The sequence below is a fragment of the Patella vulgata genome, chromosome 2 (assembly GCF_932274485.2).
Source record: "Patella vulgata chromosome 2, xgPatVulg1.2, whole genome shotgun sequence".
Classification (NCBI taxonomy): domain Eukaryota; kingdom Metazoa; phylum Mollusca; class Gastropoda; family Patellidae; genus Patella; species Patella vulgata.
This window is the reverse complement of record NC_065880.2, coordinates 67,525,858-67,642,376: the sequence shown is the minus strand read 5'-3', so window position 1 is coordinate 67,642,376 and position 116,519 is coordinate 67,525,858. Positions and strand designations below refer to the sequence as shown.

The 116,519-nt window shown below is 35.3% G+C and overlaps 4 protein-coding genes and 2 long non-coding RNA genes across 8 annotated transcripts; 2 read left to right on the top strand and 4 right to left on the bottom strand.

The window, feature by feature from the left end:
• Positions 1-1,326: 1,326 nt before the first annotated feature.
• LOC126811171 (E3 ubiquitin-protein ligase SMURF2) lies at positions 1,327-46,131 on the bottom strand. 2 transcript variants are annotated; one of them, XM_050536702.2, is made up of 17 exons: positions 45,972-46,131; positions 39,595-39,633; positions 38,285-38,393; positions 26,425-26,558; positions 23,084-23,252; positions 15,214-15,297; positions 13,857-14,134; positions 13,333-13,417; positions 8,866-9,036; positions 7,850-7,991; positions 7,251-7,469; positions 6,735-6,913; positions 6,314-6,451; positions 5,225-5,345; positions 4,608-4,809; positions 4,364-4,448; positions 1,327-3,885 (listed from the first exon to the last, which is right to left on the bottom strand). In XM_050536702.2, the coding sequence occupies exons 1-17, from the start codon at positions 46,021-46,023 to the stop codon at positions 3,786-3,788; spliced, it is 2,307 nt and encodes a 768-aa protein (XP_050392659.1). In that variant the 5' UTR covers positions 46,024-46,131; the 3' UTR covers positions 1,327-3,785. The 2 variants fall into 2 exon arrangements, with proteins under 2 accessions (XP_050392659.1, XP_050392660.1); XM_050536703.2 differs by lacking the exons at positions 26,425-26,558; positions 38,285-38,393; positions 39,595-39,633; positions 45,972-46,131 and having other exon boundaries at positions 23,084-23,487.
• LOC126811327 (uncharacterized) lies at positions 46,093-52,870 on the top strand. The gene is made up of 3 exons (XR_007675568.2): positions 46,093-46,334; positions 46,497-46,542; positions 51,168-52,870. It is a non-coding gene; the product is annotated as an uncharacterized LOC126811327 (long non-coding RNA).
• A 3,518-nt stretch (positions 52,871-56,388) lies between these two features.
• Positions 56,389-66,229, bottom strand: LOC126811237 (visual pigment-like receptor peropsin). The gene is made up of 6 exons (XM_050536814.2): positions 66,099-66,229; positions 62,987-63,149; positions 61,753-61,880; positions 60,248-60,344; positions 59,862-60,075; positions 56,389-57,561 (listed from the first exon to the last, which is right to left on the bottom strand). Exons 1-6 carry the CDS (start codon positions 66,160-66,162, stop codon positions 57,325-57,327), a joined length of 903 nt encoding a protein of 300 aa, XP_050392771.1. The 5' UTR covers positions 66,163-66,229; the 3' UTR covers positions 56,389-57,324.
• Positions 66,230-85,166: 18,937 nt separating this feature from the next.
• Positions 85,167-100,067, bottom strand: LOC126811226 (growth hormone-inducible transmembrane protein). The gene is made up of 8 exons (XM_050536799.2): positions 99,890-100,067; positions 93,540-93,764; positions 93,098-93,209; positions 91,238-91,379; positions 89,370-89,568; positions 88,782-88,880; positions 87,947-88,118; positions 85,167-87,714 (listed from the first exon to the last, which is right to left on the bottom strand). The coding sequence occupies exons 2-8, from the start codon at positions 93,742-93,744 to the stop codon at positions 87,627-87,629; spliced, it is 1,017 nt and encodes a 338-aa protein (XP_050392756.1). The 5' UTR covers positions 93,745-93,764; positions 99,890-100,067; the 3' UTR covers positions 85,167-87,626.
• On the top strand, positions 96,279-98,696 carry LOC126826867 (uncharacterized). 2 transcript variants are annotated; one of them, XR_007682438.2, is made up of 3 exons: positions 96,279-96,490; positions 96,793-96,902; positions 97,300-98,696. It is a non-coding gene; the product is annotated as an uncharacterized LOC126826867 (long non-coding RNA). The 2 variants fall into 2 exon arrangements; XR_007682437.2 differs by having other exon boundaries at positions 97,240-98,696.
• An 895-nt stretch (positions 100,068-100,962) lies between the features above and the next one.
• Positions 100,963-104,898, bottom strand: LOC126811216 (galactoside alpha-(1,2)-fucosyltransferase 2). The gene is made up of 2 exons (XM_050536790.2): positions 104,693-104,898; positions 100,963-104,070 (listed from the first exon to the last, which is right to left on the bottom strand). Exons 1-2 carry the CDS (start codon positions 104,745-104,747, stop codon positions 103,025-103,027), a joined length of 1,101 nt encoding a protein of 366 aa, XP_050392747.2. The 5' UTR covers positions 104,748-104,898; the 3' UTR covers positions 100,963-103,024.
• Positions 104,899-116,519: the final 11,621 nt, after the last annotated feature.

Sequence of the window (116,519 nt, the reverse complement as noted above, 5' to 3'; positions counted from 1 at the left end):
CGCATTGTACACATAAACAAAGAAATAAATGACCTGGGTATTTTGTTGACAAGGTAAACCCCATTTATTTCCTGACTTTCTTTTGGAAATTTAATGCAATAAAATGAGTTCCATTATAAAACAAAACTTAAAGGACATGTATAACTTACTGGCATCCAGTGATTTGACTGAAACGCACTGGATGTTCACCATGAAAATTCAATGTAGAATTCACTTTTACAAATTGACAGGATGGCTGGGTGTCAGAAAAATAATAATTATAACCTTGACACAAAGCGGAATAAAGACACAGATTATAACATTGGTGTTCATTCTTAACTGTCACCTTGATGTATGGTGGACTAAAAACGCCATAATTATTTGGCTTTCTTGAGTGGTATGAACACACATGACCACTGATAGCATGTGAAACAAATACCAAAAGAAAATACCGAAGCTGTCATCATTAACACGTTCCGCCAGAACTAAATTAACGTACGCTTACATGATTAACAATAAAAGTTTATAAATAATAAATATTGTGGAACCTTCTGTTTATTTTAAACTGGTGAGGGGAGAGAGAGAGAGAAATGGGGTTTAACGTCCACTCGACACAAACTAGGTCATTTCGGGACTAACATATGGTTTAATTTTTTTTTATTTCAATAATTCACTTGCGCATAGGGGTCTTTAGCAGTGGGAGGAAACCAGAGGACCCGGAGAAAACCCATGAGGTTGGAAAGGCGACCCTACTCCTTGTCACATACAACCAGAGAATCAAAACCCCGCCAGTTGACTCAATGACAGACCGTATGACACACCGCACGCGTGCTAACCATTCGGCCATCCAACCCCCCAAACTGGTTAGGATAAATCATGTGAATCCTTAGATGGCATGTTTATTATTGAAGTGTGTCAATGATTTGGTGCCTTACACCGAGCACCAGTTATCAACGTTTGCTTCTTGACTTGCTAACAAGTAAAATATCAGAATATTTCGTATCCGATTCATATTAAATCACTTTACAAAAACGACATGTTTCGTTCACGACCCCTTTTTCTATTTGTCAAAACTTTCAGACACGTTTGCTTAAAAAATTCCTTTTTATATGCCTCTGTGGGTACAGTTTTCAAAGGCTTGGCTACACCCATGTGAAGGGGGCTTCTTTATTTTAAGAAGGACGGGAGTTGTTTTATGACTGGGCAGTTTGATGTGGGATACTTTAGGTTGCATGATATTCAAATATGGTGACTTAAATGCAATGTGGTATGATGAAGCTTCCAAGACTGTCTTACACATGTCTATATTGCACCATAATTTATTTGATGAATAACAGCTGAACATCATTATGTTTCATTGACAATTGTTTATTTTTTGATGAGAGAAATATACAAGAATTGAGGAGGCAATCATTTAGAAAATAAATACACACATATATATATATTTATAAAAAATAGGACAATGAATGCTTAAAGCTAAGAAAGAGCACAAAGATTAACTTAATAAGACCCGCTTTCTGTATAATATACCTTACTAAATGATGAATTTATTCACATAACTGTACAGATTATATATCTAGTATAAATAGAGGCCTATAAAAACAGCTGAATTTTATTTCAATAAGAATGTCTACTAGCTAGATTTTATACAGATGATTCTAATAATGGATAAGAGTAGAAATTTTGTAAATTTACAGATATAAATATAGTTCGCCAATTAAAATACCTATATAAAACATATCCACACGACAGTTAAATTTTGTATTGTATATAGACTAATATAGAGACAGTCGCTATCTATTTTATATTCAGGCTGTTTTAGAAAGTATTAAAGACAAATATCAATACACAGATAAGATGTAGTGTTTCTAAGTTTAAAGGAGAAAATGATAAAAGGCACTAATTGTAATCATATCACAAATATCGGTAGAAATTCTCTAACAACCTTTTTTTCATCATTTATAGATTGGCATTAAAAAACCTCTACTAAAAACCTAAGTGTAATAGAAAACAATATATTGCACACAGTTCAGGTTTCAGTTTTGCATACAACATGGACTTGCATTGAGAATATAGATTGAGAAATATTGGATACAAATATGATTATTTTTTTTTATAAATAAAAACAAATTACAGTACATGTACCAAAACTGAAAGAAACAACAAAAACACAGGAAGATAATTAAATTGATAAAAATGTGGATGGAAGTTGCCCCTAGGATTGGTACAAGCCAAAAAAAAATGGGCTCAATTTATTGTAAAAAAAATGTTTTGATGATAGAATGAAGATGTTTGTAAAGTATTTTAGATGATCAAGAACTGACATTTAGCACTATAAATATATAACCATAACATTGTAAACAATTAACTTTTGTTTAAACTTGATTTACTGAAGCTATGATATTTAAAGATTCAACATCATAGCTTCAATAAATCTATTTTAATTGTATGTTAATGTAGTCTTTAATATCTTTAATTTAAATATTAGAACATAAAACTCCATCTAAATGGCTGCTAGGTTTAAAACCCAAACCAAGCTTCATATATTTGTGCTGGTATTAACCAGTGAGTGCTAAAGTTTGGGGGTTCATATAATTTGCCAATTTTCTTTTTTTCAAACATTGTATAATCTGGGTTGACTTGGGGTCACTTTCTACAAGAAAAATTGAAGCTGTTGCCCCATAATATTAAAATAAATGGCTGCCATCATGTTAGTAGGGGACTGTTAATTGATAATATGATCATGGCTTTATATAACCTGAGATCAATTTACTAAATACTAGATAGTATTATGACAAATATAAACATACACCAAACAGTACAATTTTCATTCCATATTTATCATTTAATTCCTATTAAAAAAATATGTATAGCAAACAGAGATAAAATAATACCAGCTCAATATCTGTGTTTAAAAGACATTCATTTATACTATCAGTATCAATCAACAAGTTACAGGTTTAAAATACCTAACCCCAGGCTAAAAACAAACTGCTAAATTCCTTATAGTACATACAAATACAATAGGTTAGTTTAAATATAAAACCAAATGATTAACCAAGTACTCCTCTTCCATACAATTCAATCTGATGATGCCATTTATACTGTTACACATACACAAACAAAAAATATTTATTTACTACATCAAGGACTCTAAAATGTCCAAATTGAATATTAAATATCCATTTTCACAAAAAAAAATAATTAATTTACAATTCATAATATTGAATTAATTGAAAAAAAAAATTCATTTACAATTCATTATGTTTTTGTGAATGTGTTTAAAAAATCATGTTTTTATTACAAATAATAAATTCACAATGAATTTGATTAGATATTTAATAATATTGAAATAATGAAAAGTGACCTAGAGACAAACATATCCAAGGTTTGTTGTACAATAATAAAGGTGGTTGAGTATGTAAATAAATGATAAAGTGATATATATGATAAAAACAATGACAAGTATTACAATCTATGTACATATTATATATCAGTAGGTAAAACAGGCTTTTTATCATATACAAATATTAAATATCTATACAAAAAATATAATGGATGGTACATTGTACAAATTATGTACGAAAAGTTCCCAGCTCTACACAGATTAACATCTGTCACTCACAAAGTTCAATTAGGCTATCCATTTACAGTCAACAATTTCAAATCTTGCAACAGTAGTCAAAATAACCTTTAGGAATCCTAGCCAACATTTGAATGTTATCAATTTGTTTCTCACAAATTGTTTGCAGAGATCCCTGTTGTCTTCAGAAGTTGGATTAAATAGAAAGAGTTATCTCCCTTCCTCACTCCACAGCAAAACCACACGTCTCTTCAACAGCACACGTTAGTTTACTATAAAACTTCTCATAACTTTCATATGGAGGGATGTCAATTCTATTAAAACTGAAAAAAAAAACCAACAACAAAATACATTAATCTTGAAATTACAAAATAGTCTGCAGTGGATCTCAGATCACGAGAAGGCATGAAAATAGAGAAGCTTCTGTAATTATGCACATGAACATTCGTTGTTAAACCAGCTTTTCATGAAAACTTTTCACTAAGACTACACTCGTAATAATCTCCACCCAACTTGCATCACACAGGTTGTGACTGGCGACGGAAAGTAGAGGTCTTGTTGTAACAGACAGACTTGGTCACTAACATGCCAAATATTATCACAGACTGTCATTTTGACAGGCGACCATTTAATTAATATTTTAAAGGTTGTAACAAAATATGATAATATTTTTTAATAGAGGATCTGAGGATGAAAATACATCTAACACAACTGGGTCATTTTATGATTAGCATTCTTAAATCCACAAGCAAATCGGTGGCAGTCAAAGATCTAGATTTGAACCTCCTGAATAATACTTACCAGGTATGTGCTTTAGGAAGGTTAGCTGTATTAATATCAACTTGATGTATGGTAAATAACCGTGGACCAGCTGCTCCTGTTGAACCTTATAAATAGCAATATACATCTTTAACTCATGTATTGTAAACAGTGTTAGATCAAATATGTTTATAGTTCCTAGATAATTATTAAGCTGATTTAAAACAGTCAATCTGATATTTAAAATTGTCAAGCTGATATTTAAAATGGCCAAGTTGATAATTACCTTGCAATGCTTTAAAACCTTGTAATGGGACTCGTGAACTACCAGTAACGAACTGTAGAAGTCGTGCTCTCATTTCATCACTATAACTTTCTACAGCTCGCCAAAACCATTTAGTAATATTACTATCTCCTGTACAATGCTTAAGCCGTGTATGTTTCTTCCAATCATTTATATCTATTTTACCTAAACCACCAATCATTAACTGTAATATAATATATATAATTTATACCTTCATATCATAGATTTATACACATAGGATTATTCAGTATTAAAGATAGTATCTTTATTTTGCCCATTAGAAGATCATCCTGTAGTCATCTTCATGTCTTTATTTTGCCCATTAGACGGTCATCTTGTAGTCATCTTCAAATTCTAGTAGGTTTTATTGCAAGTTTTAGAAATTTAATCTCTCAGATGCCCATTAAAACCAGTATGAATTTGAGGTAGGTTACAAAATTTTTTTTTCTTTCTGAATTCAACAAAACATTTTCTTTAAACTTAATTTGTCCAAACATTTGCAGAAAATGTTGAGATACAGCGTAAATCCATATTGTCAAATTAAACAAACTGACATTTCTTATAATTTATTTTAATAATGAAAACTCTTTTTTTTTTACCTCTAATTCTCTTTCATCAAAAGGCATTAATAAATGTTGTGGAATGATTTCATTAAATCCTTTCTGTAATGCTGAAAACTGGGCATCAATACCTTGCAAAAATCTCCATTGTACATATAATCTGTAAATACATGACATTATAATCAATAAGATTATCTGAATCAAACTAAATTGCGAGTATGATGTATTCAACTTTTAAATTGTTTGGGATTTCCATAAAAAAAAAAATAAAGGCTGAAAAAAGAAAGAGCTTAAACTGACCAGTTACAGATAAAGTCAGTCAAGATTGTTATTCTGTTTTCTTTATTTATAAAGGTAGAGAAATGTGAATGAACAATACGTAATTACTAATACCACAAAATATATGACAGTAGTTTAGACAAGGATAAGAAAATATATAATACAGATGAAAAGTTAGTACTAGTATGTCCTTGCCAACAACGTAAATAAAGACTAAACACATACTAAATACTGTATCTTCATCTATGATTAACTAATGAAGGTAAACTAAAATAGACTGATGAACAATGATAAGAAAGCTAAAATAAAACTGTAGATATATTTAACCACAGATAAATATAATAATATTAGAGATATCATTATCAACTGTGTAACAATGTATAAATCTATTGTTAAAATACTTGATGAGTTTACAAGACATGTAGAGTAATTTCATTGATCTTTATTTCTATCTCCTGTACAGTACAGATAGTTTAGTGTACTCTCTGTGTGAGATTTAGTCTAAGTAAATGGTAATAAAAACTATACCGATATGAGCTGCAATATTCTGTTTATTTATATGGAATTGTAAGATTATTGTGTTATTATGGAGTTTAGTAAATTCAGTAAGTACTGATCCAAATAAGCTCAAATAAATTTTAAAATTCACTAGAAATTTATACAACTATGTTAAACTCCTGTGATTGGTTTGAAATATGGTTGGGTTCGTATCTTTTCAAGTTATTCATATAAACACTTGTAAACATAGCTTGTGCACAAACCATCATCAGGTAGATTACTTTAACATGATCAGTACCACTTAACATCAATACTCCACCCATCCTTCTCTCCTATAACATCAATACTTACTTTACATATTCTTTTTTATTTTCTTCAGTTAAAGGCAAATTTTTACCACCAGGTTTCAGCTCATATTCTTGTACTTGACCAAAAGAACTATGTTCTACCGAAAAAGTATGATCTAAAACATCTTCAATATCGTTCTCCCTGAAATATATTATATATATTCAAATATCATTACAAATAAATAAATATTTTCTATCAGCTTTATAACACAGCCTGATAACCTTTAATCAAAGATATTAAAAACCATCATTTTGATACAGACTTCAGTTATTTAAATATATCAAACACAAATTTAATGACATTACTAACACCTTAAATACAGGAAAAATAAAATAACTATATTTCTGTGGAGCTTACAGATTGTCTAACAGTTTCAGATTAAGTCTTTGGTTTACAAAGGATAAACATATAAATATAGACTTACAGAATCCAGTTTAAACTTCTATGTAAATGAGGATCAACACTTTCTAGATCATCTATTGTTACAGGTTTAGATAATAACTGTTTATAAAAGGGCATAGTAAAACCACCATCTAAATAGTGACCATGAAATATAGCCATACCTATCACACGACCAACAAAGTGTAAATATGATAAATGGTCCTGAAATACAACAAATGAAAGCAAGTCAAAACCATAATCAAATTATCTGTTGTGAAATTTTTTCAGAGGGGATCTAGCTCTGATTGTAATTTTGTGTGGTAATAATGTATGGTACATTGCACTCTGAAAATGAGAGATAATGACCCCCCCCCCCACAAGAATTTTTCTTTAAAACTTTACCCAAGAAAGAAAATATGTTTTGGGCCTTTTAAACAAAAGTATTTGTTTGTATGATTAAAATACATGATTTAAATCTATTACATCTCTCTTATAAGACTATATGAATATTATATAATGTACTATATGTGTTTTTTTTATATGATAACATAAAACTTACTGGATTGATGCCAGAGTCTGGGTTGATTTGAAGAGTATAATTATCATCTCTAGAATATTGAAACAGACCATAGTAAGGATTCAACATTTCATGTGATAAAAGATAAAACCATTCTCTAGCTACACCACCATAATCCAAACCTTCTTCTCCTCGAAACTTCACCATTAAACGTTTTCTTAAATCTTTGGCTTTTATTTTCATCACTATGCGATATGAATCCTGTAACAAAAATTAAACATTTGAAATGACTAATCGTTACTTTTAGACTACAATAAATCATGTATAATTGAAAGCATGATGTATATTTAAGTACCTAGCAGTAAATGAATATGTAGGTCTCAAACTTTTTCCTTTCTTCACATTTATAACAATACTCTTCAAATTATAGCCAATAAATCAATGAATGAACCATTATACTATTTTATCAATTATAAAATTTTGAGTAAAATCAGCTAAAAATAACCTAAATAAAGATGCCTGATGCTTGATAAAGATATATGTAAGAGTATTGAAATGTTGCATGTAATAAACTAAGAAGTAAGGTTATAAAATTGTGTTATAATGAATGTTAAATAGATTAGTTGTAAATATATGATTACCTCAAAGATTTCTTCTCTCGACACTTCTAATCTACAGTGACCAGCAGGTGGTGCTAATGCTTGTAATTCACTTCGTAACAATTTGATTTTTTGAACAAGATCTCGTTTATATTTAGGCAAGGGTTCATTTTCTTTATTTTTTCTGTAAACAATTTAAGAATAAAAAAAATATAGATACTAACATACCTATTAGGCATCATTAGCAATGACATGTGTTTCACACTCCAAAATGTCAAAATACAGATAAATAATAAAAACATTACATAACGTTGGTTACAAAAATAAAGATATAATTCATGGCAACCAATTTTAGGGCTGGCAAGTATCAATAATCGCTGACCATCCGCCGATCAATAATCGATAATATCGGCAAATTATTCTTACTTAACAATTTGTTTTGAAAACATTGTGAGTTTATGCTGTAATATCATTATGTAGGCTATACATGTAGAATTTGTTTCATTGAATTGACAATAAATACTAGCATTCCATACCAAAACCAAGTTGTCGAAGTTTGACATAATCAACTTCATTTGGAAAACAGAACCGTCACCTCTCGATGTATGTTGTCACTCATGATCAGAACAATGAGTAAAATGTAGTTAATTTCCCTTTGAAATTGATTTCGAATTCAGTTCATTTCTCATAGTGATTTTTCATGCGCACAGAACACCTTACAGTATAGTGTCTTTATTTCAGGTTTTTGACTTTGTCACTATGAGATCTATATAATTTCAATATTCCACAATGCATTACATCCTGAGGAACTATCTGCTCTCATCATAAGCGGCCTTAGTCATGGCATTTTTACTCTGTGGCACTGGCGTCTCGCGTGAAAAACAAACGTGACTACCAATAATTGCGCTATTATTGATATTTTAAATCTGTATCGATTATCGGTCTTCAAAATGCTTTACCGACGATTATCGGCAATATCAACATTTACTGCTAGCCCTAGACAACCGTGGGATGATTTTCAAATAGATGAGTTAGAATAGTTTGGTTAGACAACTTACAATTTTTCTTGGATAAGGCGAATATTAATGGAGAGTCTGGGATCTGTAAACTGTGTTGTTCTAGAATGATGATCAACATAATAAACACGCCCTGTACCAGTTACTCGAGGTTCCCAGCCCTGTGGAAGAGGTCCTAAATCATCCTCTCTTAACTGTAGGTTCGAAATATCTCTGTAAATATATTCAAAATATACATGTATATTATGTTTAATAGTTTACCGTCTATTGTACATGTACCTTAGTTTTAAACAAACTTTAATGTACATTTATAAGGCATCATGGTTACAATCATCACTATCACAGTTTATATCATCATCACTATCATAGTTGATATTATAATTATCCCACAGTAGTTGTTGTTGTTCTTAGTGTTTAACGTCCCCTTCCACCAAATGCGATTTCGCAGACAAGTTGTCTTATTTTCATTTTTATTATCTTAGCGCACGTGTAGGGGTCTTTTCTGTGGGAAGAAACCGGTGTACCTCCAAGCCACACACGCTCACACCAGGGAATAAAAAAACAACCGCAAATCAGAGGTGACTGGCCATTTAGAGGCTGAAGCACGACACTCAAAACCACTAGGCCATCATATATACTTGTGAACTTTGGAATTACAGGTAGTATCATACATGTACATCATGGTTACAAAGTCTACAAGATTAAAGCAATTTTAATTACCTATTATATGTTTGGCAGAAATTAAACATAGTTTTCAGTAAAATGAGTTTTATGAGACCAATAGAATAAATATACGAAAGATCATTAATATTAATGTACATAATGTAAAGACCAATGTGATAATTAATGTTAACTTTGTTAAGACTATTAAGGGATATTTGTATGTTACAGTAGTTTTTATTTATTTAACAAGATAATGAGATAGTTTAGATTAGATGAAGTTAATATAAACAGCTATATACTTTACATCTATATATAAATACAGTTCAATATAAACTTTGTGTTCTTTGTCTTACATGTTTATATTATCTCAATTTACTAACTCTTTTAATACTGAATTTAATATACACCTTATAACCTTTATATAAGTTCTGGTGTATTCTATCAGATTTAAACTATGCCCATATTGGTTTATCTCTGCTACCAATAAACTATGGCAGCTTTTTATTACGCTTGAGCAGCATAGATCGAGGAAATTTCAATTTATCATAATTTTATAAATACTAAAAGGAATTGGACCATTTTTGGACTGATATTCATATTAGAGATCAAACTTTCACAATATCGTAGTTTGCAAGGGAATCTTATATAGCGCTAAATGGCACATTAAGCCTTTAATTACATGTTGTTATAATATGAAGGTTAAAGAGAAATCTCATCAACAAACAAATCTGTTTCCTCTGCTACACAAATGTTAATCCTACCAGTGTGAAAACAAATTTGGATCTGAACTTATTTATTTTGGGCAAAATCAATATGAACACAGTGTTTAGATGGTGTATTCAATAGTCCATAAATACAAGTTTATGGGTTCAATAGAAGACCGTATTATTTGCAATACAAAAGCTGTATTAAAAGAAGTATATCCAGTTTATTCTAATATTAAAGAATAATTTATATCCATGTTTAATTATCTGAATAATGCATGTATCTATAGCTGGTTGATGTAATGTTTATTGGTGTTATATAGTTTTTTGAGAGCCAGTGGTGTTTATTGATGTTATATAGTTTTTTGAGAGCCAGTGGTGCCAATTTTTTCCCAGAGATTAAACAGACACTTGGCTTTAGTCAAACGGCATTTTATCTATAACTATTTTATAAATGTTAGAATTGCTTGAATAGAGAAATTAACTACTGGAATTTGGTATTACTTTATGTTGCATAAAGAAAGTAGGTTTTTGAGTGTATAAGATCCAGTAATACTATAAATAATAGCTGGTATGGAAAGCAAAATTGACACCGGCACCGGTTTTGTAAATAACTAAAATCTGCACACTGTTTGAATACGCTAGCTTCATCAAAATGCATTTTTTTGTTGGTGAGAAACAAGGAATTAAAACTCAACATGGGCAACTAACATTATAATGATTTCTTGTTTATATCATATATCAATATTTCTTGAGTCATATTCAATTAAAGATGTAAATGAGTATAAGCCTCTTTGGCTGTTCTTACATCTTATTCATAAAGCCTTTACATTTTACAATATCTTTGAAATAAATACTGTTTAAAGTATAAACCATATGCAATAGAAAGGGAGACAAGATTGTTCAGTGACTAAGGCACTGGCTCACTAATCAGAAGGTCCTAGGTTCAATCCTGGTATACGACAAGAAAGTTGCTCAGGATTTATCAGCATGGTTTCCCCTTGTCAGTATAACCAGCGGCTGCCAGGCAGGATACACCCACATTTTGCAAGAGATGGATAGAGAGCAAGCTAAAAACAAAAATGATTTTTTGTACAATCAGGGGCCATAATCCAGAAAGTTATGGTCTGAAATGCGCAAATATCAAAAGGGACTGAGATTTTTAGAATATAAAGATATGTTTTAAGTTTCATCAAAATTGGATAAAAATTGTGACCTTTGTATTACATACTTATACACAATTTGCGTACAAAGAGCGGAAATTTTGTCGGACAGTTTCATTTCGATTTTCCCAAAATTCCAATTCAACCTTCATTATGGTGGAATGGTGATATATCTAAACGTTTTTTAAAATCAGAAAAAAAATTATGACCTCTAGAGAATCCAGAAGCAAAAAATGAGATTTTTCAACCAATCAGGGGCCATAATCCAGGAAGTTTCGTTCAGATATGTGTGATTATCAAGAGGAATGATAAAATCATATATTTAAAGTTTCATCCAAGGGGCGGCCATTATGTCTGTCAGTTTTTGTCTGATTTTCACGAAATTCGAACTCAACTATCATTAGGGTGTAACGGGGATATATTAAGACGTTTTTATAAATAGGATAAAAATTATAACCTCTAGCGGGAAAACAAGCTAAAAGTGCGATTTTTCATACAATCAGGGGCCATAATTCAGGAAGTTACAATCTGATATGCGCGAATATCGAAAGGAAAAGAGATCTTTGGGATATAAACATGCATTCCGAGTTTCATTAAAATCGGATGAAAATTGTGACCTCTAGAGGGTCCACAAGGGGCGTACAAGGGGCAGCCATTTTGTCCGGCAGTTTTGATCCTTTTTTCACGAAATTTGAACTCAACAATCATTAGGGTGTAATGGTGAAAAATTAAAATGTTTTTTTTAAATCGGATAAAAATTGTGACCTCTAGAGGGACCAAGCTAAAACACTATTTTTGGTACAATCAGGGGTCATAATTCAGGAAGTTCTGATCCAATATGCGCGAATTTTGAAAGGAACATGCATTTCCAGTTTCATCAAAATCGGATCACAATTGTGACCTCTAGAGTGTCCACAAGCTAAAAACATGATTTTTCATACAATCAGGGGCCATAATCCATGAAGTTATGGTCTGATAAATACCAATATCGAGATCTTTGGGAGATAGACCTATATTTCAAGTTTCGTCAAAATCGGATAAAAATTGTGACCTGTACAGGGTCCACAAACAAATTGTGGACGGACGGATGTCCAGACAGACAGGGGTGACGACAATATACGTCCACATGAAAATGTGGGCGTATAAAAATAGTAAAGATAAGGTAAGGCAGCTAAACGAGCTTAATAAAGAACTGTTTGTTTCTTGTAATAAAATACACAAGTTTCGCATAATGTCTTATCTCCTGGTAAAAACCTACACCTGGTAGAGAGAATAGGTAAGATGAATAATATAGTTGATGATTTAACAGATGTTAAAGTGAGTCAGATGGTTAAAGACAGGTCTAAACAGATGCTATATTATACTGTAGACTATATTACACAGAGAAATCGGTTTTCAAGGCCAGTTGTTTCATGTAAACACTGTTCTATTTGTTGAAGTAGGTCACTATATCTTTACCATGGAAACTGACAACATTTTTTTATATGTTTTAGACATGATAATGTTTACTGGCATCAGTTTACCCTATCTATTTTAAATCATCTCATCAATTATATAAAAACAATAAGACAAATTTTGGCTCGAAAAACATTTTCTCACATAAATAATGTTTGAATAACCAGAAGACTAACTAGAATGAAATGGGGTTTAAAGTAATGTCAACCTATACTTCAGATGTTTTGAGACCAACATATGGTATGTTTTTGGCTTGTAATAAAAGCGGGAGAATTTGACCTGAACAGCAAGGATTTTGAGTTAATCTTCTTTAAATTCTGACTATCAAAGGATCTGTCTGCACACTATCCTTATCTCTGTCGTTAAATGTTTTGTCTTTTTTCACAATCACACACATCTGGATGATGTTTTTGGAAGCTGTACAATATATGGCTTTTGTAAATCTTACATAATTTATCTTTAATATTAAAGATCAATAGGCTTCTTAATATTTCCTGTATTTGGGAATATAAAATGTGAAATACCTGGGTATTCTTGGATCATGCCATGTACTGACGCCAGTTTGAGTATGTAAGAAATATATTTGACCTTGTTGTGTTGTTCTTTGTTCTGAAATAAATAATTGATATTACATAGAATCAAAACATCTAATATCTCAATAGTTTACATTATTATACAGTTTATATATATCTAACACTATAACTCAACACATTTAATATCTCATATCTAACAGCTTTAATAAACAATGTTAATTTCTTCTTTCTGACTTGTAAATGCATAATTGGCCTATCTGTTGCAGATCATTGCCCAAAGTTCGGATGATATTCTATCAAAAATTGTAATAAATAAATAAAGTCAGATTTCAGTATTATTTGCCCTAAATGTATGCAGAGAATGTGGCAATATTGATATTATAAATTTCTTTGGTTATTGTAACGCTTTCATCTAATTACTGGTAGTATTCTTATATGCTTATGAACAATTTACAATGTAAAGTCTTCAGATATAGGAGCATGGTTATAAAATATGTAAATACAAAAAACCTTACCATAACCATCTGGTAAAGTAGCTTCATTATGCAGTTGAGCTCGACTTAAATAATTACGATGTCGTGCTGATCTTCTACGTATGAAATGTACAGTGCTGCCTTGTGTGTTATTATTATTATTATTACTAGGATCGGGTGGTTGTATAGATGTAGTACTGGTTGTATTATTATCCGAGGAGGAGGAGGAGGAGGAAGGAGGTGGTGGAGAAGGAAAGATATGACTTTCTCTAGTCACTGGACTAACAACACTAACAGGACGTACTGATTCACTAGCAGGTCTGAAATAAACAAATTAACATATAATAATATAATATACATCCCACTTCTACTCGTTGCCACTGGCAACCTTTGATAAAACTGTGCTGTTTATTTTCAATACATGCTTAAAAGTATCCGTGTATCAGAAATATACAGAAAGAGTACTGTTCATTTCAGATACACAGATACTTTTATACTGTTTTAGATACCTATCAAGCAATAAGTAGCGGACGTTTAGTCCGACCCAGATCGGAAATTGCTGATATTCAATCGGCTTCTTTGTTTCACTAATTTAAATGATGCATATGAATTCCATACAGATCGGATGGTAACTTTTGTTGTTAGAGCATTCACAAGGTTCAACAAAGTAAAACAAGTGCCCTAACTCTAGACGTAATCAACGGAAATTGCTGAAATTCAATAGGATTCTTCGTTTCACTAATCTAAATGATGAATATAAATTTCATACAGATCTGGTAATAACTTTTGAAACAAGGATCATATCTCCAGAAGAAATTATTGAAATTAAATAGGATTCTTCATCTCACTAATGTAAACAACATATATCAATTTAAAAACAATCAGATGATAAATGTAGTTTGTAGAGTGTTCACAAGAAATTGTGGACAACGGAAGGCGGACAGACGTAGGGACGGCAATGTATGACCACATTTCCATGTGGGCATATAAAAACTAACCAAGTAGGGTTTCAAACAACAGTAGAGCACCAATGACATCATTATAGTTGATTATTGTTATTTTCCCACCCACGTATTCTACATGAAAATCAAAATTTCCACCAAAAAGTAATGAAATACATTGTATGCATGAGCCTAAGCTAGCTGAAGCCGGTAATTTTAAGCCGACCCATTCAGATGGCCAAAATAAGCATTCTTAGGAAAGAAACCTAATCAAACACATATAGCGAGCTAGCTTTTTAAACTAATTTTTTTCCCCACCTCTGTGTTCAGAAAACAACTTCAACCCAACTTTACAACTAACAGCATTTTTAAACCAACTTAACTGAAGCTTCTGAATGGCATTTAATTTATTCCCATCATCATTACTGCACATCTAAAATAGTATCATAAATTATTACCTTGTAGGTCGTTCCCATTGTGTGCTTCTAGTTATATGATTAACATAATGTACTCTCCCATTAGCTGTATGTCTCTCTTCCCACCTAAAACAAAACAAATAAATATAAAACATTGGCTGTATATCTCTCTTCCCACCTAAAACATTACTAATAAATATAAAACATTGGCTGTATCTTCCCACCTAAAACAAAACAAATAAATATTAAACATTGTGGTATGGATCTCTTCCCACCTAAAACACAACAAATAAATATAAAACATTGGCTATATGTCTCTTTTGCCACCTAAAACATTACTAATAAATATAAAACATCCAAGTTTTTAACATGTATAATAATTACAAAATATATTCTAATCTACATACACAACCATACTGAATTATACAAGATATAAACAAGAGCATCTGAGGAAATTCTTGTCTTTGTCCTTCTGTATGGTTACATTAATGTGTCAATTATTTAAAGAAATCATGCATAAAGGTATGATTCATCCTTTATCTAGACATGCTCCATACTAATCACTGAAAGTTCACAAAGCTAATAATTGTTTTCATCTTTTGTCATTAATTTTGTGAGTAATCTCTCTGCTGTCTTCTTACTCACTTTTATTTTGTTTTAATCATTGATATTTTATGTACTTATTATCTCATTTATCAATTATTATCTTATTATAAATAATTTATAGATATTATCCGATAATCCCAACTTCTAAAATTATGTATAACAAATAAACAGATAGGGTTGTAGTCTAACAGATGGGTTTACTACGTCCACTTCTAGATGAATCAAAATAATCAATATGTCTGATGTTTTTATTTTGTAGTGGTTGTATTGAGCATGTGTGCTGCTTGTTATCTACCAGTGGAGCCACGGTGGCGTTTGGATGCATAAAAAAAAAACACTTATGTATGCTAGGAGCTCAACCCGACAGACCATTTAATTGGCTAACCCCTCACATCAACCCGAACGCGGGTATTTAACAAATAGCAACTCCTCTGAATCCTAGTGTACTGACACAAGCAAAACGAAATTTTGAAATATGAAAAAAAGAAACAGTGTTTCAATCAGATTGATATACACAATTTAAATATTAGACATGAGAGGCACTTTATTGTTTCCTAAAGTCACAACAAGCAATTGCTGATCTTATCAATTGATCCTTAAATTATATTGTTATAAGAATATTTGTTGTAAATATTTCTAAAACTAATCTGGTTTGGGAGTATTTTAGTAAGAAGAACACCTTTATTCTAATAATTACAAATAATGAACTTCTACAAAGCATCTTATTTTTAAAATATTGGGTGAGTTTACTGACATATGTATTACATCAATTTCTGTATAATCTTATAAATATGTTTTCTACCTTCTAACAGTTCAACATGGCTTTTTGCCAAACTCCTTTACTCTTTCACCTTTTTATTCAATAATCATGTCTACTATAAACAATAGTCAAGCCACATCTTATACTGAGTCTACACTGTATATATATACAATGCATTTTCTAAATAATGACCTAATAATCTCTCATCTCTTTATTAATTATCACAAACTGTACACATCTTCTCATAATCTACCAAGCTGATAAGTTTGTAATTTATTTCTCAGCTCTCTCTTCCTTATTTCTAAGCTTAAAAAAGAAAACTACACTGTGTCAAAATCCAAAACTGATTGGTTTAACATTTTGTATGTAAAATAACTTATGTCTATTTTTGTGACCAGGTAAAAGAATGAAATACACAAAATATTTTTATTTTCTACTGACAATATCACCTTGTTGTAGTGAAGCTTTCAATACTTAATTCTCTATTACCCAAAACCAAAATGTCGATTTAACTTGGAATTGCTTTTGTAATTTGAAACTTATTGCTTTTAATTTTGTTCCGATATTGTCTTAAACACTGTTAAATAAATTCTGGGCTCAATTCCCAGTACCAGCAGATCAAACTAAGCAATTTAAATTACTACATTATATATAATACTGCATTTATGAAAGTAACCTCAGTTACATGTAAATAAAAATATGATGAGAATAGTATGGTGGCTGAAAGCAACCATTTAGATCGGCGTGTTTCTAGATACAACGCGAGAGTCGCCGTTAAGCCAGCACGACCAAAATCGGCGCCTTTTTCGGCGACTTGCTTAACGCCGACTCTCGCCTCGGAAGTTTATAGTTATTAACTTACATTTCAAGTTTCAACAAAATCGGATAAAAATTGTGACCTCTATAGGGTCCACAACCTTGATATACCATATTTTTACGCTATTTGAGAACGAACGGCGGCCATTTTGTCTGTCAATTTTGGGCCGATTTTCACGAAATTCGAATTCAGTCTTCCTTTGGGTGTAACGGCGATATTAAAATACGTTTTTTTAAATCGGATAAAAATTATGACCTCTATAGGGTTCACAAGCTAAAAACGCGATTTTTCATACAATCAGGGGCCATAATTCAGGAAGTTACGGTCCGATATGTGCGAATATCGAAAGGAACCGAGATCTTTGGGTTATAAACTTACATTTCAATTTTCAACAAAATCGGATAAAAATTGTGACCTCTATAGGGTCCACAACCTTGATATACCATATTTTTACGCTATTTGAGAACGAACAACGGCCATTTTGTCTGTCAATTTTGGGCCGATTTTCATGAAATTTGAACTCGGCCTTCCTTAGGGTGTAACGGTGATATCATAATACGTTTTTTTAAATCGGATAAAAATTATGACCTCTATAGGGTCCACAAGCTAAAAACGCGATTTTTCACACAATCAGGGGCCATAATTCAGGAAGTTACGGTCCGATATGCGCGAATATCGAAAGGAACCGAGATCTTTGGGTTATAAACTTACATTTCAAATTGTGACCTCTATAGGGTCCACAAGCTAAAAACGTGATTTTTCGTACAATCAGGGGGCCATAATCCATGAAGTTTCGATCCGATACATGCCAATATCGAAAGCAGCCGAGATCTTTTGGGGATAAACCTATATTTCAAGTTTCGTCAAAATCGGATAAGAATTGTGACCTGTAGAGAGTACACAAACAATTGTGGACGGACGGACGTCCGGACGGACAGGGGCGACGGCATAGCACGTCCACATGAAAATTGTGGACGTATAAAAATTGCTCATCTCTACTTAGATTGAGCAGAAAATGCCCATGATCAATCTTAGTCAAGTTATTGATGTAGTGAAATCAAACGCCAAGTTTCTCAGTCTCACCCAACTAGAATCGAAGTTATTGTCTTCCAAAGTTTCAACCAATAAAATTACTATATCTAGAACAAGTCTGAACATTCTATCTCAATTAGAAGAAGTCGGAACAAATCAATCTGCTTAACCTGAGCAGTAAATGATCATTATCGAAATCGGTCAAGACATTCACATAAAACTAATAAAAGACATTTTTAATGTCAGAAAACAACAGAATTATAATATGATTGCTATATAGCAACAGAATCCAAACTGAATAGGCCATGGCCATTTTATATTTAGTTTAAACATTTATAATTCAAGAAGAGTGAACAAGAGTCTGTTGGTATTTAAGACATTTAAAGTATAAACTTTGACCTTTAAATGTTTGTTGAACTAAACTAGGTGTATTTGTTGAGAACGAACAACGGCCATTTTGTCTGTCAATTTTGGGCCGATTTTCATGAAATTTGAACTCGGCCTTCCTTAGGGTGTAACGGTGATATCATAATACGTTTTTTTAAATCGGATAAAAATTATGACCTCTATAGGGTCCACAAGCTAAAAACGCGATTTTTCACACAATCAGGGGCCATAATTCAGGAAGTTACGGTCCGATATGCGCGAATATCGAAAGGAACCGAGATCTTTGGGTTATAAACTTACATTTCAAATTGTGACCTCTATAGGGTCCACAAGCTAAAAACGTGATTTTTCGTACAATCAGGGGGCCATAATCCATGAAGTTTCGATCCGATACATGCCAATATCGAAAGCAGCCGAGATCTTTTGGGGATAAACCTATATTTCAAGTTTCGTCAAAATCGGATAAGAATTGTGACCTGTAGAGAGTACACAAACAATTGTGGACGGACGGACGTCCGGACGGACAGGGGCGACGGCATAATACGTCCACATGAAAATTGTGGACGTATAAAAATTGCTCATCTCTACTTAGATTGAGCAGAAAATGCCCATGATCAATCTTAGTCAAGTTATTGATGTAGTGAAATCAAACGCCAAGTTTCTCAGTCTCACCCAACTAGAATCGAAGTTATTGTCTTCCAAAGTTTCAACCAATAAAATTACTATATCTAGAACAAGTCTGAACATTCTATCTCAATTAGAAGAAGTCGGAACAAATCAATCTGCTTAACCTGAGCAGTAAATGATCATTATCGAAATCGGTCAAGACATTCACATAAAACTAATAAAAGACATTTTTAATGTCAGAAAACAACAGAATTATAATATGATTGCTATATAGCAACAGAATCCAAACTGAATAGGCCATGGCCATTTTATATTTAGTTTAAACATTTATAATTCAAGAAGAGTGAACAAGAGTCTGTTGGTATTTAAGACATTTAAAGTATAAACTTTGACCTTTAAATGTTTGTTGAACTAAACTAGGTGTATTTGTTGACAAGTTACTTTAGTTACTAACAGGTGTAGTTATATAAATGTACCTTGTACAAATTACAAATAATTCTTAATTACTATTAACTCTAAATAAGGACAAGTAAACCTTTAGGTAATTAAAACATACAATTCAAACTGTAGTCTGAATCCTACTGTGATGTCTCTTAATTCTTGGTACACACAACCACAGAAAAAAAGAGAGAGACGGTTTAACCTCCACTCGACACAAACTAGGTAATTTCAGGACTAACATATGGTGCAATTTTATTTCAATAATTCACTTGTGTATAGGTGTCTTTAGCAGTGGGAGGAAACAGTGGGACCCTGAGAAAACCCACAAGGTTGGACAGGCGACCCTACTCCTTATCCGCACAACCGGGGAATCAAAACCACGCCATTTGACTCAATGAAAGACCTTATGATACAACGCGCACACGTTAACCATTCGGCCATCCAACACCCAGCAAAAAAAAAAAGAGAAATCATTCATTCAAAATGACTGATTACCACAATCCACACAGAGTGGAGATTCTTAAAGAGGCATTATGGGAGATTAGATAAAGAGTTGACTGTTCTCATATAAAAGTTAATAAATAGATAACATAAATAGAATATGTTAAAAATTTCAGTCAAATTGCTCTACTCTGAACCGAGGTATCAGCTTTTGAATTTTAAGCCTAACCTCGATCATCATGACTAAAGTAAGTAACATAAAAAACATTGTCTCGATTATCCATTTTTGGATTTAATCATCAATGAGTGTTTAGCAGCAGATTAGAATCAAATCCAGTGAAAATCCAACACATAAGATGACATCAAGAGTTGATTATGGTCTGGATAAGTTAATTAATGTCTAATTAATAATTTAGATACCATTTCAGGCCTAAAGAAAGACCTGCAATAGGCAGATTTAGCTCTTGCATAATGTATGTTTAAGGTAAAATATACAAAACACCGAATGTAAGGGGAAAGACATCAATTTTTTAAGTACCATTTTCATTTTGGGATAACCTTTATAATTGGTAGAAAAAAAAAAAAAAAATCAAAAAAATCATTAATTAAAACTGGTGATCTTCATTTCCATTTTTTGGAAAATATTTAATTTCTCACAGCTTAATTCAGGTTAAAATTTACTCAAACTGATTATTCAACGTTTAATTATCAATGATCACAGATAATCTATTTGACCTGTTTTCACCATATGTGATTAATACTGTCTACAGAGGATGTCGAATGTGGACAAATTATCAAGTCAATCTATCTTGTAAATACTTGATGGGATTGAACCATTTTAGGTATTGTAGTTTGATCTGCAATCCCTCAATTTATAATGATCAAAGACTTCAACATTAACACATACAACTCCAGATTAACACTCTTTTTCATGTAATGTGCTTTAAAATCATTTTGCATTCTGAGCTTTATTTAATACCTGAAGTTTACCTGAAAATTGGCTTGCAACCAATTTGGTTTGTATGACATAATGTAGGCAACTGTGTAACCACAAACCAAAGCTATATTTATATATTCTAAAACAGTTTCAAAACTAGCACAAATATCTTAAAAAAAAAAAAAAAAAAATAGAACAAAGTCCTAAAAAAACAGAAAAAACATAATATTTACTTTTCATGCACATAAAATTTGAGATTAGTATTAAACTTAGGCATCCTGTACTTAGGCATAGTTTTAGACTGCCTATTATTAATACTTCATTCTGATTTTAATTTATCTTACAGTAATGATCAAATTTCTTACGGCTTAATCCACATCAATATTCAATAAGTACTCTGATTATTTAACAATTAACAAAACAAAATTGGATTCAATCAGATTTAAAATACACGCCTCAATAATTATTCGCGGACAACAGAATGGCGACGGATTTATTGCATAAGCAAGCAGCATAGATTGATTAAATTTCAATAAACATACGTTTGTAAGTACTGAACATAATTCAACCATTTTTGGACTGATATTCCTATACTATTAGAGATTCAACTTTACGAGACTTTAATGTACGACTGAACTCAATTACTGACATAAATTTTGCCATCAAGATAGCAACGGAATTCTGCCATTCACCATTGGCTGATATTGTATGTTTGTTAATTGCAAATGATATCTATTAAAAATAGAGTCTTTTTATAAGCCACAAACTGTACAATGCTCGGTCATCCAAAGATGTGTGGTTGCCAGTTTGTAGAAGAAAACAAAAACCTAATTTTGAAACTCAAAATCTATCAAAGATTATATTAAGATACAAAATAATTAGGTTTAGAGAACGCTAGCTTACATAGACAAACTATATTTGTCAAACATTAGACAAATGTTGTAATACATATTTAAATGCATAAGGAAATGTTATTAAATAGAAAATGCAAATTGTCAGGTGTTTAAATCTTATATAAACATGATACAGTAGAAATCTTATAAGATTAGTTGTTAGAGAAGGAAGAATCTAGCACAGAATTGTTTGGACCATAGGTTGTAGTTACATGTATCTTCATGTTTACATTTTGAATTTAAATATTCTCATGCAATGTATTTGATACTTAGTGGAATCATTCCATTTTCTCTTAAAGAACCCAATTGACACTAAGAACTTGTTGATAGTAAATCTCACCACTAACAGTTTAAATTTGAAAGCTTTTGAAAATATTACAAGATAAAATCCCAACCAGGATGATTTTCAAACATGTGAGTGTGATTCATTGGCATTTATTTCGATAACTTAGTAGTAAGAATATTTTTTAATCTACATGTATGTTGTTTGTACTGTCTATTTCTCCAGTGTTCCATTTAGATTTCAGAATCCTTTTTTAAAATGTATTTCAGCATATTATGTACATCATTATCAAAACATTTATATTATACAATATTTATGTGTAAAATATAGTGAATTTCAGGAAAGATTATACCCATCCTCATCAATCTGGTGTAAATGATATAAGATAAGATTGTATCTAAACACCCCATTTAGGGTCAACACACAAACATGATTCCATAATTGTTTACAGACATCTTAAAAGTTAAAATGTATTATTATATGAGTAAATAAGCACATCTAAGTATAAAAAAAACACCTCTGTGAGAATTTGGATGGCTTGTATGAAAAACACAATGAATCATTATTAGTTTATGTGTTCAAAACACACAAAGATGATGGGCTGTAAGCAATACAAATTTCAATATATAACCATTATTCTGGCATGTTGTGACTTTAAAGATAGGTTCATAGTAAATATATTACTTACCCTTCAGGTAGTTCATTAGGATCACATGGTATTGCAGGAGTAATTACAGTACTATCAGTAACTGATGGTCCGGCACCACCTCGATCCCGTGATATCAGACTTATCACAATTTGTCCACGGATTGCATCACTGTCATCCGAATTCTGTCGTTGTAAATCCAATCGTTGAACTGAAACAAATATACAAGGTGCACTAAAACGACGTCTACGTAAACTGATGATGGCCATTTTGCCCGAACTGGGTGAAGAATCATGAAGAACGTTCCATCCCATGCCATGAATTAAGTGTAAATAGTAGTATGTTTGTGGCGTGTGGCTGTCTAGGAGTAGAGAGAGAGAGAGAAAGAGCTGGATTTAGACCGAGTATATATCAAGTTACAACCTACTGATATTTATCAACCTTCAGTCTATAGACATAGTATATATATTCACAGTTACAATCAATATATTAACAAATAATTAAACTTCTTCATTATATCATACAAATGTTATATTTCCTACATGTTTTAATTCAGTATCTACAAACCAACAGAATTCTAACATTTATTACAAATAAACAGGTATGTGAAGATAAAATCATTGATGATAGATTGATCTACAAGTAAATGAATAGAAATTTACACATCCAGACTTATCCTAAATATATACTAAAACATCACTATTAATATGATTTGATATTAGGCAGGTTTCACAATAAGGTGGGTGTTGTGCAATCCAACAGTATATGCATGTACATGTAGGTGGAGTAATCCAGTTTAAAGGACCCAAACATTAATTATCGAAAATACCAGCACTGATCCCTTAATGAATGTATATTTCACTAGTCTATGTTAATTGAAACTTAATAATTATAGTGTAAGCTTATCTAAGTGATGGTTTGGGCTGGATTTATTTATTAAAATAAAATACTTTTATTTTGAAAATCTCTGATGCAACTTTGATAGTCAAATCTAATTTTTTTTACCAACCAGCAAAGATCTCCAAAATGCTAACTAATGCCACTAATGAGTCTTTAAGATCCTAGACAGTAAATTGAGATACCAAATTTTTTTCTGCAAAACTAAATAGTAATGGTTCTAGAGGAAAAGGAGGTAAATATGATAAAAGTCTACATGATAGTAAGATAAAACCAGGTAAATATATTTATAGTGGTAGAAAACACAGGTTTATATCAAATATACCTGCTGTTATCTTATCTAATGACATTAACAGAAAACAGGTGTTGTAATAAAACAAGACTAGTAGTTCTTCTAGTTAATCAGTACTTACATAACATTTAACTCTACATCTATATAAATCATTACAATATTATGTAATGTTTCACTTAACTTGTATTTTAATCTTAAATCAGAATATCAATGCCCTTGATTAATATCTAATGGTAATATTATCAGACTGCTTTCACTCTCTCAATTAATTTACAATTGAAAAGTACTTTTCCACAGCTAGCTGCCAGCCGATACTAAACATTACCTAGTAAGGTGTGAATTAAATAAATGCACTTTTTTGTATTAATTCGTTTTCTCAAATTAATTTGATTTATCACAATATATGAGAAACTGTTAAGATATATCTAAAATGGCAATTATTTATTTTTGGGTTAATATAATAGTTTGATAGAAAAATAATTACACTTGGTCTGCATAATGGAAGAACTCTGAAACCTCAACTTACTCTTAAAAGATAGGTTGCCAGGCAACGAAACATACGCCCACAGCAGCTAAATCGTCCGGGCAGTCAACAAGAGTTGTCGCATATTTTTACTTTTTTCGGTAATGAAACATTTATAATACACTAAAATCTGATTAAGAGCAACAACCCAGAAAACCATTAGAATTTGTTTGGTTTTTATAAAGTTCTGCTCCATGCTATCGTTTTGTATACAAAAATTTTAATACTATATCATGGATTTAGCTGTTCCAAGTCATAAAAATTCATTGAAAATCAATATACTTGTTCGTCTCAAGATCCTAAACTCTGTGTATCAATCTGAAGTCAATCGGATATTAACTTTGGCCTCTAGAGCGTCCACAGGATTTTTCAAAGTGATCAAGGGCCATAACTTTGGCAGTAATTATCAGAAATCTTTGAAAATCAATAGGATTCTTCGCCTCGTGACCTCAAACACTGTGTATAAATTTAAAGTCTATCAGATATTAACTTTAGCCTTTAGAGCATCCACAAGGTTTTTTGAAGTGATCAAGGGCCATAACTCTGGCAGTAATTATCGAAAATCACTGAAAATGAATAGGCTTCTTCGTCTCATGACCTTAAACACTGTGTATAAATTTAAAGTCAATCAGATATTAACTTTAGACTCTAGAGCGTCCACAAGATTTTTCAAAGTGATCAAGGGCCATAACTCTGGCAGTAATTATCAGAAATCTTTGAAAATCAATAGGATTCTTCGCCTCGTGACCTCAAACACTGTGTATAAATTTAAAGTCTATCAGATATTAACTTTAGCCTTTAGAGCATCCACAAGGTTTTTTGAAATGATCAAGGGCCATAACTCTGGCAGTAATTATCGAAAATCACTGAAAATGAATAGGCTTCTTTGTCTCATGACCTTAAACACTGTGTATAAATTTAAAGTCAATCAGATATTGACTTTAGACTCTAGAGCGTCCACAAGATTTTTCAAAGTGATCAAGGGCCATAATTCTGGTAGTAATTATCGTAAATTGCTGAAAATCAATAGGATTCTTCGTCTCATGACCTTAAGCACTGTGTATAAATTTAAAATCAATAGGATATAATAACTTTGGCCTCTAAAGCGTCCACAAGATTTTTTGAAGTGATCAAGGGCCATAACTCTGGCAGTAATTATCGGAAATCTCTGAAAATCAATAGGCTTCTTCGTCTCATGACCTTAAACACTGGGTATAAATTTAAAGTCAATCGGATATTAACTTTGGCCTCTAGAGCGTCCACAAGATCTTTTGAAGTGATCAAGGGCCATAACTCTGGCAGTAATTATCGGAAATCACTGAAAATCAATAGGCTTCTTCGTCTCATGGCCATAAGCACTGTATATAAATTTAAAGTCAATCGGATATTAACTTTAGCCTCTAGAGACGGACGGACGGACAGGGGTGACGACAATATACGACCACATTTTAATGTGGGCGTATAAAAATTGTTCTATAAATATCCTTAAAGATACATAATATGTAGATAACAACATTTCATTTCAAACACTGGTGTATGGAGACCACATGATATAGACTTGACATTATACCCAATCTTTCTACTAAAATCAATGTACTTAATAACACAAGATTTACATGAAGTACATTTAACTCATCATTCCAATGTATTTAATAAATACAGAATACTTACATCCAGTATCTTTCAATTGTTGAATAGCATTGGACATTATCCGTACACATCCTAAAAATCCAGCACCTTGTTTTTTATAGATTTTTTTATGATTCCATACACTGATAGTTATTGAGTCTTTAAATCCTATATATCTGAAAAATAAAAAAAACACAATTACCTGTATTTCTACTATATTCTTAATATATCAATTGTTTATTTTCATTTAGAGAAGGACTACTATACAGTATTTGTATGTCCAGTGATGTGCTAGAAAATGAATAAAATGTTGAAGGGCTTAAAACAAATAGTCCAGGAGCTAATGACAAAATAATATGGTCATCAGTTACAAAAGGTTTGAACCCCCAAAATTTGTAAAGATAGGTTGCCAGGCAACGAAACATACGCCCACAGCAGCTAAATCGTCCGGGGAGTCAACAAGAGTTGTCGCATATTTTTACTTTTTTCGGTAATTAAACATTTATAATACATTAAAATTGATAAAGAGTAACAACTCATTAAGTAATTATCAGAAAACCATTAGAATTTGTTTGGTTTTTATAAAGTTCTGCCCCATGCTAATGTTTAGTATAGAACATTTTTAACATCATGGATTTAGTTGTTCAAGTCATAAAAATTCATTGAAAATCAATATACTTGTTCGTCTCAAGACCTTAAACTCTGTGTATCAATCTGAAGTCAATCGGATGATAACTTTAGCCTCTAGAGCGTCACAAGATTTTTCAAAGTGATCAAGGGCCATAACTCTGGCAGAACTTATCAGAAATACCCAAAAATCAATAGGCTTCTTCATCTCATGACATTAAACACTGTGTATAAATTCAAAGTCAATCGGATAATAACTTTAGCCTCTAGAGCGTCCACAAGATTTTTCAAAGGGATCAAGGGCCATAACTCTGGCAGTAATTATCGGAAATAGCTGAAAATCAATAGGCTTCTTCGTCTCATGACATTAAACACTGTGTATAAATTTAAAGTCAATCGGATATTAACTTTGGCTTCTAGAGCGTCCACAAGATTTTTGAAAGTGATCAAGGACCATAACTCTGGCAGTAATTATCTAAAATCGCTGAAAATCAATAGGCTTCTTCGTCTCATGACCTTTAACACTGTGTATAAATTTAAAGTCAATCGGATATTAACTTTAGCCTCTAGAGCATCCACAAGATTTTTTGAAGTGATCAAGGGCCATAACTCTGGCAGTAATTATCAGAAATCGCTGAAAATCAATAGGATTCTTCGTCTCATGACCTTAAACACTGTGTATAAATTTAAAGTAAATCGGATATTAACTTTAGCCTCTAGAGCACCCACAAGATTTTTTGAAGTGATCAAGGGCCATAACTCTGGCATTAATTATCGGAAATCGCTGAAAATCAATAGGCTTCTTCGTCTCATGACCTTAAATACTGTGTATAAATTTAAAGTCAATCGGATATTAACTTTAGCCTCTAGAGCGTCCACAAGATTTTTGAAGTGATCAAGGGCCATAACTCTGGCAGTAATTATCGGAAATCGCTGAAAATCAATAGGCTTCTTCGTCTCATGACCTTAAACACTGTGTATAAATTTAAAGTCAATCGAATATTAACTTTAGCCTCTAGAGCGTCCACAAGCAATTGTATAAAAATCAGTTGGTCAGATCAGGCACTACTGGGGCGTACAGCCGCAGTAGCACCTTAAAGTACCCCCCAGGGGGCTTAAAATTAGGTCATAAGTTACTTGGCTGAAACTTTCTAGGGACAATGGTATCCATAGTCGAAGTAAATATTTCACAAATCTAACCAAAATTTCTGGGGCTTTCCCTAAGTCAGACCACATCCAATATCGCCTCATGGGGCGAATAATATGGTCATCAGTTACATGGCTGAAACTAACCAGAAACAAAGATCCACACTTGGTAAATACAATTTTCAAAAATCTAACCAAAAATTTTGGGGCTTTCCCCAAGTCAGATCGCTCTAAAGTATGTCCAACCACACCCTAAAAACAGGGCTTTTTATATGGTCATAAGTTACGCAGCACAAAGAAAAAAATCGAAGAAAGCCGCCCAGTCGTATTTAAACCCCTTCGTCCTTCTCTGTACACAAACTCAGCGCTTGAAATTTACCACAGCAAACGGCAAAGCCACGGTAAAAACCGACGCAGACCATGTCTGCCACGGCATAATTTATTTTTGTGTGCCGTAGTAGACCCTATCATCCCAAATTAGTTTAAAGAAAGAAGTATTGGTATTTTGTTTATTTTTATTTAGAAGTTGTGTTGGTCTATTCATTTTACAATTCTACGGTCTTTAAATTTGTATATTTGCCATAAATAGGTCACCCCAGACCAATTTACGGCACTACAATGATAATGGTTTGGATTTCGCAAATGGTGTCGTACTTTCAGTTTTATGATCAATTTTTAATGTACTCATTCTACCGTTAATTCTACCGAATCCTAGAGACAGCTGGGCTACCGTTCATTTTATTTACACTTGCCACAAAAAAATAAATTAGGCGGCAAGGCGAGTGTACTGTTTTACACCAAGAAGGGTTGAATTTTCATAAAAGACCTGCCCCCCTCCAATTGATTTTTACTCGACACGACACCTGCTACAAATTTGGGGGGTCAAACCTTTTGTAACTGATGACCATATTATTTTGTCATTAGCTCCTGGACTAAAAGCTTCCCTCAATCTGAAAAGAAACTTGAAATTAGTCTTCTAAAGCTCAGCGTTCATTTCAAACACCGTGTGCCAGTATTCAACAAAATAATTTGGAATAGGAGGAAGAATATCCTTTTGATTCCATATACTGCACTAAAAAATGTCTCCCTCGTTTATTTTTCTTCATATTGATGCAGAAATGTTTGATCGAATATATTGGTTTTTGAAAATAGTTTTTTTTGTAAACTGTATTAAGATTTCAATTTATAAATTGATTATAAATTATTATTTTTTTTTTTATCTATATCTGAATTAAAAGTAATTTCATCTGTTAATCAGGAATACATGTAGAACCTAAAATACATGTATACAAGACAACTAACTCAACATACATGTACCCTCAAAAAAAACAACGGCCATAACTCTAGATATAACTTTTGTCATATTGCTAATTTAAATAATACATATAAAATTAATGCAGATCGTAAGATAACTTTTGTCCTTATCACTAGGGTCTATAAAGTGAAAAAAAGGACCATAACTCTAGAAGTAATTTACAGAATTTGTTAAAATTCAAAAGGCTTCTTCATCTCACTAATGTTAACAACATGTATATATTTTAAAAAGACTGGAGAATAAATGTAGTCTGTGGAGTGTTCATAAGAAATTGTGGACAAAGGACCAATGGATCAACAGATGGTGCCGACGACAATATACAACCACATTTCCACATAGGTGTATAGAAATCATGTAGTTTTAAATTATATTGAAAATAATGTTTTCATATTGGATGGTTAATATAGAATTGTTTACTATATATGTTAGGATTTGGTGATCTACCAAGTAATATTTAAGTTAATAAACCAGATTTATTCTGTACATGTGTATCTACAAACTGCTAAAGTCCATAAATATTTATATAAAAGTTCAGGATCTAAGGGTAGCATGCAACCATTCACCATTGAATCCAGTTAGCCTAATGCCCTCAATAATATTAGCCAATATAAACCACACGAGATGTGTAATCCTTAACACCATATAAGCAGAGGCGTGCTGACATCAAAGCTGGCCTCTACAACTGAGGTAGAAAAGTCACCTTATGAACATATTGATGTAATATATTTACAAGAGATGTAAAGAACACTGACATTTACATTACTAGAATACACACATGGACATACAGGGATATATCTTTACAGCAAGAAACCATCTTTAAATTCTTATTTTCCCCATGTATTGAGGAATATTTATACTTTAGTATTGAAGAATATTATGAATGATCATTTGGGTTTCACACTGCATATAGCTTGTGTGAAACACTATTGTTTTTGTTAAAGATACATTATGGGAGATTCGATAACGAGTTGGCAGTTCTCACTAAAATAATCAAAGATAGGTTGCCAGGCAACAAAACATACACCCACAGCAGCTAAATCGTCCGGGCAGTCAACAAGTGCTGTTGCATATTTTTACTTTTTTCGGTAATGAAACATTTATAATACACTAAAATCTGATTAAGCGTAATTACCAGAAAACCATTAGAATTTGTTTGGTTTTTATAAAGTTCTACCCCATTCTAACACTTAGTATACAAAACTTTTAATTAATATCATGGATTTAGCTGTTCAGAACATAAAAATTTACTTGTTTGTATCAAGATCTTAAACCCTGTGTATCAATCTGAAGTCAATCGGATGATAACTTTAGAATAGCCTCTAGAGCGTCACAAGATTTTTCAAAGTGATCAAGGGCCATAACTTTGGCAGTAATTATTGGAAACCTTTGAAAATCAATAGGATTCTTCGCCTCGTGACCTCAAACACTGTGTATATCAATCAGATATTAACTTTAGCCTCTAGAGCATCCACAAGATTTTTTGAAGTGATCAAGGGCCATGACTCTAGCAGTAATTATCGAAAATCACTGAAAATAAATAGACTTCTTCGTCTCATGACCTTAAACACTGTGTATAAATTTAAAGTCAATCGGATATTAACTTTAGACTCTAGAGTGTCCACAAGTTTTTTCAAAGTGATCAAGGGCCATAATTCTGGCAGTAATTATCGTAAATTGCTGAAAATCAATAGGCTTCTTTGTCTCATGACCTTAAGCACTGTGTATAAATTTAAAGTCAATAGGATATTAACTTTGGCCTCTAGAGTGTCCACAAGATTTTTTGAAGTGATCAAGGGCCATAACTCTGGCAGTTATTATCGAAAATCGCTGAAAATGAATAGACTTCTTCGTCTCATGACCTTAAACACTGTGTATAAATTTAAAGTCAATCGGATATTAACTTTTGCCTCTAGAGCGTCGACAAGATTTTTTTAAGTGATCAAGGGCCATAACTCTGGCAGTAATTATAGAAAATCGCTGAAAATGTATAGGCTTCTTCGTCTCATGGCCTTAAACACTGTATATAAATTTAAAGTCAATCAGATATTAACTTTAGCCTCTAGAGCCCGGTGTACACTTAGAAAATTTCTCTGGATTTCTTCTCATCAGTTTTGAAGGATTAATGAACAGTATCTACCCTTCAGATGTTACGAAAATAAAAGGTCCTGTGTTACACACGTCACTGCCCATATGGCTTGTGCAGAAAAATAGGATGCTAAACTCTGGCTATTTGAAAGATTATGCCAAGGGAAATAACTCTACTTAACAACCAGTGGCTGCCAGGCAGGATACACCCACATTTTGCAAGAGATGGATAGAGAACAAGCTAAAAACAAAAACGAGTTTTTGAACAATCAGGGGCCATAATCTAGAAAGTTATGGTCTGAAATGCGTAAATATCAAAAGGGACTGAGATTTTTGGAATATAAAGATATGTTTTAAGGGCCCACAACCTTGATATACTATATTTTTACACTATTTGCGTACAAAAGGCAGTCATTATGTCCGAGTTTTGGTCCGATTTTCACAAAATTCGAACTCAACCATCATTAGGGTGTAACAGTGATATACTAAAACGTTCTTCTAAATCGGATAAAAACGCGATTTTTCGTACAATCAGGGGCCATAATTCAGGAAGATAAGATCCAATATGCGCGAATATCGAAAGGAACCAAGATCTTTGGATTATAAACATGCATTTCAAGTTTCATCAAATTGGATCAAAATTGTGACCTCTAGAGTGCCCACAAGCTAAAATCTTGATTTTTCGTACAATCAGGGGCCATAATCCATGAAGTTATGGTCTGATACATGCAATATCGAAAGGACCCAAGATCTTTGGGAGATAGACCTATATTTCAAGTTTTGTCAAAATCGGATAAAAATTGTGACCTGTAGAGTGTCCACAAACAAATTGTGGAAGGACGGACAAGGGCGACGACAATATACGTCCACATGAAAATGTGGGCGTATACAAATAGTTTTTATTTTAACATTATGTAATCTAGATAAACTTTGCTTGCAGCAGATTTGTGCATAAAATCCATGTACAAGATACATAACATCAAAAGTATCATAATTTTATAAACAAAGGAAAAATTAGGGGGTGCCCAAGTTCAGATTTTGTCATTGATACCGTATGGTTGAAAGGTTTTCAATCTAATGATCCAATGAAGTTCTATGGTGCATCTATTGGTTGTAGATTTTTGGAGGTCAGGATCGGTACCCAATTGTTTTATTATTTGGTAGTCAAGGTTTCGGCTACAGTGGCTCGGAAGGTGGAAGTGGGAAGCCATATCTGCATAATGTTCCTTCAGTCTAATTCGAAACATCCTTTTCGTTTCACCAACGTGTTGTTTTTGGCATAGGTTACAAGTAAATAGGTAGATAACGTTTTTGCTATGGCAAGTGTAATTGCTATGGCAATTATAGGATTTGCCTGTTTTTTTCCTTTTAGCGTATTGCAATAACTGCATTTGGGATAGTCAGAGGAGTACATAACGATTTTGTTTGTGGGGGTGTTTAGCCAAAATGTGACCGACTGATGCACATACCCCTAGTACGAGTTTGCTAGGGGCCATGTGCAGTAGGGGATCTAGAAGCTGGAAATAGGGGGTGGGGTGGGGGCGGTTCCAAATCTAGGGCGCCATCCACAATCCCACCCCACAATGAATGTCAACAAAATACTGGTAGAACATAGATAGTATTGTATAATTATATAGTTGTTTGCCGACCATTTTCTCGCCGGAAAGCAGTTTTATGTTGACATAAAGTTTATGTCATATATGATGATTGTGCCAATAACACTGAGCAACCAGAGAAAATTTTGAAAAATCGAGTCAATATCCTGGCATTTGAGGTCATTGCTGGGAGAAATTCTTGTGGACGAGAGGACCAGAAATGTGAGTCAATGGGACAGAATCTCGAGATCTGCCCCTGTCAATTCCGCCTATTTTGCAAGAATTGACATAACATTTGTTGTCTGACGCCCCACGACCCTCACACCAGTGGTACTTCTATTATTACTAATATAACTGGGCAGTTCACTATAACCATGAATATGATAGTGATAAGACAGTATAAGACAACAGAGGAGTGGAAGAATGATGTTATAATGGAATCGAGCGCTGCTGGCGCGAATAAATTTCAGATATGTAACCGATCTATAAATTTTTTGGGACTGGGCCTGAAAATTTTAGTCAATGTCATGACAAATGGTACCAAATTCTCGTTAACGAGAGGATAAGAAATGGGACAGAATCTTGAGGCATATCTGTCAATTTCGCCTGTTTTGTGAGAGTAGAAATAACAATTCTACAGTCTGTCGACCCACAACCCACTCACTAGTGGTACTATTAACATGGTGATTTACTGTGAATATGATAGTGATGAGATAGTAAGAAAGAGGAGTTGAAAAATGATGACATAATGGAATTGAGCGCCCTTATGTAGCTGAGCCTTTAATTTCTGAGGGCACTTTATCTCAATGGGGCGCTTACTTGGTCTCTGAAATGCTCTGGACTTTGGGGAGAGATTTTGCAGAATTCTGATCGTCAGAAAACACTTACAACATCAGTAAAATATGTTTCAATTTCTCCTGGGATTGAATATGTAACAAGTAAAAATTCTTAAGTGCAATAGTTGGCTTTAAAATTTCATAATTTAAAGATTTTTTTAGGTATTTCTGAAACAAGCTACACTTCCGATAACTTCTTACCAACTGTTCGACTAATATTATTCGTATGACAATCAAGAATATATTTTGAAATATCTCAATTTCTTAGACCAACATACCCATAACAGGGATTTTTTTTTTCAAACATGACAAGCTGACTAGGTTATCTTATACTATACCGTTGCAATTTAGGTGCTTGGATTCACACAAAATTATTCCCTTCTATTTTGGCATTGTTTGTTTACCTCATTTATTCATTTAGTCTGAGACCGACTGCGGTGAGCACTTTTTTTGAGACCGACTAATTTTTTTATTATAGGGAAAACATTTCTTAGAACGACATACTCACAACAGAATAAGAGTGCAAAACATTTTTTCAAACATGACAAGCAGACATGGTTATTTTATACTATAGTTTTGTGTGACGTATGCATAGTTTTGAGACCGACTTCAGTGACTGCACTTATTTTGAGACCGACTATTTTTCTCCCTGGGGGGAATTTTCTTCTTAGACTAACATACTCACAACAGAATAAAAGTGAAACACAACATTTTTTCAAACATGATAAGTTGACAAGGTTATTTTATACTAAAGTTTTGCGACTGACTTTTTTTTTTCCTGTAGTACTATATGTACTACAGTTACTATTGGCAGTGATTAAAGCTTTGTAATAATTAACTGGATTACAGACTGGATTTATACGAACACTAATTATTATTGTTGACCTTTTACTTTATATTGTCTGTTTGACAACCAAGTTTAGGTGGCCAGACACCTTGTTGACCTACACTGTAGCTTATTCCAACATCGTGCACCAACATCAATAGTTGCCGTCCTTAGGGCATAAAGAATAAGTATACCAAGTTCCAAGATAATCCATTCAGAATTGTATCCTCCGGGTGCTAAAGGCAAAAATTGGGCGTAGCTCTGCCCCTGGGGGTCGGGACATTCACCAAAATCAATAGTTGACGCCCTTAGGCTATAAGGAATACATATGCCAAGTACCATGTTGATCCATTCAGAATTTCGACCTGTCAACGATAAACACAAACATTGGGTGGGGACATGCAGTTGTCGTCCTTAGGCTATAAGGAATACATATCCCAAGTTCAAAGACGATCCATTAAACTCGTGGCCTGTAGGCATCACACAGACACAAAGAAATAATTGGTGTGGCTCTGCCCCTGGGGGTTGGGCATGCACCCCAAATGATGGGGAGGTTCCTTAGGGTACAAAGAATAAGTATGCAAAGATTCAATATGATACGTTAAGCAATGCGGCCTGTAGATGACAAAAATACAAGAATGCCACTGGGGGGTCGGGCATGCACCAAAAACATTAGGATCATCCTAAGGGTATAAGGAATAGGTATGTAAAGTTTCAAGATGATCACTTAAACATACATTATGCAAGAGCTAAATCTGTCTATTGCAGGTCTTTCGTTAGGCCTGAAATGTTATCTAAATTATTAATTAGACATTAATTAACTTATCCAGACCATAATCAACTCTAGATGGCATCGCTAGCCTGCGATCTTAAGTGGATTGTGAGCCGATTTACTGCATAACTTTCCTTCTCGATTAAACGATTAAATAGATAATCGAGACTATGCTGTTTATCGTACCGACTTCAGTAATGATGACCGAGTCTAGGCAGAAATTTCATTCGCTTAGTTTTCGGTTCATAGTGGATCAATTTGAATGAAATTTTCAGCAAATTGCCTTTGAACTATTATAGTGAGAACTGCCAACTCGTTATCAAATCTCCCATAATGTATCTTTAAGAATTGTAGGCCACACACACACAGACAGGTGCGACGGCAATATACATCCACATTATGAATGTGGACATATAAAGATAGGTTGCCAGGCAACGAAACATACGCCCACAGCAGCTATATCGTCCGGGCAGTCAACAAGAGTTGTCGCATATTTTTACTTTTTTTGGTAATGAAACATTTATAATACATTAAAATCTGATTAAGTAATTATCAGAAAACCATTAGAATTTGTTCGGTTTTATAAAGTTCTGCCCCATGCTAACGTTTAGTATACGAAACTTTTAACATCATGGATTTAGCTGTTCAAGTCATAAAGATTCATTGAAAATCAATATACTTGTTCGTCTCAAGACCTTTAACACTGTGTATAAAGTTAAAATCAATCGGATATTAACTTTAGCCTCTAGAGCGTCCACAAGATTTTTCAAAGTGATCAAGGGTCATAACTCTGGCAAAAATTTATCGGAAATCGCTGAAAATTAATAGGATTCTTCGTCTCATGACCTTAAACACTGTGTATAAATTTAAAGTCAATGTGGGCGTATAAAAATGGATATTTGAGACTTTGTTTATTTTTATAACAACGGTAACAATGACAATCAAGGCTATGACGTTTACTCGGCCCAGAGTGAAGTAATTTGACTGAAATTTTCAGCATATTCTCTATACATTATCTATTTTTTAACTGTTATAATTGTCAGCTCTTTATGTAGTCTTCCATAATGACACTAACTTTGACATTTTGGATTGTCTGCAGTTTTATTGCCAAGCAAGTAGTGCTGTGCTGTCTTATCTAAATAATAATTCTAATTTGGTTAAAATACAGGCATGTATAATTAGCTACATCTAACAAAAATATTCAAGATCCCTAACATGAACAAGTCGGTGTCATCCACATGTTATTTCCCTTTAATTCTATAGTGAAATGAGTCAAACTGACAAGCTAAAGAAATGAAATGTGGTTTTATGGCACGTCCGCCCCAACCGGACTACATTAAATACTTCTAGTGCAGTCACAAAGGGAATAACTCTGGGGGTATTTATAAGAAATTATTGAAATACATGTACAGACTTTTTTTTGATTCATTTAATTTAAAGGTGATCAGACATTTTGACTAAAAAGTGGTCAAAAGTTGTTTTTTTTACATAATAACAAGAGGTCTTACTCAGCATTTAATTATTTTAATACATGTATGTTATTGAAAACCAATAGGATCCTTTACTCCACAAAAATCAACAATGCACATCACTTTTCACAAGACCAGAAGATAACACAGAAGACAAGGGTGATGCTAATATGGTCAGATGTGTATTCAAACAAGCCAACAGTGAGGCTGATGCCCCCCTGCCGAAATCCCAAAATAAATAGATGACACATATTAATTAGTCGCGCATTTATTTTTTCAAAAGTATTGAGCAATCAAACTATACACTAAGTTTCATCACTCTCTATCAGATAGAATCAAGGTTATCTTGTCCCAAAGAATCAACCCATGAAATCGCTTAGCTCTGCTTAGCTTTATCTCGAAATATTAATCATTGAACTCAGTCAAGAAATTCACCTAATGAACATCTACATCAAGTTTAAACATTCTACCTCAATTAAAAGCAGAGTTGTTATGTTCCAAAGTCTTGACCAATCAAATTGCTTGTTGCTCCTTTGTCTAAGCAGAAAAGTCTCATCATTGAACATAGTCAAGGTAATGATATAATGAATCTATACTCAGAGTTTCATCGCTCTCACTTAATTAAAGCTAAAGTTATCGTGCCCCAAAGAATCAACCAATCAGATTGCTTATCTCTGCTTACCCTAAGCATCAACCTAATGAACGCCTACACCAAGTTTGAACATTCTACCTCAATTAGAAGGAGAGTTATTGTGTTCCAAAGTCTTGACCAATCAAATTGCTTATTGCTCTGCTTACCATGAGCAGAAAATGCTCATTACCGAACTTTGTCAAGGTATTGATGTAATGAAACTATACACCAAGTTTCACCACTCTCACTTAATTAGAACTAAAGTTATCGTGTCCCAAAGCATCAACCAATCAAATTGCTTATCTCTGCTTACCCTAAGCAGAAAATGCTCATCTTCGAACTCCATCAAGGCTTTCACCTAAAAAATACCTACACCAAGTTTGAACATTCTAGCTCAATTAGAAAGAGAGTTATTGTGTAACAAAATGTGTGAAGGACAGACAGACAGATGGACAGACAGACAGACGGACAAACCCATTTTAATAGTCTCCTGCTTTCTTCGAAAGGCGGGGGACAATAAAAAAAAAATTAGCAACTGCTTGAGATCCTAAATTTTCAAAATTCATTTGAATTGTTGTGTAAATTATAAATTATACTTACAAGTCATAATGCTGATTCCATTTAGGATCAAGAGTATTTCTACAGGTTTCTGTTGAGTGACATTGTCCTGAGCCATCTACACTTATTTTAGCAAATGGATCAGGTAAACCTAAAAGAAAGAATAAATATTATGGAAATATTAGACTAAATGTGAGGAATTTATTGCTATGTAAAAGCACATGATTCGATTGCAGTGGGAATACCATCAACTTGGTCATAAACAGTCTCTAAAATAACTAACCCTATACAATATCACAAAATGTTGTGGGTAATCGGAAAATTACACACAATTATGAATGCTTTATTTCTGAATAAAATGCTAGGAAAAGTAGGTTTTGAATTCCACAGTGCAGGGTTAGTCTGAATCTTTCAACCCTTTCCAAGCCTCCTGATGTTGTCATGGTCGAAAAAACTAAGCATTATTTTATTTTATTAACAATTGTTCAAAGGATCAAAGGAACATGTAAAGAAGTATAAACGTGCTATGGACCAGCAACCGAGCATGATGTTATTGCTGCCTTCTTGAATCCATGCACAATTGGCCAAGGAACAAGCATGCCACGTTTCATGTGGACCATTATACTTGCTTTGAAGGAACCTTAGGCTTTGTTTGAAGAGCATAGTCCCCAAGAAGAACAAGAAGATGAGTAGTGTTTGGGCCCTGTTCCTGGTCCAAAAAAGATTTAACTTTCCAAATACATGTACAGTACATGTGCAGGATAATGGTTTCAGATACTCAAAAATTCCCCAGATCCTTGACAGAGTCAGAAATAAAGGATTATAAATCCCCACTTTAGTGCTTAGTTTGGAAACCACGACAGAGTAAGAAGTAAAGGATTAAAAATGTCCACCAAACAGTTTACAGTTTGGAAACCTGTAATATTTTTTTCCTATTATAATACAGATACTGTACACAGAGAGACAGAGAGAAATGGGGTTTAATGTCCACTCGACACAAACTAGGTCATTTCGGGACTAATATATTGTTTAATTTTATTTCAATAATTCGCTTGAACGTAGGGGTCTTTAGCAGTGGGAGGAAACCGGAGGACCCGGAGAAAACCCACGAGGTTGGACAGGCAACCCTACTCCTTGCCACGTACAACCGGGGATTCGAAACCACGCCAGTTGATTCAATGACAGACTTTATGGTACAGTGCGCAGGTGCTAACCGTTCAGCCATCTAACCCCCGATACTGTACACATATTATTTAAACGGATACTGGTACTCCAATACAGGATTTTTTTATGCTGTTATCTATGACTGTATAATTTATAACACCACCAAACAACAATTTTTAAAAACTTACGAAAAAAATCTTTTTTGGCTAAATTCTTGGCACATAATACTGAAAAATAATAAAATTACAGTATATTAAGTATGAAATTTCAAAAGTCAAAATCTATTGATTAAGGTTTTATGGTTAAATGATTCACAAAAAATTAAAATAGAATTCTGGAAACAAGGATGATAACTCCATAAACATTCTTCAGGATTCTTCAAAATTTAAATACGACACATTTTTATGGCATAAGAATAAATTTCTGAATATTCAGTCTAAAACTTCTGAATATTCAGTCTAAAACTTCTGAATATTCAGTCTAAAACTTCTGAATATTCAGTCGAAAACTTCTTCCGGTAAATCATTTATATACTGTTTTTGAGTCTCTCCCAAAATGTGTACAGACTATTGCAGTCTGCAACTTGCAGTGCAAGAGCAATAACTCCAGAAATATTCATTGAAATTCTTAACTTATTAATAAACCTTTGGGAATTACAACCAACTTGTCAAATATTTCTTCTTAATTTTTACTTGTACACAAAAGTATATGCTCATTTTCAGGTTACCCAGTGGGCGTATTTATAAAAAGTTCAATAAGGAAAACTTCTACAAAAGTATATGACAAATATTCTTGAGTCTATTCATACACAAAAATCACATGGGGGGAAAAGATTTTTCCTTGTTGATTTTCTATAAATTAATGCACAAAGAATAAAGGTATATTGAATCCACTAAGCATTCATTAATCGACATTTCTTGACAAATTCTGGTAATTTTAGTAATGTCTGAAACAATTCTTGACCATCAGGAGAGTTATTATCCATTAATACATACATGTACATGTATGCTTTAGATTTATTTACCGGTACTCAAAAATATTTGACTGTTGACCTCTATTACAGGAATTGAAGATAATGAAACAACAGAGGGCGGACAGTGGTGATGACAAACACACAGCAATGTGATTTTCAGTTTCTATAAACTGCGCACAAAGGTCAAAATCAAATCAAGATCAAGGCAATAAAACAAAATAGTAACCTATGTTATGTGCTACATAGGCATTTGGAAAGTAATTCAGTGTACCGGTATCGGATCATTATCATTGCTACTGGTATTGGTCATACATTAAGTGTACACTGGTACATACAGGTCATACTTGTACTGGTACATTTTGTACATAGGCCTACTGTATGCTATAAATTAATTCAAATTATTAGATACTTTTATGAATGTACATGTATATTCAATTAGGTGATTTACATAGGTTTCTGGTTCATTTATTGTTGAAGAGTAAAACTCTTTAGTGATAAGACAAATATTCAAGGGTATGTGTGAAAGATACTGACCTAGCTCATTATGTTAAAAGTCACATTGTTGACCCTTGTATCAACATTAGTTCACTTCTAGCCATTTTGTTGATTTTATGGTCCAGACTAGGGTGGAAGAAGATCCACTTTTCCCACACTACCCGTAAAAACAATAACATATGGAAGCAAATCTTGCCGTCATGAAATGTTTGCACATGTACATTTTTTCAGTGTAAATTTCTCATTTCAGAATTTTCAATTGACCAGGGTGTCAAAAGTTTTGCATTTACATAAAAAGTATTTTCGCCAAATTTCACTCGAATCTGTTGGTTTTTGGTTCTTGAGCCAGACAATCGAAAAATAATGAAACTGTCAAAAAAGTATTTTTGCCAATTTTCACTCGAATCTGTTGGTTTTTGGTACTTGCGCAAGACCATCGAAAAATAATGAAATTGTCAAAAACCTTGGTGGTATTAAACGATCTGCAACACAAATTCCTTCTGTTCTTCAACACACGACAGAAACAAGTTGAAGGAACTCATTTGGATCACTCCACTCTCTGCAAGGTTATTTGTGACCCTCTGTGGAACACCTTACCTACATGTATCAGTGTACCACATGCTAATAATGTATTTAAATGTGTTACTGATCAAATAAAAAAAATAAAAGTACCAGAGCGGTGGTTGTACCTGGGTGTGCGTGTTTTTTAGTTTTAGCGTGTAGTGAATATTTGATACGAAACATTCCTTTAATTTCATTTTATTGAAGCTTCTTTATTTTTTATATGTGTATCAATAGAACTGAATATTGATTTCGATATTTTCCCCGTAGTTGCCAACGAGTATCGGCTATATCAATATTTTTCGCAGCCCTAAGGGCCACTAGTAATTGAGACAGATACCAAAGGTGAGAAAATTTGACTTGTAGGAGCACGGTCTGGTTGCCAGTACGTATGGCAGCATCTCAAATTTTGAATGATATTGCGCAAGTTTTAAACATGAAGCGATTTCCAAAAGAATTTGATCATGCAGTTTTCTCACCAAATGGGAAAAAACTCTAGACTGGTCAAATTTTCTATAGATTAGAGCTAATACCATCTCTAATAGTAATAAATGACCAAAATATTGATTTTTTTTTAAAGATGTCACAAATACTTTTTTAAGCCTATGATTAGTTTAAAAATTATAAAAAGTTTCATAAAAACAGCTGAATGTTGTTTGCATTTTTGGGGGCTTAATCCAAAATACATGTAAAATATAATCATTTGAAGTGACAATGTAAAGATACATTCCTGTGTACAAACTGGGTAATTTAATGGTATATATGGACTAAAAACATATTAAAACTAATTAATTTGTCATAATTTTGCTTCAAATCCTTCTCAAACATTGTAATTGCGAATGAATGCCCTGCTATAAAAATTTGATCAAACCAGGTTATGTTTACGTCACGTGACTTACCTCTCTTTGAAGTCAGAGGACAATTCATTGCATACATAAGACGATGTTGTCTTTAATTGCTTACTGTTTATTACAAATATCGAATCCTAATTAAATTCTCGGATTATCCACTACCTGTGTCTTTTTCTGTCATTTTTATCTCAGTAAGTGTTGTACGTCTAACTCTTCATAAAGTTTATCAACTTGTACATCAAGCGCTCAATGTTAGCTTGTGACCTTTGATATCATGCGTGCAGAAATTCCTAATTGTCTGGCTATCGATTAGGGGAACCCTTACATTTTTGTCCTGTATACGCTCCATGAGTGTTTTTCGGGGAATCCAGTACATTTCTAGTAAGATTTCCACATATACCAAAATTGCCATACTTTTATTGGAAATAACCACCCGATAAATACTTTTCTGGGAACCCAGCTTTAAATTATTTAAAATACACAATCTAATTAAAATACAGATCTATATATTCGTTTAGTTTTTTTATACTTTCGATGGCCTACACTACATGAAGATCTAACCGGTTGTACTGGAAGGTACATTGTACCGTCAGGGGTCGTATGAGCTGCTTTTGACCATATGACATCAGACATTGATTAATCAATCAGTGCCGACGTTTGTAGTGGTTTACTCACAGTTCCGTGCATCAAACGCCAAGAACTCGCCGTAACAGACCGTTTCATTGGCTTATCCCCCACTTCAACCAAAACACCAGTAATATACATGTAACAACTCTTCCAGATCCTAGTATGGTAAAAACAAGTAAAACGAAATTTTGAACTATAATAAATGAAATGAAATAGGATCTGTGTTTTAATAAGATTGTAAAATACATACTGTAACATTTAATTAAAGATACATTATGAAAGATTAGATAAAGAGCTGACAGTTCTCAGTATAATAGTTAAAAACTAGATAATGTAAAGGGAATTTGCTGAAAATTTCAGTCCAATTTGTCCACCCTTAACCAAGATTTAGTGACTGAATTTTCGGCCTAGCCTCAATCATCATTACTAAAGTCAGTATGATAAAAAAACATAGTCTCGATTATCCATTTCATGATTACATTATGAATGGAAGTCGAACAGCAATTCAGAACCTAATCCAATAAACATTGCAGGTTGATTATGGTCTGGATAAGTTAATTAATGTCTAATTAATAATTTAGGTAACATTTCTGGTCTAAAGAAAGACCTGCAATAGGCAGATTTAGCTCTTGCATAATGTATGTTTAAGAAAACAAAACCAAAATATCAACAGTACATGTCAATAATCTCTCAGCTTGGATTCAATCAGATTAAAAAGAAGCCCATCAAAAGATTTTCTCGAAGATTATAGTTGGCAGTGACGTTTTTTTTACCATATCATATTATATTGTCGGAGGAGAATGTTATACAAACATATACCTGACAAATTTTCAATTCATCATGTATGTGTAAGGAATAATGAATGGAATTTTGGACTAACATACCTTTAAGAGATTCAACTTTTACAATATAATAGTCACTAGTGTATGCAAATGATTCAAAATCCTTCAAACAATGAGTTAGATTGTGTAATAAATGGGCTCTTCAAAAACTTTTTTTTCACATATGTATATATAGAGAGAAATGGGCCGGGTTTAACGTCCACTCGACACACTAGGTCATTTCGGGATTAACACATGGTTCAATTTTATTTCAATAATTTGCTTGCACATAGGGGTCTTTAGCACTGGGAAGAAACCAGAAGACCTGGAGAAAAGCCACAAGGTTGGACAGGCGACCCTACTCCTTGTCACATACAACCGGGGAATCAAAACCCTGCCAGTTGACTCAGTGACAGACCGTATGATACAGCGCGTGCATGCTAACCATTCGGCCATTCAACCCTTCCTTTTAGATATAGAAATCACTGCTTTCAGGTAAAGGACTTAGTACATACTAGCATTGGGAAAACTAATAGCCTATCTACAGTGACAAATCTATTAAAGGATAACAACATTATTTTGTCTAGCCTATTTAATTAATAATGATATCTGAGGCTACATATCTAGATCAAAATCTAGCCCTAGGCATCAAAACACTCTATATTATTAATATGTCATTCATTCAATCACTGCTTTCCCAGTGACCATAGACTAGCCTTTGCTGTTAAAGATACTGTAAAACAGACATATTTATGGACCAAGAAATTAATGTAAACAATGAATGATTAATGGCATATGGGTCATCTGCATTTTTACTAAAATATCAAATTTCTAACTGCTCAATCCACACTAAATATGTACTCAGGCTGATTATTTAACATTCAATTATAACAAAACAAAATACGAAAGCTAGAGGCCCATCAGGTGTCTCTGCTTCCAATAAAAATAACCATTCAACATATTGTAGTTTGCAATGGACCCTAGTGCAAAATGATGCATCAAGCTTTTAAATATGATATAGCCTTTCACATTATTTTCAAAACAAATTATTATTCTGAAGAAAAAAAGTTGAAACTACAGAGATAGGCTTCCCACAGATTGATTGTATCCTTTTACAATACATATTAAACATACATTATGCCAGAGCTAAATCTGCCTATTGCATGTCTTTCTCAAGACCTGAAATGTTATATAAACTATTAATTAGACATTTATAAAAAAAACAAGACCATAATCAACTCTCGATGGCATCAGATACTCAAGATTTTAACTAGATTAGAACGGTTTGCCATTTAATTTATACTAGTGCCCTGGATACTACAATGCACACATCTTGTCAAAACTACAAACAGTGATAACTTGGCTCGGAATGAAGTAATTTGAATGAAATTTTCAATATGTTCATTTTACATTATCTATTTATCAGCTATTATAGCAAGAATGGTCAGCTCTTTATCGGGAGTTGATTTCAAACACACAGGTAAGTTTATAATAACCAAAGTTAAGTAGTTTGTTCATAATCAAAGAAATCTGTTTAAAATTTACGATGGTTCAGACAGTAGTTTTTGTTATATGCCCACACGTGTGGCTGTATAGTCTTTTATAGTCTGATTCTGGTGACAAACGAACTGTCCACAAGAAGAGGAGAAAGCAGAGAAGAGAAGATAATATAGACATGTATAATTCATAATCAATTTCTATGGTGCCATTTACAGTACCTTAACCTAGTAGCTAAATTTTGTAAATATGATTATTATTGAGGTACATGTATATTCTTCTTTGGCAACAGAGTTGTATTTGAGAGAACTGTTATTATGTTAGATGGGAAAAGTAATTGAAGAGAAAATAAGAAATTGTTTGGCCTACTGAGTACTCTATAGTCTATGTTAGTATGTTGAATAGGCTAAATCAGCCAAGAAGAAACAATATTTATTCACACTAGGCCTATTTATGGCATTATCATTCGATTTTACATGACTCGAAATGAAAAAAATAAAGAATTAAGTCCTAATAAAATCAAGCATTATCATAATAAACATGATCGAATACCGCCTTTGTCTTATTTCCTTCAACACTGACCCGTTTGTGTGACACTGCCAGTCCACTACTTTACTCTTCCAGTCTAACGAGCAGCCATGTTTTATGTACTGAGGACTAGGGCTGTTCAACTCAAATCAACTCATAAAAAAGTCTACTTTTCTTAGGTTTATATCCCATAACTAGAACGATTAACATACCTGTTAAACGTATTTTCATAGGCCCGTTTCTTCTTGGCCCCTCACTAGCCATTATTCCGTATAAAACAATATTTTGACATCCTTTTTATTATGGTATTATCATCATAGCCCTCAGCAGTGATTCAATCCACTGTGTGGGTTTTTGTGGGCATATAAATGCTCAATCGTCACTTCCGGTGTTTTCAATGACGTCGGGTTTTGTTTACATTAATTTCGTATCTCCCAATATAAATCCAATGTCATACAATTATTGTAGACTATTAATATAGCCATTCAAAAAATTATTAGCTGCAATTATTATTAGTAAAGCCATTTCAAAAATAGAAACAGTCAAGGGACGAGAAGCAGAATTAACTGTTTGAGGTAGGGCTTTACTTAGGCCAGGCTATAGGCCTATAATAGGCCTATTTATTAAATTAAAAACTGTTAAATAAAAATAGACCTAATTAAATTAATGCTTTTTGATCAGATAGATCTAATTTCACATTTTAATTCTATTATTTATTAAATTGATTTTTTTTTCAGGGAGCACCAGTAAAAAGATAATTTCAAAGCTCCTAATTATATTATGGTACGTGTTTGCTATTTAGTCGTATGGGGATTGGATGGCCGAATGGTTAGCAAGTGCGGGCTGAGTCAACTGCAGTGGTTTCGATTCCCCGGCTGTACGTGACAAGGAGTGTTGCCTAGGTCCAACCTCGTGGGTTTCTCTCCGGATCCTCCGGTTTCCTCCCACTGCTAAGACCCCTAGTACGTCTAATTATTGAAATAAAATAGAACATGTGTCAGTCCCGAAATGACCCAGTTTATGTCGAGTGGACAGTGGACGTTACCCCCCCCCTCTCTCTCTCGCTCTCTCTCTTTTAAGTTGAATAGAGTAAATAATTGACCACGACAACTAAATTACCCCCCTTAGACGATGCCACAAAAAAAAACCCAAAAATTAAAAAATTGCCGACTTTAAATACCCCCCATAATTATCACAATAAATCGTAAATCCATATGGGCCGTTTCTATAGCCGAGATATCCAGACTCGTTGTCGGAGAGAGAGAGAGAGAGAGAGAGTCCACTCGACACAAACTAGGTCATTTCGGGACTAACATAATGGTTTAATTTTATTTCAATAATTCGCTTGGGCGTAGGGGCCTTTAGCAGTGGCAGGAAACCGGAGGACCCGGAGAAAACCCACGAGGTTGGACAGGCGACCCTATTCCTTGTCACGTACAACCGGGGATTCGAAACCCAGCAGCCGACTCAATGAGCCTTGTGAAGAAGGTTTTAGAAACAGTTTTGGGTGTTCGAGTAAAGAAACAAATAAGTAGACCAATAAATTGGCCTTAGGGTCTTTATATATGTAGAAATGTGGCTTTTGAACCGCAAACCCACATTGTGCCCACCTGAATTCCAAATTTTGGGTGAGAGGGGACAGGTCGGAAGCCGGTCTGCAGCGAGCGCCGAAGTCGCGAACCGAGCCGTCTAAGTCTCACATAGAAAATTTATGAAAATTAGAAGGCTGCAATTTTACGCGTTATCCTGCTATTCCGGCCAATGAGAACGGTAGTTGTGGGAGAGGGGCAGGAATGAAATGTTCGAAAACTGCCGTAAACGCATTTTTCTATTCAGCCCGTTATAGAAAATTTGAACTCCAATCACCCAAGCAATCAATCAGGCAGTCAGGCTGCATAATTCACAGAATGATGGAGCCCCAAAAAGCATGTTGCGCTGAGAGCACTGCCTATACTCTTTAGAGTGGCGCTAGACACTATTTATAATACTGATTTCAAAGAAATTTCGTTGCCCGCAAAGTTGATGACACAAATTCTGACGAATTATTATATAAACTTTTCTGAATGTATATAAACTGATTTACATTCAATCGTTTCTGTTTTATTGTAATTTCTAATCAGTTATGCACGGCGAAATACGCGGAGAGTCAGAATTAAATGGCAGTCTTTGACGTCTGGTTATTCCAGTCTACACGGATAATATTTCTCTGTGGGGTATGTTTACCCCCGGTCAAAGAGTCGCTTCAATACAAATGGCACCCGAAAGGAGTATTACAATTTGAATACCTCGTTCCCCTTTTCACACCACCTCTCTGCGCAACAGTACGTGTACATGTATACAGATACAGCGTATAGCCTTGTTCTTTGAAAACTTAAAATCGACTAAAATGGTTCCAAACGCAAAATAAGAGCAGTCGGTATCAAAATAAGTGCTCACTGCATACGTCACGCTACTCACGCAAAACTTTAGTATAAAATAACCTTGGCAACTTATCATGTTTGAAAAAATGTTGTGTTTCACTCTTATTCTGTTGTGAGTATGTTGGTCTAAGAACACAATTTCCCCCAGGGAGAAAAATAGTCTGTCTCAAAATAAGTGTAGTCACTGCAGTCGGTCTCAAAATTATGCATACATCACACAAAATTATAGTATAAAATAACCATGTCTGTTTGTCATGTTTGAAAAAAATGTTTTGCACTTTTATTCTGTTGTGAGTATGTTCTAAGAAATATTTTTCCCATGGTAAAAAAAATAGTCGGTCTCAAAAAAGTGCTCACCGCAGTCGGTCTCAGACTAAATGCATTAATGAGGTAAACAAACAATGCCAAAATAGAAGGGAATAATTTTGTGTGAATCCGTGCACCTAAATTGCAACGGAATAGTATAAGATAACCTAGTCAGCCTGCAGTCATGTTTGAAAAAAATCCCTGTTATGGGTATGTTGGTCTAAGAAATTGAGAGAGCTTGTATATACGAAGATTTTGATATTTCAAAATATATTCTTGATTTTCATACGAATAATATTAGTCGAACAGTTGGTAATAAGTTATTATCGGAAGTATAGGTTGTTTCAGAAATACCTAAAAAATCTTTAAATTATGAAATTTTAAGGCGATCTGTTGCACTTAGGAATTTTTACTTGTTGCATGTTCAATCCCAGGAGAAATTGAAATGTATTTTACTAATGCTGTTAGTGTTTTCTGACCATCAGAATTCTGCAGATTAGTAGTACCACTAGTGAGTGGGTTTGTGGGTCGACAGACTGTAGAATTGTTATTTCTACTCTCAAAAAAACAGGCGAAATTGACAGATATATATATGCCTCAAGATTCTGTCCCATTTCTTATCCTCTCGTTAACGAGAATTTGGTTCCATTTGCCATGACATTGACTAAAATTTTCAGGCCCAGTCCCAAAAAATTAATAGATCGGTTACATATCTGAAATTTTTTCGCGCCGGCGGCGCTCGATTCCATTATAACTTCATTCTTCCACTCCTCTGTTGTCTTATACTGTCTCAGCACTATCATATTCACGGTTATAGTGAACTGCCCAGTTATATTAGTAGTACCACTGGTGTGAGGGTCGTGGGGCGTCAGACTGTACAAATGTTACATCAATTCTTGCAACACAGGCGGAATTGACAGGGGCAGATCTTGAGATTCTGTCCCATCGACTCACATTTTTGATCCTCTCATCCACAAGAATTTCTCCCAGCAATGACCTCAAATGCCAGGATATTGACTCAATTTTCAAAATTTTCTCAGGTTGCTCAGTGTTATTAGCACAATCATCATATATGACATAAACTTTATGTCAACATAAATAAAACTGCTTTCCGTCGAGACAACGATCGGCGAACAACTATATAATTATACAATACTATCTATGTTCTACCAGTATTTTGTTGACATTCATTGTGGGGTGGGATTGTGGTTGACGCCCTCGATTTGGAACCGCCCACCCACCCCCTATTCCCAGTTTCTAGATCCGCTACCAGTGGCGTCGTGCCCAATGGGGCTCGGGCCCCCCCCCCCCCCCCAAAAAAAAAAAAAAAATTCTCAGGGAAATAAAAATATTTGTATTGATATTATTAAGACAGAAGACCCGTCCGTCTGTTTTAGTCATTAGACATTATCTGTGTTTAGTTTATTGCACTTTAGTTTAAAGATGTCATTTGTTCAGGACCTTGTTCAACAGCGGCCTTGCTTCGTACACTCTAACATTTAGCCGGGAGTAGCCTAAAAACGGTAAAAATAACTCAGTTTTTTCGTCAATCCTCCAGAAATGCAGAAACAATTGTATGTGTAGGGGACAGGGTTTGGGTCAAATACATTTCATTAGCTTTCCAAATACAAATACAACACAAATTTTTCCGATTACCATTGATCAAATATACAACAAATATAAATACCTCAGTTAAACACACTCTGATAAATGATAAAAAAAAATCTTTATCTACATAATATTAAGAAAGTTACAGTTTGCTGTAGCTTGAAAATCCCTATTTATGATTGTATGTTGTATTTGATAAAATATCCATCTATACGGGTGTCAAAAGAGAGTTATAATTTGGTAAACATAGCTGGTTCCGTGCGAATCAGAATATCATGTTTAACACGCGATTGGCAATTTACTAATTGCATCATACACTGTAACCATCCAATCAAATTGACAATCAATTTTATTTTTAGTAACACGCCTTGACCAATCAAAAATAAGGCCTTCCCCAACGAGACGTCATTGACCTCATTTCGTGTTATTTCCGGTCTCTCGAAGTTGCTTGTCACCAAGTGATAGCGCTTCAAGTTAGATTTGTAATTAATAACGCTGTGAAATGACCAATTTAATTACATCGGAAGCTGAATAATGATCAAATATGGTCTCGTTGGCAATAAAAACGACTTGAAGTGTTAGAACTAGTGAGTATTGTGAGATGAAAGCAGACGAAATGTCTTGAATACGTGAAAACAAAGATGGCGGCTGAAATACCCTTTATATACTATAATATATAGTCAAGCAGTAGTAAGAAGTTTTATTTTAATTCCATCAAAGTGCCTGTGCCTTTGAAGGCTTTGATTGAACTTTTCAGCCACGCCTGCGTAGAATTGTCAGAAAAAATTATAGATACCTGGTTGAAGAGAGACAGACATGGGGTATAAAGTCCACTCAACACAAACTAGGTTATTTCGTTACGATACCATTTCAATTATCCACAAATTTGTCATTTTGTTTATGAAATCATTTAAATTTGGAATATGTATAGAATATGCATATCTATAACATTATATATCTTTTATTATCGGTCACTTTTTGCAATACTTTGGGTGGTATTGACATTCCGCTCTTGTCTGTTCTGTCTGTGATTAGTAGGACCACGTACACATTATATGTTTGTCTTTATTTCAGTCATTATTTGAGTCATTCGTTTGTGCGCGTGGGGAAACTCACAAGGTTAGTCAGGCGACTCTACTCCTTGTTGTCACATCAAGCACAGGAACGGAACCACCCTCACTTGAATCAGTGTTAGAGCTTATGAACTACACCGCACGCGTTACAGCTAAGACACCAACCTGATTTTATAGGATTTCCTGGCAACTGTAAGGAAGAAACCATCTGATTTTATAGGTTGTGTTGGTCTGTAAGGAAGACACCGTTTGATTTTACAGTTTCTAGAAATAACTGTGCAGGCTGAATTTACTGGAACCGACTATTGTCATTACTTCTGTTCATTTTGGGACGGTAAGACACTGGCTCGTTAGCCTGAAGGTCGCGTGTTCGACCCCTGCATTGGCCGAGAAAGTTCATCGGGATTTCCCCTTTTCAGTGGTGCAGGACGGAGTGCCCGACAAGGACAGATGTCTAGTGGTTCGGATGGGGCGAAAAACCAAGGCCCCGTGTATACATTGGCGTGCAGGTAAAAGATCCCTTGGTAGTTTGAATTAGATATAAGAGTAGGCCATAGTGCCGCTGCCCGGGCAAAATTTCCCTCATAGCACTGTATGGCATATGCCCGTCTTCATTAGCCCAGTACAGGAATAGGACTTTAAACCCCATTTCATTTCATTTCATTTTGGGACGAAATCGGACGTTAACTGCTGAACTTGGCAGATTTGCAAAGACTCGTAAAACGACTCTTAGAGGAAAACCGAGCCGCATTTTGTATTCGACACTGGAATATACACTGCTTTGATTAGATTATCTTACCGGGGACACTACTTAAGCCCACTTAAACCACAGCTATGATGTCATCCTTTGTTCTTTTAATCCATTATAATGAGGAATGGATTGTTGTCTAAACAAACAGTCCATTATTAATGAAAACAATCCATTATTAAAGGAAATAGTCCATTATTTTTAGACATTGTCCATTATTAGTGAAAAATACATTAATAATAAAGTGTAGTCATTATATATTAAGCAACTGAAAATAAATCAAAACAACCTGTCCATTTATTACTAATTTCCCTTTCAACATTTACAAAATTTTAAATAAATTGAAATTTCCGAAGAATAGATGTTAATTTCCCTGGAATCACTGGACAGTTTTGAATTATTTTGTTTTGGACTTGACGGTTGACACAATTTTGGACATTTTTCAGCTACACAAATGTTACGTAAGTCCGATAGTTGATTGTCGCGTGTCCGTTTATATGCATTTGAACGATGTCCATTTTTTTCCACAATGAGCTGTTCATCGACTCCTGCACCAAATAAACGTGTAGCTGCGATAGCTCTCAATGAGTGGTTCGTATAGTTCCCTTTGAATCCAGCCACCTGGCAGATGCGTTTTATTGTCTGCTGTAATAAATGAATTCCCATAGGCGAGTCACCATACCATACATTAGAATCTGGTATAGCTTCCTAGGTCTCAGATAAAAAGCATCAGTCGGTGTGAAAACTAGAAATAATCTGGTTTTTAACATGATTTTCTAAATCATCACCAGTCTAATTGAAAGAATGGTTGTTTTGTTTCTGTGGATTATTAACATACAATCTGGTCAATTTATTTTACGAAAAGTTGATTTTACGACCCATTTAATCAAAGGCCAATCAAAATGCTTCTGAATTTATAATAATTGTAATGTGTACATATTCATCAAATGATTCTAGACTGGGTAATAAAGAGCGAAATAAACAACCATATAGTAGTAGCCTACCTTAAACTCGTGTATTTTTTTTTATAAAGACGTATTGTAGATTTTGCAATTTTTGATACGCTCTAGTGACCTTAGGTTGTATTCTGCGGTGGTTCAAGCCACCACGATCGGTTTTTGACACATCTTCACAATATTGTATGTATTTCCTCCCCTCACGGGGGGTTGGATGGCTGAATGGTTAGCGTGCGCGCGCTATATCATACAGTCTGTCATTGAGTCGACTGGCGTGGTTTCTATTCCCCGGTTGTACGTGGCAAGGAGTAGGGTCGCCTGTCCAACTTCGTGGGTTTTCTCCGGGTCCTCCGGTTTCCTCCCACTGCTAAAGACCCCTACGCGCAAGCGAATTATTGAAATAAAATTAAACCATATGTTAGTCCCGAAATGACCTAGTTTGTGTCGAGTGGACGTTAAACCCCATTTCTCTCTCTCTCTCTCCTCCCCTCACTCTCAGTGTTAATTGAGAGTTGAGAATATTGGCCAACAGTACGTAAGCTCCTGTGCTCCTGTCCACTCTTTTCTGCTTGGGCACATAATCCATCGTTAACTAACTTTTGTAGCTCCAATTGTTGCAACGGTTCAGAAATCTGGAATTACTGCGATTATTATGGGCTTTGTATTCCACTTTAGAGTCAGGGTTTGTATCCACACCCGATATATCAGAATAAATATTTTACCCTATATTAAAATTTGGATGGTCAATCCTTGGATTTGCATTCTCCCCCATATCCAATATGTCACTCCATACATTGTCATTGTCATAACTAGGAACTGGGTAATAAATATATCCTCTCCACTGGAAGACATGACTGTATTGATATCCTTGTTTCGTTTAACAAATCACCCAGTGATTACGTTTCTAGTGTAAGGAAAGATTTGTAATATAAGAATCTTCAATGAAAAAAATGGAATTAAACAGTTAGAAGGTTTAATGGATCCATGTGATTTAAAGCGTCGACACATGGATCCAAAATTTTCACAGTCTACAACAGAATAAAATAATAATAAATAATAATAATAATAGCTTTATTTCCAATCAAGGGTCCACAGGGGACATGGTACAGAGCAAACAAAGAGAGAAAACCCAAATGACAGTCAAGTAAGAAAATATAATAGTATACATAGCTCCCAACAGGGGAGATACACATATAAGTACCTTATGTACTAAGGCTTCATGCCGAAAAAAAACGGCTCATGAGAACATTATTATTAATCATGAAAGGGAGATAAATCCACTTAACTCTTAATGTTACAGATTAATATTAAGCATTACAGAACAGCTGTATTCATCCGCAAAAAAAAATAGTACCTAAAATTCATGTACATTATATAGGTTTAAACGTCAAATGAGGTCAAATGAATAGAGACGTCTTTAATATATACTAAATATTCGTATCATCCCAAATCGACAATAAAACAGTGAGAAAAAGAAAAATCTAAGTAATGGCAATCTAATTAACATAAAATTTACGACATAATGGATTCTTCAATGTTTTGATGGTGATCATGAATAAAATAGGCCTACATCTGTTCTCAGGAATCCGATAAGATTTTCAAAAAAAAAGATCAGTAGAATTATAGATTGTTATTCCACAAAGTCGAAAGGTATGTTAGATTTTTCATTCAGTCAAGTTAGAGCGAGTTTATTGCCATACTTTGAGCTCCAAACCCGATAGAAATGAAGGCGGAAGTGGCCATAATAGTTTTAGAGATCACTACGTGATTCCGCTCCTGCGTCGCGACAAACGGGCCCGATTTGTCCAGTGGCAGTCACATGACTGCGGTGTTGGTTTAAGTAACTGTCCATTATTTCTGAGGTGTTACAAGACAAAATTGTTTTAAGATGTCTATTATTTTAGACAAAGAGTGGCTCTGGTTTAAGTTAGATAATAGCCTCAGACTGTCCATTATGTAAATACAAAGAAAAACTTCGGGGCTAACGCCCCTCAGTTGTTCTTTCTATTTACATAATGGACAGTCTTCGGCCATTATCCATTACATAATGATCAGAATACCAGTAGTCTGATCCCTACAACATATAATACGAGTCATGTCCCATTCTTGTGTTGATCGAGCGAGCGTGAAATCTAAGGGCGACCTTCGGTTGCACGGAATTCCGTACTATAGTCGAACTATCTGCATGCGAATGACATTTAGTTCAACCAGTGACCAGCCGTACCATGCGATAAAGCACGGTCGGAATAGTTCAAAGATGGCTGACAAAACTGACACTTGAGAAGATTTTCTGAAAAATATAATAAAATTGCCGATTCCCGTTTTGTTATTTACACCTTGGTCGATATTATAGGGCCCATGTTAACACCTGAAAGTTAGTGAATGAGCATTGGGGTATAGATGTTAAGTTTGAATTTCTTTTTTCGTCTTTTTATGATGAATTTGAAAGATTAGGATCTTCTTATTCGAATATATATATAGGCCCACCACAAAAAAAACTGTACGTGTGAAATAATCTAGTTGGTTGGGTGACATTAATCCAATTAAAAATATTCTGATATTGACTAATCCTATTTGTATCCTATTTTAAGCTTGCTTTCACATCGCAGTATGGAAATTTAACCAGTTTTTAAAAATACATGAGTAAATAGGAGAAAATATAGCAGGCGGAACAACTGACATGTTCGCCACCATATTGAATAGTCAATGGCTAGGGCCATTTGCGCTCGGGTGCTGGTTCAGACTGTAGTCTCGACCATAGTCTACATCCGAAGGTCGCCTAGGTGGTTAAGACGCTGGCTCGCTAGCCTGGAGGTCGGGTGTTCGACCCCGCATTGGCCGAGAAAGTTCATCTGGATTTTCCGACGTGGTTTCCCCTTGCCAATGGTGCAGGGCCTGACAAGGACAGCTGTCTAGTCCTTTCGGATGAGACGAAAAACCGAGGTCCCGCGTATACATTAGAATGCACGTAAAAGATCCCTAATTGGAAGTTGGAATTCGATATAATAGTAGGCGATAGTGCCGCTGCCCGGTCAAAATTTCCCTCATAGCACACTGTATGACGTATGCCCGTCTTCATTAGCCCAGTATAGGAGCAGAACAGTAGGACGTTAAACCCCATTTCATTTCATTTCATTTCAAATTTGGTGAGCACTGTGCTCATGGGGGGACGAGCCCTGTCGATCTTCACCGTTCCGCGACTATCCGTTCCAGAGCTGTACCCCCTAATTCGAAAACCTTATGAATGAGATAGATCTATAGTTTTTAACGGATCTGTTTCAAATTTGGCGTGAAGCTTAATCTTTAAGTGGCATTTGGAGATTGAGAAACACTTTAACAGAACACAATGTGCTTGATAATGATATGAGGGGGATACTTGTGAAACGTGCTTTTAGAATTTAATCAGTGACTATTTAACATACAAATTGTGTTCTGTTAGTTTGGCGTGAAGCATTCGGGCCTTGAGAGTGTGGATCCTATATTATCGAAAATTAGCGTTCTACGACCTTCCGTTCAATTTTCCAGGTTACAAATTGTCGACAGTCATGCAAATTGTTCTCCCTTGCACTAGCTTAGCTATTCCACTGTTCAGTAATAATGTATTAATACAAGAAAGAAACTGGTTATACTTTTATTTCATAAAACAAACCATACAATTATAAACATTGATCAACCACCTTGAACAACAAAAAAAGGTTGAAGAAAAAATGTCGCTCGTTGATTTTGTGGGTATACTGACAAGAAGATGACCCCAGTAATGCCGACCATCTCAATTTCATTGCTTTTTTAAATACGAAGATCTGACAGAACTGAAATAAAATGGGGGTTTACCGTTTACTTTTCTGACAGATTTACACTTTGCCCGTACAGAGGTGCTAAGGTCCACCCCTATTTCGAATTCCAACCGTCAAGGGTTCTTTTACGTGCACTACAAATATGGCGAACCAAAAATATAATTTAGAATGACATACACAGAATTTCATATCGAGCTCTGGTTGACTAGACAGCACTTTCCTTGTTCTACTGCCTCGGCTCCAAACTCAACTTAGAAGCTATTTATAAAATGTGTAGCAATAATACCACCAACGTCCGTCTATTGAAAAAATACACTTATCTAGACAATGTGGGAATTACAAAACAAAAGACAATATATCTGATATACAATATTATATATCCCTCACTGGGTTCTGTCAAAAGGTTAGAAGATGAAATTATCTGTTACCATTTTCTTTATCAAAACAATCTTTTCACTAGATGCGACAAGAAGGTCGTATGTTACTATATAAACATGCACACATAAAAGCGACAAATGATTAAATGCATTTCTCAATTAACTCAATATTGTAAACATATAAGGCGTAGCTTTTCGACCAATACGATAATTCCGATCTAATAGCACCAAATAACCTTGTTCCGTGTAAGGACATTTTCAGCTACTTACAATGAAAAAATATTTAAGTTGTCTTTGGCTTGTCAGTAAAGGATAACACGGATAAAAAAGCTTCTTTAAAGCGATTGTTAGCCATACAGTAGCCGAGTGGATACAATAGAACCATTGATTTAGCAGATAGTGGTGGTATAACAGATGCCAGCATGGAAACGTTCTCCGTATCAGCAAACAATGCCCACATACATATAAAACAATAAGATCCCCATCCAACGGCTGTCAATCCCAGGAAATAACAACAAATCTGAAAATAATGTAACAAGAACTGTCAAATATAAGATGGGGCGCTCGTCAACTAGCAACAACGTGTAAAACGGACAGACAACTGTGTGATTTAGCTCTAAATAATCGGGTGGGTTTGACTAAAATTTCCATCCTCCATTGCGTCAATTGCTTAAAGGCTTCAAATATAGAGGGGGTAATGAGGATAAAGACTCCGTCATTCGCGACTATAATTTGAGACCCCCAAAATACCGAATTTTAATAGCAATATTTTAAACCGTCCCATTGTGAATCCAGTGTTGCATCTGAATGAGAGCAGAACTCTGTCCGTGATAACATTATAACATTCATACAGTATAAAAGTTATAATGTACATGGACCTCCCCCCCCCCCCACATTTCGCCAGTTCTGAATTTAAGGAATTCAATAAATAATTCTGCTGGCCTGTCACAAGATTTTTGGGCGTCAAAGAATATGCCTATAATACCCGTGAATTAACCTTTTTCCAATTGATATTTTTTCTCAAATATGAATACACCCATACAGCAGCTTTGTCCCAATTGCAGCTTATCCGAAACGAAAACTTGGATGTTGAGCTAATTTGATGAATCCGGAACGGAAAGTTGCATAAATGTTTTTATCGATAGGGTTAATACTCAATGCTTCCCACCAAATTTGAAAGAAATCCGGTAAAAATTATAGCCTCTATCACATTCACAAGGGTTTTGGCAAAGGGAGGATAACTCCAAAAAGGGAAAGTCGCAGAACGTTGAATATCGATAGGGTTGATTCTGTCATGGTCCCAATACTTCCCACCAAATTTGAAATATAGCCTCTAGTGCATTTACAATGGTTTTTGGCAAAGGCGGGGAGGAACTCCGGAACGATAAGTTCCAGAAAGTTGAGTATCGATATAACCCCAAATGCTTCCCACCAAATATTACAAAAATCAAAAGGGTTAATCCACTCATGACCCCAACGTTTCCCACCAAATTTGAAAAAAACATCCGTTGAAAACTACAGGTTCGAAAGGTTGTAGGACGTTGAATATCGATCGGGTTTGTCCTTTCATGACCACGATGCCTCACACCAAATTTGAAAAAAAAAAAGAAAAAAAGCTTACAACGCGTCCACAGGGTTTCCGGCAAAGGGGGGATAACTCTGGAACGGGAAGTCGTGGAAAACTGACAATCGATAGGGTTCGTCCTCTCATGACCTCAATGGAAACAACCATGTCGACGACGCTTCACACCAAGTGAAACGAATTCGTCAAAAACTGTAGTCTCTGTGGCGTTCACAAGCCAATTGTTGGTGGACCGACGAACCGACGGAAAGGGTGGCGAAATAATACGGCAAAAAAAGCAAAATATTAATTGTTTGTCAATTTTTGAGAAAGCAAGATTTAAATAAGGACGGCAATACTCTTGAGATTTCCAACTCAGACGAGTTAATGGGATTAAAATCTATATATAGAGTATTAATTCAATAAGCAAAAAATAATAACAAGTTTATGAAAATACACATTTAAACATGTATTCAATATTTTATATTTGTTCGAAATAGGAATCCACAGTTGCTCAGTGGGTTCGATCCCGGTGTTGGCCAAGAAAGTTTCATGGGATTTTCCGGTTTGACTGCTCCTTCTCAGTGATGCAGGACGGAGGACACCTGTTGTTCGGTGGGTTAAAAAACCGACGTACCCTCGTTTACACGTTGGCATGCACGTAAAACAACTACTAACTTTTGGAATTCGATGAAGAATATAGGCGGAAACGCCGTTCTCCAGACAGAATTCCACTCTGGACAGGCCCTACATAGCACATACCCGTCTTCATTAGTCCGGTTGGCATAGAACAGTAAGACGTTAAATCGCAGGAAATACAGGTACAACAATTTGTTTCCGAAACATGGTCGTATCTATAAATTTTACTTGATATTATTTATTAGGATAATATTGCTAACTTGAGATTATTCACTGGTCTGGTACTATTGTAGTTGACAATAAACTGATAATCAAAAGAAGCTACGGTATTTCGAAATGTTTACATCCGACATGGACCGCAACATTAGTTAAAGAAAGTAAATACCATTCATTTTTAAAGATATTTCCGCGACAGCTGAGAGCCTAAATAAATAAATATTGATTGAAATTATGTCTGCTGTTAAATACAATCATAATATCATGGGCTACCCTTTACAATTCCACATCTAATAATATCACCAATACGAAAGCATGTCTTTGAAGAACTGATACAAGCAAAGCAGGGGCATTTGCTGCTTTATCTCGTAATGAGCATTGTTTGTGTTTCTGTACAAACTTACCATTCTTAGTTCGTTCTGTGTGAAGAAAGTCTGCGGTTTTGGCACTTCGCCCCTCTCAGTGTCAGTGGTTGGTGACATAAGTAAACTGATGAGAGCTATCGGTAATGGTAAAATGAAGCAAACAAAAGTCAACATGAAGATATATGACGGGTAACTACCATCATAGTTCTGCCATTTAATAGTACACGATGTGCCAGATGGTTCGATGTCATAACTAAAATATAAACAAAACATGTTTTCAATAACAATTTTGATTACCAAAAGCACTTAACCTCAAAAGCGCATCGTCGTAGTGTTTTTCATAAAATAAAAACATTAATTTTAATGAAAGAATGAACAGCTTAAGCGTTGTTTATAATATAAGAAGAGAAGATAATATGACGAACCTGCCCCAACCTAAAACTGGCATAATCGCCCAAAAAAATGCGTTAACCCACACTAATCCGGTAGCCATCCAGTAGAAAGAATTTGATGCTTTATCAACTGAAATATACAATGACCAAAATATTTGAAGCATATTAAAACCCGTCATCATTTAGCGTGCATTTACAACACAGGGTATTTTCAATCTGATTAAAACACAGATCCCATTTCCTTTCGTTTTTTATAGTTCAAAATTTCGTTTTACTTGTCTTTACTACACTAGGATCTGGATTTGGTTGATGTGAGGAATTAGCCAATGAAACGGTCTGTTACGGCGAGTTCTTGGCTTGCGATGCACAGAACTGTAGGTAAACCACTAGAAAGGTCAACGCCGGTTGATTAATCAATGTCTGACGTCATAGGGTCAAAAGCCGCTTGCATAACCCCTGACACAACCTTTCACTACAACTGGTCAGATCTTCATGTAGAGAGGTCATCAAAGTATATAAATAAAACGAAACGAAAAATAGATCTGTATTTTAATCAGATTGAGATTATTTTGTGACTAATCTTTTGCCATACATGTCGGTCTATATAATATGAACAGCATGCATTTCTTGATTTAATGTAAATGTTTCTTTATCTTATTTATAAGAAATACAAAACATTTACCCTAGGGATAATGAAATTCTCATTATAATTACCATTGACATGTATGAATATTTTTTATAATCTGCGGTTTAGTTTTTGTAATATATATATATTATTAGTTTATTGATATGCCACTAGTAATTTGAAATATTATATATATTAATTCACGGTGATCTTAAAATTGTTAACATGGGCTTAAAGACATCCATCTTCTACGGTAAATGTATATGTCAGATGTACTTAAAAAAATGTAAGAAGCTACACACAATTTGTACTGGTAGGAATTGTGAATTAAAGATACATCGATTTATATTGGAATGGTGGTGAAATTTCAAATAATTATGGTTATTTTATTATTTTATGGCTTCTGAAATACATCCCCACCCCATTTAGATATATGCACTGTAGGGTGTAAATTATTCTGGTTTGGTAGGCGCATTGAGTTTGGAACACGAGCAATGATTTGCATAGATTTCGATACTGGGTGGTGATCGGGTGTTTGAGGGGGCTTTTAAGGGATATATGTGTAGGGGGGGGGGGGCAATGCATAAAATAAATTGGTTGGAAATGGTAAAATGTTGATATAATGCCTAAAATTGGTGAGATATTTCATTGAGGGAGGGGGGGGGGGCGTAGAATATGGACAAAACCAAAGATGATGATCAGCTTAAAGAATTTCTAGCACTGTAAGTCGGTGAAAGGATCGAAATCTACAAAATAAAACACCCACCCCACCCCACCCAAAAAAAAAACTGCTTTAGAAAAACTTGAAACCCCCCTTGCGCCACCGGATTATAGTACTACCTTGGCACTATCACATAGTTAACCACATTTTTCTAAATGTTTGTCTATGTAATTGATGTATTGCTATATTTACCTTCTTCTTTCTGTCTACAAACCATATATCTCTCTATACACAGAGCAAATATATTACCTATAGCAGCTATACCAGAAAACATGCCAACAAATCCATAGAATTGACACATATTACTACCATATAACCATCTATAATATATAATATACGTGTACATTTTTACCATATAACCATAATATGTAATATATAGCTCGATATATACTTTAATCCAAGTATCGCAATTTACCCTTTTCACGGTACACTTTACTGAATTGCAAGTTGCGAATCGCAATTTTATTATGAATTATTCTATACATTTCTAGTTCAGCGCGATTCACATTGCACTGTTTTAGTATCTATACAGGTTTCCTTATCGAATCATATCTCGACATGTATGCTGATACGTATCGTTTCGCGATCCCTACTTTGTGCCAGGTTCCCACAATCACGATTCGCGCTACGATTGAAATCGTGGTTTTAATCGTAGAGTAATTGTAGTGATCGTAGAAATCGTGTTGATCGTGGACTCAATAGGGACGATTCTATCGTAACGCATCGCACGACAGTGGGAACCTAGCATTATGGCCCCGAAAATACAGGCTGGTATAACGCAAGTTGTTTAGTTTTGTATAAACATCGACATGACGCGCATCCACGAAGGTGATGAAGAATATTCTGGTGTTGCCATATTCTTGTATTTCTTTCGCAAGATTTGAAAGTCGAAGTGCAAACAAAAATTAACTCTGTTATTTCCGGCCGTACTTATCTGAATTTGAGAAAGTTCTTCTCAGAGAATAATGCAACAACGTTTAAAACATTGCAAAGGGTACCCAGAAGCCTTATAAAATATAGATAGAAGTTAGTGAGCCACTGATTCTGAATTTCAACAGATTCCATTCACATAATTTAAAATTTGAAAAAATAATAATTATGGAGCGATTTGTTTTAGATTGGCGCTCCAATTTAGCTTTTGTGTCCCTACATACAAGCCCGTCAATGTTTGTTTTAAGCTGATAATATTGCCAGATATCTGTGTTCAAACCAACATGCAATTTACCAAACGCTGACTTTGGCAGATCTGTTTCATCGAGGTAATAGTATTTAAGAACATTGGCAATATTCCCAAATTGGCAGAATTTCGAAAAAAAAAAAAATAATTGCCGACGAATATGGATAAAAGATCTCTTTGTACCCATGTTAGTTAAAACTGTAAGAAACAATTGACACGCCATAATATTTAAATTTGTATTCAACTGACCTGCCACTGAAACTAGAAGAACCAGAAAATGGGAAAGCTCCTACAACACCAAGATTAGCTAGAGCCAAACTAATATGCAGCCACGCCCGCCCTGATTTAAATAAGGCCTTCTCTCTAATAAATGTCATCACACTAAAAAAGCTTAATAAACTACCAAATATACCTAAAACAAATATAAAATGAATAATTTTAAATAATACATTGTATAGAAATAAAACAACGACAATGTCAACAAATGCAAAATTCGACCCGAAACAATCAGACTGCGTGTCGGATGTAAAGTATTCACACAAAAATGCTGGACGGACAAACGTAACGACATAATGATGACGTCGTCCATATTAAACATAGGATATTTATAAAAACTACCTGTTCAGATTGATTCCTATTCTCCACTGTGGATACAGTAAGCCAAAAACTGAGACTTAAATTCGACTTCTGCTTATTCTTTTCGAAATCGTACAGAGCTTACCTTAATCAGAGACCTGGGTCCCGTGTACACATTGGCGTGCATGTAAAAGATCCATTGATAGTTGGAATTCGAAATAAGAGTAGGATATAGCGACGCTTTCCGGCCAAAATTACCCTCATAGCACGCTGTATGGCGTAAGTCTGTCTTCATTAGTCCATTAAACCCCATTTCATTTCATTTCCTTAATCAAAGAGGGTTAGCTCTTTTAAGACATTCCATTTCAAAACGTAGGCTATAAATAATTTAAATAACATATAACTTTTCTCTGGGAATGTTCTACAGATATAAATAGAGAGAGAAATGTGGTTTAACGTCCACACGACACAAACTAGGTCATTTCGGGACTAACACATGGTTCAATTTTATTTCAATAATTCGCTTGGGCGTAGTGGTCTTTAGCAGTGGAAGGAAACCGGAAGACCCGGAGAAAACCCACGAGGCTGGACAAGCGACCCTACTACTCCTTGTCACGTACAACCGGCTACAGATATAAATATAAATGTTAACATATAAATCACAAATATCAAAAAATGTATTATGCATTTTAACTATTTACCAGCGTTTGCCAGGCAGGATACGCCCACATTTTTCAAGAGATGGATAAAGAACAAGCTAAAAAAAAAGAAGCGATTTTTCGTACAATCAGGGATCATAATCCAGGATGTTATGGTCTAAATGCACGAATATCGAAATGGACTGAAATATTTGGGATATAAAAATATACTTTTAAGTTTCGTCAAAATCGGATAAAAACTGTGACTTCTAGAGGGTTCACAACTTTGGTATTACATGCTTTTACACTATTTGTGTACAAGGAGCGGCCATTTTGTCAGGCAGTTTCAGTCCGATTTTCACGAAATTCGAACTCAAGCTTCATTAGGGTGTAACGGTAATATATTCGAAGAGTTTTTTTTTTAAATCGGATAATAATTGTGACCTCTAGAGGGACCACAAGCTATAAATGCGATTTTTTGTACAATCAGGGTCCATAATTCAGGAAGTTACGATCCGAAAGGAACTAAGATCTTTGGGTTATAAACATGCTTTTCAAATTTCATCAAAATCAGATGAAAATTGTGACCTGTAGAGTGTCCACACGCTAAAAACGAGAATTTTTCGAACAATCAGCGGCCATATTCCATGAAGTTATGGTCCGATACATGCCAGTATCGAAAGGAATGGAGATCTTTTGAAGGTAGACATATATTTCAAGTTTCGTCAAAATCGAATAAAAATTGTGACCTGTAGATAATCCACAAACAAATAGTGGACGGACGGATGGACAGGGGCGACGGCATAATACGTCCACATGAAAATGTGGGCGCATAAAAATTGCAATTAAGTCTTAAGTGCATCCTGGTATAAGGAAACCTTGGTGTAGAATGGGTTGACTTTTACGAAAAGAATATAATTATTGAAGTCCCTGCCCAAAGGTGATAATTAAGACTGGAGTTTTGTACCAATCTTAACATATCTACAATATTTGAAATCCACCAAGTTGACGACCGTTTTCATAAGGTTTCTTTTTACTAGACCAATTAATTTCTGGAGGTTTCTTCAACCATTTAAAGGAGCCAAGTCTCTAACTCATTATCTTCCACAATCTTTGACATTGCAAACATGATTTAAATCAAGAAATCAACATTGATGTTGTTATCTTACCGTGCAATCTGATTTAAACACAGATCATATTTCGTTTCGTTTTTTTATAGTTCAAAATTTCGTTCTATTTGTCTGTACTACACTAGGAACTGGAAGAGTTGTTATATAACCTGCGTTCTGGATAGCGTGAGGGATTAGCCAATGAAACCCATCTATTACGGCGACTTCTTGGCGTGCGATGCACGGAACTGTGGTTAAATCACTAGAGACGTCAACGCTGATTGATTAATCAATGCCTGATGTCATAGTGCCAAAGCTGCTCGTACGACCCCTGACGCGATCCCCCAATACAACTGGTCAGATTTTCATGCAGTGTAGGCCATCGAAAGTATAAAAAACGAAACGAAATATAGATCTGTATTTTAATCAGCTTGCTTACTGTGAAAAGTTGGGCTTCTGATATCCAATATTTAAGACAAAAATGAAAATTTTAAAATCGGCACACGAATCGCGTGCCAGAATGATTTCGAGTGCCAATTGTATGAAGCGACTTGATGAACGAGGCTAAAGATATCCTATGTAGAAGAATACTACTGGTGTAGACTGGAATAACCAAACGCCAAAGACTGTCATTCAATTCAGACGCTTCGCGTATTTCGCAGAACATAACTAATTAGAAATTACAGTAAAAACAGAAACGATTGAATGTAAATCAGTTTAAATACATTTATATTACACTATTATAAGCGTTGTGACCCATTTGTGTCCATTTTAGGCGCCAAAGAATAGCGATTTAGCTCATGCCTCATTTAAGATAACTTTTTCAAAAAATCTTTAAACTCTAATAATGCTGAGCTAAAATTTTTGATTAGCGGACTGGGACGGTAATATCCACAGTAAACAGTTATCCTCCAATCAGTGCTAGAAGTTGAGATTTATTAAGCATTCAATTCAGAAAAGACCTGTTCAGATTTATTTTTGATAATATAAATTTAACATTTTAGGTTTAAGATCAGTTTAATAAAGCCGTGTACTCACCAAATATCATATACAGCATTCCAACAACCGAATGTTCAAAACGCGTAAATTCTCCCACAGTCATGATGTTATAGTTTCTCTACAATATTGTTTAATGGCTTAAACGACCCAACAGTCAAATGACATCTACAAGACTAACCAGTATGACAATGTGATTTTGTAGATCAGGGCGATTCCATTATGTGTAGAATAGGTAAATCGATGTTGTTTATAAGACTCTTATATTACCAGAAGATCATTGCGTGACATACACTATAAAACGTTTATTTGATTCCACAAAACTACGACACGGCAATCATCTATACCAGGCTTCTATATACATGTTAATTAATCACCTCATATGTAATTAGTTACATTTTCTTCCTGTCACTCAAACTCATCAGTGGTGATAATTTCTCCTGTCATATCACGTTTCTCAACTCGTGCCATGTTAAAACCGAGAAATTAGTTTATTAATTTTTATGGAAACAACTCATCCTTTCAGCCATTAGTACGTGCTAATTATCCTAGATAAAACTACCATGTATGTCTCGGAATATTTATGGATGGGCGCAGAAATATCGATATATCAAACTAAAAATCTATTAGAATCAACCAAGATTATTCGGGCGGGACGATTTACCCAATACTACCCAGTACCACCAAATACTAACTAAATACTGCCAAATACTACCTCAGTATTGTGAAAAACTAACAGAATACTTCATTACACTAAAACAATTGAATTATTTCGTGGAAAGCTTGCAAAAATGTATTGCAAAAGTGATAGCCAATATCTCGATGTTCTAGTTACCCCCCTTAATCACCCAATAGTAACAAATATTAACCCATACTTTCTGAAATCGATCCATTTCTGTGAAATATTGGGCCAATATTACTCAAGCATGGGATAAAAGAACAATTATTGGAATAACAACACGTTTATTTGTGGAAACTAAATTATTTATTCAATGTTTAAATCGTTTATCATTTATCACTCATACTATAAATCGACATTTTACATGTTTGCACTTATAGGAACAGGGGCGGATTCAGAAATGTTTGCAGGAGGGGGTTTGCTAGGTTCCTGTTAAGGAAATTTGACAGTTGACAATGCATGATACCATCATCGTCTCCAAATTACGAAGGCATAAATACACACTGAGTTTTTTAAAGAGAGAAACCCAACACCCCGTTTGAATTCAATTTTCATTATGAATTAATAGGGTCGCATTGTGTTTCAATTATCATCATCTCGCGCTTTGAATACTTTTTTTTTATCATTAATCCAATTTACATGGTTAGGAGATGTACATATTAATAAATGGAGAAGCCAAATAACCACCAATTACACTGTAGGAGACAAGGTAAAATGCGCCCACCATAGCTTTATCGTCGGTGCGAAATAAACTTTTTAACGATTTACCTTTTGGATCATGCACAAGTGTCGGGGGCTAAATAATGATCACAGGATCCAATTAATTATTGAAATACCTGCTGTGTAAGACTATTTCTAGTAATTATATAAAGTACATTAATAACAAAGTGAGACATGGTAAATATGAATACTAATTATGTTAGTCAGACACAAGAGACTCAAGAACTACTAAAACTTTGATCAATTATATCGATCGAGAGCTGGTAAGTGCACAGTGTATTGTACTCTATCAGCGTAACAATAGCATGGACGGATATAGGATTTTTGCAAGAGACAAGGGGTCTAATAAAAGTATTTGAAAAACAAAACAACCAGTAACACTTTATAATTCTTGAGTAGAAATTTAATATCCAGCCAAGGCACTTAAGTCCAGCTAAATATTGCTTTTCGGGGGTTTGAAACTTGCAATAAGTAAATTGTGCAAAGATCACAATTTAAATATTGAAAACGAAATAATACATATCTCGAGTGCGAGTAAAGATGATTATAAATTAAGAATATATACTGATATAATAAATAATTTGAATCTATTTTATGATGTTCTTTCAGACATTTTAAAGTCAAAGGATATTGATTTTAAAAGAATTAATGTGAAGTTTATTAAACCAACAGCTATATTAAAATGGGAAGAATATTTAGGTAGATAAATAGATGAAAAAACTATAAAATCAGGATTTAAGTCATAATAAAATTGTACCCATACAAAAGTCCGAAATTTCCAGTTTAAATATACACACAAAATAATATACACAAATAATCGATTATTGAAATTTGCAAAAGTGGCTTCGGGTCTATGTGATTTCTGCCACAGCACGCCAGAAACTGAAAAGCACCTATTTATTCAATGCTCGTATTCTCAATACCCTTAATGACATCTTAATTAAATATACAGTAATCTATCACCTTCTGTCATAATTTTAGATATTACAATTTACATGATGATATTAGCAAATTTGAAAACAAATCCCAATTAGAATTCATTTATTGTATAATTCATCTAACAAAATATTTCATCTTCAAATTAAGTTGTATAGGTAAAACACCGTCCAACGAACATTATATAGCTTACATAAGAAACAAGATTGAACTTGAACTATCTGCAAATCCTAATTTTATTCCAAAATGGCAATATGATGTATAGTAACTCTGATTCCTTGATCAACCCCGGTACAGTGTATACTATATTATTTAAGCCTGTCAATTGTTTCTATTGTACTACATATGTCTACGCATGTACTGTTGTAAATTGATTTGATGATTTATTAAATCAATAAATGTTTTCTTATGAAAACACTCAAAGCAGAGTCGACTAAAAGGTGCAGTTTGTTGCATGTTACATTAAAATGGGGACGGTATTATAATTATATATTATTACACAACCCTCTTCTTCAAAATGTTAATGGTATTATTGTATAACTCAAGCAAACGCATGTATTTGAATACATTGGCATGTATTATAATGATATATTATTACACAACCCTCTTCTTCAAAATGGTAATGGTATTACTGTATAACTCAAGCAAATGCATATATTTGAATACATTGGCATGTATTCAAATTAACAATAACTTATCTGAGTGATTTAATTGCAAATCAGGACTTCGTCAGGTCGATAATCTCTCGCCAACTTTATTCTCTATTACATCAACGACTTAGTAAAGCAAATCAGCTCGTGTAATATTGTCATTAGAGTATCCTATTATAAGCTAGCAATATTATTCTACGCAGATGACATAGTGCTACTCTCAGATAACGATAAGAACCTACAGCTATTTCTTGACAAGATTAACGAATGGTGCATGAGATGGAAAGTCCTTATCGACACATCAAAATCCAAATGCATTCACTTCAGGCCGTCAAGACAAACAAGAAGTGACTTTAAATGTAAACTTGGTCTGGAAGAAATCGATACTGTTGAAAGTTAAAATATTTGTGTGCTGTTTTTCAAGAACACTCTAAGTTTGAGGCCTGTATACCTATTGTCGACTATGGAGCTGCAATATAAATCCTACAACTCACTTGAAATGATACAAAACAGGGCTGTGCGATTTCTACTAGGAATACACCGATTCAAACCTTTGCTAGGAATGAGTGGCGACATTGGGTAGATGCCTTGCACATAAAGAAGATGAATCAAAATGTTTCAATTCTGAGATAGACTTTTATGTTTAGACGACGATAGACTGACAAAAATAAAATAAAAACTGGTGTGCTGATATGAAAGTCAAATTTGAGAAACTAAATCTTTCTGAATACTATACCATTAAATAGGCGATAAATAATAATATCTATGTAATAAAATCAAGGATTTTGTCAAATGTAATGGAGTCATGGCAGGTTAAAATAAACAACGCACCCAGACTCAGAAACTATGCCGCCTTTAAAAATGAGTTTAAACCCGAGAATTACCTAGTCATTAATTTGTCCAGAAATGAACGGTCAATAGTGGCGCAAATTAGATGCGATGTTTTACCCCTTCGTGTTCAGACTTATAGGTGAAAAGTTCGAAGATCGAATCTGTCAAAATGTGTGCACAGAACTGTCCACTGTTCCTTATACAGCGATCTGCGACAGTACCGGTTTAAAGAAGCGATATCAGATTTAAAATTCTCACAAATGCAAGATAATAACAAATCCACAATCTGCGGTGTCGATGCGCTAAATTTCTGACTCACGCATACCTGAGGCGCAGAGACAAATTTTGCAACTGATATGGGAAGGAATGCCTAAAGCTTGAATAGACATTGTAATTATTGTAAATACTCAACTTATGATCCATTTCGTAAAAATTCTTTTATTAGACTTTAATTTGTGTATGTTAAATAGTGACATAAAGGACCACTGGACCGGGTGTTAGTATTTTTATATTGATTTTCACATGTCTTCTTTGTATAACCCATGTCACTGAAATAAACAACTTTCCTACTACTGTAATTCACGTGAATCCTATGCGAAATCGTTTGAGATCGACAGGAATCCACTACTGACTATTTCATTACTTAACTGTGCAGCGTTATTGATCATATCAGCCAAGGACTCCAATACTAAGGCAACACAAATAAAATAAGTTGTTTCTCGGGCACCGCCCGCACGCAAAATTGGTTGCGCGTGCGGCCTATTTATTAGTCTTGATGAAAAATAAAAAATATGTAACGCCCGCCCGAACATCGATAAGCAAGTCATAAAAAGAATATGCCGCATGTATCTACATGCCCCATACGTGAATATCCATTCAAATGTATTAAACTGATTCAGATGTAAACGCTCATTTACGGGTCTTTTTTATTGATATCGAAAGAACCTCCATTTTTGTATCACGTGATTTTAATTACCTCCCCTTGTGAACTAGAATTTGATTCGTGTTAAACACCGAAAGTCATTGACAACAGTGCATTGTATTTCAATCATTCGATCTTAATCGGCTCATTATTGCCGGCTTCAGTCGGTCCATGTTTGAAAAAATCCTACTTATAAAACAATGAATCGTAGAACAGGTTAATTATTATAACTTGTGGCTACGAATACGATACGATGATAGTCACCATACCTTAGTCAGAATCTGGGTCATTAGCACATTTAACGGTAGTTTTGATAATCCGGAAAATAATAATTGGATTACACATTTGATTGTTTTACTGACCAGTTGTTAGTTAAATTTAAATAGTCATTCGATATAAACCCCAGATAGAACACCGAATATCCTGAGAAACACACCGAATATCCTGAGAAACGGTCATTTCCCGAATCCCGATGACACGTGACATGCATTGGTTGGAATTAGGTCAATCATTATAAACCAGCGATACTAGATTTAGATCTAAGTGTCGTTTACCGTGATGATTATTTTTGATACACATGCTGACAGAGGCTTACCCTTTAAAATATTGTCGTTATTATGGACGGCTATTAATAGTCGTACGGAATTTTATTTTAAACCAATTTCAATTATGGTTGTCACCATTACCATTAGTAAGCTACATTACGTGAATTAAATATGGAAAATTATTTTCCTTACAGTCAGTGTTCAGTGTTTGAGTAGACTTGATTTTTGGGTTTATGTTCTAAGTATGTATAATATATAACTGAAAGCAAAACTGTAGACAAGTAATGACTTTCTCATTAAAAAAAAAAAATACAAGGCCGCCCTCCCGCCCCAACAATTTTCAACAATAGCAAAATTTTATTTTGCACCATCCTCTAGCCAGAAATGAGGTAAAAAAAAAAATAAACCGCCCTCCCCCCCTACAGTTTCAGCTGTCAGTTGCCCGAGAAACAAGACATTTATTTTGTGTACCTAATCTTTCCTGAAAATTTTGTGACAAACGGCTACTAATTATATCACCATAAGATAGCGTGAGGGCAGTTAGCTGTGGACGGACGGTGACGACCAAAATATACGACCAAATTAGCATGTTAGCTTATAAAAAACATTAAATATAAAAGTACTTGTGAATAACGATGTTCTAAATGTTTTGCTATTCCCCATGGCCCGCACTATTTGATTGTTAAATAAAGTGGTCTTCTCTGGATCTTGCTAGGAAAATATCAGTTCTTACTTTGGTCCGTCTTCATTATCCCAGTCGGAGAAGAACAGTAGTACGTTAAACCTCATTTCATTTCTTCTTACTTTGGTTTAGGATAATCTAGTGAAGGACATCGGGGATTACAGCGTTTTGTTTACCCAGAACAAATCTGGCAGTAAGTTGGGCTTTTACGATCGAATACTCACTTGTGTTGACGGACAAAAAGTACACACAATCAAAAATATATTTAGTTGGCGTATAAAATGACTCTACCGGATAACACACCCAGCAAAACCAAAAACAAAACCGATCACAAACGAACTTTGAATATATTTATTTTAACAACTAATGTTCTCAGGTTTTACAAACAAGGACTAAAGTGTATTAAACATCCGTATTAAAAATAAACCTAAAGACTCAACTGGACATAAACTTGTTGAGGCAAATGTGTTCTTGCTACTTCCAATATGAACCAATAGACCATTAATTTTGATTTTCTCTCGGAGAACAAATATCTAACGCTCGTCCAATTGTTGACAATCTCTCATCCTGTTTTTTGTTTTTGTTAGCATACTTTTTTATAGAGCGTAGCCATTGTTCTGCAACATTATGTGGCTTGTGGATTTCTTCGATATAAATTGTCGTTGAATATTTGGGTTGAATATGAAGTTTCGGAAGATGTATTGGCGTTTTGTTACTACACGTATCCCTTCGTAAACTAACATCACCACGACAAGCATCCAAAAAACACTGCACAGCTGGAACTTTGATTTTCAACTTCGGTAGGTGTGGTTTCACGCTGCAGTTTTTAGAGATAATATCGTTGTAAATTCCATTGCGCCTAACAAGAGCCAATTGTCGTTTTTGATATGCATTTTTGACTTGCTCTTGTAATGGTTGAAGTTCCTCGTGATAAACCCCCAAGATCTGTTGTTGCAGTCGATTAGTACGTTTACGACAGTCGTTATTGTAGCCGACTAACGTTGCCTTTAAATTCTTCTCGTGGGCATTGTTTTTCATGTGTGCCCGTAACATCCTTTCACTTCTGCTCATGATATCCATATTAACTTCAAAATACCCTCTGTCGTATGTCTTCTTAATAAAAGTACACGAAACAGGTAATGTATCCTCATAAAATAGAATAACTTGTCCAACAGCTTATCAAAGCCTACATAATCGCGTGGTAAATATATGAAAGTCTATATTATTTTGATTTTATGACGGGATTATATAAGATTTCGACAATATTAAAGTAGGTGATAGGACATGTATTGATATCTGTTGTAAACTAGAATCTATTGTTCTCGTGTTTGTTTATGTCACATAATATAGATAATATATCATCACCATTGGCTCTCATTAAATACATAAACAAAGAATAGAAGTGAAATAAACATTCCCATTAACTACCTTTAATGGCAACTGATTGTGTGTTTCACTGTCGACACGGTAAGCCTAAAGTACTAAAACTTGGACCGACGGAGAAGTGGATTTAGGGAGATGAATTTATATACGTAGAGAAAAAAGTATCGCTATACACCTATTTGAATATAGTGTGTGATCAGATATGCTAGGTATTTTACGTTTTGGAGCTGCCTCGAGGAAACATTGAACCAGAAAAGAAAGACAAATACGGAAGTTTAAGTAGAGGATTTAATGTGATTCTGTCGAGTTTAAAAAAAGGAAAGAAAGAAGAAAAAAACAAAAACATTCTTGTCAATATTATAACAGTCTATTGCTTCAACATATTGTAATTGTTTTTGAGTTTTTTTGTTGAATGTATAAAAAATATTATTGTTCAAAATAGAATAAAAGAAAACAAATATTTTGCACTGGTGGATCCCTCTGATGGATTTTGCGCCCAAGAATATCCCAGACATGGCAAGGTAGTGTAGCAACAGCCTTCTGACTCGTAATATCAACAAAGGCACGCCAACGGTGTGATCCAGCGTTATTGCAGTCTAGAAAGATTGTCAAAGTGGACCACTACAACCCTGTTCCGGACCATTCTTTGATACCGTTGGCCACTGATATTACTTCACAGTTGTGAAAGGTGATCCCATATCACAATACAGCCACCGCCGAACGGAACCCGCATAGCCAAGTTCCTATCCGTCATGAACAAGAGAAAGCGACTCTTATCTGACTAGTGAATTTTTCATTATGTTCCAATGATGATGTTCTCAGCACTATCTGGTGGTGAGGTTATTATCCCCTTTTCAACATCGTGCTTGGCGAGATTCTCAAAAGAACTACATTATTCTTTTGCACGTGTACTGCGATGTCTACCAGAACGTTAGCGATCCTTTACGTCATGAGTCTGTTGATGTTTTCACAATAATCAACTAATGATCTATAGGAGCGGATCAGGGAAGGGGGGGGGGGGGCTCAGCTACATAAAAAGATTTGTAAAAGAACACTTTTATGAGAAAAGTGTTTCGGTCGTGCGCTTTATCCTTTATAATCAGATGGTGGGATGGACTGGCATTCAAAGTGGGGGACAATGACGTAGACATGTGTGATGTCACACTTAATGCTTTGCATCAATGAAATTGAATCACAATATGATCCTATACTAAACAGCCCAAAAAAAAACCCCCCAAAAACGTCAGTATGATTTCAAAATCAGAGAGGCACTTTAATCAAATCATTCTAGAAAACGACTTACTAAATGGATCAAAGCAATTTTTTGTGAACAGTATGTTGACACATTATTGATTAATTCATCACAATTCCAAGACATTACGAGAAGGTTTAGAGTCTGTACACAGTCTATACATCAGTATCTGGTGTGTCCACCGCGAGTGTCAATAACAGCAGCGCAGCGTCTGTACATGGAGTGGACCAGACGATTGATGAGCGCCATTGGCACCTGGAACCACACTCTCAGAAAAGCATGACGCAATCCATCGGCTGTGTTTGGTCTCCGTACGACGTTATTAAGTCTCTTCTGAATTTCATTCCAAAGATGTTCAATCGGGTTTAAGTCCGGATTAAGGGCTGGCCAGTGCATAACGTTGACACCGTTCTGCTGTAGAATGCCCCGAGTAACTCTGGCGGTGTGGGCACGGGCGTTGTCATGCTGAAAAACGTTGTTTCGATGACGTGTGAAATGTGATATGGCGTGGGGTCTGAGAGCTTGATCGATGTAGCGCACTGCTGTGATGCCGCCTCCTCTCCCTGGACCAAGATTTTGGAACACCACAGGATTAACTCTCTGCTTCAGGCCGATTCCACTCCAAACCATTATGCTTGGACCTCCCCACGAGTCTCGTTCCATGACACATTGCTCAGAATAATGGTGGCCACGTCGACGCCGTATTCTGGTCCTGCCATCTGCAGTTGATACGCAATACCGACTCTTATATGTGAACAGAACAGTTCTCCATGGCTGTGTCACCAGTTCTGGTGTTGTTGGGCAAACTGTAGACGTTCACGTCGATGGCGAGGGGTGAGGATCGGTCCACGGTAAGGTCTACCGCAATGGGTGTTTTCTCTGGTGAGACGTCGGCGCACTGTATTGGTACAGCAGAACAGTAGGATGTTAAACCCCATTTCATTTCTGTATCGGTACTGATGGGTCTTCCGTGTGTTCCCACTGTCTGACGTGCTGCAATAGGCAGATTTAGCTCTTGCATAGTGTATGTTTAATTCATTTTAAAATTGACGTCAAAAGGGGCGTTCGAATTCTCTCTTTAAAAAGCTCAGTGTGTATGTATATCTATGCAATTTGGAGACGATGATGGCATCATGCATTGTCAACTGCTAAAATTTCCGTAACAAAAACCTGGCAAACCCCCTCTTGCGAAAATTCCTGGATCGACCCCTGATCTAGGGATGGTGATCCAGCTGACGTCTCTGTCGCATTGACATCTCTGTCGCATTGACATCCTAGCATTGCTCATGTCAATAACTCGCTGTGGTGAGTTGACGCGGTCCCATTGTGAAAACTGTGAAAACAGACATCTTAATATACTTTCCCCAATGCAATGGCTGATTTCCCAAACATGCTTTTCATGACACAAGGGGTTCGGGCTTTCTTTCCGTTGTAGGTCTGTTACGTGCTGCAATGGCAACTTTCACTGGTATGTATGGATGTTTCGATACCCATTTCTCTATGTCTGTAAGCCCCGGCTTGTTTTCAGATCCAAGATTTACATATTTTATATTATGTAAATATTTATTTGCGAGCTTAGTTAGTTTGGATGTTTTAGATAGGCTTTGGACGTCGTTAGAAATGTGCGATAAAATAAAATTCTGGCAATTTAAGGTTTCACACCCTGTCCATCTTTATAAACTTCATCTGATCAAATCTGCATAAGCATCACACAAGCAACAAATCCGGTTGAAATCAGTTCCATGGTTTAAGAGAAAACGTCAACACGTGTCAAATGTCTAAACGTGCCTCTATAAGATGACCAGCTCCACTCATGTGGCTGATCATCTTCATCTGAACAAATCTGAAAAGTCATTTTCCAAGCAACGCCAAGACCTTTAGTTAAAATCAATTAAGCTGTTTCGGAAAATATGTTAAAATGTTATCGGATGATAGACAGTGTGTATGACATAATATGGGCTAATAAAATAATTCCGAAGTGACATGTTACTGGCAATGATGGTGATATACTTTCGTAAAACAAAATACGATTCCTGGATTTTAACCCGCAAGACAAGTAGGTTTTTTTTTGTAATAGTGTTGATCCTATAGTATAAACATGGTCACCAATCGATGGATATATAAGTAGGACAGTGGATGTCAGTGGAATACGATTTTTTAATTTGTCGTTATTGGTAATTTACGGGCCTTGGTGGACTTTAGCAGGGAAAGGCAAAACAAAGTTGATGTCCAATGTTCAGATTTCTAGCGACCTAAAACATACTTCTAAGCAATGTAGATCTAGTGTTAAAATGATTCCCCAGATCAGGCCACAACACGACCCCAAATAGACACAGGAAATGAAATGATTCGAAAACTAATTGGCAATAGATATAACGCATTGGGGAATCATTCTAATGGACAGAAATATATAATCTAATAATAGAACACAATCTTTCTTGTTGCTACGTAAAAAAAAAGACTCCATTAATAAATTATTTCCCCAGACAACAAAAACCAATTTACTGCGTTCTTAATGGCAACGTAACCTTAAAGAGGGAACCTTACGATGTGCTCAAAGGAATTACATATGTGGCCGTACTGTTCAGAAGGATTTGGTTGCCTCCCTATTCAGCGAGTCTCATAGTAGTGGCGGGTGTTGCGCTAGAGGCAGAGTATGATTAGTCTTCGGGAAGAGCTGATACTACGTCAGTTTTGCCTTGTAATGTATTTTGCATTTAGTAGAACACACACATATGTGTAACACATATTGCTCTTAGTCTAAGAATGTTATTGGAAAAAACAACATAAGAAATGAAAGAAACAACTATCACATTTATTTGTTTAAGTCTTTAACGGAAAGGGGGGGGGGGGCGAATGGTTAACGCGTGGGCGTTGGATCACAATGTCTGTCATTGAGTCAAGTGGTGTGGTTTCGATTTCCCGCTTGTACGTGACAAGGGATCGGGGCGCCTGTCCATCCTCGTGGGTTTTCTCCGGGTCCACCGTTTTCCTTCCACTGCTAAAAGACCCCTACGCGCAAGCGAATTATTGGAATAAAAATTGAACCATATCTTAGTCCCGAAATGACCTACTCTGTGTCGAGTGGACATTAAACTCTCTCTCTCTCTCTCTTTAACGAAAAATACAAAATATCTACAAAAACAGTACACGCAATAATTTTTCCAGGCTGAAAGTTTATAAATACAAGCATTATTAAGCTTTATAAATATTATATATCAGAATGTTTGATTCTCTAGTTCGATCATTCTATCGATCATAGCTTGAGCTAAACCATTCCATCTTATATATCTACAATGTCTCATCTCCAAAAATAAACACCCAGCTTTCTCAATCTGACGGTCCAACTCTTCATTTGTCCATACTTCTTTTGGTTTGGATTTAGTCTGGTTCCAAGATACTCCAGTGCCAACAAAGGGACATGGTCTAATGGAGAAAGAACTATATATACCTGATGACGATCCTCGAGTTTTAATAGTAACAGAGGAATTCGGGCTTTCCATAAACCCTTCTGGGTCATCAGTAGCGTTTAACTCGGGAAGGTCAAATTCGAATTCGGGCAATTTAAACCGATCAGCTTCGATGATACTTTTAGCGTCACGGGGTCTGTCACAAAGATCCCTTTTTACACCTGAACTATATCGCCCCTTTTTACCCTTTTGTTTTCTCAATTTACGTTCGGCTATCTGAATTTTTATTTCTTTGGCCGGAATATATACATCTTTTAGGAGATCGCGAAGGTCTAGTTTATTATTTTGGTTTGTATCGTCAGTTAAACTATTTCGGCGTTCTCGTTTATGATGACCAATAACATTTTCCTCCTCCTTCGGCACGGCCTTAGTCAAATTATTTTTCCCTTGAGGTCTTTTCTTTTGTAGTTTTGACTTTCCCTTTTTCTTTTTCTGGTGTTTATTCAAATCCTTTATACCACCCTTCTTGTTTGTAGCATCTGTAAAAAGCACCCTAAATTCTTTACCTTTTATTAGTTCTGGACAACTTGAACTTCTCTTTAATTTCCTTGACTCTGGTACAGTATTTTTCACAGATTCTTCGAATGCTTTATCTTCCACAGAAAACCATTCGTCTATAATACGTCTATAGCGAGAGCGCCGTTCACCAGACGCCAGTTCATCTCTTATATCATAACCAAACCCATCTCTTATGGCCAAATTAGCAACATCATCAACCAGTTTCCATCCTATTTCAGCCAAAAACCTCTCTTTCAAACTTTTATATCTATTCAGCTGTCTTTGGAATCGCGCGTACTCATCTTCGTCGCTGTCAAATCCTCCAAGACTTCGATGTCGTTTATTTCTCTTGTTTCGAGCGTGTCGACGTCTTCTGGCATCTTTTAATTTTTTGCTGAAATACAGAAGTGCTAAGATTGATTTTACCACTTGGCGAAAACGGGCTATTCCTTTTAACTTTAGTTTCCATTTGGGTTTCTTTAACTTCAGTCTCATGGCTCTTAGCTCTTTATCAGACATGGTCTTTATATTTAATTCACTCTCCTCTTCAGACATCTCTTCCGTATTCTTAAAGAACTGTTGAAATCTCACCAACTGTCTTTCACGTTTCTTGTACATCTTATCTTTTACCTGTCTTTCAATAAGTTGGCCGTCTTTAAGAACAAGTTCGATATCGTAGTCATCTTCCGATTCTCCATCACTAACCATGACATCCATGGAAGCAAACTTTGCTGACTCTGTTTTAAGATTGTGGCTTTTATTATATCCACAGGGATTTTCCATAATCAAGTCAGTAAAACTGTCCCTCATTTCACTACTCATATTGTCATATATGCTTTTAATGTCTCCATTACCATCGTCCATATCGTCAACACTTTCTGGCTCTGGACTGTAAAACATCTCCGGTGTGAAAGGATATTCATTTTGTTCCACACCATCTTTATTTTTGCAATTCATTTCTCTTATTAAAGATTTGAACCAGTTTTTCTCTAGGTGTTGCCCATATTGCTGTCTGATTGCATAGCTACTGATTTCACTTCGTCTATTTTCTTCTTCGGGCACGTTGGTCGGTATAACACCCGTTATTAACAGTTTCTTACTGTCATTAAAATATTGTTTGATACTTGCGGAATTGTCCTTGGAAGAAATATTTATGGAATTTTTTTGAGACAGTTGTTTACTTATGGCTTCCTTTGGACTCTCTGTAACGTGTACATGGATACCTCTAGTTCTCAGAAAAACAGTGGGTGTTGAAGTGGGAATAGCACAAGACTCTATACCAGAAGAATCTTTTTGTGATCTTGAAATATTTTTGTTCTTATCCCTGCCTGCATTACGTGATTTGACAGTAGATTTAGAGAGTCGAGACGATATTTGTTTCCTCAACCCTCTGTATGCTTGTGATTGTTCTAGAAGACTGGTTGGTGTCTTTTTTACTGATTTTGGTAAGGTGCTCCCCAACACTAGTGACCGTCGTCGTCGATCAAGTTTCTCTTTCACCTTTTCAACTTCATCAAGTGTCCGATTTTTTGATTGATTCCGATTGCTAGAATAATCTTTGATATCATAAATTCTGACATCGGCAATATTTGAAATTTTCTTGCTTTCCTTGTCATTAAAATAATTTCCAGTTACATCAGAGCCCGCGTGAAGACCGTATTGTTTTCGAATCCGATCACCATCAATGTTTACTGCCGGAAAACTAGATCCGTCTTTATGGACAATTGACTTTCGTCTAAAATATTCTTTTTCTACTCCATCACACATTTTCCACTAGGTTGTTTTATATCTTTCTAAAAAAGAATAAGAAACAGACACTTAATTAAAGCTACAAACATCGCTTCATTTCAGTTATGGAGACCTATTTATATAAAAAATAAAGTACACAATGAATATATGTTTATTGTTTCATGTGACAGACAAATGCCTGGAGGAAACCATATTCCTGAATCAATGGCCCGATAGATCATTCTCTTTAGTGGGGTTAGTTCTAATCATACAAAACCCTTCGAGGGATGTGGAGGAAAATTGAACTTACCGTAAGTAAACTTGATACAGGAAATACACTAATAGCAGGAATGCTGATATATTATTCGTTAAAGTAATCTTATAAATGAGGGAAAGTAATTGGTTACGTGGTATTATATAGATAATATATATAACACACCAATATTACATTAGACAATAGTCGGTGAATTGAAAATTTGTGGTGGTTTATGACGAGGTATAACATGACTAATGACATTTCAATTAGATTGTTTGAATGTGTAATTAACACCGTTGTTTACAAGTTGTAAAGCAACGTGCTAAAACACAAACTGTCCCCCAGCAAACTGTTTGGCAAATCGGTAGTACAGGACGAAAACAAAATCTTAATAATGTAAGTGTTATAACTGTCTTCTAAATGTGGATAAATCGCCATTGTTCAAACAAAATGGCTACGCACAGCTTGCGATTCCGTGAAATTACCCAATTATCGTTAAAATTGTTAAGATATATAGCTGGTATTTTAGATCGCGGGTGTTTAGTACCTAAATTTTTCATCCAGATTATTCTGAATAAAAAGGTAATACCGAGCAAAATATTTTGGGGTGATTTGCAGCTTTGGATCTTATTCGGATCTTATGCGGTAGGCCTAATGAAAGTAGATAATGGAGAAAAAAAATCGGACAAATTTCAAAACGATCGAGTATGGGGATGTTTTCATTTTTGTGGTAGTTCAAAAGATCTAGGCAAGTGAGTAAGATCTAGGCAAGTGAGTAAGACGCTGGCTCGCTAGCCTGGAGGTCGGGTGTTCGATCCCTGCATTGGCCGAGAAAGCTCATCCAGATTTTCCGGCGTGGTTCCCCATTGTCAGTGTTGCAGGACGGAGGGCCTGACAAGGACAGCTGCCTAGTCGTTCGGATGGGACGAAAAACCGAGGTCCCGTGTACACATTGGCGTGCACGTAAGGGAAATTTTGCCCGGACAGCGGCACTACGGCCTACTCTTATATCGAATTCCAACTGTCAAGGGATCTTTTGCGTGCACGCCAATGTGTACACGGGACCTCGGTTTTTCGTCCCATCCGAACGACTAGACAACTTTCTTTGTCAGCCCCTCTGTCCTGCATCACTGACAAGGGAGAACCACGCCGGAAAATCTGGATGAACTTTGTCGGCCAACGCAGGGGTCGAACACCCGACCTCCAGGCTAGCGAGCCAGCGTCTTACCCACCTAGCCACCGTGGCTCCCCCACTCTCAAAGCATGTCAAGTGTCCACGACTATTAATCATATCATAACCTGCATAGGTATTTGCAAATAACACCACTGTTACCAGAAACAAACTTCAATATGGCGTCCATTAAAATCACTTGATATTGATGACTATGTATGGCTTGAAATCCCAGATTTTGTGTTTTGGGAAAATTAAGTAGCTCTATGCATCTTACTCTTGATCTGAATACATTGACCCAAAGGGGATATTGGCTCAGATTATGGAAACAAAATGAAATAGATGTGGGTTGATATTCTAAGTAGGCCTGTCATTTTACCAAACATAAGAGAAAGGCTGCTTGCTGTAGTAAACACAAATAGACCAGGAGCCCAGGGGGTTAACCTAGATGAAAAGTGTACCAATTTTCTCCTACATGTATATGGTATCAATGCATGTATATCTGGTATAATCAGAATGTAAGTCTGCCGGGTTTTTGGTGGTGGGTGTGGTATTCCACGCCCAAAATGCAATGCCCCCCCCCCCCCAACTAGGCTAGATTAGCTCAAAAGTGTACCACATGAAAATCATACAGCAGTGTACCGTACATCTTCAGATATTACAAAAACACTCTGACAGACATTTCTAGTGGTGGGTTACCCCTGACAGAGCTATGTAATTGCAAGACATCTGTGGCACAATTTTTAATTTTTTGGACCACGGGAACAGTGCTGGCTAATATATCCTAGATGGGGGCGAGACATTTTTGGGCGTGTCTGTTAGGGGTTACCCACCGCACAAAATTTTTCTGGCAGTGGTCATTCATGATTAACGTCGTGGTACTGAACAACTCCAAAGCTGTTTTAGGTGGTACAGATTTAAGCTAATCTAGCCTAGCTGTGGTCTGGAAATTAGATAACTCTTGTCAGGGATACTCCACCACTACAAATGTCTGGCAATTACATAGCTCTGTCGGGGGTACCCCACCACTAGAAATGTCTGTCAGAGTGTTTTTGTAATATCTGAAGATGTGCGGTACACTGCTGTACGATTTTCATGTGGTACACTTTTGAGCTAATCTAGCCTAGTTGGGGGGGGGGGGGGGCATTGCATTTTGGGCGTGGAATACCACACCCACCACCAAAAACCCGGCAGACTTACATTCTGATTATACCAGATATACATGCATTGATACCATATACATGTAGGAGAAAATTGGTACACTTTTCATCTAGGTTAACCCCCTGGGCTCCTGGTCTAAAACGGTTGATTCCAAAATAACATTATAATAATCAGGGGGTTTTAAAACAAGAAATTTAATGGGGCTATTTATTTTATAATTGGAGCAGTATTTAATTGGTGACAATGAATTATTATTGTGCAATTATGGATGTTAGAAAAATGGAGATTTATTCACACGGGCATCGCCGGGTAACTAACTATAAAAAAATGCAGCAGTTTCGTTGACTGTGAGTGATATGAACAGTAGATAAATGTGTTTGAAATAATGTCTGTCTAGTTTTCCACCGATCTATATATTGAAGCACCCAAACATAATCAGTTGATGTTATAGCGTGACTATTTATCTTATAACATAGAGACTTTTTATGGCTTTTGTGTTTAATTTGATTTATGATACTGGAATCACGTGGAATTACACGTGCTACTCTTAACAATAAAGTACGACATAAATGTTAGCTGTAAATGGAAATTGTCATGTGTTCTGGAATGGTAAATATACTATGTCCCATGCACGACAAATGTCATTATTTACATTATTATTTAGATTATTGAGAATCTACTACCACACAGCTTTTTCAGGACTACTAATATATGCCCCAGTCTTAGGAAGGGCGTTAAAGTTACAATTTCATATTTTTAAAATGTATTAAAATAAAGCCCTAAAACAGATGGTATCTATAAACAGCCCTACCTTGTTAAAGAATGATCCTATTAATCCTACAATTCACTATTGCCAGTTGAGAAATTGGCAAAAACATCATTTTCAACTTCAAATTCAAACGTTTGAAGATAGCTATTCCATAGTGGGGAATAGGAAAACAAGGAAGGTAATTGGGAGGTAATTGTGATATTATTTCTGGTGTGAAGATTTTTAAGTGTGAAAAAGGCAAAATATGATCGTATAATAGTGAGTTGACAACCCATTGAGCAAAAGACATAGAAATAATTATGTTTTGACTTTCTTAGAAAATATGAAATTGTAACTTTAAATAGGTCTAACAAAACCCTGGATAGGTCAAATTTTCCGTTTTTGCACTAGGTAGATTTAAAGCAATAAAATGTCGGTGTAAAATATAAAAACTAAAGCGAAACCTGTTCTAATTAATAACTTGTCTTTAGGTGGTCTTAGCACTGTACATTTACTTGGAACGTCGAAACGTTCTGTTCTGTTATTCAAGATCTTTTTCGACGCTCCAAAGTAAATGTACGGTGCTAAGACCACCTAAATATAAGTTTTAAAGGACAATATTGGTGCCAGTCAGAGCTGGTTAAACACATTCCAAATATCATTTTAACACAGAGATCATTATTGCTACGATAGCTGAGTAATACAGGTTTCCTGAATCGGAAGTGACGAACGCCAAAGGGAAACACGAGTCATACCTCTATATAATTTGACCGATGTGACGAGTGATAACAGATACACGACCGAATTTCTGCTCACTAATAATTCCTTACAAGACCAAAAGTTGTTGTGTGAGACTGTGAGAGGATATCTGACAATTCATAAAAAGAATTGACTGCCACTAGATAAGAGAACACGAAAGAAAAACAGAAAAGGTCCGTGCATTACCATGTTTTTATAAGGTATAGAATGAATGTAAACAAGGGAATGTACGGACTATTTCTATTTTTCTCGTGTTCTCTTATCTAATGACATTCAATTACTTTATTGAATTGCCAGGTATCCTCTTACAGTCCCATATAACAACTTTTGGTCTTGGCTTGGAAGGAATTATTAGTGAGCAGAAATTCGGTCGTGTATCTGTTATCACTCGTCACATCAGTCAGTTATATAGAGGTATAACTCGTGTTTTCCTTTGGCGTTCGTCACTTCCGATTCAGGAAACCTGTATTACTCAGCTATCGTAGCAATGATCTCTGTGTTAAAATTATATTTGGAACGTGTTTAATTAGTTCTATCACATATGTGATAATGACTGACATCAATATTATCCTTTAAATGTTCCTTTTATTAATTAGAACAAGTTTCGCTTTAGTTTTTATATTTTACACCGACATTTTATTGCTTTAAATCTTCCTAGTGCAAAAATGGAAAATTTGACCTTTTGGCCTCCGGGGTCACAAAGAACAAACATGAATATAGCAAGTTAACATTTTTATTGAAAGGTTGATTACTTTCGATCATTTTCAGCATGTTTTCGTGGTACAAGAATGGCTGCGCATTTACTGTCAGTGCAAATGACCTCATTTGACATTTGACCTTTGACCCCGAATATCTCGAAAACACCCCAACGGCAGACTGATTACCACTCGGCATCATATTCTACGCAAAATTTTACTCTAGAAAAGTTGGGTCTGGTTTTGTGCCCATTTGATGGACACCCCCCGCGCTGAGCCTCCGGTCTATAAGGTCTTAAATGCTCATCTTCAATAAAATGGAAATAAATATGGGCCTGTAAGGCAAGCGTGATTATTTTCTAAGAGAAAATCAAATTCCTTGTCGCCAAAATTTGTCAGGTAGTCAGAAACGTCCATCTCTTTCCCTGGCTTTTTTATGGCTATTACTAGGTAGATTAACATTTTATATCCTGTGGAGGTTCGAAGTTTTCACACAAATTTCCCTTTCCGAAACAGCTACAACCCCAGAACATAATAGCTTTCTCTTGCCGTAACAACTACAACCCCAGATATCCATTTCCGGGCCACCTACATCCCCAGAACTAACAGATTTCCATTGCTCAAACGCCTACAACCCCTGAACATAATAGTTTTCAGTCCGAAGCACCTACAATCCTAGAACATAATAGCATTCCCTTCCGGGTTCCCGTGTAACACCAGAATATGATGACTTTCCCATTCCGAAACACCTTAACCCCAGAGAATAATAGCTTTCCCTTACCGAAACACCTACAACCCAAGAACATAATCGCTTTCCCTTTCCGAAACGCCTCCAAAACCGGAGCTTATAGATTTCCAAATGATTTTAAATAATTGTTGCATCTTGAACCGGGTCTAAATTTCCCGCCAAATTAGGTTGAACGTTTCCTACCACAGGTGGAGCAACACGTGGCAACGTCTAGCTAAAAATCATTTTCTGACCATATCTGACAGTGCAATGGTCCACCTGACAATGCTAATTTTCTTTCAGTCTTGCGTCTGAATTTGTTTCACTTTCGGTACCATTCAAAGTGTTTCACAGTTTAATACAGATCTGCATGGAGTCCGAATTATTCCAACTCAATTGCAGGATGATAGATAGGCCTGCATACAATAAACAGGGGAGTCTGAATTTCTAGAGGGATGACTTTGCTGCTCATGGCCGTAAAACCCCAATTGATGTGTCTATAAGCCCACATTTCAGTGTGGAAGTATTATGTTGTCACCCCTGTCCGTCCTTTCATCGGCATGTGAACCCATAGAGACTACAGTTTTTTACAAACTTTTTTCAAATTTGGAATGAAGCATTGGGGTCATGAGATGTACAACTTATCAATCTTCAGCATTACTTCCGTGTCAAAGTTAGCCCCCTTTGCCAAATACCTTATGAATACGACAGAGGTTCCATATTTTAATGGATTGGAGGTGTTGTGGCTAAGTTTGTAAGACACTGGATCACTATCCAAGAGGTTGTGAGTTTGCCTTCCTTAGGATTTTCTGGGGTGGTTTCCCCTTGTCAATGGTGCAAGATGGATTGGCAGGGCCTGACAAGGATGTCTCTAGTCATTAAAATGGGGTGTAAACCATGGCCCTGTGTACACATTGGCATGCACGTAAAACAACCCTTAACAGTTGGAATTTCAAATGAAAGTAGGCTGTAGGGGGCAATTTTTCCCTGTATGGAGTATACGCCTGTCTTCGTTCTCCCAGTTTCTGCATAAAAGTTGAATGTTAAACCCCATTTCATTTTAACGGATTATCTTCAAATTTGTTATGGAGCATTGGGGTCATGAGAGGGCGAACCTATCGATATTTAGCGTTCCATGACCTTCTGTTCCCAAGTTACCCCAGAAAAGATTGTGTCAAAATCCATGTCTATATTTTTTTTTTGACACAAAGCTGCTGTGTGGGTGTATTTCCACGCTTTGTGAGGCTGTCTGTTTATGTACACATAATATACCGAATAATAGATTATTGCACTACAATGACAGCCACTAATCCTACTGTTCTACATTATTTTCTTACTTCACTAATTTGGAAGAGAATGTGGATCCCAAGCACACTAACCAAAGGATTGGCTATATACAAACTTCATCTTTACTTAATGTCTACTGTTTACAACAATGTATTCACTTCACATATTTCTGTTCCCCATTCTAGTCCACTCTATTATAATATCACAAATAATAATTAAACTAATAAATTTAACTTTTAAACTCACATTGAAATATCCTTATCTGTTCTAACAGTTTTTAAATCTGATTTCAACAGATTATTCATTCCATTTGTAACAGTTTTTAAATCTATTTGTAATAGTTTTTAAAAGGTAATATAACAATAAAGTATTAATAGTTCAGTGAATCTCTTGGACATTAATTTATTGTGATGTCCAACAAGTTATATACACAACAACGCACAATGTAAGTATTTACACAGTAACTTGGTTTATTTCCTTCTGCCACCACCACCACCTGATAAAATCATGGCAATCCTCATAAATATATTAATTGTATCCATATAAATTCCAATAGACCTGTAAATAAAAAAAATTGTACAATTAACTCGAGGTTATTCATGTTGACAAAATGATTACATGCGTTTAGTGGTATATGTTTAAAAGTAGACATCAATCAGTTTTGTCTGTTTATCTGTTGTTTAAACTGAGGGGTCAGTTCAAGATAGAGTTATACCTTAATAGAGTGTAAATATTAATGAAATTTAAAAAAAAGAAAGTATGGTTTAATTTTAAATACTCTTTATCTTACCCATTTATGGGATCATATTTTCTTACAGCATATGTTGGATGGTTCTCTGCTTTTTGGATGATTTTCTGGGTGTCATATAATAAAAAAAAGCTAAAGAGAACTAAACCACCATATATACTGATAGAATACAAACCAGCACCAAGAGCTGTTGATGGGGGTAAAAACATTCCACCTAAAGTTACAAAACAATAACAATTTATAAATAATGTAACGGTCATTTTTCAAAAGTGATTTCCCTAATTCATGTCCGTTTACTTCCTGATATATTGTCTTCAAAATCATGACATCACCAAAACCTGGCAGAAATTGTAAATTCAAACAATATTCTTCAGTTCTAGAACAAAAAGCCAACAAAAAATGCCATGCAAAAGCGAGGAAAGGGAGAAAGATCGAATTGCTATAGACAGATGGATTCCATGGTACAGAGCTAATTACTTGTTATCTTCCCTCTAGTCCCATTATAGATCTAATATATGTGATTAACATCTATCATAGCAACCACCTTTTTTGTTAGGATTATTCTGAGTTCTAGAACAATATTCGACTGAAAAGTTTTTTACAGTCCAGACCACAAACTCTGCCCAAATATGAATTGCTATAAACTACTGTGAATTATGTTCATCGTCACAAAGTTTCTGATTGCCTTTAAGTAAAGGGATAACAGGAGAGTAACATGGAAGCATAACTGTACCCTGATGTTCAAACAATTAGGTATTGTGTCTTGTCACATGTAAACATCAGAATATTTATTGACAAAAAAAAATACTTGTAAACATTGTCTAGGTCTACACCCTCTCTAAGCTGTTTTTACTTGTCGTGTTTATGGTGTACTAACCTATAGAGGAAGCGAAAACAACACCAAGACCAATAGCAAGAGGACCTCCCATATTTAAAAACTTCTCACTTGGAGCGCACATAGCCACTGCCGATAAACCTGTAATATAGAAAACAATTATTTATTGTCTACATTAGTGATCATTACTGCTCAAAAATATGGTGTATGAAAAAATCTGTTTTGTATACATCTTTAAGGTACGGTACACAACATTCCATTCTAATTTACACTGTATACTATACTGTCCTTATACAAACAATTCACGTTATGAAGCATGCTCAATTCTATTGGAGGTCTTGTGGTTTCATAGGTCCAAATTTCAATACGGGCCAAGCATTAACTGAGTGGGATCAGAGATTTATTAGAACTTATGTGCTGTATTGTTAGTATCTGCACATTAACTGTCCCTATGCTATGAGGACATGCTTCCAAAGAAAATTTTAATGAAATATGAGGCAATAATTTAAGTGATTAGATAGTTAAATATATTTTGGAAACTGTGAAAGTCACTCAGGAGTATGGATCATCTGTTGTCAAGTAACTGACTTCAATCAAAATATTTTAGATTGTTACATAATATACAAGTACCTCCAACTACTCCTGCAGTATACCAAGCTGCTCGAACTAATAATGGTCCACCTAACAATGATATTGGTGCAATGACAGCCCCTATAACACCACTGTGAAGAATCCATGCTAACTGTTTAGCACCAAATCCCTCTGTATATTCTATAGATCTACACAACATGCCAGTTCCAATCATAGCTGCAAAGGTAGCTCCAATAGCCTGAAATACAAGAAGACAAGTTCTAGAAATATATTTGTAATTTCTCAGTTCTTTAGTTCAATTCTAATACATTCATGACATACAGGTACCAAAAATGATCGAAATTCAAAAAGTGGCTTCAGAGAAATAAACAAAAATGTTTAAATATATCCTGTTATTGTGCATCTGTATCTGCTGTTTCCAACTATAGGACTAAGAAAAGCACAATCCAATCAATATGTTTATTAAATTTTCATGAAATTCATCAAGCAGTTCTTGGAGGAAAAAAAAAATTGCCTCTTTAAGGTGGGCTGAGCAATTTCATTTAAAATTTAAAGCATCATTTAAAACATAACTACTGTACTAAACTTAGTAGAAATGGGCTAAAAATGATGTATAATAAGAAGGCTTAATTATCAACATCCAATGCCCTTGGTCATGTTTAGAAACCTATAGGGATAGACACATAGATAACTTAAATGGTTTATGAGATATGCCCGGAACAAAAATGGTATACTTAAAACTAAGTTAAATTTTTTTCCAAATAACACAAAAGTTATTAAATTTACAAAATTTAAATAAAAGATTGATTAGTGCATAGGTTTATAAGATAGGCCCTGGAAACAAAATCAGGACGAATTGATGGATGCACATTTCAATATCCTTCCCAACTTTGTTTGGCGAGGGATAATATAGGAACATCATACATGTATATCTACAATATCTTTAATATACATGTACAGTTATTTATCAGCTATCTGGGTTGTTGCCCCATTAAAGATACATTACGGGAGATTAGATAAAGTGCTGACAGTCCTCACTATAATAGTTAAAGAAACATACGCCCACAGCAGCTAAATCGTCCAGGCAGTCAACAAGTGTTGTCGCATATTTTTATTTTTTTCGGTAATGAAACATTTATAATACACTAAAATCTGATTAAGAGTAACAATTAATGAAATAATTATCAGAAAACCATTAGAAAGTTTAGTATACGAAACTTTTAATATCATGGATTTAGCTGTTTGAGTCATAAAAATTCATTGAAAATCAATATACTTGTTCGTCTCAAGATCTTAAACTCTGTGTATCAATCTGAAGTCAATCTTGTCTCATGACCTTAAACATTGTGTATAAATTTAAAGTCAATCGGATATTAACTTTAGCCTCTAGAGCGTCCACAAGATATTTTGAAGTGATCAAGGGCCATAACTCTGGTAGTAATTATCAGAAATCGCTGAAAATCAACAGCCTTCTTCGTCTCATGGCCGTAAATACCGTATATAAATTTAAAGTAAAGTCAATCGGACCGACAGACCGACGGACGGGGGCTATGACAATATACGATCACATTTCAATGTGGGCGTATAAAAACTAGATAATGTAAAGGGAATTTGCTGAAAATTTCAGTCAAATTGATCCACCCTGAACAGAGATTATAGTCTCGATTATCCATTTCATGATTAAATCATGAATGAAACTTTAGCTGCAAATTGGATAAAAATACAATAAATATTGCAGGCTAGCGTTGACACTGGAATTGATTATGGTCTGGATAAGTTAATTAATGTCTAATTAATAATTTAGATAACATTTCGGGAGTAAAAGAAGACCTGTAATAGGCAGATTTAGCTCTTGCATAATGTATGTTTAATAAAGCATATTTTAAAGAGAAGTCAATATATCTTACCATCCATGAATTTTTCATCATCATAGCCATTATTCTTGGATTACGAAACACACTTACTGCTGACATAACTGTTATTGCTACACTACCACCAAAATACATATAGGTATCTCTTATCCTACCCTTTACTTCTGCTGACCACATACTGTAACACGTAATAATAAACTCACAAAGAGGATCATCCGAAACCATTAAAAAACAATAGGATACTTCCATTTAGTTTAATATGAATATTTAAGATTACTGTACCCTAAAACTAAAACTTTTAAACAGGTAGAACTATTACTTGCATTTATTTTAAATAGATTGCTATGTTAAAAGAAATATACATTTAGCTACATACGCCCACATTTTCGAGAGATGGATAGAAAACAAGCTAAAACGAAAGTGATTTTTCCTACAATCAAGGGCCATAATTCAGGAAATTACAATTCTATATGCGCAAATATCTTTGAGTTATAAACTCACATTTCAAGTTTCAACAAAATCGGATAAAAATTGTGACCTCTATAGGGTCCACAACCTTGATATACCATATTTTTACGCTATTTGAGAATGAGGGGCGGCCATTTTGTCTGTCAGTTTTGGGCCGATTTTCACGAAATTCGAACTCAGTCATCCTTAGGGTGTAACGGTGATATAATAATACGTTTTTTTAAATCGGATAAAAATTATGACCTCTATAGGGTTCACAAGCTAAAAACGCGATTTTTCGTACAATCAGGGGCCATAATTCAGTAAGTTACGGTCCGATATGCGCGAATATCGAAAGGAACCAAGATCTTTGGGTTATAAACTTACATTTCAAGTTTCAACAAAATCGGATAAAAATTTTCACCTCTGATATACCATATTTTTACGCTATTTGAGAACGAAGGGCGGCCATTTTATCAGTCAGTTTTTGGCCGATTTTCACGAAATTCGAACTCAGCCGTCCTTAGGATGTAACGGTCATATATAAACACGGTTTTTTAAATCGGATAAAAATTATTACCTCTATAGGGTCCACAAGCCAAAAAACGCGTTTTTGCGTACAATCAGGGGCCATAATTCATGAAGTTAAGGTCTGATATGCGCGAATATCGAAAGGAACCAAGATCTTTGTGTTATAAACTTACATTTCAAGTTTCAACAAAATCGGATAAAAATTGTGACCTCTATAGGGTCCACAACCTTGATATACCATATTTTTAAGCTATTTGAGAACGAATGGCGGCCATTTTGTCTGTCAGTTTTGGGCCGATTTTCACGAAATTCGAACTCAACCGCCCTTAGGGTTTAACGGTGATATAATAATACGTTTTTTTAAATCGGATAAAAATTATGACCTCTATAGGGTCCACAAGCCAAAAAACGTGTTTTTACGTACAATCAGGGGCCATAATTCAGGAAGTTACGGTCCGATATGCGCTAATATCGAAAGGAACCGAGATCTTTGGGTTATAAACTTACATTACAAGTTTCAACAAAATCGGATAAAAATTGTGACCTCTACAGTGTTCACAAGCCAAAAACGTGATTTTTCGTACAATCAGGGGCCATAATCCATGAAGTTACGGTCCGATAGATGCCAATATCGAAAGCAACCGAGATCTTAGGGTGATAAACCTATATTTCAAGTTTCATTGAAATCAAATAAAAATGGTGACCTGTAGACTGTTCACAAACAATATACGTCCACATGAAAATGTGGGCGTATAAAAACATTAAACCATTATTAATATAATAATATTCACATATAGTGTACCACAATTCTGAACACTAAAATTGTCTGTAGTGGCTACTCTGAATTTAGTTTGTAGGTTTGCTTAATCAATATGCAAAGAAGGTTACTGCTGATTGCCAGTGCAACTATAAACTTACATAGATCTGTCTATAGCTCCTAGTTCATTTGACATACCAAGTCCATAATAACATAGAGCACCTATACCGACAACAGATGCCCCTGCAACTACTCCCCTACCTACTTTAAAGGCTGAAATATTCATAAAATGTTCTTTAAATTCAGGGTTAAACAAAAAAACCAGTGCTGTCAATCTAAATAATTTATTAAGTGCTTCGGTTGTTTAGGAATATCAAGATATGAAGAAAATGAAATATTTACATAATTCTATGTTTTTTTAATTTATAAAACAGGCCCGTGACAAAGTTCCAACTCTCAGGTACGTTGTATCTGACATTTAGTTAGATTCCACTGGAATCATTATTTCCAGACCTGCTTCCAACTTTTGTTTATTTCCTTGGTCATGTGGCACACATGCAGTTCCAAATCATGATAATCTTTATGAAGAAAGTAATTCTCTACCTGACTCTCCTGCTGGTGCCATCGCCATTTCCTTTAAACTTCGTTTTTCAGCTCTTCGACTTAAACCAGACTTCGCTTCTGACGCATATTGCTGAATTCTTGATTTTTGGTAGGATATATTTGGTTTGAATGTCTGTTTACCAATTCCACTAACAAATGCTGTTAGTGGTATTCTGGTTGTGATTAAACACCGTGATATCAGCATCTTGTTTTCTTAACAGATTCCTGTCAAATATTAATTAATAAAACATATACACTGTATTATTATTATTACAGATCTTTAACACCATATGCTTATATCTGAAACCCATCATGGTACGTAGGTTATACATGTAGCTATGATGTTATAATGTGGTAATGCCATTGTGTTAATTCAAAAGGTACCATTGTGTATATTTAAAAGAGCATGAGTACGGGAAGAGGAACCGTGCTAGACTACCATTGCCACTGGCTGATGATTTCAAGCAGACAGCATCCAACAGAGATTGACAAAGACCTGGACGACAACATGTGACCATGCTTGGACAACATTGTATCTCATGCTGCCAGCTTCTCTCCACAAATGAACTACCCTGTCAGACTGCGTGCGAGATGGTCTTACAATTACATGTATGTTTGACTAAACACAGTGACTGACTTTTAATTTATAAATTCCAACTAAGTTTTTACCTACACCAAATTTCAGCTGAATTGATCTTGAACTTTTCATTTTACCGACCTTTTAGGTTCTCCCAAGAGATAAATTTATCTGTTTGACTCCATTTTCTTTGTTGACTATTTAGACTCAAATAACAAGACACTAAGACAGATTCCTACACACTGCGCTGCAGTTCATAATAATAATAATAATAATTTTCGTATATTTTAATTTTGGGGCTAAGCCACCATATTCTCTATAAACTACTGTTTGGCGAATATCGCTGTGACCTTGCCTTCAAATTTTCCAGCGAGCTCGGGACCTTTGCGCTTATATGTGATATGTCCCTATTTCTAGCTGTATTATCGAGGTCAATGTCCGGGGGGAAAGCAGAGAAGATGCCCTTGAGAAAAGTTGATGGGGTCAAAGTCATGGGTCAAGGTCATGTTACAAGAAACTGAACTCAAACTTTTAAGCAGAGAAGATGCCCTTGAGAAAAGTTGATGGGGTCAAAGTCATGGGTCAAGGTCATGTTACAAGAAACTGAACTCAAACTTTTAAGCAGAGAAGATGTCCTTGAGAAAAGATGATGGGGTCAAAGTCATGGGTCAAGGTCATGTTACAGGAAACTGAACTCAAACTTTTCAAAGTCAGTCTTGGGACATTTGACCTTGACTTACAATCTTTACCCTGTAGCCATTTTAAAAGGCCATCATCTTGGCTTTAACCATCAACGTTTACCTCGGTCCCGTCACACACTGCTCGGTCAGAAGTCAAGGTGGTGATGACCTCCAGTAATCAATGCTAACCAACCGTGACCTTGAGTCCAAACTTCACATCTATCTCGGGGCCTTTGCGTTTGTGCTTGATGGCCCCATTTCTTGCTGTATTATCAAGGTTAATGCTCGAGGCCAAAGTCGTGGGTCAAGGTCATGTTAAAGAAAACTGAACTCAAACTATTCAAAGTCAATTTTTGGACATTTGACCTTGACTTACGACCTTCACCTCATTCAAAATTTTGAAGGACGTCATTTTGGCTTGTACCACTGACCTTTAACTGGGTCCTTTTACACACTGCTTGGTCAGAAAACGGTCAAAAGCAGAGAATCCGTGTTCGAAAGGAAGTCAATGGATGTGGTCAATATGAAAGGTCATGGTGACCTCTGCTCATCAATGCTAACAAACCGGGACCTTGACTCCAAACTTCCCATCGATATCGAGGCCTTGACCTACGACTTTGAGCCAATTATCTTTTCTGAAGGACGTCGTCTCTGCTTTCACCTCGAACATTAACTTTGATAATACAGTAAGAAATAAGGCCACGGCAAGCACAAACGCAAAGGCCCCGATATGGATGGGAAGTTTGGACTCAAGGTCAAAATCAAGGTCACGGCAATATTCACACCTAAAGGCCAATCCACTGATCAACACCAAATAGTATTTTATAGAAAATGGTGGCTTCGCGCAGAAATTAAAGTATACGAAAATTATATTCATTTTTATGAACTGCAGTGTTAGGCAGCTGGTGCAGTTTGTCGATTTCCGTCTTAGTGTCTTGTTATTCGAGTTTAAATAGTAAACAAAGCAAATGGCGTCAAACGGATGAAGTTCTCTCTCGTTAGAAATTAAAAGGTCGGTAAAATAAAAAGTTATTGATCGATTCGGCTGAAATTTGGTGTGTGGCCATTGCTAGTCCCCTTAACATCCTCTGAAAATTTCAAGTGCCTACGACCACGGGAACTGGTAGAGGTACGAAAGTGCAATAGCGCCGAACGGATGAACGGATAAACTTATCTCGGGAGAGGTGCGAAAGGGCAATAGCGCCACATGGACGGTTTCGTGTCCAGCCTAGAAGTAGAACAATCAATTGAATCATGCCAAAAATCAAATTTCTATAGACAGGTTTGTCTGGTTTTAATTTTTTTTATAATTTTTTTATTTTTATCATAATGAGGTAGTATTGATGGTGATATTTGTTAGTAGATCATGATATGACCTATCATGTTATCATTGGATGGTACTGCGTTATGTCCTTTATTAAGTTCATACAAACAAGATTAATAACAACTTTGAACGTAGAGTCTATACATAGCATCATAGATAATACCGTATGATTGCCGACTCATGAATTCTCGACGTTATGTTGCGAAACGCGTGAAACGGCGAGAAAGGTGGTTAATCACTTCCGGTCTTCTGTTCTCGCTGTTTGTTTACTATAGGCCCAGTAGCGATATTTTTATTTAGCGCTTTCTTGTAGTATTAAATGTGGCATCATCTGGTTAAATGGTAACGAGAAATAGAAGCAATGTTCGAGGTAAGAATAGAAATGAATATCTTATAATTTTGATATTATATTGTATTATAAATAAGTATTACATTTCATGAAAATCTCGACACGTGTGTTGTCCAGTTAAGGCAAAGTTTGACAGCTTTGACCTACTTTTAAAAATCGGCAAAATAGAGTTTTCAATTCATTAATTTGTAAAATAATACTTGCAGATCATTAATAAATCGTAAATATATAAAATACAGTTTGGTATGAATAATAACATTGCTGTGTTGGCTATATATAAGCTTTTAATTACACAATTTTTTAAAAATCTTTTGTATTTTCAGCAGAACGTACTGGTACCCGTCTTTTGTTTGCTACCTAGGGGCCTAGGGGAGTGCCAGCTTGTGAAGCAAATATATTTCATGTTGATTTATTGTGATACTGATAAATAATTGTATGTTTTATTGATGTTATTTACTTCTTTTCATATTGTGTGTGTGTGTGGGGGGGGGGGGGGTATAAATATTGAGACACTAGACATTAATATATTGATAAAGTATTTTATTTTATGTATCTATTTATTTATATTTTATTTTTTTTTATTCCATTTTTTTTTGGGGGGGGGGGGGGGAGGGGGGGATATTATTATTTTCATTATTTTATTTGTTTTATTTTAATACTCAACAAGGGATTTGGTTTAAATTGTTTGATTGTATTATATCATTATTGATTTTAATTTTGTATAGTTGAATTAAGCATAATTATTTAATTTTATGTATTTCAAACATCAGAAAATAAACCATTCAAGCTATGTGTAATGTGTTTGTATGGTTATGTTGATGGTTAAATAGGTTGAGAATTGAAGCCAAATGACCAATTTTCGCGAAAAAGGGATCTGCCAGTTGGTGTTACAGAATTCAGTCAATTTTGCTCCGATATTGATAAGGTTGGTTTTGTTACAATGCTGAGATGTATGGCTTTTCAGGAAATAACACGGTTCTGGAGAAAAATTAATATTTAAAAATAGCTGCCGGTCGATATTTAAGGATATGGGTTTACTGTTCCATGTAATTAAATTAATCATTAAAAATATAACCTACAATTTTTGTTTCAATTAAATAAGTTAATCTTAACAATAATATTAGGCTATTGCATTTTTTGATTTAAATAATTTAATCTTATCAGTTGAGGAAGAAGAGTTGGTATTTCAATCTAATAAGGTGCCTATAAATTATATAATTATTCATCCAATTATGTAACATTAACATTGTCTGATCGCTTTATTTAATAATACATTTATTAATTTATCATAAAAGTATTGTTAATTAAAGATGCGTTTTTAAATGTTAAACAGGCATGATGTAAGAGCTAAATCTGCTTATTGCAGGTCTTTCTTTGGGCCTTAATGTTATGTAAATTATCAATTAGACATTTATTTACATGAATAGACCATAATCAACTCTCATGCCATCTGATTGCTCAGATTTTAAATAGATTAGAACGGTATGGTGGTAAATTTTCAATATATTCAATTTGCATTATCTATTTTTGAAATGTTATAGTTAATAACGAGAACGACCAGCTCTTTATCTAAATCTTACATAATTCCCCTTCAAATTTATTTCTATTGTTATTGTTTTATTTTAATTTAGGACACAAAGAAATATATTTTGGTTCTCGCTTGGATGACGTGTTTTAATTATTTTTTTTTAAAAAAAAACCTTACAAAACAGTCTTGTTAATTACCCCGGTTACACGAAGTAACTCTGTAAAAAAATTTGACTAGATCTATAGGCTAAATTGTCAAGTATGCAAACAAGTTAAATGTTAATGACATGAATGATATTGGATACCGTAATCATATATTCATATAAACAACATGATGAGATAAATGTAGTGCCTTACAATTTTTAAAAACTCATCTGTTACAAACAAGTGATAACTTAGAGCTAAAGACTTTGTGTAGGTATGTTTTGCCAAGCGCTATGAACACAATTTTTGCGGAATTTTGGCGCTATAGAAATGGACGTTCATTATATTTATTTATTTGGTTCTTCTGGAAAAATACATACATCTATTTAAACACCAAAAGTACTTGGCTGTACTGTTCAAAAGCTTATAGTTCCAAATTTTTAAACAAAACATCTTTCACATGATTTAATTAGCTATTTATTTTTATATCGAAGCCCGAAGAACAGGAAATCAAATTGGTGTGGCCAACATTGAAATATCAGATATCAAGGATGAAGTTGCCTTTATCAACTCTTGTAAATCCTTTAATGTACAGGATTCCTGGAAGAATCTATTTTAGAACAAAAATTCCTTTTCATTGACAACTAAAGCAATAATTCCGTTTTTATTTAATACTAATAGTGTTTTCTTTTTCCTTATATATAATTGTTATATCTACTGAAGCTAATTTAATTTCTCAACAAAGCCTAGATCAAAAAGACTATGAATAATTGCTTACATTGGGGTGGATTTATATAAGTAAACTTTTTTCCAGTTGTGCAAGCTGAAAAAAAAGTATGTGTGTATTTTTTTTTTTTTTTTTTTTTTTTTTTGGGGGGGGGGGGGCTGCATTTATAAAATTAACTAAATTAAATGACAGAGGGACTTAAAATAAATAAATGGCCATTTTCTAAAATTATTAATTAGGCCTAGATTGGAAAAGAATTTTGTAGGGATATTTACATCTTTATCAACTAAAGTATACAAACAAAGCTGAATTTATTAAAAAAAAAATGCACATTTAAATATAAACAAGATTTTTAAAACTGTTCTAATATACCATGCAATTGATAATAAAATGCAACATCTAATTTTATTAATCATACTATTACTAATTACTGTCTATAGATAGGCCTATACCGTAGGCCTGTGTGTGGCACAGAGGTGCGGGTTAGTTAGCTCGCAATATAACCTTTTTCCTTCTGCAAATTAAATTGTAGAACATTTTTTTTGAAGTATTAGAAAAATAAAAATAAAGGTGTTTGAAGTATTATCTCTATATCAGAAATATTTCCTAATTTTAGTGTAAATTGGTACGGTACATGATTCATGAATGAAGAAAGGCATTTTTTGCCCATTTGTAACCTTTTTTCAACTTAACGTCACACAGTAGCTATTTAATCTTTTGCAATATTCTAAAAATATTTTGGAAGGAGATATCTTGTTCTTTTTTTTCATATAATTTTTATATACGTGTTCATTTTATTAATTTCATAAACGTAAGTTTCAAAAATGTCAATTTCGCGTGTCACTGTGCGTACGTACTATCGAAACTTAGACCGGAAGTAAACAACCCCCCCTGCGCAAAAAAATATGCGCACGAACCAGAACGCAACATCACGTAAAGGGCTAAAGACGAGTCGGCAATCATACGGTATTATCTATGATAGCATACACTGAGATTTCTTTGGCAAAATTCAGTTTACCTACCTTTATATACAGAAATAGATGAACACTTGAAGCTTATTCAATTTGACACTTGAAAACGAGCTGTCAGACAGAATTCTTATAGTCACCCCTGACCACAGACATCAAATACATAACTTTTAGTATCTAGTTCTTGAATTTACTGACGAAATAACCAGAATTTTCCAATTTCCTTCGGAAACGGAAATGCAAATGGTTTACGGCGAATGTAGGACGTTTTGACATTTCGGACTAGGACATTTCATCCTAAGACTTTTCAGACAGATTTCTTTGTTTGTTTTCTCCTACGGACTTTTTCTTTGCTATGTATTTTTGTTTTTGTTTTTAACTGCGACAAATATATTTATTTTTTAAAATAAGTCTGAACTCGTTGTAATTTTTGTAAAAATACTGAGTGCCATTGCGTAGTTATCGTAACCATAGGCGTACGAGCTGGGGGGGGGGGGGGCTGGGAGGGAGGCGGCCGCCCCCACATTTTGGGCACCAAATTCTGGGAAAATTTGGGCACACAATTGTATTTTGTAAAAGTTGTATAAAAAAAGATATTGTGTTCTTGGATGTGTCCAATTTAACAGCGAATTTATTATTATTATGTAACATACTAAGAACCTAACTACATTTTTTGGCACCAACCACCACCGCCCCCCCCCCCCCCCCGGTCAAAAATTTCCTTTATAACACACTTTCGACACATTATTTTTCCAATTTTTTTAATTTTTTTTTTTGGGGGGGGGGGGATTAGCCGAAACGTCTTAGACCAAAATGCTATTGGCCAAACATCCTAGGCCGAAATACCTCGGTCGAAATACACCGTTTACGCAATGTCAAGGCCGTTGGTAGAAAGACTCGGCAATCTCGGTTACCCACGTTTCATACGGCTCATAGTGTAGATCAATCTGTTTCACAGAGATATTTTAATATATTGTCTCTGTTACAGATGACTGTTTCGACACGTGACGTCACATCACACGGCGTCAATCATTGTTTACATAAGATGTTACTGATTCCGGCTAAATGGTGAATTTTATTTATTTTATTACCCATTTACACTAAATAGGAAATGATTTTTACCAACAAACAATTCAAACGTCTTTATTTATTTTTCTAATAAATGAAAAAAAATGTTTTAGAATTAAATTTGACAGAAGAAAAAAGTTAATATTTGGGACTCATTAAGTCGCATCGATGTCATCCTTATCACCATCTCTTATGATTATTAAGTAAATATATGAATATGTTTGAAATGTGATTTGATCAGAAATAAAACATTACCAAAAAAACTTGAGCACGTCCAAATATTCAAATTTGATGAAAATCAATTAAATATACAATGCAATTTGAAATAGTAACCCATTTTAGTAGATTTGGAGTATATCATATACGATTTGGGATGTCTGCTCGAGTGATGTAAAAAAAAAAAAAAAAAAAAAAAAAAAGTACACACGGAGATTGTCTGATCCCTCGTGGTTAGTAAGCGCTTGGTGTATATGTTGATTAACTTGGTGGTGTACAACAGTTTCTGAAATAAAAACTTAAAAAAAAGACGTGGCCAAGTCACGTGACACATGTATGACCTTTTAATAGATTTTTTTTATAGCTAGGATATCCCTAAGCAAAATACAGACGCTAGATTAAATGTCTCGACTTGGATTCAGTCGGGTTTTTTTTGTAAAGGCCTTTTTCGAGGTCAGCAAAATATTGAATAGCGAGCAACACAGATCGATTGAATTTCAATTCCACATTATCTTTCTGAATATTGAACGGAATAGGACCACTTTTGGATTAATATTCACGAAATTTTTAGGGGAATTTTCTGCATCACAGATTTTGATTGGTAAGTTGATCTGAAGTCGACCAATCACAGTCGGACATGCCTTATAAAGAAATGTATTTAGATCAAGTTTAGCGTGAACAAACGGACAATGAAAAGCAACGCCTTAAAATAAACGGAGACCTCCTGGTTATCGAGCGAGCGCCTTAATCACTGAGCCACCGTGGCCCTCTGAGTTATAATAAAGACTGCAAAGAGACTATCTATGCAGGCTATTTTATTTATTTTTTTGTATCTTATCTGAACATTTGGTCCGTGTGTAAATGATCGCGAGCACAGTGTATAGGGCTTAATGTTTAAAGAGTGGTGGACTTCGTGTATTCCAATGAGTAACCCAATGAACGCAACTTTTCGATACCCTGTGTAAACTTTGCCGAGAAGTAATTTTAACGCAGCAATACCCTGCAAAATTATATTACTCGCTTCTTCCCCCTTTCCCTTTGCGACATACGAAACAAAAGTGTTATAGACAGGTCTATCCAAGTAAAGGTCGGGTGCTAGTCCAGGGTTTGTCCAAAAATCCTCCCGACAAAGTCAACTGGGCGTTAATGTTTCACAGGCAGATGAAGCTTATAGGGCCAAGGTGTATACTATTTTTGACTCTGTCATAAACCTTTCTTACACGTGCTGTATTCTTAAACATCCGTCGTTATCCTTGACTTTTTCAATTGTGTTTAAATACACACTTTCATCTTCCCTTATACCCCCATCAGACCGAGGTGACGTCCTTACTTCGTTGCTACGGCGACGGAAAATGGTCTCAGAGCGCGTCAAGATCGCCATAAGCGTGCTAAAGGCGTGGTGGAAACGCCAGATATCGTGCTGTGGTCTCTATGGTCGCCAAAGATCGCCGAGTCACGGCGTTTGTTTTGTGCATGTTCAAAACAAACGCCAAGGTTCTGCGATCTGACCTGGAAAGCTGTGAGAATACGACTTTTTTCAAGTTTGTAATTTTTTGGGACATTTTCTCGCGTTGTGTTCACGTTTGCCATCGACCTTGTGCATTTTCTGGTCGCCGTACGGTCGCAGCAGCGCAGTAAGGACGCCACCCCGGTCTGACGGGTGCATTAATCACGAGAGTGTGCGATTGCAAGGGTTTTAGAAGTGGAAAAGCCCATTATAGAGTCTCCCTTCGTCTAAATCCAACACTGTTCACAGAGCTTCGGATAGTTGTTGCTTGAGACTAGAATAAAGTTTATTTTTATAAGAGAAAGGTTGTTTTACACTTTTTCATTGTAGATCATTGTTTAACAGACTGGATATTTTCTCATGGTGGTGATTTTGAAATTTAAAGTGCAACGCGGAAACTATAAAGGAATCCATGTAGGATAGACATGATCTCTTAGGTATATATCCCTTCGGTCTCCAAAATTTTCATCTACAATAGTTTTCGGGTAAACTGTCGTTCCGTTGGCTAACCAAGCTGCCCAAAATGTGAATGTTCCAAAGGAGGTTATAGTGTGATTTAAACTCGCTAAAATTGCCAAATCAACTTCTGGTGCATTGCCTCGAATAAAAACTGCATCGTCCGTTCCAATGTTATTTTCACACCACGCAATATCATCACTACAAACTATAAATACTGGAGACCGATACAGAGATCGAAAATAATTCTTCGCTGTTTCGAAATAGGTGGAAGTAGGAAGGTTGATTCCAACCGATCGGCTGTGAAGCAATTTGACATAATCTCCTCTCCGCACATGAATCCCAACGTAGGTACGAATGGGGATAGTAAGATTTCGTGTTCGACGAAAATTATCTAATGCCGCTTCTAATGAAAATTTTGCCATATAAGCAACACGTTTTTTAAACGTAAACTGTCGATGAATTTCCGTTTTGAAAGGTTCGAAATACCTCCACGACTGAAAGAAGCCTTCAACGAGATAATCAGTGTCATTTGGTAGACTGGTAATAGTAGATTCAAATTGATACGGATCGCGTTCGAACAACTTAGTGTAGTACAGGCAGGGTCTAAAACTATTTGAAGACTCCACCAAATTTGAAAAAATGTCCGTTAAGTTATAAGACGAAGACATCACTAACCTGAATCCATTTATGCGACCTACAGAATATATAGACGCGTATTGAAACATCGTGTTACCTAGTCTTCCAACAAATGTGTGACACAAAGATCGTTTATAGCTTGATTTTGTACTGTTGGTGTGTTTGGTATTCAATGACTCATTAACAGTCCTAGGTATGACTATCCATTTACCCTTTAAGAATAGTTGGTGATAGCTCTCAATTTTACTGTTGGCAATACTAACAGTGTCATTTTTAATGCTTGCCAAATCCAAAGAAAGCGATATAGCTATGTATATACAGAATATAACTGTCATAAAGCCACATATAACTGAAACAAAAGTAAACGCAGTAAATAGAATATATTATAAAAAAAATAATAATAATGTGACTAAATAAAACGTTCATTTTTTTTTATTGCTAGAAAACTAAATACATCCAAAGCATGCTATATTTGAGATATTAACTCATGAAAAAGACATTAAAAACATTTAACGAGAAAATGTAATTAATGTTATACAATAGCATATTCACAATTACGTTTGACTCAGCTAGAACTAGCATACCTTCGAAAACCATGACGAACTATAATGCGTGCGACTCGTTCGGGTTTCTAAAACCTATATATCTCAGCGATGGATTCTCAGATCTACCCCAAAGTATCAATAGTCAAATCACGATAAATCGAAAACAACTTTATTACCAACCGGAAAAGATCATTAAGTTCTAATGACTCTTTAAGTATTCAAAAACATAATCGAAACATCTTTTTGACCAATTTACAGGGTTTTAATTCCAGACGTCGCTTCAGTCTGAATTATTTTACATTGACAGCTTCATTACGAGGAAAGCGTCAAATGGCAGCTTTTTTTATGACACCACGAGTTCAATAACTTACAAAGACAACGAAATAAATTAGAATTCATTTATTAAAGAAAGAGAAATACCCTTACCTTTCCCCGGTCTCATTCGGAAGAGTCTGGTGCAAATTCGATGACAAGTTGCCATTTGAAACCTACAGATAACATAAAACTCAAACGAGGTTCATTTGGACAAAAACTATCTTTAAAAGGAAAAGTGACCTTCGTGGAAGTAGATACACTTGGAAGGCGCAGGTTCAAAATATCTCAAACGATTTAAATGTTTACACAGCTACGTCAACCTGCATATTTTTCAGTCTCCAGACCGAAAACAGCAAATGCATTCATGTTAATTAATTAGTTCAACTTAGGATTACAGAGTTTGTCCACACATTGTAAGTTGGAGTTCTTTTCAACTTGACATATTCACAGATATTTTTTTTCAACACGCGAAATTTTAACATTCGTTGTACGTAAGTGTCTGTTTGTGAATAGATCTAATCCCTAAAGCCTAGTGTACACGAGCGATTTCCAATTCCCGCTTATTGCAACAAAAAGATAGCATGTGTGCGTGTCCATGCTGCAGTAGCGGATCTATAGAAGCTGTGAATAGGGTGCGTGTGTCGGGGGGGGGGGGGGAGGTGTGAATCTAGGGTGCCATCCACAATCCCACCACTCAATAAATGTCAACAAAATACCTAATAAAATGGATAAAATAACCCTGAGAGCCCCGGTTAACCACAGATCGTCTTGTCTTTATAAGGGGATCACGTGGCTAAGTGGGTAAGACGCTGGCTCGCTAGCCTGGAGGTCGGGTGTTCGATCCCTGCATTGGCCGAGAAAGTTCATTCAGATTTTCCGGCGTGGTTCCCCTTGTCAGTGATGTAGAACGGAGGGCCTGACAAGGACAGCTGTCTAGTCCTTCGGATGAGACGAAAAACCGAGGTCCCGTGTATACATTGGAATGCACGTAAAAGATCCCTTGGCAGTTGGAATTCGATATAAGAGTAGGCGATAGTGCCGCTGCCCGGGCAAAATTTCCCTCATAGCACACTGTATAGCGTATGCCCGTCTTCATTAGCACCCGTGTGTGTCATTGCGACGTCAACGACTGTTGATTTTTGTCGCAGGTTACGAGTTGCCAAGATATAAAATTTATTCAGCGCCCTGAAATCGTATGCGCCAATTTTCAAAACTATTGTTCCACGAGAGATTGCTTGCTGCATACACATCGTTTGCTGTACGATTGCCTAAAAATATCTTGGAACTTATTTTACTTATTCGTTCTGAGAATACACGTAAAGTATGTTGTCCGTGAATTTTCGCCATATACTTTACGCACAACTTGGAATAATTCCTGGGTAATATTTAATGATTAATGAGTTACAAGGGCGAAGTGATTCTAATAAATTGTTGTTGTGAACGTCTGTCTACACGAGGATTTAATAAATGCTTATTCTGGTTTCAAACAAACTGATATTACCAAATTGTAAATTGATCGGACTTAAAGTCCCCGAAATATTGCCTTTTCAATTTTGATCATAATGGGCGTGGCAGCCAAAATTCAAATGACCATAGTCAAGTAACCGATTGGTCAAAATTGCTGTAATGGGTATAATTATATAGTGCATTATAATTCATATGATGTCTGGAACATTTTACCTTTTGATGCTTATAGATAAATTACAAAAAGTACAGAATACTGCAGCTAGACTTGTTGCTTTAACTAAGAAATGTGACCACATAACTCCTGTTTTATATATACATGTAATTTACACTGGTTACCTGTTAAATATCGAATTGATTTTAAGATTTTATTACTTACTTTTATTTTTAAATGTTTAAATTATTTATCTACTGTTTTAAAGACCAAAACTAGTCTCTTATGGTCAGCGCTCTTTTAGTTTTCAAGCGCCTGTTTTATGGAATTATCTACCATTTAGTTTAAGATGTTGTGCATCTATACTAAACAACAAAAAACCTCGTCAATACGATTTCAAAATCAGAGAGGCACTTTAATCAAATAATTCTAGAAAGCGACTTAAAGCAATTTTCTTTGAACAGTATGTTGACACTTTAGTGATAAATTCATCACAATCGGGTTTAAGTCCGGACTAAGGGCTGGCTAGTGCATAACGTTGACACCGTGCTGCTGTAGAAAGTCCCGAGTAACTCTGGAGGTGTTGGGACGGACGTTGTCATGCTGGAAAACGTTGTGTGGTATAACGTGGGGTCTGAGAGCTTGATCGATGTAGCGCACTGCTGTGATTCCGCCTCCTCTCCCTGGAAGAAGATTTTGGAACACCACAGGACCCACTCTCTGGTTCAGGCCGATTCCACCCCAAACAACTATGCTTGGGCCTCCCCATGAATCTCGTTCCATGACACATTGGTCAGAATAACGTTGGCCACGTCGACGCCATATTCTGGTCCTGCCATCTGCAGTTGATACGCAATACCTACTCTCATCTGTGAACAGACCAGGACCCGGTTCCTAGAAAATTCTTAAAGTAAGCACAAAGTCATGCTTCACTTTTTCTTACGTAAGAAACTTATAGAAATACCGTCCCTAGAAAATTCTCAAGACCATTCTTACGTAAGCACAAGTCAAGTATAAGTCTAAGCACATTGTGACTGGTAAAGTTTACCATAAACTGAGACTACGATGCTCTTTAACGTCACAAAAACCACTTTGGTATGCGAATTACGTCATAAATTTGTCGTCTGCTTCATTGACGTCATATATATATATATATATATATATATATATATATATATATATATGGTTCATTTCGATGCATTTGACATGTCCCCTATTCACATATAAAATGGGCCACAAGATAAAAAACGCAGACGCATACAAACTAACTGAATAATTGTGAGAGCGCCTGATCTTAAAGTAGGCCTAGCCTGTGTGTTTGTAGCCTATTGTTTACTAATTGGCAAATAAATAAAATGGTTTCAGGGTAGGCCTAGAAGCGAAATTTTCTATAGCATTCTTAATTTGAAATTTCTTCTGGAGAAGGATTTTCACTGTCTGGTAATTGTCTCTTTGGTATCAAAAGGTGTCGGAAATGCCGTCGAATAACTCTACGGTCAGCCATCTTTTTGAAGCAGAAACAGACTTAAGGTTGGTAAGCAAGCCGTATACCTTGCTTGGGACTTGTACTTAGATTGACTATGTTTAAGAACGAAGTTGTGCTTAAGTTTTTTCTTGGAACGCATAATAACGTTCTTGTGCTTATAATGAAGTCTACTTAAAATCTAAGCACAAGAACGTTCTTGGGAATTTTCTGGGAACACAAAATAAGATAAGTTTACTTAAATGCAAAGTCTACTTTTAAAAATCTAAGCAAAAGAACGTGCTTAAGAATTTTCTAGGAATCGGGCCCAGTTCGCCATTGCCTGTGTCGCCAGTTCTGATGTTGGGCAAACTGTAGACGTTCACGTCGATTGCAAGGGGGTAAGGATCGGTCCACGGCAAGGTCTACGGCAATGGATGTTCTCTCTGGTGAGACGTCGGCAAACTGTATCGGTACTGATGGGTCTTCCGTGTGTTCCCACTGTCTGACGTGCTATCTCAGATGCTTGCGTGTAGGGGTTTTGCACGTGCTGTCGCACAAAATGGCAGTCTTGTCGCCTGTGGTAACCCTTGGTCTACCAGTTCGGGTGGGGGGGGGTATGTTGGTGGCCCGAAAGCGTTGCTGAAGCCTGTAGATGGTCCGAACATTGACCTGGAAGTGATTGGCAACGGCTTGGGCAGTGTGGCCAGCGTCGAGTCTTCCAAGCGCCCAGTTCCTTTGAGCTGTCGTGAGTCGTGACATGCCGCTGACGTTGTAGTGTGAATAAAATAAAACCAAATACGAACAATCCAAACCATCAGACAAAATTCGAAGTCCTAAAAAAACGGTATAGGCAAAATAGTGTAATAAAGCAAAATAGTGTAATCAGCATATGGACTGTTCACCGTGTACAAAATACACGATAAACAGTGGTAACAGGTGTCCGGAAGAGTAAGCTTACCCTGCCTGGCGCCACACCCGCCATAGCTGCATCCAAACTATTAGGCGAAATCTCGGTAAAATAGCGTGATTGGCCAATGGACTATCGGTATGCAAAATGCACGTGATGAACAGTGTTAACGATGTTAGTAGACAAGACATTATGAATTCAACCGGGTATGGGGGTGTATTTTATAGGGCTGGACCCGGTGAACAGCACGTGCAGCATGAGTTACATGAAAATCATGGAGACCACATTACCATCTCAGAAGTCAGGTTGAGTTTTGGAGAACATTTCCTGGGTTCAATTCTGTATTTGGGAAGGAGCCTTATTGCTCAGGTAAAGTTGGAGATGTGGTCACAAATATGCAATAAAAACATTTGGCAAGTTTTATGCAATGCGTCTATTCAGAGTAACATACCAACATGACGTTTGTTTTGCTGCTTAGTATATTTTAGCAATAGTGGCGTTTAGGTCTTTCAGAAATTGTTGTGTCAATTCTATGTTTATTTTGTTGCTTATGATATTTTTTGGTTTGATTTTACATTTATATTCCCATATTATTTTCAGATAATACAGTATTCCACAGATTATAATTGGTGATGTTATATCATGAAACAGTAATGTGTATTTGTTAAAGTCAAAGTTATTATTTATGGAGAACTTTTTAGGTAGGTTTGGACGTTTTGTTTATATAGTCTTTTATCGCCTGACATTGTAGGAAGATATGTGTAAATCTTTCCCCAAGCTTCATGCATAGGCTACATCTATTGTTACTGTTGAGATTTCTCTGGTATAATATTTGTTTTGTAGGCAGTTCTGGGTGTGTTATGAAAATGACAAGGTCAAAATGGAAAGAATATAGGCATACTCACAAGTTGCTGCCATATTTTAAAGAAGTCTGTTGTTGGATATTTGTACATAATACTTGGTTTAGTAAAATCTAATTTGTTTATTTCATTGTAGATATGTTTTAATTTCGGTGTGCCTGTAAGATTGATTTTATCACGATAGTGAAGGTAAGTAGTTTTAATGCTTTTATAAATTTGTGGTGTACTTACTGTATGTGATAGTTTGTTGGATGCTAACCAACCCAAACCAATAAGCGAAAAGATTAGTCCATGGGTTTATGTTATTTTTCATGATTATAATTCTTTGGGGTGCCATTGCCCTTATTTTATTTCCTATGTTAGGCACATTTAGACCACCCATATTGCATGGTTGGTGTAGTGTCATTCTTTTCATGGTTTCTGGTGTGTCTTGGTAGATAAATCTAAATATTTCTTTATTTATAGATTTTATAATGTGTTTTGGTGGTGTGATAATTCGGCATGTGTACCAGAGTTTACCGAGTATGTAAGTATTTAATACTAAATATTTATCTTTTATTTTTAATTTATATTTTATCCATTTATCTATTAATTTTCTTAGTTTTGCCAGTATAGGTAGCCATTATTTTTTCAATATTTTTGTGACCAAACCATATTCAAAGGAGTTTTATTTGTGTTTTAATATTTATTTGTGGAAAATCTTTTCTATGTATAGTAATATTATTTTTTGTATAATTTCAGTTTTTGATGGATTTAGTTTTGATCCAGAAGCAGAGCCAAAGGATTCTATGTCTTCTATAAGGTAAGTGTATGATTAACTGTTTGTTATAATTAATGATAGATCATCTGCATGTTGAAATAGTTTTTTTTTCTTTGGGCGTGTTTGGGGTGTTGATTCCTTTTATGCAAATGTTCTGGTTTATTTGTACCGCAACAGGGTTTATGGCAAGGCAGTATATCAACATTGATAAACAACACCCTTGCCTTACACCTCTTGTTACATTAATTTCCCTCGTAAATGGGCCATTTACCTGTACCCTACTTACAGGTTTCTATAAATTATGGTAATCCATCGCCATTTTGGAATGACCATTTGGGATTTAGAGGAGCTATATAATCGACTGATAACCTGTGATTAAATATCAGTAGTTTATTTGTTTATATTTTAAATTAATTATTACATCAAAACAGCTCACAATTTAAATTTATAAGTAAACCGATTTCATCAATTTGCCCTTCTACTGATAGTGGGAAGTGTTCACCAGTGACACTGATTAGAGTGAAAAGTTTACACCAGTGACACTAATTAATTAGAACAGTCCCCCTAATCCCTTATCGAAACAATCAGATGTGGGGATAGTGAGGTTAAACCGAATGGATATCTCTGAAACGCGGTAAGGAGAACCCACCAGATAATGTGGTTTTTTTTTACCGCGGGCACTTCGCTTTTCCACATAACGTATGCGGTTTCTTTTTCCCCACGGTTTTTTTTCTATCCGCACTGATGACGCCAGACATCAATCAGCTGGACCTTTTGTTTTAACCCGTTTTTATTATGGCAAAGGGAAAAGATGACTCGCCCCCTCTTCTCACGTCAGCGATTTTATAAGTGTGTTTTAAATTGACTTTTTGATATACAAGGATTTTTTTATTTTGTGTTTTTATCAATTTTCAGGTGATTTTTATACGCCCACATCCGTTCGTCGGTCAGGCGGCCACAATTGCTTGTGGACACTCTAGAGGCTATAAACTTCAAAATATTTTGTGGATGCTCTAGAGGCTAAAGATAATATCCGATTGACTTTAAATTTATACACGGTGTTTAAGGTCACGAGACGAAGAATTCTATTGATTTTCAGCGATTTCCGATAATTACTGCCAGAGTTATGGTCCTTGATCACTTTGAAAAATCTTGTGGACGCTCTAGAGGCTAAAGTTAATATCCGATTGACTTTAAATTTACATACAGTGTTTAAGGTCATGAGACGAAGAAGACTTTTATTTTCAGCGATTTTCGATAATTACTGCAAGAGTTATGGCTCTTGATCACTTCCAAAAAGAATCTTGTAAATGCTCTAGAGGCTAGAGTAAATATCCGATTGACTTGAAATTTATACACAGTGTTTAAGGTCATGAGACGAAGAATTTTATTGATTTTCAGCGATTTCCGATAATTACTGTCAGAGTTATGGCCCTTGGTCACTTTGAAAAATCTTGTGGCCGGCTGGACGCTCTAGAGGCTAAAGTTAATATCCGATTGACTTTAAATTTACATACAGTGTTTAAGGTCATGAGACGAAGAAGGCTATTTATTTTCAGCGATTTTCGATAATTACTGCCAGAGTTATGGCCTTTGATCACTTCAAAAAAAATTTGTAAATGCTCTAGAGGCTCGAGTTAATATCCGATTGACTTTAAATTTATACACAGTGTTTGAGGTCATGAGACGAAGAATCATATTGATTTTCAACGATTTCCGATAATTACTGCCAAATTCTGGCCCTTGATCACTTTGGAAAATCTTGTGACGCTCTAGAGGAGCTAAAGTTATCATCCGATTGACTTCAGATTTATACATAGAGTTTAAGGTGTTGAGACGAACAAGTATATTGATTTTCAATGAATTTTTATGACGTGAACAGCTAAATCCATGATGTTAAAAGTTTCGTATACTAAACAAAACCAAACAAATTTTAATGGTTTTCTGATAATTACTGAATGAGTTGTTACTCTTAATCAGATTTTAGTGTATTATAAATGTATTATAAATGTTTCATTACCGAAAAAAGTAAAAATATGGGACAACTCTTGTTGACTGCCCGGACGATATAGCTGCCGTGGGCGTATGTTTCGTTGCCTGGCAACCTATCTTTGGGACACAATAACTCTCCTTCTAATTGAGCTAGAATGTTCAAACTTGGTGTAGGTGTTTATTAGGTCAATGTCTTGATGGAGTTCGAAGATGAGCATTTTCTGCTTAGGGTAAGCAGAGATAAGCAATTTGATTGGTTGATGCTTTGGAACACGATAACTTTAGTTTTAATTAAGTGAGAGTGAAAACTTTGGTGAATAGTTTTATTACATCAATACCTTGACTAAGTTCGATAATGAGCATTTTCTGCTCGGGGTAAGCAGAGCAATAGGCAATTTGATTGGTCAAGACTTTGGAACACAATTACTCTCCTAACTTAGCGTAGCCGTTAATTAGGTGAATGCCTTGATCAAGTTTGATGATAAACATTAAATGGGTCGCAACGCATATAATAATGTAATCTGATTGTATATAAACTGATTTACAGTCAATTGTTTTCATTTTGACTCTTAATTTCAAATCAGTTATGTCCAGCGAAATAAGGCCTGTGTCTCAACCCTATAGCAATTTCTAGCATCTGGTTATTCCAGTCTATTGAGCAGGCTCTCCAGTTGAATGTCTAACCTCGTTCTTTCTGGTCACTTGTTGCAAATGACGCGAAAACGCACTATTGTACACGATTCGTGTACCAATGGTAAAATGTTTATTTTGTCTTAAATATTGGATATCAGAAGCCTGTCTTTTCCTGGTAAGATCACAACATCAATGTTGATTTGAATTGACAAATAATTCGTATTTTCAACGTGTATGACTTTGGATGATATTGAGTTAGAGACTTAGCTACTTAGCCGGTTTCCTCCCACTGCTAAAGACCCCTACGCGCAAGCTAATTATTGAAATAAAATTGAACCATGTGTTAGTCCCGAAATGACCTAGTTTGTGTCGAGTGGACGTTAAACCCCATTTCTCTCTCTCTGACAGACAGACAGAAGAGCCCATTTTAATAGTCCCCTGCCATGTGACTCTGGAACCGAAATCTCACTCTGTGCCAACCTAAATTCCAGATTTTGGATGAGAGCGACCGCTGTCCTGCCAAAATTTCCCCATAGAACACTGCAAACTGCGTGGTGTATGCCCGTCTTCATTAGCCAAGTCGGTGCAGAAAAGTAGGACTTTCAAACCCCATTTTTGTAATAAATAACAGTAAAATAGATCTTATGGTTTAATCCTTTCCTTTCATTAATTTACATTTAAATGAAATTATTCAAGACTTTTCAAATTGATCAAGAGCCCTTACTCTTTTAAAATCGTTTATAATAAGACTTTTCTTTTTTGTCTCTTCAGGGCTGTAGGAAACCAAAAAATGTTGGGGAGTGGGGCGGGGGCAAGTGCTTCTGGGGGCACCGATGTCCCTATATAGTTGACGTCCCTATATAGTTGACGGTCCATGACGAACGGCAGGGTGGATGCACCTCTAGAATGCACTCCCCCAGAAAACTTTGGAAAATAGGGTTTACACTCAAGGAGAGGAACTATGAAAATTTGGCGTATTATATTTTATTTTGATATGAACATCCTAAAAATTTGAAGGAAGGAATATAAATTCATTCGTGGGCGCCTAACCAATCTCACTTGGTATTAAAGGGTGCCCTGTCAATTATTTTATGGGCGCCCATAATCTCATGGGTGGTGCACCAATCTCGGCATAATGGGCGCCCCTCCAGGATCAGGCACCAGACCAATCATGCCGTTTCAGACGCCCCATTGATCAAGCCGTGGGCACCCAACCAATCTCACGCGCCATTATGCATTGTGTGGGGCCCGACAATTATATATTATCATTAAAAGGCACCCCACCAATCATGTCTTTATGGGCGCCCCTCCGGGATAAGACACCCCACACATCACGCCGTTTTGGGCACCCCATCAATCAAGTGTGATTCATTATGAGGCACCTCACTATTTGGGGCGCGGTTCATATATAAAATGTTTGGCGAGGCACCCATAAAACCAAGTGACATTGGTTGGGCGCTAGGTCAATCTTGTTGTGATAAACAAACAATATCACTCGGCTTTATGGTGCGCCCATACTTATATGGTTTATCATTTTCAAGTCAATTGGATAACTTTAGCTGCTCGAGCTCCCACAGGTTATGAGAGACAAATAGACAAATAGACAACCACATTTCAAGGTGGGCGTATACAAATTACAAATAATTCCAGATGGCGGCCAGTTTTTGGAGGGAAAATTCGAATTTTACAAAATTACCACATTTGGTGCCAAAATATATGTTTTGGAAGCAGCTGATCTCATTTTCAACACATTTTTTCCATCTTGGTAATTAACTGGTTCCCCTGGGTCAAAATAATGGGAAATCCCATTGGAGATTTGGGGATTACGAGTGGTCGAGTCCGCCTCAGATCTAATACGATGGCATTCATCAAGCATCGACTAAATTTGATTTAGACGCTCTGGTCGACCACTGCTCACTACGGAAGCAGCGTAGCAGGCATGACGAAAGGGGCCACTCTCAGCCCACTGTGGACGCAGTGTTGTGGGCGTGTCCGATTTCGATCACCAACCTCGAAAATTGAGCCAAGATAGCCAACACGTGGCGAATTTATTTCAGAAAATGATTCAAATGTTGAGGCACAGATGGATACAATATCGCCTGTTTGTCAGATATGCAGTGAACTGCCCATCGCCATTCCCAAAATGACGGAAAGATAACGGGTATTGGAAGCCGACAATAATGAGCCGATTAAGATTCTTGGCTTACGTTCAAAAATGAGCGGAGATACCAATGTCAATGGCAGAGAATTTAGGACAGAATAAAACTTGGTGTAAAGTCATGACTAAGTTCTACAATAAGCCAAGGTCGTGCTAGGGCCTCCGAGGATAGGCAGACCAAAGTTAGGGCAATTTAGGGGGGGGGGGTAGGATTGGGGAAAATTTGAGTTCTGTGGCACGTGGTAGAAACGATTCGACGTATATGCCATGGTATACCATACATTGACACTTGGTTAAGGGATTATGATTAAGTCACAAAGATCCGAACATGAACATAGTTAACTGCAATCAAGAACTAAGCGGCCTGTGAATAACGAAAAACAAGCATCCAAAGGGACTGGTATTCCTTGCAAAGGGTACCTGCCAAGTTTCATCCGATTCTGTTCCCTAATGAGGGTAGGGGTAGGGAGGTAGAATTGAAAGTAGACTGACAACCCCAAGAACGAGACGACGATCAAAATACACTTTAAGCCAGACCAAGGAAGTTACTGGTGACAGATTAAATGTCATTCGTTGTGACGGTTTGCGTATTGGCCCTGAGTATGCTAACCGGCAATAATGGTTCCCGTCGCCCGTGTTGCAATTTTCCTAAATTCATTTAGATATATAAATAAAACTAAGACAAATTAGCTGATTCTGGATATTATGGAAATATTAATCCGTCTGTAAAATTTATTCTGGAAGTCATCCGTGGAAATCATGGTCTAATTGAGCGCGTATGGGGCCCTTATATGATCAATGAAAAACGGACTTTGTAGTATCTCTGGAGTTAGTTGGAACAAGGGAAGGGCAGCAAGAATTGAAGGGGTAGGGAGGTAGAATTGAAAGTAGACTGACAACCCCAAGAACGAGACGACGATCAAAATACACTTTAAGCCAGACCAAGGAAGTTACTGGTGACAGATTAAATGTCATTCGTTGTGACGGTTTGCGTATTGGCCCTGAGTATGCTAACCGGCAATAATGGTTCCCGTCGCCCGTGTTGCAATTTTCCTAAATTCATTTAGATATATAAATAAAACTAAGACAAATTAGCTGATTCTGGATATTATGGAAATATTAATCCGTCTGTAAAATTTATTCTGGAAGTCATCCGTGGAAATCATGGTCTAATTGAGCGCGTATGGGGCCCTTATATGATCAATGAAAAACGGACTTTGTAGTATCTCTGGAGTTAGTTGGAACAAGGGAAGGGCAGCAGAAAAAGGGGGCACAATATTCGATGAAAGTCATTGTATTAGGTCTAAGGTAGGAGTATCATTAATCTCCAATCCCTAATCGGAAATCTAAATCCCAAATTAAAATTTCTCCTATATTGACACAAGGAATCACTTAATCACTAAAATATGTACAAAAATAGATTCAGCTACCTCGAAAACATATTTTGACACCAAACTTGATCCTTATGTAAAATTCGAATTTTCCCGCCAAAACTGACCACCATCTTAAATAACCCCTAATATTGACTCAGTGGTAACACTTATC

Excerpts from the sequence above, each read along its gene's own strand:
- LOC126811237 (XM_050536814.2), bottom strand. The coding sequence starts at position 66,162 with ATGACTGTGGGAGAATTTACGCGTTTTGAACATTCGGTTGTTGGAATG. Across the intron at positions 61,881-62,986 it reads TCTTCTAGTTTCAGTGGCAG|ATGGTTATATGGTAGTAATA; the intron begins GTCAGTTGAATA and ends TATATATTATAG. Across the intron at positions 60,345-61,752 it reads TTGTAGACAGAAAGAAGAAG|TTGATAAAGCATCAAATTCT; the intron begins GTAAATATAGCA and ends TGTATATTTCAG.
- LOC126811216 (XM_050536790.2), bottom strand. The coding sequence starts at position 104,747 with ATGGCAACTTGTCATCGAATTTGCACCAGACTCTTCCGAATGAGACCG. Across the intron at positions 104,071-104,692 it reads CCGAATGAGACCGGGGAAAG|TTATATGTGGCTTTATGACA; the intron begins GTAAGGGTATTT and ends CTTTTGTTTCAG.
- LOC126811226 (XM_050536799.2), bottom strand. The coding sequence starts at position 93,744 with ATGCTGATATCACGGTGTTTAATCACAACCAGAATACCACTAACAGCA. Across the intron at positions 93,210-93,539 it reads GGCACCAGCAGGAGAGTCAG|CCTTTAAAGTAGGTAGGGGA; the intron begins GTAGAGAATTAC and ends TGAATATTTCAG. Across the intron at positions 88,881-89,369 it reads TACTGCAGGAGTAGTTGGAG|GTTTATCGGCAGTGGCTATG; the intron begins GTACTTGTATAT and ends TCTATATTACAG.
- LOC126811171 (XM_050536702.2), bottom strand. The coding sequence starts at position 46,023 with ATGGCTAGTGAGGGGCCAAGAAGAAACGGGCCTATGAAAATACGTTTA. Across the intron at positions 7,992-8,865 it reads CGCCTTATCCAAGAAAAATT|AAAAAATAAAGAAAATGAAC; the intron begins GTAAGTTGTCTA and ends AATTGTTTACAG. Across the intron at positions 4,449-4,607 it reads AGGTTTTAAAGCATTGCAAG|GTTCAACAGGAGCAGCTGGT; the intron begins GTAATTATCAAC and ends GCTATTTATAAG.